The sequence below is a fragment of the Rhipicephalus microplus genome, chromosome X, assembly GCF_043290135.1.
Source record: "Rhipicephalus microplus isolate Deutch F79 chromosome X, USDA_Rmic, whole genome shotgun sequence".
Lineage (NCBI taxonomy): Eukaryota > Metazoa > Arthropoda > Arachnida > Ixodida > Ixodidae > Rhipicephalus > Rhipicephalus microplus.
This window is the reverse complement of record NC_134710.1, coordinates 354,061,439-354,201,160: the sequence shown is the minus strand read 5'-3', so window position 1 is coordinate 354,201,160 and position 139,722 is coordinate 354,061,439. Positions and strand designations below refer to the sequence as shown.

The following is a 139,722-nucleotide window of genomic DNA, read 5'->3' as shown; positions in this document are numbered from 1 at the left end:
AGCGTACAAGTCCAGTCTCATTATTAAATCTTGTTCACCATTTGAGTAGCTCCTCCGACAGAAGCGATAGATGGCAGGCATTGCTGACGCCCCCGCACGCAGCCTTCTGCCTGTTGTGTTCCCACGGCTACACTTACAATAATATAGTAAAAATAGTTAGACACACGTGACAGACGATAAACATGCACGCATATGACAAGTACGTGCAGGTTATTATAAAAACACGCAGTAAAATATGACAACCAAATAACTTTACCTTTACATCTCGCAGTCCTTCTGAAGCTGCTCTGACGAAAGAGATGGATGACAGGCATCGCAGACGCCAGCGACACAGTCTTCAGCACGGTGTGTGCCCCACGGCTGCACAATAAGTATGTAAAATAGTGAGTCACACGTGACAAAGGATGAATACAAATGCATATGAGAAATACGTGCAAGTTGAAATGAAAACACGTGAGATATGACATGCTAATAATTTTACCGTGATGTCACACATCGTCACACTCATTTAAATCCCCGTAGCGCAGCAGCCTACGAGCAGCGACCACAGCCACAACTCCAGGAACCTCCCTGCCGCCCACAAGTTGGCGAGTTCTAAGCGAGCGACGTCGTTCAGCTCGAGCAAGCAAACGCGAGACCAAGCATGGTGCTGCACGCGGAGTGTCCGCTGCCAGCGAACTCCAAACAGGAGAGCGAGTGTACGCTTGGCCGCCGCCACGAACAGCGCCGAGCTGGTTTGAAGCTAGCGCCGAAGAAATCGACGGTAATGCGGCCCCTTTCCACAAACTCAAGCGAGTGCAGCGAGCAAATGCGAGTCCACCGCCGCGGCCAACGGATAGGGCCGAGCTGCTTGCGACCGACTGACGGGAAAGCCAACTGCAATGGCGACCAATTTTCAGTGAGTTCCGACGCTAGCGAAAGCCCCGCCAGCCCGTGCTGGTGCACTTACAGCGCTCGATATACTACAACCAAGTTCTTTACGAGAACCCGCAACGTGTTTTCGATGACTGCCAACACAGCGACGAGGTCTCAGCCCAATATCGTCAGCCCGGAGCTCATGGCGGCGGCGAAGACAAGCGAGCACTCGACGAGCGAGCGTACGGGAGGCCGACAGCAATGGCGGCCCATTTCGAGGCAGTCGCAAAGCACAGGCGAACTGCAGACGCCGAAGCTGACCTTCGCGATGCATTTCGGGCGTGCGATATACAACACGACCAAGCCCGTTGCCAGGAAGCGCGACCCCTATCGCACACGCGACGAGTAGATTAGACTAAAAAATGATAACCTACTTGCCATAGAATCCAGCGCTGTTTTCTGCCCTGAGTCAGACTGAAGTATATATTCGATAGGCCTTTTGTTTTCTCGGCCGCCATATTGCCCTTGCCAACTGTTGCTGTCTTGTGTTGGTCGTGACTATCTTGAAGCCAGAGATATACAGCGCGGCGTGGTGACGTTTCGAGGCTTGCTCCTGACTTCATGGGTGCAGCGAAACGCAAAAGCAGCAGCCCACGCTCATCCAAGCATACACACAAGCACCACGTCGTAATATTGAGATCGTCGAATCCAGGCGGCCGTGGTCGAGCACTCCGAGCGCGACGCAACGCGAACCATCGCCGGCAAAATACGGGGAAAGACTGAGCCAGCGGAGGAGGAAAGGGAGGCCTGGTCACCTTGGCAACGCTTTTCACGCTGCCTGCAATGCCCGGGCGGTTCATCGCTTGGTTTCGCGCTCCACGCTTCCCTTTGTGGTTGCTCCTCAACAGTCTATTCCTAATCACGCGCGCCTATTGGGCTCCGTTACTTCTTTTCAGGTAATTTTGCCTTAAAGTGTATGAAAGTAGCGACCTTTTGTGCTGTAGCACTCTGGAAAGCAGCAGTCTTGGTACAGCAAGTTAAGCGGCCAACAGCCACTATTATGCACTGGTTTCCGGCAGGACTGATGGGAAGAGGCCCATAAATATCAATGCCGACACGGCCGAAGGATTGGGACGAGCATGGCAACGGCTGTATCAGCTGAGATGTGCGGGGTAGCCTTGCGGCACTGGCATTCAAGACAAGAGCGAATGAAGTTGCGAATGAAGGTGTACATACCACGCCAGCAGTATTGGTGCCAAATTCTTTCATACACCATGAAAACTTCTGCGTGGCCGCATTGTGGGTCAGTATGAAAGGCGGATCAGATCTCTAAATTTAAAGTTCGTGGTTCGAAAAGCAACCATGTGTCCCCCTCTGGAGCATAGTTGCGATGGTAAAAAACCCTGTCACGAATCGCCAAATGAACAACTTGGCGCTGGAGCATTCGCGATGGTGTGACTTTAGTGGTACCAGATAGAAGGTCGAGGAGAGACGCCGTCAAGGGGTTGTCACGTTGTTCCGCAGCATCTCCGTAACAATATTATGAAAGTCAGAGGAAGACAACGTGCGTTAACACGCAGGGTCATCGGCCGGTTTCAGGGCAAGAGGTGAGCGCTAAAGCGCATGAGTTCCGGAAAGTTTGCGCATAAATCACGCGTATGTCGTACTCCTTGATCTTCAAGGCCGAATGGGCAAGGTGGTCAGATGGGTCTTTCAACGTAGAAAGCCACCACAGCACTTTCTGGTCGGTGACGACGCTAAAAAAACGGCCCTATATATATATATGAACGAAACTTGCCAAGCGCCCAAAAAATGGCCGAACACTCCTTTTTTGTCACGCTTTAGTTGCTTTTGGCCTTGGTGAGTTTGCGACTCACGTATGCCACGACGTATACTGAGTGGCCAGGTTGACGCTGTGAAAGCACTGTACTCAGGTCTACGCCACTTGCCTCGGTGTGGACTTCAGTGGGAGCTTGGTGGTCAAAGGGGCGACGAATGGGTGGCGTCGTAAGGAGATGTCACAATGTTCTGAAAGCTTCATCGCAAGCTGCATAACACGACGAATAATTGTATGTGCCACCAAGAAGTTGCGTCAGAGATGATATTGACACGTGCGGTTCTTTTGGTTTACGAAGGAAGACGCTACCACTTTCTGTTAAGCGCAACGCAGGCCGCGTTTATCTTGTATGCCACTCTGGAACGCGTTACGACGCGTGTATAAAAAACTGACACGTGCGGTTATTTTCGTTTGCGAAGGAAGACGCTATCACTTTCTGTTAAGCGCAACGCAGGCCGCGTTTATCTTGTATGCCACTTTGGAACGCGTTACGACGCGTGTATAAAAAGCCGGCGCAGTGCGCCACTGGGGGTCTTTTTTTTTTCCGTCGGCCGACGACTGTTCACGCCGCTGTTGCTGTGAGTTGTGTTTGGCCCTGTTTTGCTGGGCACAAGTTCGCCCAATAAACAGTTCGCCTGACACCGCCCTGACTCCTGCGTGCTTCCTCTCAAGTGCTGCGTGTATCACAACCTCGTGACATCTGGTTCGGGGTGCGCCAAACGTCAGTTTTCCTCGGCGAGCGCTGGATTACTGGCGAGCGGGAAGGCGTCGGGGGTGGCGGCGGTGGCTGGCGACGAAACTGCGGAGACGTTGGGTCCTGGTGTTGGCGAGGAGCGGCGACAGGTCGTCGTGCAGTAGCGGCGTAGGTCATCGCCTCCGGTTGGGGCTGTGGCCGTTCAGGAACGCTCAGTGAGCGCTGTAGTTCCTCGCGGACTACGTCTTCGAGAGAGGCGACTTGGGGCTGAGACGATGGCAACATGCGGCGAAGTTCTTCACGAACAATAGCGCGTATGGTCTCGCGCAGGTCGTCGGGGCAGAGTCCTCGGACTTCTGCGACGTCTGGCGACATGCGCCGATCGTATTGGCTGGTCCGCATTTCAAGAGTCTTCTCGATGGTGGTAGCCTCGGAGAGGAACTCTTGTACCGTCTTTGGCGGGGTTCTGATCAGTCCGGCGAAGAGCTCCTGCTTCACTCCTCGCATAAGCAGGCGAACCTTCTTGTCCTCAGACATCACCGTCGTCTACAAGAGCGGACGAAAGCACTCCGACGCCGACTGCTTGTCTCGCGCCCCTGTCGATCCGCCGCCCCAGGATGACCAGGACGACGACTCTTTCCTGGGACCCATAAGTACCGACGACTACGCGGAACGCCAACGAGCTGACCCGGAGCTCAAGATCCTCATGGACTACCTGCAAGGCAAGACCGCCGACGTGCCGAAAGTATTCCGCCGAGGACTGGCTTCGTTTTTCCTGCGAAACAACGTCCTCCTGAAGAAAAACTTCTCGCCGCTCCGTGCCGACCACCTCCTCGTGGTACCTTCAGCGTTACGTCCAGAGGTTCTGGAAGCATTACACGACGACCCGACAGCCGGACATCTTGGTGTTTCCCGCACACTGTCACGAATACAAGAGAAGTACTGTTGGCCTCGCCTCGCTGCCGACGTCGCCCACTACGTAAAAACATGCAGAGACTGTCAGCGACGCAAGACGCCGACAACTAGGCCAGCCGGACTTCTGCAACCCGTCGAACCACCTCAACGGCCATTCCAACAAATCGGCATGGACTTACTGGGGCCGTTCCCGACGTCAACTTCTGGCAACAAATGGATTGTCGTAGCGACTGACTACCTCACCCGCTATGCCGAAACAAAGGCCTTGCCCAAGGGCACTGCCGCCGAGGTCGCCATGTTCTTCATTGAGAACATCGTCCTCCGCCACGGAGCCCCCGAGGTCCTCATCACCGACAGAGGTACGGCCTTTACGGCTGACCTAACGCAAGCGATCTTGAGGTACAGTCAGACAAGCCACCGCCGAACCACCGGGTACCACCCACAGACGAATGGCCTCACCGAGCGTCTAAATAAGACCATCGCCGACATGCTGGCCATGTACGTGGACGTCGAGCACAAGACGTGGGACGCCATACTCCCGTATATAACCTTCGCGTACAACACGGCCGTGCAGGAAACGACGCAGTTTGCTCCATACAAGCTCGTCTACGGACGGAGCCCAACAACGACGCTTGACGCCATGCTACCGGTCGGCACCGACGAAGAAGACCTCGACGTCGCCAGCTACCTGGATCGCGCTGAAGAACCTCGACAGCTAGCCCGCCTGCGTATCAAGAGCCAACAGACGGTCGACAGGCGCCACTACAACCTTCGACGACACCACACCGAATACCAACCAGGTGACCTTGTCTGGGTCTGGACGCCGATACGACGACGGGGATTGTCTGAGAAGCTCCTGCGACGCTACTTTGGACCCTACAAGGTAGTCCGACGTCGTGGTGAACTGGACTATGAGGTCGTGCCCGATGGCTTAACGTCATCCCAACGACGCCGTGCACGACCCGAAGTCGTACACGTGGTGCGACTTAAACCTTATTACGCGCGCTGATTAGCTGTGACGCATTGTTAATGTAATTTATTGCATGTACTCTCTCTTATGTTCTGTCTTTAGCATCGGGACGATGCTTTTTCAGAGGGGGGTAGTGACACGTGCGGTTCTTTTGGTTTACGAAGGAAGACGCTACCACTTTCTGTTAAGCGCAACGCAGGCCGCGTTTATCTTGTATGCCACTCTGGAACGCGTTACGACGCGTGTATAAAAAACTGACACGTGCGGTTATTTTCGTTTGCGAAGGAAGACGCTATCACTTTCTGTTAAGCGCAACGCAGGCCGCGTTTATCTTGTATGCCACTTTGGAACGCGTTACGACGCGTGTATAAAAAGCCGGCGCAGTGCGCCACTGGGGGTCTTTTTTTTTTTCCGTCGGCCGACGACTGTTCACGCCGCTGTTGCTGTGAGTTGTGTTTGGCCCTGTTTTGCTGGGCACAAGTTCGCCCAATAAACAGTTCGCCTGACACTGCCCTGACTCCTGCGTGCTTCCTCTCAAGTGCTGCGTGTATCACAACCTCGTGACAATATACACGACACGACGTTTCGCACAAATCAACTGAAATAAGAACATAGGCCAGTGAAACTGAGACATAGGCCAATGAAACTGAAACAATACAGGCATCTTGACCTTGCATTTTGGGTATCAGGGGTCCTTGAAAGGGATATATGAATATTTCAGAATTTCTCAGTCATTAGTGGGAGTAACTGAATGCAACTTCATACACTAGTCAGTGTTTGTGCAGGTTTCCAATTTTCTAGCAGAGGTTTATTCGCTGCATTAGGAAAAAGATGTCGAATTTCTGACGGCATATTTCCCTGACCCTTTTCTGCAACTTTGGTTTGTCAAAACACAAAAACAGAGTACGGCATTTATTGGAATCTAGGTCGAAAGTTATTTTTGAAATTTATTCGCATCGAGCTGCAAGGTCTTTTTAGACTCCAAACTTTAAAAAACGCACCATATTTTATTGAGAAAATGCAAGGATGGATCGATCGATCTGGCTGCGCCCTTTCGATTGGGCGGTGGCTCACTCCACCTAGCCATAAAGTTAAGTACTATCAATATGGTTTTAAGGACTGAATTTCATTCATGCCTCGATTGTAGTCACCCATCAGTTAGCCCCCTCCTGGTTATTTCTACTCGTAGAGTCTATTTTGCCTTCACTGTCCCTAAATTCTAATGCTTTGAAACATTCCGCGCCATTATCTTGGTCTATAAGAAGGAGCCCTTTACAGAACAATAATAAACGTTCAGCCCTTTCCTCATCCGCTCCACACGCGCTATAAACCATGTCTGTGCCTTCGTATTTTATACGAAGGCACAGACACGGTATGCACTGCACAGTTAGCGCCACCTAGGCGGCATTATCGCTGTTAGTAGCCAAGCCAACAGTTGGCCTAAAGGAAACCTGTTAACACTATTGAAAAACGTATTTTTATTTGTGGTTTGCGACTGATAATTGGAGATAATTGATGCATAGGTCTAAGTTCCAATGCCAAATAGTTCGGCATTGTAATCACGCAATATAATCGATGCGTCACTGCTGACCACATCACCACGTAGTGGCACTCGCCAGAACCTTGCAGCGGAAATGACGCCGGAAGGTTGCCGCCATAAGTTGAATAAATGTAACGTTAGAAGCGATCGTGGTGTATGAGCAAAACTGAGGTTACTATCCTGCTTCATTTTTTTCTATGTAATTTTCATCGAACCTTAAACAGACGTGGTCACAAGATAAAGATCACTGCGACTACAAAGCGCGAAAGGGACGATGGCTGCTATTTTGCCATTAGATTTTTCGCTTGTGTGGGTCGGATGTCCATACGAAAGAACCATTTCTCTTTCTTGCCTGAATTCGGTATTGGAAATTTGTGAGCTGTCTATTGCCACAAGTGCTCTGTTCAAGGGCTGCAGTGCACCAATCTGTTCATCGGGTGCCTCATAAAACAATGCGCGAAGGTACAACAGTGATTCAGTGTCCAGCCGTTTGACAAGTTCTTTTTTCAAAATAGGAGGAGGAAGTTACTCAGATTGTGGTAAGAAACAGCAGAAAATACCTCAATTCAACGCAGTAGCTTCTACTCATTCTGGCAAGCCATGCGTCAGGCACCACGTTTGTTACTGTGGCAACAAGGTCAAAATTACTTCGAAAAAGTAAGCAACAATGGGGTGTTAGCTTCCCCTACGTAGCCACTTCCAGCTAATTTCATTAGGGCCACCCTCCGACGTCGCGGGCGAGTGAAAATTGTTCAAGTGACACAACAAAAATTATTTCAGGGTCAATTTTTGTTTGTATTTTTAATTTTCTAAGTCGATGAACATCAGACTGCGTACCATTATCAGTGCCATTTTAGCTGCATTAGTCTGTCCATACTTCAGTTTACACAACTCACAAATAAAACATGAGAGTTTGAATAGTGTTGGATGACCCTCTTAGGTACAACTGTGAGGCCACCATTTTGATTATTGTCGAAAGGGCTGAGGCAGGCCGTTTGTCATCTCGAGTCGCGCTTGGAGTGATCTGTACGTGGCATAACTCAATGGAGCCAAACAAGTGGTGTCATAGGGAAGCTTGAACAAAAGAAAGTGGTCTTAACTGCAGTGTCGTCATTCAAAAATCAAGCAGGGCGTGACTTTGGAGCGAACGAAAAAAAAATGTGCTTTGATCAAGGGGCTGTAGTGTGGGACGACAACCCGGGAACATTGGATGTGCGCTCTTTTAAGAAGTGTGGCGTATCGAATGCGCTTGATGGCACCAAGGATTGCGCAGTCTTTGAAAACAGCGACAAAGAAGTCTGCGACGAGAAAAGCAGCGAGAACAATTCTGAATGAGCCCAGAATCGACAAGTGCGGCATTTTTGTGATGCAAATAAGGTATAATAACTAGAAGTGGAGCGAAAAACGTACGACCAATAAACACGAAACGGGACTAGCAGCTGTATGTTTGTCTGCAGGTCGAGGGTTCGAATTCCGGTTGCATCGGCTGCATTTCTGATGGAGGCGGAAATGTTTAGGCCCGTGTGCTCAGATTTGGGTGCATGTTAAAGAACCCCTGGTGGTCGAAATTTTCCGAGCCCTCCACTATGGCGCGTCTCATAATCATATGATGGTTTTGGGACGTTAAATTCCACATATCAATCAAGTTGTAAGTTTGTCGAGTTATTTGCAACATAAACCAGATGCTTTGTTTGACAATGATGTTCAATAAATGTTTTTTTTTCTTCGTGAACACTTTCTTCACTGATTCGTTCGGCCTACTTTCGAGGTAAGTTTTTCATGGGCTTCTATCAGTTAGGGGTCGACTGAGTCGGCCTAGAAACGAGTAAATATGGTATGTGTCAAGTCTGTCCGAATCCCTGCTGTGGTGGCTGCATTTCTAATGGAGACGAAAACCTTGTAGGCCCATGTGCTCAAATTTGGGTGCACGTTAAAGCGGTAAAGAACCTCAGGTGGTCGAAATTTCCGAAGTCCCCCACTACGGCGTCTCTCATAACCATATAGTGGTTTTTGGACGTTAAAACTCACATATCAATCAATCAATCAAAACTGTCTGAAAGCTGGTCAGGCTGATCATGCTAATTTGTTTTTAACAAGCGTCAAATTTAGTTTAGGTGAAGGCAAATAATTATTAAAAATTTAAGGTTTGTACAATATGATTATCTAACTGACTTGGTGAACACTATAAGAAAATAAATGCCATTATAGGCTAGGCCAGCTTTCTGGAAATATTACCGCATACTTTGTTTTTGTATTTGACAAGTGAAGTTACCGGAACTTTCCACGAGAATTATGCCGGAAATATGAAAATAGCATATTCTTTGTTCTAGTACAACTATCAAAATCTATTCACAGATGTGCAATCTGTGGAAAATCTAAACATGTCTATTTATTTGATAATATTTGCCAAACTGTTAAAAACACTGTAAGACCAATGTTTGAACCCAAAGTCTAATATTTGAATGATAAAAGTTGCACTACTGCAAAAAAACAAAAAAAACAAAAGAACCTTAGTCTCATCAGGCCGGCATTCGCTTCTTTAGTATCAAGCTGCCCATATCAGCAAAGATGCCGCACAGAGCCTTGCACCTGAGAGCCCCCCAGCTTGGTATCTAGACGTTGGTAGGGAAGTCTCGCACAGTGCGAACATTCTCTGGATCATGTTGGATTCCGGCAGCTTTTACGAAATGTCCGAGACCAATAAGTTTGCAGTGACCAAAGTGGCATTTAGATGAATTCAGCTGAAGGCGAGCAGAGCAAGACACAGAAAGACAGTTTTTAGGCGTTCCAGGTCACCTTGAATTGGCGGCGAAAACATGATTACGTCATTAAGGTAGCAGAGGTACGTTGCCACATTAAGCCGTGCAAGAGGGAGTCCACTATGCGCTCGAATGTAGCTGTTACATTGCACAATCTGAAGGGCATGACTTTGAACTGGTACAAACTAGCTGGTGTGACAAAAGCATTTTCTTCACGGTGCATCTCATCAACGCTAATCTGCCAATAGCCTGCAAGGAGATCAATTGAAGAAAAATAGTTGAATCCATGAAGGCAGTCAAGGGCGTCATCTATGCGGGGCAGTGAATACACATCTTTCTTGTTATCTGGTTGAGGTGACGGTAGTCGACGCAGAAGGGCCACAAGTTGTCTTTATTTTTCGCTAAGAATGCGGGAGATGCCAACAGAATACTAGATGGCTCAACGATATGCTTGTTCATCATCTTGTAGACCTTTATTCTATTGACAGCCCAGTCCACAGAGGAGAGGCGATATGGCCTCATAACCGATGTTGATGCGATGAGTAACAACAGATGTCTTTCCAAGAGGTCGATCGTTCAGGTCAAATATATCCGAATAAAAAGAAAGCAGGTCACGAAGAGCTGTTGCGTGATCCGCAGAAAGTTCAGGGGCAATCATCCTAATAATGCTGTCCGCAGTTGACGAGGGTAAAGTATTAGGCGTCAAAGGTGCACTTGTATCAATTAAGTGACCGCAGAGAAGATTTCATATTTGTTGAAAGGAGTGAGGTGCGCCATGGCAATGCCATGGGGAAGCACCTGCGCAGAAAAACCAAAATTGAAGACTGGTACGCATGCTTGATACCCTTGTATGGTGGCTATGGTTCTTGGAAGGGCAATGCTGCGTGTTAGAACCACGTTGGTGAGCGGCGGCACAACGTAGTCGCCATCTTGTACAGGGGGATAGGGCGTCAAGAGAACAGCTGTAGAAACTTGTGGGGACAGGCGAGTGAACTCAGCAGAACATAAACGAGGTGACGCACAATTTGCGGCACCGGCAGGAAAGGACAGATCCAACTGTACAACTCTTCAGAAAAGTCAATGCTGGCTGCGTGCTTTGAAAAAGAGTCTATGCTCAGAATGAGGTCGTGTGGATACTGTTTGAGTAAAATAAATACAACAATGGTGTAGTGGCTACCCACGGCAGCACAGACTGTACATATTCCGACCACAGGTGCAGTCTCACCATCGGCGACTCGTACTGTGCTTGTCGTGGCGGGTGCGAGAACATTCCTGAGCCTTCAGTGGAGAGCAACACTCGTAGCTGAAAGGTGCGCCACCGTGTCGACAAGGTATGTCACATGAACACCATCAACTTCTATATCCAGTAAGTTTCCGCAAGTAGGCAGGGTTGGTAGAAGTTTTGAAGACTGGGTCGTAGTTGCAGCTTTACCTCCGGGAGCTGCGCCACCTAATTTCCTGAAGTGGTGCAGCCGCATGGGGATGGGTACGAAGAGAGGTGCTTGAGCGCTGAACACGTCCGATGACCTGAACGCGTCCGATGAGCTGGTGGTAGTGAGGCGACTACCGAGGAGGCGGTGAAACATGGCTGCGGCATTGACGGGCGACGTGTCCAATACGGGAACAATTGAAGCCAATGGGTCACTCATCCGTGGTGCAACGCTCAGATGGGTTGCGGTGAAATGGGTGAAATTGAGGGGTCTGGTGGTGAGTGGTCGGGAAAACCTTGTAAGTGTTCGCATGCCGGACTGTGCAGAGTAACGGCAAGCTAAAGCTTGCGAATTCTTCTTGAACAACTGTTTGATTAAAGAAATTAGAGGGCATGTTGTCCCGGAAGATAAAATGGGCCGGTGCAACCAGAGACATTGCCTCGAACTCACGGCGAAGTAGTCGCGCGATATCTTCATGTGCTCTTGGCTAGACGAGCCGTGGTTGGTCTTCGCAAGACCAGGCCACGGTGATGTTCGGCAACCTGTCATACACTTGGGCAACTCGGCGACCCTTAGCCTTTTTGGGGCACTGCCACTCCTTGATGACTTCACCCACCGTACCACACATTTTGCACATAACAATATTGAAGGCATCGTCAGCATTAGATTTTAAGGTGTGGCCGATCTTATTTGCCTCGGTCATGCTGTCGTTAGCTTTGCGGCAGAGATATAGCCCGTCTTTTATATAGATGAAATGTGACTCTGTCAAACTCTGAGCACAGGCCACAAGTTCTTTGTTTGCTGTCGGCTGACGACCAACCAGTCTGCCAAACAAATCTCGCATTTTCTGTTTACACACATTAAAACTCGTGAGGTCAGTTTCATGTGTCTCATGTCATTGCTGCGCAGATCACTTGAGATAGAAGAGCAGGTTCGCTAGTATGAAAGTTGGGTTCGAACAGTAGCTGTCGCTCACCCTCTAGGATAGCTTCAGCTACTCCTCGACATCCGTCTTGCCCGTGCCACAAAATGGCTCAGGATTTTGCGGATGGGTGAGGAAGAGCGCTGGCATGGATGTCACTGGTGAGACTTCTATGGTTGATTTGCGCCTCGCAACAGGAGGCAAATGATGTCCGCTGTGATGTTCCGTACTGGTTCCCGGCACTTCCTTCAAATGCAATACGAAGGCAGTAGATCTACACATGTGCAAGTGTCCCCGGAAGTAAGAAGTGGGGTGGACGCAGACATCAGCAGCCATCCCACATCATGTGCTGCCGCATCCCTTTGTGGACGTTGCTGCGAATTTCGCGACGGTGAAAGCCGCTGGATAACTGTAGTTGCATTATGAATTGTTTTAATACAAAGCAGTGCTCTTATACGAAGACACTGGTTGATAAAGAACACGTGTGCCGGTTTTCGCAACAACAGCGTTTTTCGGTGCAAGCTACTTATACCGAGGTTACACAGTTCGTCGCAGTGAAGTGAAGTGAATTGGGAAACACACTTGCCGGCACCTGTACCGTCTGCAGGAAATGACACTAAACTTTCTGCTCTTGTAGCACACAAATAACACTCACGGGGGAGTGTACTCGCACAAAGTGCACTTAGGTGATGTGTGCGTTGCATAACTGGGGTAAAAATCAAACAGTGAGAACAAGCGATTCCTACATAGCAACTTGCAGCCACTAAAATGTGCATAAAGAAAAGTATTCTTGTGTAGCGCTGTGTATTCTGTATAAAATACCTCACTGAAGTTCCCTCCGATTGGCTGCTTCAGAAGCGAGTTGCCATTCGTAGCTACGAAGCCATTATAAACTCAGTGTTTGGATGAGCTGGTAGACTATCGTCAAGAAAAAATCAACAGCGCTAAAAAACGCGAAAGAAAAGGGAGCTGGCATGTACCAGTGCTGTCGGTGTCAGCTTCTTTTTTATACGTTTGTGTTTTCGGCGCTGTAAAGCCTAATCTGCATACATTTTTATGTTGTACGTAAAAGCTGCAAACAGTAAATGTAGTTCTCTAGAACCACTCATTGCAAGCAGTAATTTGTTATTGCATTGAGCCACTTCTGTCAAAACAGTAGCTGCATTTAAACAGAGAAAACTGGAGAATTCTTGCTTGATATGTCACTTGAGCAGTGGGGTTTGATTTGCAATGAGGAACATGACAGGAATTATTATTGCATCACTCATCGCTTTTCTGCGGTAATTGATCTAACTTTTACTTCAAATTTTTTTGCTTTCACCTGTAGTGTTGAACACTGGTTCTTTTTTGGAATTCGCCGTGAAATAAACTCTTGTAAACAAGTTTGTTCAAACAGCTAATTACCAAGTAAGAATGTAAACAGCACGTTTTCACACCATATTTTTTGAAACGGCGAAAATGGTGAACGCTTTTGAAGGACGTAACTTTCTCCTTTAGTTCCTGTAGATTTCAGCAAGGTTTGAAACCTTACAGTTTTGTAGTCAATACGGCAATGCTCAAGAATTATTATGAACGCCAAGAGGCCTATCAAAGATGGCGTGACAGACCACTGTTGTCATGACTGAGGTGTCAAACATAAAACACGTAGGCATTAAAACACCTCGAAATGCGGCGTTGTCCGGGGAAGCATCTCACAAGACTGCTGAATAATGCTCACAAGCTATTAAGCAAGCTATTTTACCATTTCAGATTTGTACACAGATTTGTACAAGCATCATTTGACTCTGTAATCAGGACTAGAGCTGCACCAAAGATGAATGGCACCTAATCCACCCTTTTTTGCGGAAGGAAGCTTTTTCTTGCTATAGAGAAGGAAACATACAGGCATAGCTCACTTTTTCGCGATCGTGGTCCTAGTTCAGCTTCACCAAGTTTCCGCAGCACATCGGATGTTGTTCAATTCATTCATCCTCCAGCCCTTCCTCACATTCTGCAGTCACCAGAAAATTTCTTACCAGGGTGTTTTCAAATATTTCCAACAATTCTGCAATACTCACGGCTCATGTGCTGTAGGTGGGTACTGTGATTGTCTTTCTTGGTAGCCCTGAAGTCTTCGTAGAGTTCCATGGTCCAAGCGGATGGAAAGAACGTATCGCGCAAAAGAATTCACTGCTGCAGGCAGCGAGGCAATGATTTCAGACGTGGACATGGCATGATGGACCCAGGTGAGTTTCAATATCGCCCCGATGAAATCATGCGTCAACAAAAACAAAAACCTGGAGCGGAAAAAACATAGAATAACTTTGTGGTGAAAAATGAAAAATAAAATTGAAGTGTAGCGCTACCTACCGCTTAATAAAAGTAACATTCAAACACGTTACGAGTTCTTAGTAATAGTGCCGCTCAATTTGTCAAAATAGGTTAACTATTCATTTACGGGAGTGCGATACTGGGTCTTTTTTTGGAAGTCACTGTGATTTAAACTCTTGTAAATAGGTTAGTTCAAACAGCTACTTACTATGTATATTGTGTAAACAGCAGGTTTTCATACCATATTTCTTCAAATGGCCAAATTTATTCTTGTCATGTGACTCATTGCTTGCAAATCAAACCCCACTGCTCAAGCGACATATCAAGCAATGATTCTCCAGTTTTCTTTTTTTAAATGCAGCTACTGTTTACAAGAAGTGGCTCAATGCAATAAGAACTTACTGCATACAAGGCGTGGTTCTAGAGAGCTGGGAGCTGAGCTGGGGCACGCAAATGTACGAGCGGTTTATAAGTTATATGCACTAAAGGAAAACAAGAACAAAAAATTGGGAGCTCCCACGTACAATGGGAATCGATGATACTAGAAGCATAATTGAGGAAGGTTGGTACGTCGTTTTAAAGTGAGCACAGCAGTACGAGGTGGACGTAAACTATGCCGTGCATCACTTCCAAGTCTTGATTATGAGGTTTGCGCCAACCAATCATGGTCGCCGTCATTTAGCGTCACGTGATACCAAATTCGGTAAGTGTGAAGCTAGCGAAAGCACCGCAAGTGCGCTGTGATCGTAGCATGTACTCATGTTTTACACGACAAGAACATCATTATTATCATGTTTAGACGTGTCATTTACCATCGTAGTTCACTCACGTCACGTAACACCGAATTTTGTACATATGTAGCTATCTAAATGACCCTCGAGCATGGTACAAGCGTAGCATGTAGTCTTGCTCTACACGACACCCATGTAATGATTATAAAGTTGGAATGTGTCATCTACCTTTGTCGTCCATTCACGTCACGTAATACAAATTTTGGCAAATGTGAAGCTTGCGAAGAACCAGCAAGCGCATCATGAGCGTGCTATGTAGTCATGTTCTCCCATGACATGCATATCATGATTATCATGTTTGCATCAGTCATATACAATCATCGTTCATTCACTTCATGTAATACCAAATTTAGCATATGTGAAGCTAGCGAAACGACCACGAGTGCACATGACCATGGCGCGTAAGTATGGCCTATATGACATGCATATCATGTTTACCGCGTTAGGGCCTGTTACGTATTTTCGCCCTGCACTCATGTCGTACCAAACCAGTTTTGCACTATGTCATGTGAACGGAACAACCACAAGGGCAGCGATACCATGACATATAAATAATGACATTCATGAAATACATATCACAAATGTCATGTTATGACTTGTCTCTTATGCTTGTCATACTGTCATGTTATGCCATGCCAGTTTTGGTATAGGTCCCAATATAGAAACGGCCAGGAGAGCTAAATGTCGTAGGTGGTTGAATAGATAGATATATAGATAGATAGATAGATAGATAGATAGATAGATAGATAGATAGATAGATAGATAGATAGATAGATAGATAGATAGATAGATAGATAGATAGATAGATAGATGGATGGATGGATGCATGGATGGATGGATGGATGGATGGATGGATGGATGGATGGATGGATGGATGGATGGATGGATGGATGGATGGATGAATAGTTAGATAGATAGATAGATAGATAGATAGATAGATAGATACGGTGAAAGTCGCCGAAGTTCGCGAAGAAATGCTTCGCATTAAAAAAAAAAGAAGGGTGTTCTGCCCCATCACTTCAACGCCAGCACTATGTTGACGGGGCAACAGTTGTTAACGGAGCTGAGACCTTAGCTGGAGTACGCAAATGGAGCACAAGATAGAAGTAATGCGCGTGTTGTTCGCGCTGCCCTATTGATTCGCATTATTTCAACAGCAGCACCAATTGGCCCGTGTCATTTAGGGGGCAAAGTAAACAGGTCGCCACATTGCAGTGTGCCTTCGGCAGATCTAGTCCGCGATGGGTGTGAGCGTGTCGCTGATGACGGACACGATTGTTTAAAAAAATAAAAACTGAAGTTACGGCTCCTTCGGGATGCTAATGTTACTGACTTTAAGGGTGGCATGGACTAGTGAGGCGATGTTTGCCTTTAGCTGTGTCTCCTTGGACAATTTTGTAATCGTTCTTAATAAACTGATAAAGAACGAAAGGAAGAAAATTGTGAAAAAAGATACCCAGAGAAGCAAAAATAAAAATAAAATATACAGACGATAGAGTTCGAATTCTTGTTGGTTTAAACTGGAAACCCATACACAATTGTAATTGCATTCTTGGAGACGCTGCGCCACAAAAGCGCATCGGTTGATCGTGGTGTGTACTACGCGATTGTATGATTATGGTTAGAGCTGTTTTTGTACGGTGTTCCATTGTATTTGTGCAAGTGTAGTCCCCGTCCATAACCCGAAATAGTGAAAGCTGCTGACTGCGTAAATGTCGCGCGAAAACCGCCCAACTACCTCCTACCATCTACAATCCTAAAGTCAACACAGCCACCAACATTACAATCAGTATCTAACTCTTCCAAGGGCACAAATGCCATGCATGTCGATGTCGTCGTGTTTTGGCAGCTTAGGCCGCAGTATTGAAGAGCTGTGTGTGTGTGCGCGCATGCGTTTTTGCATGAAGCGGGTAATTTCCAGTAAGCATCTAACGGAGACCCACGTCTGTGAAGCCGAATGTGTGATGCGTGTTGGCGTGTGGATGCAGAGAGTGGAAAAGGATTTCATTTGTGTTCGTCAACAATAGCGACAGCAAGGTTCGTTCATCATTAAGTGTGTAATGTGAACAGGTGCTGATGTAAACTGTTCAAAGCTGATGTTCAAAGCGGATTTGGAAAAAACACCTCATTCAGGTTGAATGTAGTAGCGACATCAACTATACTTTCAGTGCTGACTACTCACTGTTATAACAATGTAATAAACATAAATTATGTTCTATATGACTCGAAAAATCTACTGAAGCATTTTCCGAACCCAGAGGAATTAGCACATTGTCTCACCATCATAATCCGAGTATCTACATTGCCCCGGTGCAGTGTCAACTTTTTTTCCATAAAACTGACATCTGTGCTTTAATATGGGTGCCAGTGTTCTGTCGCAAAAAAAAGTGACCAGCAATCAGTGTGGTCAGAATGCCTGCTAATTCCTTTATAGGCCCATGACTGCTGTGTTTACACAAATGACAATTCGTTATTTAACACTTAACTCAAAGAAAAAAAGAAGGCTTTTTTTCAGCAACTCAGTGACTGAGTGCTGTGCATTAAATTGATTCTCACAGCATGTGAATTCCGCCGCAACTTTTCTGAAGGCCTTTTCTTGTGGTTATGGCCACGGTGTTTTAGCAATGTCTCCTGGAAACGATACACTTATTAGTTTCTGTGACCATAGTAGTGTTGTGGTCATGCTTATGCATACTGAATTATTGTTGTGCAGAACCACACATAAATACTCTAGGCGCTTGAGAAAAATGTATTAAGTAGATGTCCCATTGAAGAGATATGCATGCAATTTCAGTTCGTTTTGCTTGCTGCGTACTCTGAGAATTAGACGCTGTAGCGTTGAACGAGCGCATTTGAATATTTCCATAATAGCCGCACTTTAAAAAGCGGAAAATAAACAAAAATGCGCGCATGGTAAATGTGTTCAATAATCTTAACTAAACCTCTTAAAGTGGTATAAACTATTCCAGCTAAGCTCCTCTGTTACCATATGCCTTATTGAGTTTTCACAATGTGGAACCCTAAATCTTATCTTGTCCATATGTTATATAATTGACAGTGCGCGTTGAATTTACAGTATACCCCGACAAGCTACACCATCATGTCTAAGTCACCAACTTGTGGGAACAAAATGCATAAAACATCAACAAACATTTTTAGGCAGGTGACTCCACGGTTATATGGCCATGATATATGAGGTTGTTTGTCGCCTTGCCTTTCAACACTTACGCAAAGCACATTGCCCACTACAGCTAACTTTGTCTCGGCAAGGACCCAATTGCGCTGTTTTATCCTAACCCTCATAGGTGAAGCTTCCATTCTTAAAATTGAATTGGAATTGTTAATTCAATATGTTTGTGTACATTATAGTTCGTTGCTGATGATATCATGGCAAGGGCGTTCCATGGCTATAATATCAAATTTTAAAATCCACATTCAGGTTAGCATAGAACAGTGGAAACTGAACAAAAAGGGAGAACACAATACAGACACTGGGTTGCGTCTTTTCTGCTTTCTTCGTTCAAGTTTTGCTATGTAGTTGTATCAATAATTAGTCAACAACACACGAATCTAGGCTACAACTTTGTCAGCACATTCATGAGTTGAGTTGTTTCATGAAGACTGCATGCTTCTCTGTCTCACGCATTAACATGACTAGTACATTGTGCATTAGCATTCTTTTTGCAGAAAATTCTAGCAGGAAATAAATTTTTATTGAGTGATGTCAACGTAACAGTTGTTCTTTTGTAACAACACTTCCTGTTGTACTAAAAATGTTTTTGCAATACTCAAGTGACACATCTGGGGTCACCATTAACGCATGCTTACACGAATTTATGTGGTATGTTCGTTTTCTTACATCGGTCGGCAAGTCAACGTACAACCTCAATTTACTTACATGGTTTGTTGACCTATATATGTTAGCAAAGCAAGTAAGTGGTGAGGGGACCTGAGAACAAGCTTTGTCAGCCACTGAAATAATCGGTGCTACCTCCCCTGCAACAATGACGTTATTAGTCTTCTGGATTTAAGGCGCTACGTCAAGCAAGCGTGTCACGCTTATCACCGTTCACTCGCGACACTACATACGGTAGGAAAAGGAAGCCGCGCTGAATTGTCTGGGCAATATACGTAGTAAATATCCTCTTAGCAGAACAATTCCGCTGCATTGGATCTTTGGAAAAATGTCTTGTGAGGCTCTAGAGCAGGCATGGATCTATTCACTGAAAATTACAAATGTCAAATTGTAACTGAGCTTTGTGTGTTCTTTCGGAGAGATGCCAGAGCACCAATGCGCCTTAGGCAAAGGATGCCTGCGTGCCGGTAGGCTCTGCTTACAGCAGCTCGTGACAGGGCGCGGCCGCAGAATTTGAATACACACTTTTTCAAAGCGTGACTGAGTTGCGCGCTTATAGCGTGCACCACATCGCTGCCCAGTGATATGGTGAACGTGAGTTTCGAATATCCAGGCGAACGGGGTACGCGATGCGCGCCTCCCATTGTGTACGCGTTGTTCGGGACGAAGTGGCAGTTTCTGCTCTTGTTCTGGTGAGAAGCGCTATGACCCCCGAAATGCCCAAACTGAGATCTCAATATGGGCTTATTATATGCGGACTGTAGAGATTACGTTACGTCGACCATGGGTGTCCGCTTGCTTGCTCAAGTGGCTAAGCACTTTGAATGGACCATCGCGCAGTAACAGTGGAATGGCCGTGAAGACGCTTGATTCCCCCGAAAGGCACAAATCAAAACGCTAACTGAGTTCGGTTTCCTGTTTACTCCGAGTGAACTATGCCGCAGCTCCAGCCAGGATTGATGGATGCAGGTGAGTAGGCTCCGGTTACAGCAACGTGTGACGGGGAGCGGCGCACCGAGTCTAAGCAAACGATCCTGAGTGACACTGATAATGTGGCACGCTCATAGCATGAACCAAAAGCTAATCTTATGACGTTTTTCCTCGCCTTCACATGTTTGCTAGTTTGCTTTGAATTGCAAGGTATTTGAAGTGCAAGGTATTCATAGTCCTTGCGATGAATCCTCCACAGATAATATATTGAAGCCCCAGTATTCTATCCCAAGTTGTGGAAAACACTGCAATTATGAGTGCAGCTTGGCCAGTGCCAGTGCAGCATGTGAGCGTGCAGCAACAACATCCCGTGACAGCGTCCAGTGTGGCACCTTGTACGCTGTCCCAGCGTGATGCATCAAACCCAGTGCGCACAACGCTCCCCTCCCATTTTTCTCAATCACTCCTGAAATTCTATCTTGCTGCTAGCTTCCCTGGACTCAAGTGACGTCCATCCCATGTCACCCTGTACGCCCTGATTTGGGGTATTCCCGTGTGCTCCCAAAGCGAGTCTGCCTATGCCACGTTGTTTAATTTTCAATCTTCCTTGAACTTCTGATTTCTTGCACAAGACCGCGTTGCCGAACGTCAAACCTGAGACCATGACACTTTTGCGAATTTCACTCACAACGTCATACCTATGGCAGTTCCACAGTGCGATATTTTTCATTACAGCTGCATTCCTGTTACCCTTAGTCATTACGTATCTTTCGTGCTCCCTTAGACACTCAGCCCCGTTGTTTATCCATACGACAAAATATTCGTATATATTGACTATTTCTGGCGCGAGTTTCTGTGTTTTATGCTCACTGACTTTCTAATCATTAAAAATTTGATTGCCTGTTTATTTCTTTCCTGCTGAACTTCACATTTAACCTATCTCCCTCATTACCACAGATGTCTATCAATACCTGCAGATCTTCCTTGTTGTCGGCTATTAACACTATATCATCTGCATACATCAATGCTGGCATAGACTGTTCACTTTATTTTGCTTGCTTAGCAAAAGAGAGGCTGAAGTCGAGTCGACTCCCTTCCTATTTGGCTTCTAGTCCCTGTAGATACAGCATAAATGGCAAATGGGACAAAGGACATCCCTGTCAACGCCCGCATTGTATTTTTATAGGTTCATATGCCCGTTTTTTCCATTTAAGAACTACCTTGTTACTTTTATATGTATTCTTTAGAAGATTAGTTATTCCTTCTTCCACATCTAGTGTGTCCAGTATTCCCCTCAAATTTTCTTGAGTCACACTACCGTAAGCGCCCTTGATATCTGGAAATGCCAGCTACAGGAGCCTTTGTTCTTTTCTCGCTATTTCAATACACTGCATCAATGAAAACAGATTGTCCTTCAATCTCTTTCGCTTACGGAATTCATATTGCAGTTCTACCAGCACTCCCTCATTTTTCACCCATGTCTGTAGTCTTTCCTTTATTATCTGCATCACCAGTCTGTAAACTAGTGATGTCAGTGTTAGAGGATGGTAGTTGTTTATATTTGCTTTGTCCCGCTTCCCTTTATAGATTATGCTCAACCTGTTTTGTTTCCACCCATGTGGGGCTTAACCATTCAATATTGCTTTACTCACGAATTCTCCTAAAGTTTGCTTAGAGTGTGGTCCGAGTTTTTTTAGTAACCTTATGAGAATACCGTCAGGGCTAGTTCAGGGGCTATTAGGAACCCTTTGCTCCACCTTTTCGACTCTCGTTGTCCTAGTGGAGCCACTGCACTAATTGGTTCATCCGCATCGGGTACGGCGCATGCAGCGCTTTCTTGATGTTTAAATTTTGTGTCATAATTATTTTTAAATATTTCACTGCCTTAACGCCTTCTAGTCTGACCCCTTGAATGGTAGTCCTAAACCTCTGTTCCATGCCTGTCTTATTACTCATAGATTTGAGATTATTTATAAACTTTGCAGCTACCTTTCTATTCTTTTTGTTTACTTCCGATATCCATTGGACCTCCTTTCTTTTATAATTTTCACTGATGAGAACGGACGCTTCTCTGCTGCAGCTCAAAAAGTTACCCCATTTTCTTTTGACATCACCTTTCGGTTTAACTCTCTGTTTAGCATACCTGTGTTCCCTGGAGGCCTCCTGGCGTTTTATTATGGCTCTCTCAATTTCGTCATCCCACCAGCTCTTGGGTGTTTGTCTCCTTTTTCCGGTGGATTTGACTCGTACCTTAGCAAGTTGTAACTCAAAAAGTCGAGTTATATTTGTGTATGTCCACTTCTTTTTAGTATCCTCAGTGATTATTTTTTCATTCTTTTTAGATGTTATTTCTATTTGCCTTTCTAAATAAATATTACCTTGTTGTTGCTAATAATGCCTCATTTCCATTTTCATAGGACATCATTGCGTTATCTCTCGTCGACTTTAGCGTTCCTACGTCCTATATGTTATCTGTCCTTCATATTTCTTGGTACTGCTGCAAAGGGTTAAACCATGCCTTTCACACATATCCATTAGCATTCTACCTGTTGGTCAGGATATCCTTCCATATCTTCGCTGCGCGCATTCATATCTCTTAATATAACTACCTCGTACTCTTCTAGTTCGTCATTGACATTTTCTATCTACTGCCCCATTTCTTGGTTTTCCTGTCTGGCTTTCGCCCCTGTCCACAAGTATACAATACCCAGCAGCGTCATTGGCCCTGCCACTTTCCCTTTCAGCCATAAACGTTCCCTGCACTTATGCTTGACCATTTGTCAGTCTGTATTTTTGATAAAATAACCAATTGCTACCTTTCTTTCTGCTGCCTACTGTTCTATTGCAATATTCCCATGCGTAGTCCGGATTGTTAGGTGGTTGTTCCATGACCCTAAGTAGTGTTTTTACAAACCCATATACCATCAGCTTTTCCTTTCTTAGCTGTTCATCTATCTCTCTCTCCTTCAACCTATTCCTGCCACCCTGCATATCATTATACCCCATGTCTAAATTGGCTCGGCCCTCGTGGCCAAATTGATTTCTACTCCGGAATCTACATGTCTTACATATTGGTGCTACTTTGGAATCGTATCTTCCTATAACACCTGTCAAAGATTTATCCTGACTGTTTTCCTCGTTACTGGCTATTCTAGAGACTGAGGTGCCCGCATGGCTCCCACAAAAGCTACTGCGCCTCCTGCAAGTCGCCAACCCACCTAATGGCCTAGCCTCTCATCGAAGTAAATTTTGTTTCATTGAAAACCCCCCACCTCTGCCTCTCTCTGCTTATTTCCAGTACTTCAAAGCTTTTTTTTCGAATCATCTGCCATATCTTCTTGTTTGCGTTGGCAACCGCTTTTTGCAGGTTTTCGTCACACACCGATACCTCCGGTATTGTGCATATCACTGCCTGCACCTGAGGGCAAATGGCGCGCATGTCATCGACCTATTTCGCCAGTGTGGTTGCTAGTCCTGCCGAATCTTCATGAAAGAAATGGTTTAAACTGCCTGCAGTTATTACGAGGTTTCGTACATCAGCTTTAGGTGCGAGTTTTACGCTCACTTGCCTCACGACTGCTTCCAACGTACGTCCTGAGAACGTCCCTACGGAAACACTTTTGTCACGTCTTACCCTCTCTTTGATTGCTTCTGAGCATCAATTTAAACTCGAGTTCCCAGCGATTATCACGTAATGTGACATTTCAGCTAGAGTATCCCGCACGGGGAGGTTACTTGCATTTGTGACGCTGGCTGCTTTGTCTCCCCCCCCCTCTCACCACTACTTCGCTGAGCTGTGTCTTGCGACCATTGAACCGTCTGAACCTCTTTTTTCCGGACCTGTTTCTCGTTTTTCTCTACCGTTCTGGGTGCCGGTGCGCTACTGTGCTCTCCGCCGGCCGCTCTTATGTTCACCTTTGCTAGTGCCTCTTCGGCTGACATGAGCCTTTCTCCCATAGCCCTTGTTTTTTATTGCTCTGTCACCAATGCATTCTCCAGCTCGGTGATTCTCATCAGCAGTTTACTCTGGGCCACCATAATTTTCCCCATTCTTTTTTCGACCTCTCATTGCCTACACATTGCGTCAGCCTCTTGCGCACTTGCATCCGCACTAGCCTTCATTTTCAAACCCACCACGCATCCTGAATATTTTACAGTCTTTTTAACCATGCCTTTTGACAACCCTTGTCTTCATGAATTGTGCCATTCGTAATTAGAATACACGGAGTACGATGAACTCTGCTCTAAATAGAGAAAGTCTCAGCTCTACTAAAAATTGCGTGTTCGGTGTACGTGCACCTCTACCACTGGGTGGCCGGAGAAAGAAAACACAGAGACACAAAGAAGTAAATACTTGGTGACTTACCCCCAAAAAGCCTTGCAATGTTATAAGTGCTATAAAGAGTTGCACTGCTGCCTTATTAATTATAAAAGCAAGCTCGAAACATGCAAAAACAATTGTCTGAGCAGCCGATCAGTAGCGCTCGAAAAACATGTCTATCCACCATGCCAGTCCGAAATGAAATCTAACTGAACGCTAAGACGATATGATGCGATCACCTACCAGTAGTTCTGCATTCTACACAAGCTTCTGTTAGCCGACAGTACTGCCAGATGGCGTCCGTATTGATTGATTGATTGATATATGGTGTTTAACGTCCCAAAACCACTATATGATTATGAGAGACGCCGTAGTGGAGGGCTCCGGAAATTTAGACCACCTGGGGTTCTTTAACGTGCACCCAAATCTGAGCACACGGGCCTACAACATTTCCGCCTCCATCGGAAATGCAGCCGCCGCAGCCGGGATTCGAACCCGCGCCCTGCGGGTCAGCAGCCGAGTACCTTAGCCACTAGACCACCGCGGCGGGGCGATGGCGTCCGTATACCACACAGGACCTCCAATCAGAACACTATGGTGTTTCGATGCCACTTGCAGCGCAGCATGCAGATACGCGCCCATCTTTTTTTCTGAAGTAAAGGTATTCCTTAGAGTAACAGTTTTTATGTACAGTGATTGAGAGTTATGATAGAGATGTTTCCAACGTCTTCTCCCACGATCCGGTGCCGCTTCTGCGAATCTTCTCTGTTGCCAACACTCTTCTTAGTGTCCCGGAGAAACAGCATCTTCTCTAGGTTTGCAGTGGGTAGTTCGCAGGCTACGCAGAGAATGTAACTGAGAATGCAGCTCCACACAAGCACGAGGAAGGAGTTCGATACCTGCGCAATGGCAAAAAGGTTGCACATTATTTGCCGTGCTCTCAGCACAATGTCAGCAAGGGCAAACACAGGTTGGGCTGTGCCGGTTAGGTGGGTGTCCTTGAAACAGATAAGGAGAAATCACACAGTACTCCAGATTCGTCATTGGTGCGGTTTTTTTCAAAATCGCAAACATCTACCAGCTATAAATATAACTATGGTTCGAGAATACCAAACATACGCTCGGTAAAGCGTTGAGCGCGGATGTTTATGTTTGTCAATGGAGATATGCGCTGCGCTGCCATCATCCGAGGTTGTACAGGCTGTCTAAATCACCCATGGTATGCAGTGCTAGAACGAGTGGCACCAACCCCAGCCACAAGTTGTTAATGGGTCCGTTGTTCTGAGGTTATCTGAAGTATATCATATACGCATTTTTTTCTATGTAGACTGCGTGGTCCTCCCATTGCGTTGTACCTATCATTTGCAGGAGGAGCTTGCCTTCTTTCGTATTCCGCTTTTCGTGGCCACTCATGAACAGTAAAGCCGTGTACAATGTGTAGAAGGAGTGCTTTTCAGTGTGAAGAAAGAATCTAAAGTTTGCCCAAAATGTCAATATATAATTGTTTATCGTCAGACAAAATGAGCACCTGTTTAATTTCTTGCAGTGAAGAGGAGAGAAACAGCTCCATTGCAATATTTGATCAAAGACTGTGCGTTGTAAATAACAAAAAGAAATCTTTCAACATGAATTTGTTATTGGAGTTTAATGTGGAATGTTGTGCTAGAGTACCAATACAAGAATAGATCCACTGCCACATACACGTTCTTCCCATACGCCTTGGCCAGCGTTCAAAAGTGGCGTGTGGCTTCATCACTCTGCCATGTGCCACGGCCCCTCAAGACTGGCTGATGACGGCCATTGTCCTTTTACGCCCTTTGCAATCATTTACCTTGCGGTGAAATCAAAGTAGCGGTGCTTACCGCATTCATGAACGAATCGTATTTATTTGGCACAGTAATTGACGTTTCGTAAATAGCACGTAAATTTCGATTCACTCAAAGTGCTGTTTTTCCAACTTGCGCTTTTCTGCTATACATTTAAGCCAAGTTTTAACTTCCAACCCATTTTGTAATTTGCAGGAACAATATCCAGCACCAGGTTTACGCACCCCGCTTGTTTGCTGTAATGCAGAGGCGAGGTGAGAGGCACCTTGTACACTGCTGGAGCAAACAAATGCAGGAAGTAGGTGGAAGCAATCACTGATCACACCTTCGTGTTATTTAGGTTTCCTTCGTGTGTGTGCATATGTTCGCGCTCGTCGGAAACGCTCTGATTGCAAAAAAGCAGTACATTATCTACCAGTTTGTTTTCTCTTGTGTGTTGTCGCTCTTGCACTGCCCACCACCCCGCATAGTTTCACGAAGCTTTCAATGTTAGAACACTGCACAGTAAAAACGCGCACTTTATTTAGGCAGTGCTAGTACGAACTCTGTTCTGTGTGCTGTTCGAGATGTTGTGGTTTATTCGCAACCATTTCAGAACACGTATACCTTTCGCCTTGTACTATTTTTCACTCATACAACTTCCACGAGTCCTTGTACTATTTTTCACTCATACAACTTCCACGAGTTATATATTATTCGCTTAACCGCATGTCTTCAGGCACCCTGCCGCGGTGGTCTAGTGGCTAAGGTACTCGGCTGCTGACCCGCAGGACGCGGGTTCGAATCCCGGCTGTGGCGGCTGCATTTCCGATGGAGGCGGAAATGTTGTAGGCCCGTGTGCTCAGATTTGGGTGCACGTTAAAGAACCCCAGGTGGTCGAAATTTCCGGAGCCCTTCACTACGGCATCTCTCATAATCATATAGTGGTTTTGGGACGTTAAACCCCACATATCCATCATCTTCAGCCCGTCCTTGTCCACGTCAGCCTTTTAGCGCTTGATACCCTCATTTACCTTATGTTCACTGTGAGTCTCGCTACATTTGTCATAGGTGTAAAGTTTCTGAAAAGGTATTTCAAATTAAACCAATCATAGTGTCCTGGGATCACAATGTGGACGAAGGCAGCAGGCTGGATGTTCAGATCAAACTGCTTGTTTCGCGAACTTGTGGCAGGTAAACGAAATGTCACATTTCTACAGTAGCACACTGGCCCTGATAGCGGCATACAGTGTGTCGGCCATCGATTAACCGACAAGTGCCAAAGCGCGTCGGCATTTTTACATATGCCGTCCAATATTTGAGCCTTATCACTGGTCGTTGCGAAAGCACTATATTAATCTCGAGTGTTCGAGTGTTGCGCGCAATATAAGAAGAAGGATCTAAAATAATCACGAACATTCTTGAACAATGAGGCACAGTTTGCGCTGAGCATTTATGGTACACTCTGCGGCCAAAAACCGAAAGAATGAAACAGAAAATAAGAAACTTGCGTGGCAATAGACATTATTAAATCCCGCTGTACTCTCAAGAGACAGATACGAATATATAAAGTATAAAAGACAGTACGTTAGCAAAGTAGTGAAACCGATTTGCTACCATTTACAGGTTTTAAGGAATAAACATCGAAAGTAAGATTGAAATAGAAAGAGAGCTAAAATAAAAACAAAAAATGAACGCACACATGCACAAGAATGCAGGTCCTTCCGGTCGGCATCTTTTGGAAAGAGCAGTTGAAAACAAAAAGTGCAGTATACTAGAACACCTGCTAAGCCATTTTTTTGTGACATCAACTTCGGTCCATGGCGGATAATTTTTTTTTCACTAAAGAGTCTCGTCACCCAGTTGGTGGAATGCATTGCAGTGGGATAGTCTCTGAGGACAGTATTGCGGACATTCGCGCAGAAGATGCTACATTGTTTCGTCACTGCCGATCGTGGCTATAAGGCTGCGGAGTCTTTAATTCCTATTCAAAACGCGTACGCATTGGTAAATGTGACACCTAACAATAGCCTGCACAATAGAGAAGCGTCACCTCGGCGAAGTCCAGGAGAAATTTGAAGAGTGAGATTTGGGTCTAGGGTACATAGCCATGCGTTCTTGTAGTTTGGCTCATTTCGATGCGACATGGTGTGATTTCGAGCAACCACGGGGAGCCTCCATGCAGCGTTAGCTCAGGAGAGTTGAAATAGTAGTTGATCGTGTTCAGCATGAGGAGAACAGGCTGCCCAATCGGCTCGTTCATTGCTGATAATGACACCATGAACTAAAAAGCTCTGAAAATCCAGTTTATGCCTTTTTTTGATAAAATTATAGGTCTATTTTGAAATCTGGAACACCAGCTGCTCGGGCAAGTCATGGCGTAAATGTAACAAAAGGGGCGGCAGTCTCACCCTACTATCACTGAAATTAGGTCATTTTAACGTGATAGCGTTAAAAAGCTCGTTTTGCAGAAGTTCCGGCATCGGCGTTTGTGTTAGCGTTGGCGCCGTTGAATGTGAAAAATGAAAAAAATCTTTGCGTGATATAAAGGTCGAGAGAGATGCAGATAAATAAACAATAAAAATATCTGGGTTGGTAAGGTTCGACCCTGGTCGTTTACGTTGCAAGCGGGTGCTCTACCACACCTTCATGCTGCTGCTTATAACTGCAGTAAAAATACCTTCCTCTGCTTAGAACTGAAAGTAAGTTCCATGCTTTAAAAAAACACACAACCTGTACACGTGCTTCACAATATTTCACTAAATATTGCCGTAATAATCGGTGGCACATTTGAGCCTACATAGCCATTAGCCGTCATAACAGGGGATTATCATAATGATTTCATAGTTTAAAGCCAGCCAGCCACTTCAAAATGCACACACGCTACTGAACCCTTTGGGCCACATACCGGGTGCACTGCAAGTTTGAAAAGATTTCATACATAGTGCTTCAACTACGTACTTGGAACAGGTTACCGCTATCGCGTTAAACTCTAAGGCGATGATCGAGGGTTCCACAACTTTTCGCACCCTTTTCTAACTAATGATGTAACGTGGTATGAAGTGCTGTGAACTTTGCTGCCGTCTATATTGTAAGAGGTGGGGGGGTTGAATCTGATTGTTCTAGATTTTATTGGCATCAAAATATATGTCGTTGAGCTGTTCTGCAATACGGAGCGCTTGGTGCATACATGCATACAACTTTGGTAATTCTCGTATAGCAGGAATAAAGCAAGCTGCTTAAAAGCAGGTGATCATATATCTGCTCTTTTTCAGATTCAGCAATTGTCAGGCTGATCTTTGGCTGACTGTGACACCACGCAGTAATCGAAGGTCTCGCGGCGGGCATGAAGCGCGTTGTCAAAGGCTCAATAAGTGGTTGCAATTTGGCAAAAAAGACGAACGTTGTCTGTCTGCTGGTAAAATGGCTAGGTGGTAGCAGGGTGTCCGAGCAAAATGCCTTTATACGTGTCGACACTGTTTTAACATCACTATCAGTCTTGACGAGGTAGTCAGCGGCAACTGCTATAAAAGTCACCGTCGATGCACTTAGAGACAAGATTCTATCTCGAGTGCCTGAGCTTTGTAATTTTTATGGCCTTCTTTCTCTTGCTTTGGTCGTCAGAGGAATGCTGTACTGCAGGAAGACGAGAAAGAGCTCCTGGTACAGCTGTAACTTAGCGCTGGCTGAATTCTCCCAAGTTTTCCCTGCGAAGAGCTTCAACAGCTGACAGGTGTTATTGAACTGCTTTTTGATGCATGAAACGAGATGGCCCCATGATGAATCCATCTCTGTCATGATGCCCATAATGGTGTGTGATTAAAAAATATGGTGCAGTTAGAACATTGATATCTACGCCTTGATTATTCATAAGTTTGCACACAGAAGCCTTCAGGGTGGATTTCTCGGAAGAATTTTACAGTCGAAATCAACACAAAACCATCAGGAGATACAGTAACAGCTTTGTTAGACAATCAATGTGAGATAGATTGCACATATTTAAAACAGGGAAGTAATCTGCAACACAATAACGCCTTCGTACTGGTATATTCCGGCCCATAACAGCTTAGTGCATTGCATGTGGTAGAATTCAGTTTAACTGAATCGGTTGTTGTGATGACGTTAAAACTCTTATTCTTTCAAAAGTTCATTTGAGTATAGTAGGCAAAATACCTTCATAATTAGCAATTTTATTCTCTGTTTCTAATTGCGTTTTTCATTATTGGGGCGTGTGTTGAATAAACCGACTTCACTTACCAATGTGAAATGAGAATAGAACCTGCGCTCTCTGCTTATACGGTGAAAGAGTTTGTAGAAAGGCAGATGTATGAGGTATACACCGAAGCAGAGCCGTCCAAGTGGCACAAATCCATTCCACGAGAGAAACCGGTTGACGAATCCTACAGAAGAAAAATAATAAAATAACACAAAAACAGAATTAACAAACTAAACAAGTGAAATGAAAATTTGACTGATATAATGCTCCCATCTTTTATCTTTATTGCAACAAAAATCAATTAGGGCTCTTCCCTGTTTCTTTGCGTTTATTCATTGTCGTTGTGCTGTTTTTTAGTAAGAACGTTATGGTTTCAGAGAAAATCTACTGGTTTAAGACAACCTTGACGCAGAGATAAAGAGAATAACCCCCTCGAAGAACAATATTTACGTGTCTCTAATCTGAATAAAAGATAACCATTGCATCTGTAAATGCCGGCTTGTCCACCATCAGCGCAAGACCAAGTATTCTTCATTCTATAATGAATTACGCCTGACAGAGCATAATTGAACTCAAACAGTTATGCTTGATATGCCTATATCTTATAAAGCCATAGCAGTCATTGCCATGCTCCGGTCATGCTATTTTTTGTGCTGACCATTGCGTAAATCTATAAAAAATGCGAAAATCGTTGTCATCAACTGGTAGGTCAACGTTGAAGGAGACCCTTGTGGCAATAGACGTTAATTTTCTTCATTGAAAAACTTTCTTTGAATCAGTTGATTTGCCAATGCTAGTGCCATCAACCCAAGATTCAAAGCTATTTTGGTGCAGCAATGCGTGTTTCAAGGGCAAAGCCAGAAGTATCTATATAGGTCGCAGGGCATCCCACCGTCTGACACGCTCGAAAATCTCTTCATTTTAAAAAGACAGGGCGTGCAAACACGCGCACAAGAAGAAAACCATGTATGTGTGTCCTGACTTCCTTTTTCCGTCCGTGTTTATGCACCCTCGATTTTCAAAAAGAATACGTTCCAACTCGCTCCGCTTCTAGTATTCCAAGTTCATCAAGCTCATTTTTTCCTTTGTGCTTTTGTTCAATAATGTGCGTGTGTGTGTTTGTGCCCAAAAGTTTGGCTGCTAATAATTGCTTGCTTGATATGTGGCGTCTAACGTCCCAAAACCATGATATGAAAATGAGAGATGCCGTATCAGAGGGCTCCAGAAACTTCGACCACTTGGGGTTCTTTAACGTGTAGCCAAATGTGAGCACACGGGCCTACAGCATTTTCGCCCCCATCGAAAATGCAGCCACTGCAGCAGGGATACGTTCCCGTGTCATGCGGGTTAGCTGTCAAATAGCTGAGCCACAAGAACACTGCGATGGGGCTACTAACGATTGCATTCGCAGTATGACGCACATCAGTGACAACATCATTTTTTTACTAGGGCGTTAATGAGGGGGCACAGTAACACACTGAAACAACCACCAAATATACAACCTCACTAAAACTTTTGCTGAACACAAAATTTCACAGAAAGCTATCCTCACGCTTCGTCCAAGACCAAAGCCTCAATATAATTAGATGCTCCAGCCTGTAGCAGTTCTTGTGAACTCTAAACTACCCGCTAACTTAGAAGCTGTGTGCACGCGAACAGAGCAGAAATTTAATTAGCAGTGAAGCCCACAAGACATAAATTTTTGAAGTGGGTGCTCATTGCTGAGTATGACCGGTGCAATGAAAGTCGCACAGTGAAGGTGTCATCACATGCGCTGTGTATACTTTCAGAGAAAGTTATCTGACAACCGCGTAATGAAAATCTATAGAGATTTTGACTGCACTTATTCATACGTCAGATATTAGAAGAAGCAGAATTGACGTAGGCTAAAAGAGAGCATCTGCATAAAATAAAATTGCCCGAGACAGGGTGGTAGTGCGCTAACATAGACTGCTGTTTTGTCACGCTCGTCAGGAGAATGTTGGGTGCCCCAAAGGGACCACGAATGATGTGGAGGATCAGCCTTGCACATGGTACAAAAATTGTTGGCGAAGAAACATTCTCTACCATAGGTCGCTGAACTGGTAGGGCATCTTACGCGAATTCAAGGCGCTGTGTTAAGGTTCCAGTGAAGAAAAGGGGGCCTATTTGTATATATTGATTTCTTCGAATTTAGTCCAAAATAATAACTCTAAGGCTACAAAAACAAGAAATTATATTCTCTGCGTCTTCTTTGGTTTAACGGAGTGTTGGTTTCATCAGCTGTGTCTAACAAAAGAAACGGGCGCCTCAAACACTGCCTCTTTTTGTGCGATGTGAAATCCCTTGTTTTGGCCTTTTTTATAACGTTAGGGCTGTCCATAAAACTCATGTGGTCGGGAAAGCAAGACGCTAACAAGTGCTTGGTCAACAGGTTCTTAAAGAATATATTGAACTGAGGGTGAGCCCATGATCGTGCACACTAAAGTTGACTTCCCTGCGAGGCCTATACTTTTACTGCAACTGGCTGCACCTTAAGGCACTTGCCAAGCCACGGTTGACGCAATCTCTGTGATGTGTGAAAAATTACGCCACTGGTTAGGAAAACTTTCAGCCGTCATTTTTGTGGAAGTGGAAAGCGAGTCTGTGCAATATTGCAGAAAGTATTAGGGATGGTGAATTCTCATTACTAAAACAAAGTGGTTACAGTGTGCTTTCAGCTTCTTGAGTGGCTTAGTGTGTAATAGTCATTTAGTCTGTGAGCAATAATAATCACACCTGACTTTCAACGAACTGTGCAAGACGAGGAGGTGAGATCGGATTCTGGGATAAGCCATCCGCCATTATCCAAAATTTTGCCTCACAAAACAACCATCTCTTACTATAGCACAATTCGTGAAGGTACTGGCTTACGCACTGGAGCCCCAAAATGGACTGCTTAGGACAACCACCAGATCTTCGGCGAAGCCGCAAACTTGCAGACCTTCCACAGCTATCAACTATCTTTAGCCCTGATGGTCATATTTCGAACTGAGAAAAAAAAAAACAGCAACACGAACACACACACAAGCACAGAAGTGCGTTTGTGTTCCTGTTTTCGTCGTGTAAATTTTGCGTACTTTCAAACTCTGCAGAACTGGTGAACTGAATTATGTAATAATATGCCTGATGGTATCGTACCGTCGGCTTTACAAAACACCCTTTACAACAGTGCAGTAAGCCACGCACATTACGAAAGCTGAAGAGAACGTCGAGGAAGCACTCAATTACTATACCGGTGGGTGAACTTATATGACAACCGGGATACTGCCAACCATGGTGGAGCAACGTACTACTTCTCATTGGGGAAACCACGTTGATATAGTTCGAGAATAATTAGAAGATTTCGACAACGAGATAAAGAAATTCTCTGGTGACTTTCTGGAGAAAAAGAAGAGTGCCAAGCCCACACTGAGTCAACGTTCTCATTGCCTGAAACACCTGCACAACGTACATAAAACTTCTGAGGTTGTACTTGTGAACGCACTCTTTTTGTTAGAGATGGAATTTGGAAGATGTCATAAGGCCAAACCACCACGCGAGCCGAGCCGCAGGGCCGGAACGGTAATGTGACACGAAAGTGAACCCCCTGTGGCGCTTGCGCGTGGGCGACTGTGCGCGGGCTCTGAGAGAAGACAAAAGAGAGACGGCTGTGTAATTTGAGAGACGCCGTATCTTTGTCTCTCCAGCAGTTTTCTTTACTTTGTCCTAAATAAACGTCGTTTTGTAAAACTAACCGTTGTTTCTTTACCAGTCATCTCCCTCCTGTCTCTATAATTATCATCGTTTTGCATCTAACAATTCAGAAGTGAGATTGCGTATGCCCGAAGTTATTCATCGAGCCCGACCATGCCTGTCGCTCGCAAAGAAACATACTGAACGGCTTCGACAAGCGAAGAGGATGGCGAATGACGAAGCACCGATGGCAACGAAGGCAGCGCAAGCCGAGGTGTGCCCGACAGTGTGTCCACCAGCGGCACCACTACGGCACACAGACCATTATTCGACATGGTGGCAGTCAATCAAGCTAGCATACCAGCAGCATTGAGGGAAGCCATGAAAGGGATCATGCATGTCCAGTCGCAACAGACAGCAGCCATGTCTGTCTTTAGCACAGGGGAAACATCACGCCTGGTCCCTTTGTTCGATCCAACTACGTCAGACTCGCCAAATATCGATACAGGATTGCGACGTGTGGATGACGTAGCGGAAGCCTACCGTTGGGCAAACAGAGTAGCATTTTGCCGCGCACTGGCAAAGTTGCATGGACCGACGAAGATGTGGTACGACTCCCTTCTGTCTGTTAATGAAATCTGGTAGGTTGAGCTCAAACGTGCCTTCCTCACGACAGCAGAAATGCAGAGGCTTTGCCAGGAAACGCAGGATCGAATTCGCAAGCAAGCTGAGCTTATTGAGGGCTACTAATCTGACAAATTGGCGAAAGAACGTCGTTGTAACCTCAGCGAAAAAGCTTGCATTGAATATTTGATCCCCGGCCTAAACAATGAGGATATCATCTGAGCTATCAACACCCACATGTACGACTCAACAGAGGAGCTTCAAAGTTACGTAAAGCGTCTAAAAGAGCGGTTCGGAACCGTTGGCTCCCGAGAATCAGAACATTCCAGGACAAGCGAATTTCAAAATCCTGCGGGCTATGGCAACAACGAAAACGAAGCCGCGGTAACGGCCTTGAACGAAAGCAAACAAAACCAAGAAAACTATGAACCGAAGAGAAAGACCGAACCGTCTGGACTTAGGCGCAAACACCCCGCTTTCAAAAAAGGAGGGCCGTGCAGTTTTAACTGCAAGGAGTCCGGTCACGTCTCTTTCAACTGCCTGGGTCCACAGTGGAGGTCGATGTGTAGAGTTCGCAACTAAAGTGGACACAAGGCACCGAACTTCCGCAAAAGGGAGAGCGGGCTGCGCCTCTTTCAAAACGTCGTGGATCTGGTCATCCGCACAGTGAACCGTGGTGAAGGATTGTACTTCATGGTGGCTAAGGTTAACCGGAACGAATTGAGACCTTGCGTTTGCCTCGGCAGTGCGTGTGTCACTCACTATTTAGTGCAAGGATGCAGATCCGGTCGGGCTCGAATATATGGTGCTGGATAAGCGCTGACTATTGGGGGCTATGGGTCAGGGCGTGTGATGCCGTGTGGTGAGGCTAATGTTAACGTGACAGTCGACCAAGCAACAGCCGACATACCCACGCACTAATCGTGACAAAGTAGTCACGGGTGATTTTTATCATCGTTGAGTAACCCTTCACAGAGCAACGTCACGTTATAGCTCTGAGGCGACGGAACAGTGCGCGTAAACTTCAAGAGGAGAAGAACGGAGACAAAAGTGACGACACATTACAGTCCATAGGAATTCCAAATCTTCCAAGGTGCCCAGTCTGCCTTGACAGTTGACAGTGTTTCCACCGAACTAAGTTGAATTGGTCAAGCCTTACGTAACGGGCAGCAAACCTAACGCTGATATTTTTGTGGACGACCAACCCAAGTGCCCACCGTGGTGTTCTAGTGGCTAATGTACACGGATGCTGACCCACAGGTCATGAAATAGAATCCCGGCTGCGGCGGCTGCATTTCCGATAAAGGTGGAAACGGTGTAGGCCCATGTACTCAGATTTGGGTGACGTTTAAAGAACCCAAGGTGGTCTAAATTTCCGGAGCCCTCCACTACGGCGTCTCTAATATTTATATGGTGGTTTTGGGACGCTAAACCCCATATATCAATCAATCAACCAACCCAAGTGCAAAGAGGGGCGTGAATATTGCTTACCATGTTGCGTCATAAAATATTATGCGGGAAACGTGACCTGCATTCTTGCAATGAACGTTTCGGACCAGAAACTACTGTTCAAGCTATCGAGGAGTCTGCCTAATCATAAGTGTGCAATCTCAATAAAAAGTCGATAAAGGACGTGAAACTAAGCTGTAGTGCCACGCAACCATTTTCAACGGCAACTGCGAACGTCCAAACGGGCCCAAGAATGACATCGGAGCACCATGAAAAATTTAACTGACCAAACGAAGAGTATCGCGACTGTTTTCTTGACATCTTAGAGATTGGTCGCAGCAATGCAGCGGAGATAAAACAAAATAACGACCGGAGAACCCGTAAGGTTTCACTCATGTTGGTTTTCCTTTGCGGACAGTGGGCATTCGCGAAGACCGAAAAAACAACACACGAAATACAACAAGAAGCGTTCTACGACTTACGAACCGGGGCAGCTTGTATTGGTCGTGCGAGAGCCTACAGATTGTGGCAAATAAAGGAGAAACACAGAGGTCTGTATAGCATCAAAGAAAAAAAAACTACCCGATGGCCGATATTGCATAGAGAGGCTACTAAGTGTATGGCGTGAGAAGAATAGTATTAGAATAGTAGAAGAATAGTAGTCACGCCATACTAAGTTTATGGCGTGAGAAGAAGGATAGTATTAGGCTGTGGGTCAAGGACGAGTTGTACCCGGATGGGTCACACAAAAGACTCTGACCGGGATGGTCGGTATTTGCAAGATGGCCGAGTGTACGCATTCTTGTTGTGCGAGACGGATTTTGAAAGATGACGCCAGGCCACAACCACCGCGCGAGCCGAGCCGGCTGGAGGGCCGGAACGGTAGTGTGACGCCAAATCAAACCCCCTGTGGCGAGTGCAGCTGTACCACTGTGCGCCGGCTCTGAGAGAATACAGAAGAGGAATGCCTGTGCAACTAAAAAGACGCCGCATTCTTGTCTATCCAGCAGTTATATTTACGCTAAATAAACGTCGTTTTGTTAATGTAGCTGTTTTTTCGTTGCCAGTTTTTTCCTTCCGTCTCCCGAATCATTATCGATTTGCATCTAACACTTGTGTGTGGACCCACTTATGACTAATGAGGCCAAGGTCGTGCATCTCCTGAAAGGAGTTATGGAGAATACCTACCTATATCTCATAGGCAATGACAATTTGCGGTGGGTGATTGGTATCATCCAGCATCGTCGGGCGTTTACTACTCGTAAAGCTTGGTGTATTTTGTCAATGATCGGTCAACTCCCCGACGTCACAACTGTTGCGAGCATCGGTGTGGGCCCTCCATCCAGTGATCTAGAGTCAGCTACGCGACAAGTAGTCGCCGATGAATTTATCGGCAACACACTGTTGCTACATAGGTGACACATGTCCACGTTCCTTTCATGCTCTGCCACATCCGCCTGGGTCCATAAACGCTGCGGACTTTGACGACTCAAGGACACTAGTGAAGTAGGGTCATCACACTTAACTTTACGAGGTTCGAAACGACTACATCCAGAAGGCATCCTCGGCATTACATGTGTTTTAAGATTCCGCTGAATATTTTCAGAAGAATGTGGCTCAGAAAACATTTGTGCGCTTCCAATGTGGCGTTCATGGACATCTACTCTCGGCGTTCTGGCGTGCAGCTCTACCACAGTATGAACGACCACCATGATCCCCACATCGCACGAGTATACGTGATGATGACTATAACTGGCAACCGAACATCTATTATAGCAGTGACATTTTAGCCCTTCGACGGAATGTGACGTCGTCAGTTTCAACGACTCCTTGGCAGCTCTTGACTTGCCGTTTCCAGATTTTGCCTACCTCCGTGCCGAACAATGCAAGCGAAATTGTGTGGCTTTCTTTTTCTCATTTGATGTCGAGAAAACGCGTGAGCCGTTTTGGTTATACTGAATTGTATTCTGTATAACCGAAACTTATTGCACAGGGCCCTGTTCACTTTTAGTAGTCTCTTGGTCTTCACCCTTCAAGTTAGGCCCGACAATCCAACATGCGCTGATATGGGATCGGTCTGGTCCTATTTACGAACACTGGTACAATTTTACTGGAATTTACAAGCTACTGCTAAATAAGTCACGAGTTCTGAGTGTTACTCACAACCGAAACATCCAACTAACGTACTTCTTGAACAGCTCCTCCCCATACTGCCACTGTGTTTCCGCTTTGAGATCGTTGTTATCGACCTGACGGGCCCTTTTCTGCGATTGCTTACTAGACACTGCTGGATTATAACATGTGTTGACCACCATATTCGTTATGCTAAAACCGTAACAATCGCTGCGCAACGGCTGATCACGTTGCGTATTTTTGCTGCGTGACATCATCCTCCGGCTTCGGTAGCCTGCCGCCACCAACAGCGATCGCAACCGTCACTTCATAGCCAACAACTTCAATGAGCTGCTCAACCAGTCTGTTTCACAGGTTCGTCATGCAATATTGTACCATTCACAAACCGTCCAACTAAATCAGCTTGCTAAACAGGTGGATCATCATTATCCTGGCTGTGCGCGTTGACTCTAAACACAAAACTTGGCACAATTTTACTTTTTTGAGTTGCACCTAAAGTACTGTGCTGCACGGGACCACCGGTTTTAGCTCAATTTGACCCTCTGCACTCCCGTCCACCACGTAATACTTTTCACACTGTTTTCCTGCTTTCCGAGAAGGAAAATTCACCTCTTTCTGAGACACTCTCGAATAGAGTAGGTGAAGTGTATAGCGCGGCTTCACACTTTCAGGCCTCAAGACCGTTCAGAGGCTTGCTATGATAAATGTCACCTACATGCCTCGCACAGCCAAGAAAAACGGTGCGGCTATGGACTCCATACCACAAGCTTGGATCGCATTTGACGTTTCTGGCCTGCTTACACAGTAGCATTCTCATTTGGTCGTGCATTAGCAACTCTGCGTCCCGTTCTACGGCTCACATGAACTGCCCATCACTACAAAAAAAAAAGAAAAAAAATTGACGTCGTGCATGTAATCAGTTTGAAGGCATACGACGGGTGAGTGTCACTGATTCGGCCGGTGGGAATGGTCTGCAACGAGCTAATTGATATTTGCTTCTCGACAAAGTGTGGTAGAAAAAAAAGAATGGAGGTTGGATTCTGGGCGAAGTCTTCCGCGACAATCCATCAATCCACCCCATCAGTACGCTCAAAAGACACAATCACGCAGACATAAAAAAGGACGCTAATGCAAGCGGGGTGTTTCCGTCATGCTATGTGCGAACGCTTGTGCCTTTTCTGCACTGCTTCATTACCTTCTGTATTTATCTCTGGCGTTTGCAACACGCAAAGGCATAACCCTTAAAGTTTGGTGCTGATATTTACATGGAGCCATTTCTTGTTCTCTCCGGACCGTCAGGCACGAAACCTACGTACTTACAGTCTACTTACAGCACATAAAATGCGAAGGCTGTGCTTTTGTCTTGTGCAGAATCTTAGCCATTAGCCATGATTTCAATATTCGTAAACATATCACACATACTCTTTATACATGTAAACGTGTGCGAGTTTGTGCGTGTTGGCGTGCATTGCTACAATCAGGCAGAGGATTGTACATGCTGGAATTTTTTTCGAAGAAGTAATTTTTCCCGAAATAGGAAAAATGCCCAAACCAAATATTTCAAGGGCACTATGCAGGATTGGCCGAGTTTCATGAAACTTGGAATATTCCCGAGCTCTGGTGACTGCCCCTAATGAGTGAGCCAACAGAATGAAAAAGTCAAATTCACCCCTCAACACGTTGCATTTTAATGGTTACTATGGAACCAGTCGTCGCGTTAAGGATGGTCGACTAAGTTGGGCGGTGTTTTCAAACCAGAGGCATCTTCTTTCATTTGTTTGTGATTCCAGTGAGTTCAGAAGTGCACCCATGCATTATAAGAGTCAGAAACTTTTCGTGATAAAATTTTTAGGAAAGGGGCGTTGAATTTATTTTTAAAGCTTTTAATGCCTGCACTAAGTCTGTCTTAGAATAATCAGCATGGCGGCCTTTCAGATCAGTAATGGATGAGCATCTTACAACATCTTGACCGCAGCTAAATCAGAGTCCGAATGTACATTCTAGCAAGGCCACGTGCCAGGCTGTACATTAGAGCGCGCCGTTCGGGCGGTGCACGTCGTCTTTGTTGTCATCACCCGCTAGCACCCGAGCACATGCAGCCGCCTAATTAGCTCTTTGGCTTGATGGTATGCTCCACTATAGTTAGGCCAGGGCATCCTATAACCAAGCTAATTACGGCTAGTCGTGGTAAGGCCGAAGTAAGGACGCCACATTTTAAAAAAAACCGTGCTGATGAAGCCATGTAAAGCTAGGACCCGGGTAAACAAGGCTCGCTGGTTGATGAGCTAACTAAACTATGCTAATTACCGTGACGTTGTTCAAGAACACTCAAAATGAAACAATGCCCATAGCCTTCGATTGATTGATTAATATGTGGGGTTAGACGTCCCAAAACCACCATACGATTATGAGAGACGCCGTATAGGAGGGCTCCGGAAATTTCCACTACCTGGCGTTCTTTAACGTGTACCCAAATCTGAGCACACGGGCGGGCACAGCGTTTCCGCCTCCATAGGAAACGCAGCAGTCGCAGCCGAGATTCAATACCGTGACCTGGGGGTCATCAGCCGAGTACCTTAGCCATTAGACCACTGTGAGGTTTGGCTAATTAGCCCTTACTAATACATTGATAAATAGAATCCTGCTAATAAGGATTACGTTTAAAATTTTTATGCAGGTCATCGCATAGATAATTGCGCCTGAAATGAATGTCTTTTAATTGAAGCCTTATCAATGAAGAAAAGACAGCTCAGTGTAATGGTCATTAAGCCTCAGTAAATTAGTTCATTGAAACTTAAGACAGAGCTGATGCGGTCTTCAATCGAAACCGATCACGCACGTGAGTAGACGACCAACTTGGAAAGCTTCAAAAAGCTAGGGTAGCACAAGGTTCTCCATGGCTGCAGCCTTGAACAAGTAGCGTATTCTTATCAATATATTTTATACAAAGAAGCTGCCACTTAGCGTTCACCACATGAAATGCTTGTCAGTCACACCAACACCATCGCAGTCCCAAGGTACACTTGGGCCATCTCAGAATTAACGAGTTTGTATCCGAATTCACGCGTCAACCATCTTCATTGACAGACTCCTGCGGCAAAGATCGGGTACGCCCACCATGTTTCCTCTTGCCGAGAAACAGTACTCACGGCGAGCAGCACAATTAATTTATCAGCTTTATAGCGCAAACTATGGACACACACACAGAAGTGAACGGGATATCACCACGTGGCTACGATGTTTTGCACTCAATTTCACCGTGCTCCCCACGTTGCCAATCACATTCGCATTGCCGTCATGATACCAGCGCCCCTGGTGTCCACCTCTCTTTATATTTAACGGTAATATTCGATAGAGCCAAACGAGAAGCACAAGAGTGCTGCGTTTGCACCCCTGCTGCCTTCAAGAGTGCAAATTTTGATGCTGAAGGTGGAATGAAAGAACCTGTCCGAAAGAGGACAAACGCCCACGTACACGCCTGTGGCAGGCGCATGTTGAGTTTGCAAAAAGAGAGCATGGCAATGACGCTGGCCTCGCTGCACTGTTAAAATGTTGACTGAGTAGCGACGCTGACATGTTCGCACGCGGTGTTTCTTTGATAACCGCCGCAACTGCTCTACATGCGTTTCCAACGCCACGGGCGTTCTTGAAGCCGTTTTTATTAATGCTGCTATCACGCGAACCGCACTGTTTTCATATCAATGCCACCGAAGACCGAGCTCGGAGCGAACTCGTCTACCCTGAAGTTCGGGCCATCATGCATAGCACTTCAAGGCTCCAATTGGCCATTCATCGGCGCTGTACAGAACACTACTGCTCAAATGTTTTCCTTCTGCCTTGCTTGAGAACAGTATCACGTGGCCAACATCGAGCGCTTGTCCGCAAGTTTCACGAGACTGCGCCCACGGACACATTTCCGTTGCTTAGAAGGGGACAACTATCACAAGAGTTTACTTGGAAACGATACTGTATTATAATAATTTTAGGGATATGCATTGCTCGCTTGACATTCTGTCATGAGGAGTCCAACTTGCTAGATTCCATGATGTGCTACGTTCGTACGCCACACTCGTTTCATACTTCGGGTGGCTTGAATGCTGTGTAAAAGGTGGAGGAAGTGACATTTCTTTTTCTTCTACTACTGTGCTTTTCCTGTTTCGCTACTCGACCACTTGAGGCTATAACACAAACAGTCAACTTCATAAAAGAGTATATAAACTAGTCGTATTCTGCTCGTGTGTTTACGCAAAGCTGTTTTACATGCATAGTAATTAACACCAGTAATAAAAACTTTTGTATGCTTCAGAACTTTCAGTGGCCTTGACAAAAGCCTACAAGCTATTGAAGTTTTCTTTGATAATGTTCTTTGATTGGGGCAAAGGTGAGTACACGTTGCAGCGGTCAATGCCAACAAGAAACCACCAGGGGTGGGTGGCCTATTGCAGACAGAGAATGTAGCTGGAAACTTTCAACTCTGAACCTTCGGTGAAGGCTAACCAGCCCTGTTTTATAGAAAATGTTTTACAGAAAGCGCATGCGATTCTGTGTAATATGTTTGGTATACAAAGACCTCATGCTGTAGCCTTTCTCTCTGTGTCTTCTTTTTCTGCGCTTTTTTTATTTTGACGTACCAGCTCACCCAACAGTCAGCCCTTCTAAACGCGGCACAATAACAACCGAGTTTGTGACTAAACTTGAGTCCCACTTTTACTTCTCTTGGAAGTCTCTCATTTGTGTAATCACGTTGCTCACCTCTGCTAGTGAGTATAAGATGCTTTGCATGACATCAGGTTCATACTAGGCTATGAGGTTCACTATACAAGTTTTGCGGCGGCACATTTAAGTTGTTTGTGAATACGGGATTTACTTATATCGAGTCATAAGGATCCGTGAAGCTAAGGAAGACTTCTTATTGTTCTGATTTTCTGTATTCTTCGATTTTTCTTGGTCTAGAGCAGCACTCAATGAGTGGGAATTTTCGGAAGCAATTATTTGAAGCTTAAAGATGTGGGCTAAATTATTTTTACGTGTGTTGTAGTTTAAACTGATACAGTTAACTATTCGTTGCATGAATGTAAAGGGATTTGAAGAAGTAGTTCACATGACTGAAAGTTCACTGCAAAATTAATAATTAGAATACCAAACAGCATTATACAGAGCACATATTAGGCTGAAAGTGTAAAGTGCACTTTATGTTAAACAGGACCGTGCAGCATTTTTTGAAATGGTGCCTGGAAAGTGCAAGAAGAGGCCAATCTCCGAAAAAAGTCTACGTTACGGTGCACTGCCTCCAGCCCATGCTTTTTGCTTTAAGGCGAAGTCTTGCAATTTTCTAATGCAACTTAGAGCTTCGGTTTGAGATGGAGGATTTAAACCTATCTCCTGCCTCAGCCTATACTACTTCGTCCAGCTCTTCTTTCGTATACAAAAGAAAAGTAGAATTGGTTTCTAAGTATTATAGTTTGCACAAGTACTGATGCACTGGTGGCTTGTTTACGTCTGCCACATAGCCACATTGCCTTGGAGGCACACAATGAGCAAGCAATATGGCACCGCCACGCATGCGCCGGCGATTTGGAGGTGGTACGCATCGAACACGCCACTGCTACAGTAGGTAAAACTTCGTTGAGCTGCTCTTAAATGTGACCCTGCATGTGCGGACTAACTTTACTCAACTGAAATAGTCACTAATGAAAATTTAATTTAACTGAAAGATTTTCACTGAGAATGCATTAAGAAGTTTTCGTGGACTCTCTAAAAGTTAGTTATTCTGAAATATATTTGTGAACCAATGTTGGTGCCAAAATTTATACTATTGCACTTATAACAAAACTACATTCACAAAATTCAGCATGATACTGTATGCATCTTGTCTTACCTCCTCTACCTGTTGAGCAGAAGAACCAGAACCAAGCGACACAGACTGACCAGAGGATGCGGTCGATAAATGCAGCCACCATTCGCTTAGTCTCGCTAGCCTGTTCTCCATTAAGGTTCCAGTCAAGCTTCATGTACATACAGCAGAGGCCGCATGACAAGGCAATGAACCAGAATAAAGCCTGGACAACCTGCGTAAACGAAACGGCAAGAAATTGCAGCAGGGACATAAAAACAAAAAGAATTCATTGGCGTATACTCTTATGTGTCTTGAAGCACTCCGTTTGAAGACACCGTAATATGATGATGAGCACCCTTGCAATATACAGTGACACGTAGCTTGGAGGAAAATAAATTATCTCAAGAAAATTATCGTCAAAGTAAAAGTTTTGTTAAATAAAGCAGATGTGTTGTAGCTTTCTACCACAAGCTGGAGAAAACATCGGGTGTTCAAATACAAATTCAACTCAGAGTTTTTTCGTGCTGCTCATTTGCATTTACAGACCATGCGAAAAATTCAGTAACATTTTGCTTCGCTTGAGCACCTTAGGCGGCAGCGGTTATGAATCGGGTACAGAAGGACTTCAGTTTCTCCAAGTGCAGCAGGGCTCCTACAAAAATGTTTCAATTTTATATCCAGATACCCGCAATTGCGTTTGGCAATCGTAGTACGTCCGCCATGGTTGTAGTGCTAAAGCTGCAGCTGTTGCTTTGTATGTCTACGGCTGGCTTCGAAAACACACAAGCACCTTATCGAAATTGTGGGGCGACTTTGAACCCGCTTCACGCCATATCTTCATGAACTGTCGTTCTCAACGTAAAAGTTTGGTAGTTTAGCTGCATTGTGGCACGTCAAGTAGTTGCATTGAAGCATGTTGATTGAGATGAAGCGTAGAGCTCTCTACGTCGTTATACCCTCTACGAAAAGTATGATTTTACCTGTTGAAGGTAAAATCATGACCTCAAAGGCGCTGGAGAGTGTAACGGAATTTTTTTGTATAACTGAAATGCAAAACTGGAGTCAGTCAGCATTTGCATTCATTCGTGCTTCAAAGGGGGAATTAAAAATGCATAGAATAGACTTGTTCGATCAATTGACATTCGCTCAATTGATAAAGTACTGTACACATGTCTTAAATTCAAGATTTTTTTCTCCTCCGTTTCACTTCAGATCCAGGAACTCCTCACCTTTTTTTTTTACTTTGTCGTTTTAGTATTTCTAACCATGCATCAACTTCATCTCCACATCCAGCCAAACTTTGTGGCACAGGCAGTTTGCATGTACATGCTGCTCTTCCGCATTATTTTTTTCTCAGGAAACCGCCTTTTTGACGATGCCCTGGTGCACGAGATCTTCCCCTAGCGCAAAAGTCGCGGAATCTCTTAATTTGAATGGCCTTGCCTCTGGCGATACTGGTTCTCCTGGCTACTACCAAATCCTTGAAAGGCGGCAGAGGCCAGCACAGTAGAACGAAAATTGCGGTTTGCCCTTTGCTCGAAAGATATAATGCAAGTGTGTCAAGAAGTTAGGCAAAACCTGCCCTGCTAACCCCCCCCCCCCCCCCGCAAGTTGCGCACGGGGTGCTTATTGATAGTCGATGCTCTTGAGTAAAATATTAGAGCACAGCAAGTGGGGACGGCAATAACAATTGGGATTCAAATAAAACTTGAAACTGCACACATTTGTGCCGGCAGCTTTCGCGAGAGAATGATTCGACTGCGTCTTTGACTAAGAGACATAGGCATTAGCTATTTTGGTAATTCGTGCTTAACGGCTCCTAGGAGGTGCCACCAGCACTCCAAAGCCGTCTCTATAGCGCAAAAATAAACGCACATATATTAGAGGGGTGCCCCCTCAAATGTGACGTCAATTTGAGGATTCTACTTTTAGTCATGCTGTAACCACTGCAGCCCTGAACGCAGATCATTCTCCGGACTGAATTTTCGCCAAACAGTCTTTAGAGAGTCAACGAACGCTTTGAACGACCGTTTTCAAGTGCGATTTAAATCTTGTTTTTGTTGTGTTCTTAATTGACATGGTCAGGCGATCCCCCCGATGACCGACAAGTGCGCTGAAGCCACCTGCCGAATTGCGGGTAACAAAGTGAAATTATGCGTGTGTTCTCGCTAGTTATCCCGGGTTTTTTTCCGTATGATACTATTTGTCCAGGTGTTATTTTTTGATGTTTCAGTAATCATGCATTCCTTCAGCATCTACAAGCATGTAGATAAAGCTTTATAAACATCACAGTGCCTCATCGAGGTTTAGGGAATGTAGGCAGGCAGGCAGGCAGGCAGGCAGGCAGGCAGGCAGGCAGGCAGGCAGGCAAGCAGGCAAAGAACTTTATTAGGATCCGGAGGCGGCGTTCAACCCCTTTAGGAGGCGACACAGGTGGGCCACTCCCATGACGAGACGGGGAGGTTAAACTCCACGGCCATGTCTCAGGCACTCTGGAAGGCCCTAAGCTGGTCTCCTTTGTCGTGGCACGTGAGGAGACAGTTTCAGTCAACCTCCATGGAGGGAGACTCGCTGCTCTCGCACAACACAGGGCATTGCCACATCATCTGGTGCAAAGCGCATTTGGGCTTACCACAGCGGGGGCACAACTAATCTATGCCATCCATGTATTTAGAGCACATTGGAGGCAATGCATACGCCTCCGTCTGTAAGAGTCATACAGTGATGAACTGAGGTCTGGTTAAATGTGGTGCGGGAGCGGGTACTTCTGCCACTGCAACTGGTAACGTTTGCAAGTTTTATTAAAAACTAGCAATGGGTCTCTGAATTAATAAGTAACGTCCTCAGCTTCCGAGTGGTTCTCCCTGGCGTGAAATGTGAGACCTCGTGCCCGGGAGGAAGCCAACTTGTTCGCATTACACAGGCCGCGTTCGAGGCTGAATGCGCGGTTGAGGCTGTCAACGGAGACCACATCACCATCGTGGCTCTCGTCCTGCAAGCAAGTCGACTTGCCACCCCACCACACAACGCCTCCGTCGTGATCGACTTCGGTGAAGTGATGAATACTCGGTGTTCGTTCAAATCAAGATGAGACAATGTCTACGCGTGTAATTTAAAATGTGTAAAGCAGGTCAAGTGTAACCTAACATACAAGCTATGTTCACTGCTGGTCTGCAGTAGCTGTCGAGCTCGTATTAAATTTTGCATTGCGTTAATGTTTTAAATTAGGAACCTAGCTACAACTCCCAACAAGTTTTATTATTCAATGTTGCCACCCCTCTTAAGTTAATGTAAAAATATTTAGGTGTGGTGCCACAAATTTCTGTTATTCCAGCAAACAAAAGAGACCATAAATATTTTGCAGCTTTTAAAATTGCTTTGCCAATAGTACATATTATTGCAGGTTGTAGAGGTGGATTTTAAAGTAACATTTCTTGAATGAGCCAGGGAAGGCCATTAAAAGTGCTGTTTAATGTTCTTACCATTACTGATACTTGCCTTTTAACATATAATATTGTGGAGCACTCGCCACAGAGACTAGCGGCCGCACGCAGTTCTATAAAACAGACAGCTGTGCTTTGAAAATGAGTGAAAAGCGGAGACCCACGGTGCTCCGCACAGCATCGGTAGCCAGCCCACATCAAACCACCAATTTAAGTTCTTCTTTGCCGAACTTTATCACGCCTGGTAGTTGTTGTACGGTGCCATGCCTCAAAATCAAAGCGCGCAAATTCTCAAATTGACGTCATAGGAGCACCGTTCACAGCGCCGCCATTGGTCGCACACCAGGCCACTAGGTATACATTATCACGCACATGTCGTTTCAAAATTGAGCTGAAGTGTTAAAAGAAAAAAAGAAAGTGCTTAATGCTATTGCAAGGTTGATCCAAATCGGTCGCGAAGCTTTGAGTGAAAAGCGGTACTGACAATATTGTCAACGACATGGGCAAAGGCAGGCAAGGGTGCTGCGATTGAAGAGCGACTAACTATGGGAAAAACAAACACAATATATTGCACCAAAAATAAAGCTTCATTTATTCTTTCAATAAACAATACAAATGTAGTCGACAGAGCAGATATCGCAGAAGCGTTGGCCAACTACTTGGAACTCTTCTATATTTTTTTTTCTGGGCGCATTGTTTTTGTTATAAGTACTTCCTGCTGTTTTCATGCATTGTAAAATGTAATGTTTAATGTATATATATGTACCTACTTCTGCTTATGACTTCACATTGAAGTTGGCAGTATTCACTAATAAGTAAACAAATGAATAAATAAACAGAGAAAAGACAAATATTATTTAAGGTCAAACGAACTTTCATATTTTGTACAACACATTTATTTCCCGAGGAATGCCAGGTATAGGTGCGATGTACAAGCAGTTTATGATAGGGTTTAGTATTACCAAAGAAGTGTTTATGAGCGCTCTCTCAAGAAAGGCTCACGCTATTATTATTCATTGCGGCTGTTTTGCTGTATGGAAAGCCACACTGATATAATTCATTTTTAGGAAACGCCCTTTTCTGGGGTCCAGTATTTCGTTCATCGATACATCGCATGTGGCATGCACGCTCAGAAACTTTTCAGAAATCTGCAACGGGCCCTGCAAGTCAGCAAGCGAGTGTGCGACTGCCTCACCGAGCGAGCGAGTGGTCCTGACGCTTCATCGGCCTGGCGTCGATGGTACGCCTGATGTACAGTTTACGAAACTCGCCATCACAGCAGATGACACGAATCTCAGCTTCCACAATACACAAAGAGTCAATAAAGTTATGCGAAAAATTGCGCACATATCGCACACTGATTTTTTGAAACTTTCCGACAAGGTTCTACGTGTGCCGGGCGCTGGCGCTGCCTGTGCTTCTTTGGGCTTTAATGCAGAAGTGCTGCGAAACGTTCGTTATTCTTTCTCTTTTTTCGTGTTTCATTCTTACATGCGTTTTCTTAAATACTGTGGTGATAATTTGAAGCTTTTGTGCTTGGAGTTGTGGGGTACGTTTCATCATTCGTGAAAGCGCTGTCTAGAGTTGGACAGAAACCCGTCTGTCTAGGAACACACATGACCGAAGAAGAGACGCATTGACGACTATAAAACCAAAAGGCAAGACGCTTTGGCTCCCACATGGGAGCCTTCTATGAAAGCTTCGCTGTCACGTAAGGCAATGTCTGGACTCTATTGCAGTTCGTAGAACGGCGCATGCACTCAATGGCAATGACAGACACTTCCCACTTGTTTACACACGTTTCTTAGGTCATACTTTAAAACGTACATGACCGGACTGTTGACGCAATGAATTTTCCCTTTGTGAACAAGGCTACCGTATGGAAGCAAAAACAGCTTGCTTTTTGCTTTGATCGTGGCTAGCGTGTTGTGTAAAGTGTCCTCGCCGATGAACGCGTTATGCGCTGTGTCAAACGGAGAACGGGAGGATGAGGCTAACTAACTACCAACGCTTGCCCCGGTACCCACGCGAACGATGTGTTTTGGAAGGATGGAATGGCAGCACACGTATGCCTGACGACCGCGTCTTCTGATAAGAGACCGGGGTAGTAGTTCAGAATATTCTACTCGCTGAATGTTTAGGAATCAGTATTTTTGTGGCACTGTTTCCTCTTGAAAGCCCTGTTGATACAATCATTTTTTTTTTGGTATCGGCAAGCAGATGGCCTAGTTATCTATGCCGCTACAATTCTCACGCATGCATATATTGCACTTAAGAGTAGTTTACCAGAGCGTAAAGCAAAATACTGCATGCAGTGTTCACGTAACGTGTTTGCCTATCACCCCCCCCCCCCCCCGCTGATGTTTGCATACAGTGATGTTAAGCTGAAATATTTTCACCATCGAATGAAACATAACTATCTCAACACTGGCATCACTAGGTCTGATTTCTTTTGGTTATAAGTGAATGAAGCACAACAAAATGCACACTTTAGGATGCCTACGTACGTGATAAGCAAATAAACAACTCATCAGTTATAAAATGTACACTTCTGCTCGCTCTAATCTGGCTGTGGAAGTTGCCATGAAAGCAGAATAAAAGTGCCGAGATTTAAGTTTTCTACTATGTGCGCACGGCAAATAAACAGCTGCATATTCAGCAGTATTGTCTAGTTATGGGTAGAGGTTATTTTTACTGGTGTTAACTTCAAGCAAACTCGTTTAGGATTAGCCATAGAGCGAGTTATTAGTGATCAAGGACAAGGAAAACATTTTTTTGTTAAAGTTTGTAGTTTGCGCCAACAAATGATGTCAAATTTTTATTTTATATTGCACCACACTCGCTTTATTTTTTGTTGCACGGAAAATGTTCCCTTTGCACACAGACGACGCTAAAACCCGTGATTGACAGATGAGTGGCCATTTCGTGACCGTATGGAAGTAGGAAGCTTCGCTGTCAGATGCATTTACTTTGGTCATGACGCATGTTGACATAGCTTTTTACCCCATGTCATACCCCACCCCCTACTTGTGTAGGTTTCAGCTGAATCGTTCAGTCACAAGAAGGAAGACGCTTAAAGCGTGCGACAAATACCTGGAACTCTGCTCATACTTTGCAGATTCGAAATTTTTTGCAGCTCTCGATTATCGATGGAATAATCTCTGATAGTGAGACAGTTCTGTTATTGCTTGCAAAACTAATGATCGGCAGGGCGCGTTCTTCCTGATGTTCTCTACCATTCACAGCAGAGCTCTTTTAGTCGAAGTTCGCCATGTGTCATAGAGAAAAAATGATCATTGTCCAGAATCGACACGCACGCGCTCGCCGCCCAAGCACCCTATGCAAATGGTTAACAAGAGAAGTCGCAATGTGTGGTCCCTCATCAATTTTCGCTGCCCGTGTGTTCACTTGTTAATTATAAAGGCGGAGCAATTTAAGGCCCGAGCTGTCGTATGTTGTCATAGAATGCAGTCGTCACTTGGCTAACGCAGCCACAATCGCGTTCAGCGTAGCCATTTGTAGCATATACTGAACACGTGCACGTAACACCACGAAGAAGTCTCGTTTTTCGAGCACCTTGATGACGATAATAAGTTCGGAGCACTTTGGGCGCCCGAGCTGTATTAGGCTCTTGCTCTATAGCCATCTGTAGCATGGCCACGTTTCGCAGGGGACGGCAAAGGGAATGGAAGCAGACGCGGTGCGATGTGAAAGTAAGGAGGAGAAAATGGAGGAAGAGATGAGGAGGAGGACTGAAATGTTGTCACTGCTTGCTGTCATTGCCATATCTCGCCACACGGCGTCTCGCATGCAAAACAGTGTCGCGACGACAAAACCATGTATAACTCAGCCAATTGTAGCAAGAGTTTGTGAGATATATGTGAAGGATAGGAGGAAGAGGACAATCAGAAAGAGAGTGGGCAAACCACAGCGTAGCCAATTTCGGCGCCATGCAGAAAAATCATGTAACACATAGATATGTATAGTAAGTGTGCGGGAAAGAGATATGAGAGTGAAGCGGATGGAAGAACCCATAATAGCTGTGAACAGCATAGTTTAGCGATTGGACGATTCACCTAATTGGGGTGAGGAAAAGTATGTGAAAGAGAGAGCTAGAAGCTGGAAAGCAGGAAGAATAAGGCTCCCAGTGCATCACAAATGAAGCTATGCTTTCACGCCATGGTAACACAGCACGCTACATAGACCGAACTGTGGCGTGCACTTGCCCGTAAACGGGATCATTGCTGAAGAAACAGATCTTTCAGTGACGTTCATAGGCTCCATTCGCGTTGTCTACTTCGACTCTCGTGTCTCGTTCAAAGGGCAGTTTTTGTTCAAGAGATAGTCTTATCAACTAAATATATCTCCCCCCCCCCCCCCAAAAAAAAAAAGCGATTTTAATTCGTCACTTAAGGATAGACAAGTTATTGCTTCACACTTCCTGCAGGTTTCACTTTGAGTGCTATTGCACAATTTTAGTGAACCAGTTTAGTGGCAAGTGGCATTTGCCCAATATCACATAAACCCCCTGTAGGAATGTAGCAGCACAGCTGTTCGATGTATGCCTACAGCACTCGAGCAAGAAATAGAGAAATACACAGATTAAAAAAAGTGATAGGCGCCATGTACCGCTTTGCATCTTACGGTATAGCAAGAGGTGGGAAAGAAGCCACCACCTCAGGATAAGCTATGTGTTTACCTGCTGTTCTGATAAGCGGTTTTGTGCGACTTAGTGCAAGCTGGTACATTTTGAATGGCTTCTTAAATGAAGGATGGCGCGGCCAGTGATACACATTTCAAGCTTCAAAATGTTTCAGACTAAATGTTATTGAAGTTGACGATTGACCTTGTAGGTTTTAAAATTATGCTTAAAAGATAACGTTTATGCCAATACCAAGATGGTCGACGAAACGTTCATAGAGACTGCGCTCTTTTTATGTTTTTATACTGCATGCAGTCAATACATTCATACGGTTCAGACATTCACTCTTTGGAAGCATCGAAGTCTAGCTCAGTGGTCAAGACAACTTGCGTTTTAAGTAAAAAAGCATAGTTTATAAATAATGAATCAGTGAATACCATTTTTGTATAGGCAGACGGAACAGTGTTGAATAAAATTCGTTATTTTGCAGCTTGTCGAGCCTGCCTCTCTTGCTAAAATATATAAAACCTTCTGTTCCTACACCTGTGGCCAACCTTCGATCTCGCACTTTCTGTCATTTTCTCTTCGAGCACAACAGCCCGGTGCATTAACCATTACACCATCACTGTTGCAGTGCATCATGATTTCGGTACGTGTAATAACAATTAGGATGTTGTAATGCTACTCTGAACTATGCGTAAATAAATAACAAATGCAGCGTTGAACGTGTTGCCATCAAGGCAAAGCAAAGTGTGGCTGACTCACCTTCGAGATCTTCACCTTGCCATATTGTTCAACGACAGTAAACGTCATGCATCCTGAGAAGAAGCAGACGGCATGATAGAATGGGAGTTGATAGTATTGAGTGGTCGTGTCAATTAATTCTCTGTAAGAGATACATAAGAAAATGTTACAAACACGCAGTTGCACGAAAAATGGCCTGCGAAGAATGGGTTAAATAAAATGTTTACACAAGATTGTTTTTCGCAATGTGTTTTTGCCACACCGGATTCTGTTCCAGAGCGGTAAGAAGACAGTAAACGTGAACACACTTTGCGAGCTAGGCTGAATTTGCTATGATGCTGCCTTCGAACTGGCTTAGGAGATCTGGCAAGACATAGAATACATAAAAACAGTTATTTAAAATGAAACAATCGCACTTTCACAACTAGGGCGAAGCACAAAATGCGATAGCAACAAGCTATGATGGAATGCAAAGTGAGGCTATCACCTAACTGTTTGGATGCGATTCTCGTAACGATACAAAACAGGGGGGGGGGGGGGGGGGGGGGGAGTAATGCGGCCGCTATTGGAAGCAAAATAATTTTCATGCGGTATTGGGTCCTAACGCAAAGTAAGCTGATGAAAGCGGAGCACGGGTACGAGCATGTGTACCAGATCTCGCGACCTGGTCCTTCTGATTAAAGTTCATACTTTCTGATACAGCAACGCAAACTCCCTCTCTCCTGGTGACAGTAGTTATAGCGCGAGAACAGAACGACGACACAGAGACAAGAAGTACACGAAGGACACATCAGGTCTCTGTGTCGTAAGCTCTGTGTCGACGTTCAACATGTCAGGCACAACGAAGGTCTTTGTGTCGTCATTCTGTTCTCGCGCTATAACTATCGTCATGTCATACCAACTAGCCCAAGTTGCCACACTTCTCCCCTGGTGTTCGCCCCGTCGCGGTGGTCTAGTGGCTAAGGTACTCTGCTGCTGACCCACAGGTCACGAAATTGGATCCCCGCTGCGGCGGCTGCATTTCCGATGGAGGTGGAAATACTGTAGGCCCATGTGCTCAGATTTGGGTGCACGTTAAACAACCCCAGGGGGTCAAAACTTTCGGAGCCCTCCACTACGGCGTCTCTCATATTTATATGGTTGTTTTGGGACGTGAAACCTCACATGTCAATCGATCTCCCCTAGTGTTCGCTGATGCCTCCTTCGCCAAACGAAAATGGGCTTGACGTTTCCTCTTTGCCTGTTGACCAATTGATGGCCGCCCTCGCAAGTGAATTGGTTTTATCGCATGCGCTCTTCGTACGATGAAAATAGCCGGCCCATTTTATATCTCTCAGTTGCATGCGCCACCACACATCCCGCTTTCACTCGCGGGTGGGACATGCTACGCTCGGCGCGGTGTTATCGATTCGAACTTCATAGTAGACATGAATGCCCCGGCAGAAACCTATCAGAATCATATAAGTAATGCCGCAACAAAAGTTGAGCTTGCTCACTTGAAGACGCTTCAAAACGCTTGAAGACGCTTGAAGACGCTTTATGTTGTAGTAAGAATAATTCTGTGCCGTTTCTACGTAGGTTTATTGGCTTAGTTTTGTAAAGAACAGACCCACTCTCTTACTCATTGTTAGAGTTATAATCAAAGATGAAGCAAGCGTTAGCTGTACTTTCGAGCGGGCGTTTTCTGACCATGTGCTGCAAAAGTTCTTATAAAACAAAAATGAGCGCATCTCCTCCATATCTCCTAACAAGAAGTAAATCTGGTCACACTCGCACTGTAACGCGTTTGCTGAAAACTGGATGTCATGTATTAGAACTAAACTGTTGGTTACCTGTAGGTTGTATGCAAAGTGACCATGAATGGCAGCATATAGGTGCCATATATTTGCCACGCAGCGATGCCACAACATAGCAACGACAGCATCGCAAAGATGGAAGCAGTGAGCCATTTACTTCTGTCAAAAAAAGAAAGTAATGTAATAATCAAGATGCAAAACAATTTTTTTCATGGGCGATTATGTTCTGGGAACAAGACAGTCAACTAACCTAGAAGTGTTGGACTGGTATAAAATAAGGATAGTCTACAATGCGTTGTGCCCAGTGTACACTTTAATGCACAGGACGAACAAAAAGTATACTTTAGTGACATTGCTGGCCGCGACAGTAAGTGTGTCGAATGATCGACAGTATAGTGGTGAGTCACAGATGAGCACAAACTTGCACATTCAGCTATATATTATGGCATTGATGGCTTCATCAAATCTCTTGCTGATGTTTGTGATTTCTCAGCACACGCTAATGAAAAATACGTAGTCATAATTTGCACGCATTCACGTGAACTCATTAGTTACGCTACACATATGCACGTTGTTTAGAAAAGCATCTTACTTTTTAACATATAGCGTCTTAACTTAAATAAAAGCAACACTAACTTGCCTGAACATCTACGAGCCCCTGCCTCTCTGTTTTACAATGACAGAGGATTTCCGTTCTAATCTTCCCATATTGTGTAGCGTTCGACGGAACACACCTTTCTCCGATACGAAGAAGCATTTATACTCTCATTCAATCATATGCAAAACAATATTTTGAGCAATAGTTAGCTCGACTGTCTGCAGCGTGATATAGTTATATTTTCTCAGATGAATTACGTAAGGTTAGGGTAATTAATAGACATTTTTTTAAAAATGCGTTGAAACATACTGTTTGTTGTTAGGAAAGCGGACGCACCAGCCCTTGTCAAACAGGCATTGAACTCCATTTATGCACTGGTTACCGTTAAGTATTCATAATAGGTACCACGAAAAATATCTCAGGATTTAAAAATGATATCTTCGCCATATGGTTCAAACATTGAGCTCACTCACGTCCGAAATGTCTGTATTACAGCCACTGCCACGACGAAGAGCTGGAAATCCACGGAGAGGTACCACAAGTGCGTCAAGGTGGACTGCGAAATTAAAATAGCGTTAAGGCGACATAATGCCTCCACGAACTTCAAACTAGTTTCTGAAACCTTAATTATCATTGTTACTAGGAGTGTAAATAGGTCTAATTGATACTAGGAGAAGTAACCACAAGCCTACGCAATTGAAATTTTCGCTTTGGCTGTCTTCTTTATCTGACGCATACCACACTGATATGAAATAATCTCATTTACTTCACTGAAAGCAGCAAAGTACCGTACGGAATAAAGGTAACTTTACTATAGATAACTAGCCTGACTATCAGCTAGCCTGAATATCAGTAAGAACTTACCAAGTTTCCCAGTGTATTTTCACACATTAGTTAACAATTTTACCTAAGTATGCTCACCGACATAATTCTCAAAAGCAAATCGAAAACACATAAGTTAGAAAGCATGCCACTTAAACTGCAACCATTCGATATTCTATTGAGCAACGCCATTTTTATTAAACGCCCGAGAATAAATCCAAGCGAGCGCATTACATACTCTGTAAACATGTTGCATCATTTTTTTGAGATAGGAGAGTCAAAGCCACTAAAGTGGCTGTTCTCTTATCTTCATAAAACAGCAAATTGACCAAAAGAAGACAAAAAGCTGCTTTATGGAGCGAGTTTGTATATATGATGTTTTGAACTCGTTGAAGTATTGTTTCTGGCGAAAAAAAATTTTCAGAAAACAAAAAGCGAACCAGCTCTCAAGGGACGAGGAAAAAAAAACAGATGGTGCGCTTGTCAAAGAAGTTCGTCTTGATGCTAATATGAATCGGGGTTTTGTATGTATCAGTTCCTTCAGCCCCTATATACACCATCCGTGAGGCAGGTATCATGGGATGAATGGCTCTACGCTAAAAGTGTCTCGGAGATGGCACCTTCTTGCGCCTGATGTAGTATGTCCGAAAATCATGTTTCCACTTCACTGCAGTGTTCGGAGGAGACATTCATGTAGAGTAAATAATAATTTTAGCTACTGAGCCGTGTAACTTTTTGAGAGATGCAGACATATCCAAAAGTATTACGGCAATTTCTTTGAAGATGCTGAAGCAGTTTTATAGATACAGAGCGCTTCTGACAAGAGGATCATAGAGAAGGTCATATATAATTTTTCCGCACTACGTAACCTCCTTTTATAGCGAGTATTTTGCTTGTACTTGTCCAGAAAGCTCGAAACGCTCACTTTGACTAGTGACCCTGAGTCGCAAAAGTCAAGGGAGCATTCCAGAAGCGCGTACAGGCTCACCGAAGATACTCACTAGAGCACTTCCGGGTTGTCGATGACACGACTGACAGCCATGAAAGCAGATGCACTGTTGCTGTTTCAATTTTCATGATGAGTATTGATGACTATTGAGTATTATATAAAATTGCCGTTTTGCGAGCACGAGAGCACATATTTACAGCCTAGGGATCACTGCGGCACAGGTGGTGCTTTTGCAGCCCCACCGCTCGGAAGAAGGCAAAATAGGAAGAATTAATACATATATAGGATCAAACAGTGAAGGGTGCTCCAGAAACGTTCCGCGCCTGTTTCTATACAAAGTGAAAGTTGACGTTGCCGCCTCCAACACCCTGTATGTGGAGACTCACTCTCCTTTTAATGCCTTCCACTGCATATTAGGGCAGAAGAAACTACTCCATGTGACAATGTAACTCAAGCTAGCATGCAACTGCACTTTTTCTGCTAATTGTTTTTGCAATGAACAACAAACATATGAAAAAAATGGCTCCTAATTGTAAGTATCCATATTTTTTTCTCACTTTCTTGCAAAATGAACGTGAGAGAATACACTTACATAAAAAACCATGAGAATGACAGTCGTAGCTTCGTGCTCGTTCAGTTAGATGGTTGGGCGTGATCATTAATTTGGCTACTTTGGTTGCTTCATGACTCTAATCTCATAGACATAATGTAAGATATTTTTTCAGATAAAGTTAAAGCACGCGCTTGAGTTTTTCTGGAGAGTTTGAACAAAACCGAAAGTGTTCTTTTAATTGAATTTTTAAATTATTGCATTTTTATTTCCATGCGTTCACTTGAGTGTTTTTGTCGGCATTGATGCCGTTCTGAAAAAACACATTTGGCCAAGTTCGTCCAATTTGTGACAACAGTATGAAGCATTTTGAAAATTCTTATTATTATAGGAGCAAGCATGCGCAAAAATTGAAGTGTTAGAGGGCAATGTGTCGTATTCGAAAATTCGTTCCTTAAATTATGGCCTACACAACTGCGAAATCGCATTTTGAAAATTACGTTACTTGTAGAATGTCAAATATTTTTTTAGGCTTATACAATATATCTTCTGTGGGATCTCGTCTATGTTGGCTTTCGCACAATTAAAAAAAAAAACAGTGTATGCTCAATGGAGACTTCTGAAGACGCGGACAGCCAAATATGCGCATTTTTCTACGAAATTAGAGTTGGTCTTTTGACATGCAGCAGTGCTATTATCTGAACGCACCCAACGTCAAACATATGATTTGTAGGGACAGCGAACTGATGTTTTTCTATTCTGCAAGAATGTCCAAGAAATCACCCATCTCAGAAATAAACAAAGTTATTCCCCTACATTCAATAAATATCCACCAAGCCAAACAACCAACCGCATACTACTCACAGGTCACGCCGCACACACCATTTTTATATAGCGTTTGTTTCTCGTAGAAGACGTTCTTCGAACGTCCCTCCAATGCTTTTCATTTTTTGATATCATACAAATGCTTGAATCTCGCGAGCTAAAAACAAACATACAAAAAATTAAGCTGACAAATATTGGAGACGTATCAATTCCATCACTTCATTAGTACCAATTGCCGGCTTGAGGTTGCGTGTTAGAGCAATTTAGGATAGATATTGAAAGTCGTGTTGAGTAGGATATTTTCTACTAACGAAACGCACTAAAGCAATATGTACTTTTAACTGCAAAGAATAGATTAGCAATGCATCTGAGCCCCGCCGTGGTGGTCTCGTGGCTAAGGTACTCGGCTGCTGAACCGCAGGGCGCGGGTTCGAATCCCGGCTGCGGCGGCTGCATTTCCGATCGAGGCGGAAATGTTGTAGGCCCGTGTGCTCAGATTTGGGTGCACGTTAAAGAACCCCAGGTGGTCTAAATTTCCGGAGCCCTCCACTACGGCGCCTCTCATAATCATATAGTGGTTTTGGGACGTTAAACCCCACATATCAATCAATCAATCAGCAATGCATCTGAAATTTAAAACTTGCGTTTTGTCGGCAGACTCTGATAAATATTTGTGCAAGATTGGAAGCCTAATTGCAAAAAAAATTCTTGGCAATATTTTTCACAAACAACACACTCAGCCAGCACAGAAAATGAAAATGATAGCCAAATACGTTCCGCCCATTGTAAAAGACAGTTGAAAACTTTTTAAATGCGGCCTCGGCATTTGGGCAAAGATGTTGTTATAAATAATTTTAGCTTACTAGTTTTTAAAGACGAAAATCTACAATTTGTCGCAAACGAACTATATTATGCGAACCACTGGTCGGCCAACCACACCGTTGAGTTGACTTACTCAGACTCAGATCAAACTTTGACTCTGAGTCTGAGTCAGTCCGGGTGAGTAATACTTTGTTGAGCTTGAATCTGAGTAAATGTGTTTGAGGAAAAGTTTGGCGAGTTTGAGTGCGAGTGAGACTTTGGAGAAAAATGCATTTCCTAGGAGAGTCTTAGTGACGTCTAAACGTTTTTACCTATTTACAGTTCAATTTTCTCAACATGATGCTACATAGCAATCAGCTTTATACGCCGGCTCACGTTAGTACTGACACCACTAACACACATTTCAAAGCACGAGTATTCATGTGCAAGATCAAAATATGTTGATCAGATATGCAAGTCAGGACGGAAAGAAACGGGTGCGGTGACCTGCGCCCCATCATACTCTTCGCCCGTAACTTTTGATAAAAATATGTGTCTTCGCTTTTAATAAAATTGTCCTTACTAGATTGCAACCTCTGATATCTCCTATTTGAAGGTAAGACGTCAATAGGCGCCAAGTAGAGTGTTGATTACGAGAGAGACGGACGTTGAAGAGCATTGACACCTTATTTGAAGACACCGTTATTAACGCTAAACGCTAACGAGCTATTAAGTTAGTCACTCGGTCAGCTCACTCATGCTCACTGAGACTCAGGTAGAGCCATGAATCGGAGTGAGTCCGAGTCAGTAATTTTGGTCGGTGTGAGTGCGCAGAACTTCGGCTGAGAAAAGTCTTAGTTAATCTGAGTCCGAGTGATTCTAGTTTAGAAAACATTTGGTAAATACGAGTGAGAGTGATACCGCTGTCGCACGGCACGTGTAATGTCATTCAAAGCGAATGACATTCAAAATGATTGTCATTGCGGTGTTCAATTCTGGACATACACCTCTATGTGAAATCACATTTGCAATTGCTGTCAACGTTTTTAAATATCCAGCTATGATACTAAAAGTCACAAACCATGCATGTTTTTACAAGACGTTTTCCTGTTTCTTTGGAATACACTGTGACGCATTAAAACTGCACCAGTTAAAAAATTATTGTACAAGGCTAGCCTAAAATCATTGGCAAGTTGCAGTCGGTAATATTTGGAATCTAGACATCGTTGATAATTTTGTGACTGCAATGATTGATGATCCGTGCAAACGAACGCACATGCTTTCCAGCTGCCCCGCATGAAGCATAAGAAAAAACTGAAGTGCCTAACCCAGGATGATGGTCTCGGAGCTGCGCTTACAGGCCAATGAGTTTACGTTGGCCGCTCTTTGAGCTTCGACCTCATCAATGAATAACAAAAAATTATGGTGTTTCTCAAGAAAGTAAAGTTTCATCGAAGGCACTCTCCCTAAACTGGTGTCCAACACATGCGTTTGTATTCTGCTACTGGCAAGTCTAACACGCCGACGCTGCATTCGAACAAGAGCAAACGGGTGTAAACATGGCTTGCAGGAGGTGTTGTAGCGTCAAGTCGGAGCCTAGAAAAAAGATTATAGCTGCACAAGTTGCTTCCACTGTTGCACAGTAAAAAGTGTTCAAAATGTGAACAACAATCTTCAATTCAACACCCGAATATCGTTCACACTTGCTTTAAGATGTGGATTTTGTTATCGCTTGTGAAGTGCCTGTTGACGAGAGTACACATGTTGCGCTTCCATGAGTTCAGTGAATAGAATGAACGGGCGAATGTCATTAGGTGTGAATGTCAATATTTACGCTCGCGTAGCAGCAAAGAAAATGATATTAACCCGCAAAGTCATTAGTAGTGTATGAGAGGGAGAGATAGCTCGTTATTGAAAAGCAGAGAATTTAGCCGGCGTGTATGTATAGCTGACTTGCTACTCTGCGTGGGGAACGAGGTTGGGGACTGAGAGACAAGAAGAGAGAGAAAAATAATAAAATAGTAAAATGAAACGAAAAAAGTCAACATACAGGCATTTTTTTTGTCTCTTGTGCGGGGAAGCGTGCTGACAGAATGACTTATGACGAGTTTTTTAGGTGTCACTATACTTTGTCTAGCTGACCGATATTGTCTAAATACGCAATAAAAGTTTCATCACATCTCTTTGTTGCGTGAAGCTGGTAAAAGAGCCCAAGACACAATCAATTGATAAAGTTCTTTGCGTTAAAAGATGCATGCAGTGTTCATAGCGCGCACGCTCATCGCTATGCGCGCGGCACTAAAACAAGATGGGTTCTACAGTTTCTATGAAGCCACAGTTATTGCAGTGTAGACTTCTTACTTGACCGAAGTGGTACCGAAAGTTGTTTCCATAAGCACTGTTCAGCCGGAGACGACGACAGAGAGTTTCCAGGTGTCGAGGGATTCGGGATGAAAGTCTTGTTCTTGAATGCGGGTCGATAAAGTGGAGAAAAACATAATTATGCGTCGGGAGGTTCCAGAGCATATTCTTTTATTTAGCCAGCTAAGAAGCATCAAATTTAGTAAAATAGGTTCGCCTGTAATTTCGCTTTTGAAGTCCTTTGCGGGCTGCTTCATCTACTTTTTTACTGGCCAGTATACCGCAATGAGCCGGTGTCCAATGAAATGTGATAGCGTGATCTGCGATAATAGCCAAGTGGTGAAATACGCTATATTGAATGAAGTTGGGTGATAATTTGTTCTCTTTAGAAGCCCGAACAGTTTTTGTAGTGTTTCCTTAGTGTCGGTAAAGATGACCCATCGGTTCGGCGTTTGACATAGGACGAAGAGGGCTGCTTCTTTAATTCTATTAAGTTCTGCAGTCGTTGATGATGTCCTGCCTTGTAGCCAATAAGCTAGATTTCGTCCGCTAGAGGGAACATAGAGGCCACTTGACAAAATCTCTTGAGTAGTTGAGACGTCAGCATAAATAAGAGAATTCTGAGTGTAACACTGGGCTAAATAGAAGAGAGTAGTCTACAACAGTGCGGTCTGTTCAATGTATCTCTACACTTCCTTGATGCCTGGTACACATGGTTTAATATCAAGAAGTTAAAGCGTCCAGAGAGGTAATCTTGGAGGCTTTAGCTTCTTCGGCTGCCTAATACCAGTAAGTTGCTGCATTTGCACAGCTTGGCTGAATGCTGAATTAATCTGGGTGAGATGTAAGCGGCACAAAAATGCTTCTTCCCATGTAAGACTTGGTGGAAATGAGGGCGTAATATTTCTTGAGGGCAGATGACATCTGGTGGGAGATATATTGCTTTCACTACAGTTCAGGAGGCTGATGAGCTCTTCGGAAGGCCTTGACATATTCATATATAATTGTTTTGTGCGACTTCTAAAGTTCTTTTTTTTGATGGTTATAATCGATGAAGCATCAGTAGGCAATAACTCAAGCTTCTTTTAATATACGCTTTCTCATGCAGTATACCATTATTCAGCACATACATCCCTATCGTGACATTTCACGTTCCGTGTGATAGGGTTATGAGTCCGAAGAGATCTATATAATTTATGAGTGAGTTTAAGTGAACTCAGTAGTTTTCGCTGGCCTATGGTGCAAACTGAAAGTAAAATAGTGACACTTGACTCTTTTTTTCCTTCCAAAGTTAATTAAAACGAGAAACCGACGACTGAAGACATGTTATCTGTTTATATGTATTCACAGACTAGGGTTAACAATAAGGTCAGGCCTGCGAGCAGCAAGAGACAGAGTGCCAGCTCATTATCAACTGACAGGCTAAGAAGAAAGGGGACATTATGCACATTACAGTGTGAAAAACGCAGAAGTGTATAAGTAAAGAAGAATAACTTTAGTTCTTTTGTGCCTGTAACTTAAACGAAGTGTTTGGTACTTGTCACTTGGCCCCAAATGCCTTGATTGCGCAGTGAACGAAATAAGGAGAAAAATTCCAATTACTGTAATATTACCTTTATAATTTTAGAGCTATGAATTGCTACTATTCTTTTTTTGTCAACGTAACTCAATTTTAGTCACGGAACAAACTGTTGCCTCACTTACAAGTAGACTTCTCGGCAATGATAATTTCTTGACATTTATACCATATTTACAATAACACCACGAAAATATTACAAACATCCTCTCTACCTTCCTTGTCTTTGTTGTCCGCTTGTTTTGAATAAGGATGGGGCTTAACAAAGAAAAATGAGCCATTAAATTTATTACTTTTCGTTCGCTCACTCTTTGTTCACAGGGTTGTCAGGTTGCGAGCAGAGTGCATAGGTTATTATGTGCTTCAACGATGTAATCTGATCTCGTTGTCTGCGTTATTCTGTTACTTACGCAGTGTCAACGATTCAGCGTGTCCAATTACATTATAGTGTTTTTGACACGCACAATACGAGAAATTATTTTCGTTTAATGGACGTGTATTTAAAGAGGGTGCTTCACACAGATAACTCACAGCTAATAGAAAATTTCCTTAGAGAGACGCTTATGATACAGACGTGAGCAAAAGGGTTCAGGCAACGGGATCGCGTGGAAAAAAGCATCGGCGCGCCATCTACCGACGTGGCACCTACCGCAGTAGATGATTTTTGCAGTACCGGACAGGCCCGCTTGCTTAGCTTCTGGAAAATTTGAGTTTATTTACGCACTCATATCTATTTAAAAACAAAGGTTGGGGTGGCCTCTATCTGACTGCTCTGTAAGAAATGAGCTGTATCCACGTAGGCGTTACAGCCCAGCACTGAGGATGTTGCACAGATTGACACTAACTTCTGGATGTGGTATTTATTCCGTGGATCAGAGTCAGTGCTAAGCCCGGCCTCTTTAGACATTTCCTGACATCATCCTTGAGGATCAAGCTTACCCTCTCCATTTCTCTGCGTTAAATGTTTCCCGTATCCTCTGAGACAACCTCGTGGGCCAACCCCTTGTTGGTGCTCCATAAATGCCGCAAACAACTCTCTTTTTTTTCAGAGAAATGTCTCCTCCTTTGCGTTCCCATGCTTTCCGACTATCATCCTCCAGAAAATCAACTGAAGAAGCAATCCGGGATTTCATCATGGTACAGCTTAAAAATAATTTCGCACAACAGGAAGCCTGGCTACGCAGCCGGCCACTTGTCTGGAGTTTTTAAACAAGATGCTGCCTCTCTGTCAAGACTTGCAGTGACAGCCTACTGTCACAACTTCCTGTGGGGAGAGGTGTCACGACAGGGTCCACTCGTTTCTAAGACTGGCTTACCATGAGAACATTTCCGCAATGCGGGTGACACACTAGCACAGGGTATCGGGAACAAAAGCTCACAGGGTTTCATAACAAATGCGCGTGCAAGGGCGAATGGCTTAGTTACCCGTCTGAACAGCTGCTTTTCACAATCGCCCTTTTCGTGAGGCACCGTCTACCGACTGAACAACGTTCGCTTGCCTCGAACATAACTGCGTTTTTCGAGCATTTCTCGATCACATGATTGGCTGTATGAATCTGGTCAATTGATTGCATGAATCTGGCTGAAACAAGGTGCAGTAAGCTAAAGAGAACGCATGTTAAATACCGCAAAGAGATAGGTAATAAAATGATAGAATAGCAGGAAGCTCAACCAGAAATTGTAGCTTCTGGTACGATACCCTGCATTAAGGAAAGGGGGAGTGGGCAAGGAATATGAGGAAAAAAGCAAACAGCAAAGTAGACGGGGAAAGAAAAAGCGAGCGGGGTGCTGTAGCCTAATCAATGGGTCTCTACCATGGAAAAATTTCAAGAAAGCTTTCACTGATCTTCTGTATGAAGACAGATTTTGTCGGCTTTCGAGCAGTGACCGCGCTGAACGATCTCTCCTTCAAGGCAGACTAACGCAGCAGCTAGTGGCTGTTTGTGAACGCTGCAGCAAAGACAGCGACAGAGAACGCGCCCTCTCATTTCATCACTTCTTCACATAGCGATTCTTCATTCACTTCTTCATTCATGCTGGTTCTGAAAGCGAAACCTTGCGCGAAAGCAACAGCAAACCTCAGTCGGCAAAGCACGGTTTTCTCAAGACGAAAGAGTGCATATACAGGCCGGAGTCGATGAGAGAGTTCCAGCCTATGCAGTCGTGTGTGCCGTTAACAATCTGTGTTCCACAGAGATTTTACACATTCATCAGCAATCTGTCGCATTTTCATGGCAGCATCAGTCCTTGTATATGTAACAGATTCTTCTACACCGTATTCACGTGCTGATCAAACAGCTGCATTAGCATGTTCGTTGTTTAATATGGCGCAGTGAGATGAAAGCCACCTAAACGTGTATTTATGTCCTTTGTCGAAGCAGTTGCCTAATTTCCAGCACTAGTTGTTCATGAGGTTCCGGCGTAAGGCGAATACCAAATAATATAGGGCTGCTTTGGAGTCCGTGAACACATTCTGTTTTTCGGCTTGTTGATGTTGAAAGCCTTTGAATGTGCTACGCACAGCAGCAAACTTCGCAGCTGTCGATGTCGTCTGGTGGTATAGCCGAATCTTCTCATTCAAACTTGCTGGAAAGATAACCGACCCTAAAGACCCATCTGCTGTAGTTGAAGCGTCTAAATAATATTGTACATAAAAATTGAAACAAAAATTCAAGAATAATTTTTTTCACGTAGACAATACGCATCTGCTACTAGAAAAAAATAATGAAACCATTATGCAAACCAACTTGACACTAACGGGGCGGGGGAGGGGGACAGTATCCGAAATTCTTTTAAAAATCATTTAGGAAGAAGTTTATATCAACAGATAACTCCTACGCTATCAACCGACAGGAAAGCGAGATCTCGAAGACAATGCCATTAGGCTACGCATCGCAAGAGTGGTCACTGAAGATGGTATGGAATGAAAAAAACTTTATTTCAGTCCTACAGGACGCGCTTAGCGCGTAGCGGGCGTCTCCCACGTAAGGACCGACAGGGAGTACATGGCGACTGCTTCATGAGCCTGCTGAACGGCCCAATGCTGGTCGGCTAGAAGTGAGCTGCTCGGGGACCTCTCCCACTTGTTCGAGGTTGAGTCGGGAGGAGTGTTTCTACACTCCCAGAGCATGTGTGCAAATGTCACCGTGTGTCCACACGAGGGGCATGTATCGCTAGAACATGCATCAGGATAGTAAACGTGAAGCTTGGCAAGGTTTCGGTAAGTGTATGTCTGTAATAGGTGTAGGGTTAGCGCCCGCAGTCTGTTAGGTTTCGAGTGCGGGGGTGGAAAAATGCGGCGCTCAAGGTAAAAGTGTTTTGTTATGTCGTTCCACGTAATAGGTGCATCCCGATTGCTCTCTAACTCAGCGAGATGGGGTTGCCCTGTGGCGGCGCGTTCGATAAGTGCGCGCGGTGAATCATAGGAGATCTCATTGAGGTTGGATGAGGCACCCGGCACTTGGCCGAGATGAGCGGGGAACCAGATGACAGTGTGGTGCTTGAGGACACTCGGGTCCTCTCGGCGCAGAAGTAACTTCTGGTCGGAGATGGCTCCACGTTTGAAAGCTTTGATGGCCGGTCTGGAGTCGGTGTATATGAGTTCCCGTTTGCTGTCGAGCATACGTATAGCTATAGCTACTTGCTCCGCTACGTCAGGGTTTCGGGTGAGAATTGTGGCTGAGTTAAGAATCTGCTACGCGGATGATACCGCCAACGCAGTGAAGGCTCGGTTGTTGTGATAAGAGCAGCGTCCACGAACGAGACGTTGTCCGCTTCCATGTCTATGCGCTTGAGAATGGCGGTCGCCCGCGCAAGGCGCCTGCCTCTGTTGTATTCGGGGTGTACATTTCGTGGAATGAGAGCGGTCATAATAAGTTCACGTATTTCACAGGAAATTACAGTCAACTCTGAGAGATTCGTGGCCGTCGAGGAGAAGCCAAGCTCGCGCAGATTATGGGGGCCTGCCTTAGCGGTGGTCAGTCAATTCAATTGCATGTGCTCCTGAGCTTCGGCGATTTCTTTTAGCGCGTTATGTACGCCAAGCTCGAGGAGTTTGTGCGTTGGAGTGGTGATAGGGAGGTGAAGGGCTCGTTTGATTAACTCGGGCAAATATGTTAGCAGCAAGGTCAACATTGTACACCAAACTAAGAGCTTCTTTTTTTTTGTCCGGTTCGACTGGGACTTCATTTTTTTTCTAGTTGCCATTGCCTGCTATATCTTTGTGGTGCGGGACGAGGATTTGCTTTTACTCACCACACAACAAAGAATGTAGTTGAAGCGTCAGTATATGGATAGTTATGCTCAAGTACTTCTCATACAACAAGAGATGAGAAAGCTAATTTAGCGTTGGTGATGACAGCCGGGCTTTTGACCATATGTTTGGAAGCATGGTTTGAGCCTGCGAAAGAGTCATACACCATTGGGGAATTGCAATTCTGGATAGAGTTGTATAACCCATAGGTGTGCGTGTACAATATGACAAAAAACGTCTGGCAAAATAAAGCATGAGGTCGGTCTTCTGGCAGTGGAGTATGGTTATGGGTAGGAGCGCGAGTAAGATGCCTCACGTGTGCATTGAGTGCTTCCTCTACAATATGCGTCGTGAGTGGGTGGTCATTTTCAATCGTAAATGTTTCAGCAGTTGACTAACAGTACGGTGACCCCACAGAAACAGGCAGAGCCCTAGCCTGTACACGTTGAAGAGTGCGAAGGCTGGTTCTGTGGGTATTGTTCAGCACAGGCAAGCTGTGTCGCAAATAGCCGAAAAAGTCTTGTACAAATGCATCATTGCATGTACTGAGCTCCCCCCGGTTATTTCTCTCAGATGCTTGAGTACATTACCCATGTCTGTCAGCCTCTTTTTCAAGTGTGCTACATGTGGGCCCCAGCGGAGATCTTTATTATTCAGTACGCCTAAAAATCTGTGCATACTGGCATATGGTATGAATTGGTCATTGATAGATATAGCGTATGGTGTCATTGGCTTCCGAATAAAAGCAATCAATGCGCATTTCACTGGCAAGATCTTCAGACCCTGTTCATTGGGGTACATCCATACCAACGTCGCAGCTTTCTGATGCCTTGCGCGTACCTGACATCTTTTCACGCCAGATGTCCACACACTGATGTCGTCAGCGTACATAATTAGCTTGACACTAATTAGCAGTTGTTCCACAAGATCATTGAGAATGAGGTTGAAGAAGGTTGGGCTCAAGATGCCACCTGGCTAAACTGCACGATGCGTGGAGTGTTGGGAGGCTGGGCCAGCTACCGTGTTCACAATAAGGTTCGCCCTTTTCAATAACTGCGTGTCCAACAATACAGTTGACCACCTAGGCCCACTGGCTCGATGGCTTAAAAAATGACGTCATGAAGAAAACTGTCGTAAGGTCCTTTCACATCAGGAAACATGTCAGCAAATAATTGCTTACATGCCTTTGATGTTGGTCGTACGTGACAAGATCAATCATATTGTCGATGGAACATTGGTGACGGTAAAAATCTGCCATGGTGTATGGATAAGTCTCGTAGTATTCAAGGTACCATTCAAGCCTGGCCAGGATCATTTGCTGCATTACTTTTAACGCAACTTGAAAGCCTGATTGGTCGGTAAAAGCTAATGTTTAGGTTAGACTGGCCACGTTTCAGAAGTGGTACCAAGCGGCTAACTTTCTAATCTTGCGGATTGGCGCCAGCTTTCAAGAGTTTGTTGAAGATGTTACAGAGGGCATCTCATGCCTGTGCACCAGGGTGTTACAGCAATCGAAAAGAAATGTCATATGGGCCAAACGACGACGACCAGCTATATAGGACGGGCACCGCATGAAGCTCCTGTGATTTAAACGGTAGATCCATGAGCCGGTCCCATAACTACGGAATATGATTCAATGTATGTACGCCTGTACACGCTGTCTGGCCCACAATGATAATGCAGAAATGTTATGCCACCATGATTCTATTTCGGTGATGGAAAATTCAGTAAGTTAAGCATTAAAGCATTGCGCAGAACACATCAGCTTGCTTGAGAATTTCTGAATATAAGAAGTGTACAAAGAACAAAATGCGAGCATGTGAAACATGTCCAGTGACCTTATTGCTTTTGATTCATTCTCTCTGGCAAGAGTTCCCAGCTGGAAATCTCAAATATTGAAGATTCCACAAACACTATGCAAACTTACTGTCGGCAGTTTGGTGAAGCTGATGATTCGGTGTCAAATGGGAAGCTCCTGTTACATTTCCATTCCTGTTGCTGCTTGAGCTTCATGTATGTATGTGCTTTATTAGTAGAAAATCGGAGGCTCAAGAGGTCTTACGGATGTATAGGGATTGTGCACGTTACCGGTATTTCCTGGTTTTTGCGGTAGTCGCTATTATGGTTCAACAGCTGCCTCGCAACAAGAAGATACAAGTTCGTGAGCGCCTTACCTGTAAGTGTTGTCATATTGAACCTTCTCACAAGGCTATAAATTTTGTTGGTCTTTTTTGTGTGCAGTGAGTGGAGCGTTGTTAACTATGTCAATAACGTGCGTGTAATGAGGTATGCTTGAGAAGAGGCTTTATAGCGTGACGCGGCTAGGCACATTGATATCGTCCACCGAGTTCTGCTGATTCTTGTCCAAGCGCATTTTTAGAGAACAGTAAAAGGTCAATTGATGCATTGCGCATTTATTTTAAATAAACTTTCATACTCTATATTGTGAAAGGAATAAAGATGTCTTACTGCTGCAATCATCGACGTATCCTATGTTTAGCATAACAGTCGTTTGAAAATTTTAAAAATTTTCGCACCATCCACATCGCAAAGGTAATGTGAAACAAATTAGTTGATTCTAGGAGTGGGCCATGATTAGCTTACATGTAACGGAAGAACCTTCCAATATGTGTTCATAAATAGCACAGTAAACTGAAAATTTTCTGTTGTCAATGCTGCTTTCACGCTCTACTCACGCCATACATTTTTTGCGTCAGCAGCTGAATGCTTGTGAAACCACAGTAGCACTCAACTAACGGTGTAGCGCACCTACTCTCGAATGTAACGCATTTGCTGAAAACACGTTTTTCTTAGTTTTCTGCGGAAATCGTCTCCCACTTGAAGCATCTTTTAAGATTTCATTGCATCCAAGAGGAGGAGGGGGAGACAGGATTATTCTGAAGGGAGATCAGCGTTTGGGAACAACTGATAGGGTGCTAAGATAGAACAACTGATAGGGTGATAAAAACAACTGATAGGGTGATAAGAGCATATATTTTCAATATATGCTCTTCTTAGGGCATATATTAAAAATGTATGAAGAAAGGAGGTAGTCTGTAAATCCGGGTCATGCCCCCCTCCTCCAGAAATGGGTAGTGACAACAAACAATATGCTTGAAAATACGCTTATCGTCAATCCATACGTACAGAAAACATGCTAAAGCGTGCCTCCAAATGCTACCTGGTTTAACGCCACGGCCATAAACCAAATACAATCACAACGTACCAGCACAGTCGGTCCGTTCGCTGAGAATCAATTACATACATGAGCTACCCAGCTAATACGCTATTGTTTTCGCATTATAATAAACAAAGTAATGTTTTCAAGAGTAGCGCAGGTAAACGAGTGTAACTGCGATGCAGATTTGAAGGTCATATGAAAAGACAGTTCGTTTGCACCTGCAACCAGATGGTGTGAGAACAGTCTGGTTCTGGCGTGACGCGAAAGGGTGTTTTCAGATGCGTGATTATGCTGGTACATATGGCATATGTGAAAAGCGGTGAACGTAAACACCACCGTTAGTCATAAGCAGCAAACGGAGCAAAGAAAGGATCTTCTGGCTCGTGTCGTTCGCCAGCATCTCAAATAACCTGGAGGTACTCTCCTGCAAACATATTTACAGCATACTTGTTTCCTTAATCTGAGCAACACGGCACACGATAATATGTCGGCATTGGCTTTTTCAATAGCGGGCCCACGTTGATACGTGCGCTCCATGTGTGCGCACGCGGAACGCGCTTAGCCTTCAACATGGCGGAAAAACATTCAGCAGCCACTAGATGGCAGCAGATTTTGCATAAGATCTGTAGATGACACCATACCATAAAATATTTGATGATTTTTACCACTTCGTAGTCCTCCCCTCTCCAGTTGTAGATTAGGGCGACCAAGTGCCACCAATGGTTTCGTACTTCAGCGTAGAACCTGTCGTAGAATTCCTTGGAGTTGGGTCCTGAGGCCATCAGTGGTAGTAGGTAGATACACATGATCATGAAGAACGTGGGAATGGTGATCCTGAAAGTAGCGATTGTAGTCACGCTCCGAGCATTTTGAGTCCTCACTTGAATCGAAACTAAGCGCGTTATATTGGTCATAGTTGGGGGCCGCCAATGCAGCCTAGTTATGATTGTTTTGCAAAAATGTCAGAAACCTCGGCTCATTCAACAACGTAACATTGGAAACAATATTGTGCCAAGTATGAGTAGGGAAGATGACTGTGACGTACTTCTTTCATTGAGCGAACCGTCAAGAAATCCCTATACATATATCTACAAATGTACGCACAGGCATATGTTGAGCAGTCGCTTATAATATATATAACTAGATTTCCACAGTTGCGTAACGATGCTGACAGGAACATGAATATTACCAACACCAGAAGTGGTAAGCCGGTTAGAGCGCTGGCAACATTGAAATAAAATTGTGTTTTGCTAGCCACTATTCTAACTTCAAATTGTTTGCATTCCTGCTCTGTTACATTTGTTGTCTTTTACGTTTTCTATTTACGGTTCTGTGAAAAACATATCAGCAGAGTTAATTATGCAAATGTGGCGCCCACTGCGCGCAAACCTCCGAAGCCTTCATCTCGTCACTGGTTACTTCGGCGTGACGCAGCTTCACTGGAGGCTTACGTCATAACTCGTGGCTGTAGAATCCAAGCTGCCAAGTTCGGTTTGATCATTGATCCGTTACCTCTGACGAGCGAACCGTCAATATGCTCGATCTGGTGCTGTCATTGTAGATCGAATAAAAAGTTCTGTTCTAATCTTGAAATCTATTCTTCGTCTATCCGGCATCCCACAACTGGTGACCCAAAAACCGAACAAATAGTACCGCCATGGCCGACTAGAAACCCCACACTGGTCTGCGCCAGCAAGTACAACAACTTGAGCAGCAACTGCAGGCCTGGTGACAGGTGCTTCAGCAGCCAGTAGCAGCGCGAGCCCGCTAAACAGCTTTCGCCTGAAGACTCCCCACCACCCCGCTTGGGATACGCCCCCCCCCCCCAAGCTCTGTTCTGGCGGTCGTTGTCAACGCAGGCGCAACTGATACCACGGCCGTTGGTGACCTGGATGCCTGATGAGTACCAACCGAAATTCCGCCGTTTTGGCCGGACTCGCCCGGTGTACGGTTCACCCAAATCGAGGCCAGTTCTCCCTTGCGCATATAACGAAAGGCCGTAGCCGCTACGACTACATAGTCGCCCATCTTGACGCCCACTATGCTAACGACGTCCGGGCATACCTCACTGTCATAAAAAATTGGCAGATCCCACGTAGAGTGGGAATCAATGATACGCGAAGCACGAATGGGGAAGATTGATATGTCAATTTAAAATGGGCACAACGTTGCGATGCGGACGTAAAATATGCCGTACGCGACTTACATATTATGATTATAATGTTTGCGCTTGACCTTTGTGTTTGTCGTCCATTCAAGTCGTGTATTACCGAATTTGGTATATGTGAAGCTGCCGAAACGTTCGAGAGCGCGCTATTAGTGCATCTGGTGGTAAAGTTTTACATGGCACCCGTGTGATGATTATCATGATTGCATCAGTCATACACCACCGCCATCAATTCACGTCACGTAGCACCAAATTTGATATATGTGAAGCTAGCGAAACGACTTCGAGTGCATCAAAATGTGTGGTATGTAGCCATGTTCTTCATGACACGCATGTCATAACTATCATGTTTGCACCAGTCATACACCTTCCTCATCCATTCAAGTCATGTGATACCAAATTTCGTATATATGAAGCTAGGGAAACTGCCGCGAGCGCACCATGAGCGTTGCAAGCAGTCATGTTTACCATAGCACGGATTCTATGATTAACATGTTGGACATATTATTTATCTTTGTCATCCGTTCGCGTCACGTAATACCAAATTTGGTATATGTGAAGCTAACAAAATGGCCACGAGCGTATTAAGAGCATGACATGTTGTCATGTTACCACATGACACGCATGTCATAACTAATATGTTTGGACGAGCGATTTACCTTCATCGTCCGTTCGCGTCACGTAATACAAAATTTTGTGTATGTGAAGCTAGCGATACAGCCGCGAGCACGCTATGAGCATGGAATGTTGTCATGTTCTTACATGACACGCATGTCAAGACTGTCACGTTTGCACCAGTCATATACCTTCGTCGTTCATTCAGGGCACGCAACAACAAAATTGGTATACTTGAAGCTAACAAAACGGCTGTGAGCTCTCTATGGGCGTAGCATGTAGTCATGTGGAGATCATGACACTCATGTCATGATCTCCACATTAGGGCCCTTCACTTATGTTTTCTACGTAAACATGTCATACTATGCCAGTTCTGCCATATGTAATGTGAACAAAGCAAACACAAGAGCAGCAAGATCGTGGCTTGTAAATCATAACATTGATGACATAGACGTCATGATTTTTGCGTTATGACTAGTCACTTATGGTCATCATACAGCAATATATGTCATACCAATTTTGTTATAGTTCGCATCATCGAAATGGGCAGGAGAGCAGACTAAATGCCGCAGCGGCATTATAGATGAATAGATAATTACAGACACAGTCGCCAAAGTTCGCTAAGACACGTTTTGAATTTAATAATAGGATCATTACGTACCGCCAAGTAAGTGAAGGTACCCAACAATTGTAATCACCTTGAAGTGATACACCTTGTCAGCAGGATAATGTATCTTAAGCGCACTCTGTTTCAGCTCATTTTTTGTAGGTGAAATTCATGATACGAACAAAACAAGAATAAAAACAAGTGTCATTTTTATAAATCTTACCTTATAAACCGCCTAATAATCGCTACAACCGCAATGATGGCCCGATTTCCCTTCTGCTTGCTGAGAGTGAGGTACAGCAAGTACCCACTGAAACGAAAAAAATGCGAATTGAAAGAAGCAGTACATCTTTTAACTTTGTCCACACACTTCTGAACGTCCCATGTTTAAGAAATAAGGAATATTGGTTACCGTGCGAATGGAACGCGTGTCTTGGAAATGTTTTAGCTTCCCGTACGTAAGCATTTACATATGTAGGAAGCGGCGTACTTTCACGTATGCGCGAACCACTGAACGATTTGATGACTGCCTTTAAACTACATCTCCCTTAAAAAAGATTCAATCATCGCTTCAGCCAAATAGTAATGAAATCATCTGCTGTATGCGATATTATAGGCAAAGGGTGGTAGGAACACCAAGTTGCTGGCTGATTACAGTGACGCTTGTGAAGCTTCACGTAGCCGCAGTCACAAATGCGTTTGTGTGTATGTGTGTGTTAATGATAATTTTATTTGGGCTTTACTGTCTAAAAGCCATGATATGATTATGAGAGATGCCGTACTGAAGAGTTCTCGAAATTCCTACCTCCAGGTGTTCTTTAACGTGTACTGACATAGCAGAGTACATGGGCCTATAGCATTTCACCTACACCGAAATGCGATCACCGCCGCCACGTGTGTCTTAATGAACAGAAACACATATCGCGTCTTACTGTTGGTGACATTCATGTTGCTGAGAAACTCGGACAAACATGCCACCATAGGACTCAGACAGAAACACCATGACAAGGAAAAAAAAAAGATTAAATAGCCAAGTCTTTCGTAATTGCGCAGCAATGAATATGCGTCAGAGGCAAAAAGGACCATGCTTCTGCTCTCACATTTCTGTGCTTGTCTGGTGCATGTTTCTCACGTCAAATGGCGTCACCTATCCAGCATGTCGGGTGCTTTAGGCTTCCCGCTTTTGGAAACTTGCTATTTTATGTCTATCTAGCTTTGTTAACCAGGCTCAAAAGACATGGCTGGCATTGGCTCTCGCAATTCGGCTTAATTTTACGCTGCAGCTGGAGTGAAGTGGATGTCGCAAGAAGCCCCAAAATACATGGATTGAAGAAATGAAAGCAAGCATACCTTCGATAAAGGTGTGCGCATTCGCCTACTCTATCCGCTATTCCAGTAAAACGGTAACGTGAAAGCATACGTACAGGCTAAATATATTTTATAACAGCGTCCTTTAACTCATTGGTTCATGAAAATTAGGTGGTAAGCTAAAGACCCATAGTTTAAAAGTGCAAATCACACCTTAACGCACTAGCATAGAGTGAACAAGATTTTTCCGCATTATTTTTCGCTAAAATATTACGTGCAATAACAAACACAAATTAAATGCAAGAGCCAATGTAACTTCGTTACCGTAGAGCATCAAGTTGGCCTAGTTGGTTGACGTTAATTATCAGGGAATTTTTGTTATTCTGCGCTAAAAACAAAGACAGTGGCGGAATTCTAGACACACGTCCCGTGTTCAGTGGCGTAGCCAGAGAGTGGTACAATAAGCTTATGCCTCCCCCCTTCCCCTCCCGACAAACTCTATTTAGTGGCTATAGCGTGCAACACGAAAAATATTCATTTTTGAGGGGACGCCTCCAACCCACAAGTACGAAAAAATTTTCCTATGCTCCTGGCAGTGTAGTTCACGCATTTCTTCTCCCGTGAATTTCTTAGCATGGCTGAAAAAAAAGTTAATAAAGCGCCAAAAAAGAATATGTAAATTTCGGAGTTTCATAAGATCATTTCTCACTCAAGGGAGATGAAAAGTCACCGGAGCGAAGGAAAGAGTAAATGAAGAAATCTAGTATAATTGAGGCAATAAGTTTTTATTGACACCAGCCTTGCAACACAATAAATGTCATAACTTTGTGCGCTTTGTGAATCTACTGCCTTCACTGCTATATAATGTGCCAATAGAAGATACTACGTTCCTTTGCAATTAATATTTGTATAAGTAATGGGCAAGCCATAGAAAGTAGGGCGTTGAATATACAAGCACTAAGGCTAATAAATGCTTTGACATTAAGCTCGTATGAATGCTTTGAGAATCAGAAAGACAAACAGCTTGCCTCATAAAGAAAAATGTGTCTACAGCCATGAACGCTGCTGATATGATAGGTGACTCCCAGGTTTCAAAGATGTACACAGCATTGAAGATTCTTGCTGAAAAAAAAAGAAAATGTCCAGTCTTAATATGTATGTTGAGAAAGCACTTTAGTTTTGACAGATAGTTTTGAAGTAGAGATCACGAAGAAACAGCAGTTTCGCATAAAGAGCGAAGCAATACACCCGATAGCAATGGTATGTGAAGTGAGGCCAGCTATATCTAACCAGGAGTGTCGACAGCTGACATTGGTAGTTTAAATGTTTAGCCACAGGTGGTCTTACGATGCATGATTGGAATGCATGATTATTATCTTTTGAGAAATTTTTATTTGATTTTCTGAGAGCATGCAGCTTCCAATCGCTTATCTCGAATAACGTTAGGCACATTTTGTGTTGGAAATGTAAACTATTACACACTTGTGCAAACAAACTGAGTGACCTAACTAAAGTGGAATTAAATGTCGATAATCTAAACACTTGAAATGATGAAAGTCACAAAATTGCACGAATTTCAATATATTATACCACACTAAGAGAAAGAACCCGACACCGTGGCCTATTCGTCATGTTCCCTGACTGGTGACACGCTGGTGATGAGACCAAATCCTGACCATGGTAGCCTCATTGTCGATGGGGTCTACAATGCATTAAAGCCTTGCACTCAGATTTAGGTGCCCGGTAATAAACACTAGGTGGTCGAAATTTTCGTAGCCCTCCACACCAGCTTCTGTCATAATCATATTGTGGTTATGGGACATTAAACCTCAACACCAATAATAATAATAATAATAATAATAATAATAATAATAATAATAATAATAATAATAATAATAATAATAATAATAATAATAATAATAATAATAATAATAATAATAATAATAATAATAATAATAATAATAATAATAATAATAATAATAATAATAATAATAATAATAATATTAATAATAATAATAATAATAATATAATTTCATTACCTAAGTGAACGCACGTGTAGGCAATAATAACTTACTGATGTTTTCGTTGATCATACCATATGAATGTCCCAGACAAATCCAGAACATGCTCAAGAAACGAAGGCCGTACGCAAACCTGTAGCGCCGTTTTTCGGGATTGTCCTCCTCCATGATTTGCAGAATTCGGTTACTGTTGCTCACGAGCGAGAAGGCACTGACGCACTTGTAAAAAGTGGCTGGAATATTAGGACACAGAATTACAATCTTGCCGGGTAAAACCAAAAGTTATCGTGCAAGGCGTACCCAAAGCATGACTACATTACATCTGAGCGCGACTACCCGTGACACGGTGACATGGAAGTGACAAACTTTAAATACCAGCACGCCGTGAAAAGCTGAAATTTATGTCCATTGTGATAGCGCATCATCTTACTAATGCACGTACTGTTTTATGATCATCCCTTTCAGTCGAACCGTGCTCAGGGAAACTGGAATTGAAGCGTTTTTCTTGCCTGAGTAGCACTAAACACTGAAACAGCCACTGCGGCGCTTCGTCTTGCAGACAGCTGTTGTAGTTTTTCGCACCTCTTATGTTTGAGGAAACAAAAACAGATGTGCATTACAAGTCACACGCATGCATCAATCTGTCTGCTAGCGTATTTCATAAGGCCTGCCATGTTTTCTGACCAAAATTCTTTTTGGCAAGCCTTCAATCAAATTCCGTCTCTTTCCTGTCCCGTGCCAAGCCTGTGTTCCGTCGCTTATGGCGCGCGCCAGCTGCAATCAATATCAATTTCAGCCGTGAAGTTGGATGATGAATATCTCAAACTACCTGCCACTTTTGGGATTTTAATGAAACACGTATGTCATAAAATGGTGTGCACTATTAAAGTTGAGTCAAGTATTGAAGAAGTAAACCTTCCATTTTCTTTAAAAATCCGCAACAGTGTCATGCTATATATATATATATATATATATATATATATATCATCAGCTGGACTATGCCTACTGCTGCAGGACAAAGTCCTCACCTACCCATGCTTCGTCAGCCAACTCAGTCCTGCGCCTGCTGCTGCCACTCTATTCCCACCATATATGTAATCTCATCAGCCCATATATATATATATATATATATATATATATATATATATATATATATATATATATATATATATATATATATATATATACGAAATCTAACAGACAGTAATGCCAAGGAATGTAATGTACAGGACAAGTTATTAAAACCAATAGAATGCAAATAAAAAGAAAGAAAAGTGGATGAAAAAATAATCAGCCGAGAGCAGGAATCGAACCTACGACCTTCAAATAACGCGTTAGATGCTCTAACCACTGAGCTACCACAGCGGCCTTCTCTCCATCCACTTTTTGGGGTTTATATGTGAATTTAGAAGTAGGAGTGACAGTCAGCGCCATCTATGAGCCAAGCGACGAGTGTGAAAGCACTCTTTTATGCGCATGTTTGGCGTCACGTAGCACGTGAACTTGTTATGAGTGGGCAGCTGATTAATAGTCCCTTGTTTACAACCTAAACACACCAAGTCTGCCGGTACGAGACCCTCGTTCAATAAAATAAGGGAAAGAAGTCTATACCTAAGGACTTGTTTTTCCGTGTATTAACACAATAATAATGAGATCTAACAGACAGTAATGCCAATGTACAGGGGAAGTTATTAGAACCAATAGAATGTAAATGAGAAGAAAGAAAAGTGGATAAAAAAATAACCAGCCGTGAGCAGGAATCGAACCTACGACCTTCGAATAACGCGTTCGATGCTCTACTCACTGAGCTACCACAGCGGCCTTCCCTCCATCCACTTTTTTGCGTTTATATGTGAATTTAGAAGTAGGAGTGACAGTCAGCGCCAACTATCAGCCAAGCGACGAGTGTGAAAGCACTCTTTTATGCGCATGTTTGGCGTCACGTAGCACGTGAACTTAATATGAGCGGGTAGCTGATTAATAGTCCCTCGTATACAATCTAAACACACCAAGTCTGCCAGTACGAGACCCTCGTTCAATGAAATAAGGAAAAGAAGTGTATACCTAAGGGCTCGTTTTTCCGTGTATTAACACAATATTATTGAGATCTAACAGACAGTAATGCCAAGGAATATCCAGGAGAAGTTATTAGATTCAATAGAATGTAAATAAGAAAAAAGAAAATACGAGGAACTATTTATCAGCTGCCCGTTCATAATAAGTTAACGTGCTACGTGACGTCAAATATGCGCATAAAAGAGTGCTTTCAAACTCGTCGCTTGGCTCATAGATGGCGCTGACTGTCACTTCTACTTCTAAATTCGCATATAAACCCAAAAAAGTGGATGGAGGGAAGGCCCCTGTGGTAGCTCAGTGGTTAAAGCATCGAACGCGTTATTCGAAGGTCGTAGGTTCGATTCCTGCTCACGGCTAGGTTTTTTTCATCCACTTTTCTTTCTTCTTATTTACATTCTATTGGTTCTAATAACTTCGCCTGTACATTCCTTGGCATTACTGTCTGTTAGATCTCATTCATATTGTGTTAATACACGGAAAAACGAGCCCTTAAGTATACCCTTCTTTCCCTTATTTCATTGAACGAGGGTCTTGTACTGGCAGACTTGGTGTGTTTTGGTTGTATACAACGGACTATTAATCAGCTGCCCGCTCGTAATAAGTTCACGTGCTACGTGACGCCAAACATGCGCATAAAAGAGTGTTTTCACACTCGTCGCTTGGCTCATAGATGGCGCTGTCACTCCTACTTCTAAATTCACATATAAACCCAAAAAAGTGGATGAAGGGAAGGCCGCTGTGGTAGCTCAGTGGTTAGAGCATCGAACGCATTATTCGAAGGTCGTAGGTTCGATTCCTCCTACGGCTGGTTTTCTTCATCCACTTTTCTTTCTTTTTATTTACATTCATTGGTTCTAACAACTTCCCCTGTACATTCCTTGGCATTAGTGTCTGCTAGATTTCATTATTATTGTGTTAATACACGAAAAAACGAGCCCTTATGTATAAACATTTTCCCATGTATATATATATATATATATATATATATATATATATATATATATATATATATATATATATCTGCAGGCAAACAATTAGTGTTCCACAATCCCCTTATTGGTAGCAGGGGGCACTGATTGACGCTTCCACGTGTATATGCACAACATATGCACCCTATAAAGAGAACACGGGGACGACCACCACAGTAGGTTGCAGTGGTCAAGTATCACAAGCGTTATTTGGAGGTCGCAGGTCTGTATCCTGCTTGTGGCAAGTTATCTCTTTGTCCACTTTATTTTCCAGAATGTTATTACAATTACCTCTAATAATAGACCTTTATTATTTTCTTGGCATTATTGCCTGTTAGTCATGAATAATGTTGTGTCTTACAAATATTATGTCACCTTATGTTACTAAACAAATGTTATCATGTTTTTGTGCTGCGTTACGTGAGTTGATAAGGTCACGAAATGTCTAATGCCCGAATCCAGTCGTCTTAATGCGTATGACTCTGTCATAGTGCTGTTCGTTTAGATATTAAACCCTCAAAGCAGAGAAATGTCGACACCAAAACTCATTCCAAAAGTTGTCTATACATACAGAAGGAAACGTCCAAACAGGTTGAAAGAGAGAGAAAGGTTATAAAAAAGTAGGGAGGTTAACTATAATAAGTTCAGTTTCCTGCCCTACGCTTGGGGTTAGAGGAATAAAGCTATAAAAGAGAGAGAGAGGGACAAGATGGACAATGGACACCACACATACACTGCACACATAGTGCATAGTTTCACAGGCGGTCGCTCAGTGATGTCATCGTCAGAAATTCGACAAGGACTCGTGAGGATTTCTGGACGAATGTGCTTAAAGACTACGCACCAAATGTCTTTTCCAGAGTAAAGGCACGATCATCCAGTCTTCTGAAGGTACAATGGCGAGTCCAGGACATGGTCGAGAGTTTCTATGCAATTGCAGTTATCGCAGTTAGGGGAGTAAGCCAGACAAATGCGATAACTGAATGAGTTTGTAAAAGCCATGCTGACCCACAACCGACAGTATTTTAGCGTCACTTTACAAACTCTTCGTTGACAGCTAGAGTTCGAGTGATGAGCCGAAGTTCTGAGGCCGTCGAGTGGAGTTCAGTGAAAGATTCTAATGCATAAGTGTAGCATTGTGCGCGTAGTGGCGAAGTTTTCTTGCATCGTCAACCTTAGACAGGGGTATAATCAGTGTGGACTCTCCGTCGTGGGCACATCAGCCAGCGTTGTCAGCGAGGTGGTACCACGTATCTTAAAGTAACCCGGCAGCTAACAATAGACTATGTCATGTCCTTGGTTAGTGGCACGATAGTTGATTTCATTGATCTGAGGTACCAACTGATGGTACTTCCCGCGTTGTGGACTTCTCACTTATTGAAGAGCCACCTTGCAATCACAAAACATAGCCCACTTACATGAGGATTCCTGCATAATATATTTCATTGCAGCTAGAAGTACTGCAATCTTGGAGCCCGTAGATGTCGAGACGTGTGAGGCTTTGAACATGGTGGTGATGGACCGAGATAGAACAAAAAAGGGCCCGAACCAGTCGAGCATCTCTAGACTGAACCATCCGTATAGATATGAGTTCCGTTAGCATACGATATATGCAAAAGGTCCAATGACATCTTATTCATGGCTTCAACAGTCAGGCTACTTCTGTTGTACATCCCCGGCACTTCAAGGTGCAAAGGGGGTCTTCGCAGGCACCGCTCCGGGCATACTGGCATGGTTGTGGCTGAGAACTTCCAGGAGATGGAATTCTGGCTATAACCACAACGATTCGGGCAACTATGCGTTCACTTTTTCTAGTAGCAGGCTAGTGAGGTGACGGTGAGGCATTTTGGATATATGGCTAATATGGGCTAGGAGAGTGCTGACAGTTATATATGTCATATTCAGGTGGTCTTTGGCAATGATAATTGTTGCGACAGTGTTAGTACACCTAAGTAACCCCAAGAATGTGTTAATGTTTTGCCATTGAATGCTTCGCAGGACATGGATGTTAGTCTTCCTAGCATTTTAAAGCACGGGTGTGCTATAACACCAACACATCCAACAAGAGCGCTCTATACACCTTAACCATTGCTGATACGGATGTGCTTCCCATTTTACCGGCACGAAATTTCATTACGCGGACGATAGGGGTGCGCCTCTCTTCAAGTGCGAGACATGAGGACTCCATTCAAACAAGATGAGCGCTGAAATTTCATACATAGGTGGAAAGTTTATTTTAGGTTCAAGCAGCCAAATACCCCACCTGACTGCTCTTACTGTGCCTGATGTTATTATAAGAGTGACTCGGTTCTTTACCTAAGCATGCGAACCTTTGGCCAGATACAAGAGCCTATCCTATACAGCTGCATTTAGGAAGTACTCAACTGCAAGTGTTTTCTCCTTGCCTATATTTCACAAATTTTAAAGAGCGCAGAAGAAAAATAGCAACTTTTCTGTATTCAAGTTTGTCTTGACTTGATTCGGTAAGGCACATGCGGCTTAGAAAATTCGTAGGCGTAGCTTTGTATTGTGGATTTTAACAGTAAATACCGTATGCCACACAGCTATCCAATGAATGTTTCTGGTCATCATTGTACGTCGGCGATTCTGCATAGAACGCGAAGCGGCTGTTGCAACCACTTATTCAATATTTTAAAGGAAAATGAGTGAAGTTACACGCACCTTTATTGCGTTCACAATCCCAGTTTTTGGCAAATAATTCAAAGATTGTTCCACTAGCAATAACTGCTGCGAGAACAACCAAGAATGCGCTGAAAAAAGTGCATTAACAACAGCATAAAAACGTATGCACTGTATTTAAAGGGGTTGTCAAATTTATCGATATGACAATAAGAGACAATAATTATTTGGTAAAAAGTAAAAGTAATTCACTCATATGACCTACAAAATACTTACATTATGCAGGCTTGAACGAAGCTCATTCCTTCATACACATTTGTCACGCAGTCCTTCACGGTAACCTTCATGAAAGATCCTGCAACTGTGAGCATTAAAGTATAAATTATGCAGCAGATGGTCTGTGAAGTGCTTCATGTTTAGGTGGCAGAAAGAAATTAGTCTGTTTTCTCTCCTTTTTTGTCTTTTTATTTAGGCCGTATGTACTTATTCGACAGTCATTATTTATCTAAATAATTATATTGTCAGCAATCGACTTGTTTCATCTTAACGACTAGCTTGATGCTTTTCAGAATGCTCTGAGCTGACCCACCATTTACAATTGACTGACTATTGTACTATTATGACGCCAGTCGGTAATGAGAAAGCCGTTGAATTTCTCAAGTGCCGTGCACGATTGTTTCAATTACCTGTTTTATCATTACGGTATCAATGCGTGGAACTTACGAACGCTGCCAATGTTGGCTAGGTCTTGTTCTCTACAAGCATCGATGACGCAGACACCGAGTCGTATTCCAGGCAGATTCTTATCTGTCAAGTAGGACTTGAACCTTGCCATCTAAGATTGAAGAAGAGAATAAACGAGTCTTGTCAAATATGGCAAAAAGACAGAAACAGGGAAGGTCAAGGTCGGTTGCCTCGCCACCAACAATATTTCACAGTAAAAAACAGAAATCCTTAGTAATATATATGCACAAAAAAGAGCTATAGGGATGATAATTTAAATGAAAAAACATACACAGATATAATAAGCTATGGGAGACCCACCGCAGGGGTCCAGTTGTTATTGCACTTAACTGCTGACTCGTAGGACCGAATCTTGGCCGCAACGAGCGCATTTTCAATGGCGGCGACAGTCCATGAAGCACTTTACTTAGATTTATGTGCAAGTAAAAAGCACTAACATGATATATATTCTGTATAGACAGATTTGAGAAAAGAGGTAGGGGGAGTGGGACAGAAAGGTCTGGTGCTAAACCTCAATGAGTTGCGCTAATGTGTCGTTGCTTCTGCCTATTTATTACTTTGATCTCGCGAAGCCGAGGCCGACAAGTAACGACGCGTTAGCACGAAAATTCTTAGAAGCTTTTTATATTAACAAAATTGGCACAGATTGCATTATAATCCGGCTGTTTCGCGTTACCAAAATAAGCGTCAGCTTTTTGGTATGCGAGTAGGACCAGTGTCTGCGAATGTTGTTGCATGCATATGCAGATAGTTGTAATCTGGTGGCTTTTTATTTCAAATGTTTGAGTGAAATTTAGCACCTGACCTTTATTCTCGCCCTAATTTTTTTCTTGAAGCTGTCTTTTTTCAAGTTCACGCTAATACCTGACTCTGGCTGCACCGAATCGATGTTGATCAATTCGTCTCACAAGTCTTACTCAAGTCTTACTGAGTCTTACCTAAAGGGACCCTAAAGTCAACTAATAATTTATGTCAGAGTGAAAACTCAATGCTTGATTGACAGTGTCTAATGCGACATTATTATTAACAACAGTGCGCTGAAGTCGGTTATACCTAATTACCCAAAACGGGGTCTTGGAGGACACTCGGCAATCCATCAGGCGTAGCGGGCATCTCCCACGTCGGAACCGAAAGCGCGAAGCTCTCCACCGCCTCGCGGGACTCTTGGACAGTCCGAAGTTTGCCTGCTAGTGAAGTACTTAGCACTTTGGCCCACTGTTCCTTGTTCATGGCGTAAGTACTCAATGCGCAATTAAAGAGCATATGGTTTCACTATACACGCACAAGACATAGTTCACACACATGTTTTTCATCGTAGTCTGGGACAATATGTTTCATGTACCACGGGCTGGGGTGACATAATGTCACCCCAGCCCGTGGCGCTTTGGAGCAAATGTAACTCTGGAGCAAACGTAACGTGACCCGACTGGCTGTGCGTTAATTTCTTATCCGAGAGGGGGGATCTTTCGTCGGTCTTGATAAAAGTGCTTTGTGATTTCGTTGAAATAGAGTAACTGATCCCTGTACTCTATGTGAAGTGTAGGAGGGGAAAGCAGAGTGACGCCGTCGATGAGTCCTCGCATCGCCTCATGTGCAGTCTCATTAGGAGTCCGCAGGTTGTCCCTTAAGCTGCCCTTGTGTGCCGGGAAACATAAGATGGAGTGTTTAGTGATGTTATGTCCACCTTATATTCGCACTGTCGTCTTGTATTTACCACCTTTCGCAAAAGCTGGAGTGGCTGCTCTGGAGTCACTGTATATTATTGGGAAGATCGTGCCTGTGAGAGCGACAACTATCGCTGCGAGTTTGGTTACATTCGGCCTCCTGTTGTAAAGATTGAGTGAGTTGCGCATTTGCCCGTGTCCGTCAATTAGTACGACCGAGTGGGCGTTCTTTCCCTGGATGTGCGATGCATCCACGAAAGCTGTCTGGTCGGGAAAATCTTGCAGCATCTGCCGCGTGGGCTTCCATGTGGGCGAGTCTTCTTCCAATATTGTGGACAATGTGTACGTTTCTTGGCAAGGAAAGCACTGCAATTTCTTTTAGCATTACTTTAGGTAACTACTGAACATTGTCTCTTTCCGCCATGGTGCGCAGACCGAGCATGATGAGAATATCTCTGTTTGCTTGGGTACTGAATATGCGTGCGATCTGTGCCATGAGTTAGCCTTCGATGATTTTAGCGAGGGGATTATGCACTCCTACCACGAAGAAGAGGGCGGTAGAGGCATTATTGGGACGCCCTGACGCTGTCCTAAAAGCGCGTCGTATGTGTGCTTTCAGATTTTGCCGTTCTACGTTATACCAGTCGAGCATCGCAGACACTCAGTTCAGCCACTCAATCGCAGTCACTCAGCATCCCAGTTCAATATCGCAGCTATTCTTATAGCCTTGTCCTCGCCTAGTCATCTGTGCCGATTCATGATGCGCAGAAACGTTGGGAGCGCGTTCGCATTTTTGAATGTGATGCTGTCCAGCATCACCAAGTTGGAGTAATTACTTTATATGATGAGTCCAAGGACGCGAATGTCGTCGACCATAGTCATGCGGTTCCCGTCTGAATCACGTAACTTTATGATTGGAGGGACGGATCTGTGCCAGTCGTTTCATGGGCATGCTCCTCTGGGAGGATGATAGATATGCAGCTCAAATTTTCTGGAAGAGCAGCAGAATTCCATCGGGGGAGATGTGCTTTGGTGACGAGACTGCTTCTTGCATGCGGGCTTCTAATTGCTCATCGCTGCCACCAGTGTTCTAAATGATGATATCGTATACGTAGATGGTATGCTTCTCAGCTGCTATTTCTCAGAGTGCGCTATAGAGCTTTACTACAGCCAGATAAAATAAGATTGGCGAAAGTACCGAGCCTTGAGTTGTTCTATTATAACCCAGCTCAAAACTTTGAACGACGTGCTAGCCAATCCGAAAAGTGGCCATTAAATCTTTCAAAAGATAAATGTCTTATTGACAGAAGTGTGTGCCAAGATTGTGATCAGATATAGTGGTCAGATTGGCAGACGTTGGATATTGTCAAAAGCTTTCTCCACATCGAGACTGAGCAGCACCTTGGTACCTCGTGGGCAGCGCTTCAGCAGACTTTTCCTTATTCTAAGCACGGAGTCTTGCGTTGGTAAACCAGGCTTATATACAATCACAGTGTAGGAGAAGTATTTCTTTTCTTTGACGTACTCTGTGAGTCGGTTCAAAATGATATGTAAGGCTAGCTTTCCTATGCAGAACGTTAGTGAGATCGGCCTCATGTTTGATAACCCCTGTGGCTTTCCGGGTTTTGGAATGAGAACTGTGTTTGCACGCTTCCCGCTCTAGATAAACGGGCGGTTTTATAGGCTTTGCGGATTTGTTCAGTTAAGAAGCTGATGGAATCATCATCTAGATTTCGGAGAGCCTAATTCATGACGCTATCGGTGTAGCTGCTGAGTTGCTGTTGAGTTCGCGCATCGCGAAAACAATATCACTCTCTGTGTGGTCCGCGTCGAGTTTCTAGTTCAGAGCACCGTCATTGATCTTCCACTGTAAGATACTGGGTTTTCCCAATTTAAGTGGTTGGTAGCGCTTAGCAAAGTCGTCAACAAAACCTTCGACAGCACTGCGTTGTGTTGCGCAGTATAGTAACTTGCTGAGCCTGATGTACGTATTGCACAGAATTGGACTTGGTGCCATTTTTATCGAGGAGGCGTCTTATGAGCCTCTATCTACTCCCTTCTCGTATTTGCCACTAGAGGGAGTTTCATCAAACTTCTTCTCACTGCTGCCGGGTATGAACCATGCGGTATGTTTCAATGATTTCGTTGAGTTCAGCGAGCTTTTTTTGCAGTCTTCGGTTGAAACGTTTACCCTTCTACCTGGCTAGTATAAAGTGCTTGGCTTCAAACAGGTTCACTAGCCAACTGCTTTTTCTCTTAACCTTACCGTCCATACTAATTGTTAGTTCTGAGGCTGCAATGTCGCCTTTGAGCTGTTCTGTCCAGTTTGCTATCGTTTGCTTTGTGGTTTGTCCTAGTGTGTTTCATGACTGCATCGGCAATTAGCGAAGTTTGTCCCAAGCAATTAGTTTGTACTCCCTTCGCTCCTTTCTGGGAGTGCTGCATCTATTCGGAGAATGTAGTGATCGCTGCCAAGGTCTATGCCTGAGCTGTACCAGCCGCATTACTCAATGGCCCAAACGAAAGTGAAGTCTGCTGTAGTGTTGTGGCATGTTGAAGTACCGCAGCGAGTTGTAGTTTCGGGTCTGTGATGACAGTGAGATCAAAATCGGAGGCTGTCGTATGAAGGCTTGCTAGAGGAATATGTGTAGCCCCATGCCCAGTGTAGAGCGTTAAAATCACCACCCGCTATAAGGGGATTATATTTATCGACGTTCGCAATCTAGCCGAGCATGCTTCCGCACCTTTGCCTTGAGTCTTTAATGCTGCTGTACAAATTAGTAAGAAAGATACTTCGCTTGTTCTCTTCGTGGTCGTTAGGTGTAATCTACATCGTGAGGTGCTTTGAATAGCAGGCTGTGTGGTGCATTTCATGGCGAATGTACGGGATCTTTTTGCCAATCAAAATAGCGACGCCACTGCCTTGCGCTTTTCTTCTAGCCTTATAACCCGTGAGAGTAAGCTTTTTTTGTGATTATTTATTGTAGTAAAAGGACGGGTGGTTTCATGGTATTCGAGTGCAGCAGGACTGCCTTTTTTTGGGGAAATCCTCCTGTAGTTTCATTGGCGGATGCGGAGATTTCTTGTCCTATTTGCGACTGCCATGTTGACCATCATAGCTTTCATCGCTTGCAGTGAAATCAACCTGCAGAGGGCCATGCACATCGGTATGCTTTGACTTCATCCTCTCCATGGCCAGTACTACCGAACTGTTCATGTACATTTCCAATTTTAAGCTCAAGTGTTGAACATGCCCATTTTCTCGTTCATTCGCGTCATGCTCTAGTTCATTAGTCTCATATTATCAATCGTGACGTCAATGCCGTCCTTGACGTGTGATCGCAAGGCCATTCGCAGTCGGGTTACAGCTCCATTTTAGGAGGTTGGTATGCTTGGCGTTGTTCCCTCAGTTTCGCAATCTCAAGTGCTTGGGGAGTTTCGTTATCAGATGGTTGTTAGTGACTGCACCTTGGTGTACTGCTGTTTTCTTTATGTGCTCTAGATAACTCCTGTATTAGCTTCGCATAGGTGTCTTTGAGCTCGTTTAGATCGTGTTTTAACATAGCTATTTTTTCTTGATCTGTGTTGCAGAACTGATGGTTTTCCTTCGGCGTAGTCGTCGTAGCGCCTCTGACTTTATCCGCCTACGTTCCTTCGCCTCCGTTGTTCTTTTCCGTGAAACGCACCTGTAATTCTGAGCGAATCCTGCTTGTGGTTGGTGTCCTTATAGCTGCGCGTCTGCGCAATTGGGAGCGGGAGTGGCTGCGTGTCGACGTCGTTGACGTAGATCGGCCTCGTTCTGTCTGTTGATTGTCTTCTTCCAGCTCAGTCTAACCTTGTTGCTCCAATCGCGCTCATTGTCGTCCTGCGCGCAGAACATACGGGCTGAGAAAGCGTTTCGAGCACACCTTGTCCGCCGTCATGTGCAAGCCACCGCACAGGTTCCCTTGTGGATCTCCCACATGATATTGTCGCGGGTTATAAATTACAGAGGATTTATTTAAAAACACAGGCAGTGGAACTCGTAGAGACGCTCTCAAAAGAAGGTCGCTAAGATTGTCGTCTTCTTCACTCGCCTGCGCTGCGCCTCTCGAGCGAATCCGCGATCTTCGTTGTCGTCGCTATCTCGCCGATAGACTCAGCTATACACGCGGTATTACCCTCCCTCCAGAGTGAGCGTCGTCCCGATGCTCAACAGGTAGAGGTGCGGCCAGCCGGTGTTTACCTCACTCAGAGTGGTAAAGTTTTATGCGGACCACATGCACTGTCTCAGGCAGATGCTGGCGACGTTTCAAACAGGAGGAGGCGTCGGGCACTACTTCGTACGTCACATCACCAAGACGACGCAAAACCTTGTAGGGTCAAAAGTATCGGCGTAGGAGTTTCTCCGAGAGGCCTCGCCGTCGTACAGGAAACCAAACCCAGACTCTATCTCCTGGTTGATAAGTGATGAATCGATGGCGAAGAATGTATCATAGGGCATCAAGTTGCTGCTGGTTAATTATTGTGACGCGGGCAAGCTGCCTAGCTTCCTCAGCGCGCTCAGTGAAGTCTGCGGCGTCTGTCTCTGAGTCATCGCAATGGTAAGGCAGCATGGCGTCAAGCATTGTAGTAACTTCTCTGCCATGAATTTGTGCGAGCGGTGTCATTTTCCTTGTTTCCTGGCGCGCCGTATTATAAGCGAATGTGGTGTACGGCAATATTTGGTCCCAATTCTTGTGTTCCACGTCGACGTACATGCAAAGCATGTCAGCGATTGTTTTGTTAAGTAGTTCTGTAAGCCCGTTCATTTGTGGGTGGTAAGCTGTCGTCTTCCTATGCGCTGTACCACTGAGCGTAAGCACAGTGTGCAAAAGCTCGGCTTTAAACGCGGTACCTTAGTCTGTTATGACGACAGCTGGAGCACCATGTCTCAGTGTAATGTTCTCCACGAAAAACTGGGCCGCTTCAGCTGCAGTGCCACTGGCAATCACCTCGGTCTCCGCGTATCGGGTGAGGTAGTCTGTAGCCACTATAACTCATTTGTTGCCGTTGTCCAATGTTGGCAATGGCCCCAGCAAATTCATTCCGATTTGACAAAACGGAGTTTCTGGGATGGGCACAGGATGTAATAGCCGAGCGGGTTTTACAGGTGGTACCTTGCGCTGCTGACAGTCAATGCATGTTCGGGCGTAATGTTTCACATCTTTTGCGAGTCTTGGCCAGTAATATTTTTCTTTGACGCGTGTCAGTGTTCTTGTGAAACCAAGGTGGCCTGCACTGGCTTAGACATGGCAGGTTTGTAAAATTTCGTTGCGGAGAGCTTCAGGAACTACCTACAGATAGCTTCTACCAGTTGATAAAAAATTCTTTTTGTGCACAATTCCGTCCAGTAAACAGAATGACGATAAGGTCTTCAAAAACAGTCTTGGTGCATTGGCGGCTCGTCCGTTCAAGAATTCTATAAGCGAGTTGAGCTCCCAATCATCTTGTTGTTGCCGAGAAATGATAGCTGCATCAATACCTCCTAAAAAAACCTGTGATTTCATCCTCTGTAGCCGGTGGTTCAATCGGTGACCTTGACAAACAGTCGGCGTCTAAGTGTTGCCTTCCGGACTTTTAAACTACGGCCATGTCATACTCTTGGAGCCGTAACGTCCATCGTGCTAAACGTACTGATAGGTCTTTTATGTTGGTCAACCAACAAAGAGAGTGATGGTCGCTTACGACTTGGAAAGCGCGGTCATATAAGTACGGGCGGAACTTCGCAACTGCCCAAACGACGGCCAGACACTCCTTCTCCATTGTTGAGTAGTTGGACTCGGCGCGTGTCAACGTTGTGCTAGCGTAGGCAACTACTCTCTCCACAACATCTTGGCATTGGACAAGAACAGCACCTTGGCCCACATTGCTGGCGTCTTTATGGATGGCTGTTGGTGCATTCTCGTTGAAGTGAACGAGGACGGGTGTAGTTTGTAGACGCTATGGCAGCTCGTTGAACGAAGCTTTTTGCTCTTCACCCCATACAAACGTAACGTTTTCCCTTGTAAGGCAGGTGAGTGGAGAGGCGATGTGTGCAAAGCCTGCTATAAATCACCGGTAGTAGGCGCAGAGACCCAGAAAATGCGTGACCGCTTTCTTATCAACAGGCCTTGCGAACATTGTGACGGCCACAGTTTTATCTGGGTCGGGCTTCACACCTTCACGACTTACCACGTGTCCTAAGATCAGGAGTTCTTCGAAGCCGAAGTGGCATTTTTCCGGTTCGAGTGTGAGTCCAGAGGACCGTATGGCTTGAAGGAGTGACAGTAGGCACTTTAGATGTTCTTCAAACGTGGCCGAAAAAACAATCACGTCGTCGAGGTACACAAGGCATGTTTTCCATTTCAGGCCGGACAGAATGGTATTCATTATGGTCTGAAACGTGACTGGGGCTGAGTATAGACCGAAAGATAGGACTTTGAATTCATAAAGCCCATCTGGCGTCACGAAGGCGGTCTTTTCTAGGTCGCACTCATCTACTGCTATTTCCAGTATCCACATTTAAGGTCTATTGACGAGAAGTAGCGCGCATGCCGTAGCTTGTCCTAAGAGTCATCGACCCGTGGTAATGGACAAACGTCTGTTTTCGTAACATGGTTCAGCTAACGATAATCGATGCAGAAACGTAACCTGTCATCATTATTTTGCACGAGTACCACTGGCGATGGCCAAGAACTCTTTGATGATTTGATTACATCATCTTCTAGCATCTTCTTGGATTGCTGCTGGATTACCTCACGTTTTTTTTCTGTGCGACGCGATGTGGGTTCTGTCAGATCGGTCTTGCTGTGTCTTCCTTAATGATGCGACGCTTAGTCAGAGGCGTTCGACCCACTCGTGACGTCGATGAGAAGCAGTCCTTGAACTGGTTGAGCAGCTCCATAAGACGGCATCATTCAGTCGGTGTTAGAATCGGGTCGATATCAACGTGCGGTGTATGCGGAGATGATAGAGCTGTGGATTCCCCTTGCAAAAAAAGACAGTCGTGAGAGTAGTCGAGCTCTTCAAAGTACGTCACAGCCGTGCCTTTATCGATGTGCCGGCGCTCATTCGTGAAATTGGTCAGAAGCACTTCTGCGCAGCCAACCACTAAGCTGACGATGCCGCGAGCAATGGTAATGCCTTGGTAAAAAAGGACAGTGCTGCGTTTGGCTATGGCGTCTTCATTACAGTGCACGCAGCAACACACGAAAACAAGACTACATGACATAGTAGCAGGCAGACATCATCGTCGACCACACGAAACACCCTGGGTTCTTGGTCAGGATCATGGATCACAGGCTTGTCAGTGGCGAATGTAATCACACCATCGCTTATGTTTACCACAGCCCCGTAATCTGTTAAGAAGCCCATTCCCAGTATCATAGGTTTGCAGCATTCCGGTAGGATCAGAAATGTGGCTACAAAAGCCACATTCTGGATCGTGAGTCTTGCTGTACATTTTCCCGTGGGTGTCATTATCTGGCCTCCAGCATTTCGGATATAAGGGCCCGTTCATTCCGTCCTGACTTTCTTGAGTTCGTCTGCCAATCGTTCACACAATATGTAAAAGTCTGCACCCGTCACTTAAGCCGTCACTTAAGCCGTTACTTCAACGCCATCAATCGTCACAGCGAAGTCGGCTGTCACAGTTTTCAGCGGAGTCTTCATCGTCGTCTCTCACGTGTTTCGGCAACAGTGGAGGATTTTCGGCAATTTGACGGCTTGCAACCTTCCCCCCAAAGGTCACTGCTTTAAGTTTCCCCACCGTGGGCGGGGATACCGACCTCTGACGGCGTCAGCATAACTACGGCGGCTTGGTGAACCAAAATGAGCCGAGATGGTGAGCACGTCCGGAAGGTAGCAGAGCCTTGCCGCCTGCCAGCTTTGTCGTCGTCGATGGGGGCACGGCTTTCGTCGAACTGTCGGCACGTAGCGGTAGGTGCCCTACCACGGTATTCAGCTCAGCCTTTTGGGCAAAAACGGTAAGTGTGCCCTGGCTCTCCACAGTTGTAGCAGAGTGGTCGGCGATCCGCAGTGCGGCTTATGTCGGTCTTCCGCATACAAGGTTGCCCGAAAGAATCCTGCTGAGCCCAGGCTGCCCCAGGATACGGTTCGAGATACTGTGGCGCTGGCATGGGCGTGGCTCAACGAACAGCGTCTGCAGAGCTGTATCCGTTTGGCTGGTAGGATACTTCTGAAGCCAATAGACGACGCACAACGTCTGCCTAGGTACACGAGGTTGGATGGTACGGTGGAACGGAATATTGCTGAGGGGAGGCAAATGCTTGTCGAAGTTCATGGCGAACAACTTCAGCGACGGAGACTACTGTGGACTCCTGCTGTGGAGGCGCCTGTGACTGCAATGTGTACCTTGCGTTCTCCTTCGCTATCTCCTCACGCACCCTCTGTATAATCAGGTGGTGTAGAGAAAATTCGTCGTTTGGGGTAAGTGTGGCGGCGCCTGCAGCTGTGCCGGTGGCCGGGCGATCAGACTGTCGGTACCGTTGCTGCAGCGCACGCTCTGCTGCGGTGGCCTCCCTGGCGAACTCGTGCACTGTTGTTGGTGGATTGCGCACAAGACCAACAAAGCTGCTCTTTGACGCCCCTCATGAGATGGCTTAACTTTTGAGTGTCGGGCATGTTGGGTCCGCGTAGCGGCACAGACGCACCATATCCTTAGCAAAAATGGCGACGCTTACATGCAGCTGTTGGATGCGTCTTTCAAGAAGGTGTGGTGCATTTTCGTGTCGGTCCACGTTACCAAAAGTATCAAGAAACCAACGACAAAACTCCTCTCATGTCGTCAATGTTGCCTCACGGTCTAAAAAACCACGTCTTCGCGCCGTTTTCAAGGGTGAAGTATACGTGGAAAAGCTTTCCATCGAGACTCCAGTAGTTCAATTTAACTACCCGTTCACACTGCTCAAGCCAGTCTTGCGCATCTTCGTTCGGCTGACCTAGAAATGGTTCAAGAATGCGCATACTCTGGACCGTCACCGGTGCAGTACTCCTTGAAAACGCCATTTCTTGAGCAGGGGTGGCTTTCGGAAGTGTTGCTCTTTCTAAAAGGCCAAATTCTGGTTCAAGAGCTTGAAGGCAACGGCTTGAGCGGTGCACAGGTGTCTCCACGCGTGGCTGTTTCGTAGGGCGGGACGCGGAGCTTCTCACAGGGCTGCCGATCAAGAGGTGGTAGTACCCAGAGCCTCCACCAGTGTCACGGGTTATAAATTACAGAGGGTTTATTTAAAAACACAGACAGTGGAACTCGTAGAGACGCTCTCAAAAGAACACCGCTAAGATTGTCGTCTTCTTCACTCTCCTGCGCTGTGCCTCTCGAGCAAATCCGCGATCTTCGTTGTCGTCGCTATCTCGCAGCTAGACGCAGCTGTGCACGCGGCAATATAATGTTGGGTGAAAGAAAGGAAGTAAAATAGAGGGAAAAGAACGGCAGGGAGGTTAACCAGCCTATAGGCAGCCGGTTTGCTACCCTGCGCATGGGAGAGGAATGGGGGAAATGAAAGATAGACAGCAGAGAGGGAAGAGAGAAACACAGCACAATCGGCAGCACTTGCACGCGCACTCAGTCATAGTGAAAATTCTGCAGACTCTGAATTTGGTGCAGCCCGGATCGAGGCAAACGTCCGCGTAATGGCCGAGTTTCCCGCATACGTAGCATATGTGCCCTTCTCTGCGTTATAAGTAGCAGCGTACCAAGGTGGGTCTGTACCTGACAAAGTCCGGGACGCGAGGTCCGTGAAACACAACGATCACTGATCCTGATTTTTTTATTCTTTTTCCGCCTGTTCCAAGGGGTTGCGGTCGTTCGCGGTGTTTCAATCGTCCGTTGATCGTCATCCGTGTCAATGTGTTGAATTTTTCCTTCGCATGTGTCGCTTGCAGCAGCTCCGTAAGTGCTTACTTCGTACATTTTTACGGCTATCAGTATAGCCCCTACACCCGCGTATCTATATATGTTTTTTCTCCGAACGCCTTGCTCGCCACTTTGATATTATGCATTGTGTTAGGACATATATTGTCCTCCGTGGTCTGAACTGAACGGAGGTTTGCTGCTGTTGCAAAGGCTTTGCACACTAAAATAGATACGACATTTGGTATGTTCAAGCCATCCTTTGGGCGAAACACTATTTTGAGGTTTTCTTGTGGTAGGGATGGCATGCATTAGGCTCCTATCACACAAATATTATGTTAGGAGGCGCAGAGAGGAGCTCACCAGTACGCTGCTTGGATGGTTTTCTAGCTTTGAAAGTGGCGTAGTTGTTTTGGCGCGCTCTTTCTTTGTTTTCCGGCTGGTCACGACTTTCCTACCCACGATGTACACTGCAAGATACACGTATTTGTATGCTGTGATATCTTGTTCATCAGATGTGGCTCAAACACCTAGGATTGTTTGTGGCTCATTTGCCGAGCTGTCCATTTTGTCTGTAGTAAGCGTCATTGTTGTTCTGCTCCTAGCGCAAAGGGCGGGTAGACGCCTCGCCGAGATAGGCACTCTAGGGGCTAAACCTGGATTTCCGCCAAAGTGCCGTGAGCAGACAAGTCCAGCTTAAATGAGTAAATATGGATGCAACGAGATACAATTAGTGTCCGAGTGAGCCTGCACGCATCAGACACTCTCTAACACTCTTTTTTTTTGTGCCGATCAGAAAGGAATAAAATAATTGTAAATGTGGCAGACAGTTAGCGGCGTGGTTTGTCGTATCAACGGTTCCCAGCCATCAGTGCCCTACTTACCGAGAAATTAAGTAAATGCAAGAGAACAGATGCGCCACGAGTATCACATTCGCAAAATGATCATGATGACGTCATGCAGAATTACCACCTACAGTTAATCGCTAGTATTCAAACTGGCTGCATTGAATAAGAAACCTTCCGTAATTAAGAGAGGTAATAAAAAGGTGCTTGTTCGTTTCTGTCTTATAATTGAAAAATAGTACCGCTGGACACTACCATGAAAAATGGTGCAAGTGGTGAAAGGTTCAATTTTCGCCTGGTCAAACGGGAGAGGTTCTGGCACTTCTCGCGCCCAGTTGAACCCTGCAGGCCTGCGATCTCGGACATCATGGCTGAAAATTGTTAAATGGCTGGTGTTGCTGCTATAGCATCCGCTATATTCGCTCTTCTGCTGCTGGTGTTGGCGACAGCACAGTGAATCCGGGCAACGTTGTGTACGGCAACAATGATACGTAAAGTTCCAATTAAGGGGTGTAATTTAGAGTGTGCCAACGCGATGCGGACCACTAATTCTCTTTTTATTTCAAAATAAGCAAGTCATCGGCACAAAAGCAGAACGACAAAAATTTTGAACCATTATTTTAGCAATCACCATAAACTTAATATTTGCCTCTAGTGTCTATTTAAAGAGCACCTGTGTGTCAAAATTTCTGGGGCTCTTCATTACGGCCTCGCATATAATCATATCCTTGTTATGGTACGCTGAACCTCAAAAAATATTATAATACTATAATATTATTGTTACGAGAAAAGGGCGTTTGTAAATTATATATACTAAAGATAAACAGGCAAGCATAAAAGCTGGAGCCCCATCTTCGCGAGAGCTCAAATATCGTCTTCTTTCCTGTCGAGTTCATCTGTGGCACCACGTAGCCTCAACCCCGGCGTTGAAGGCACCATATTGGTGTGGTTGGTCGGAGTGATGTCCCTTTAGCCGAGTGACGTGAACAACGTCAGAACACAAGCGTGCCCTGATGCTTCGACTAGGTTTAATTTCATCGGTCGCGGTACGGACCCGAGTACGGCGAAGTCACCTTTTTGAACAGGCCAACTCACCATGATGGCGTGCTGAGAAGGACCGTGTCACCAAGTTGGAAGCTGACATAGCGTTGCGGGTTTTCGCAAACAGTCGTTGGCGTTTTTGCGAATTACTAAGACGCAGACGAGCAATCTGACGGGCCTGTAGAGCTCTAGAGTTAACATCACGAACGTAGTTCGATGAGCGGGCAACGGTTAGAAGGAGCGTGTCAAAAGGTAGCGTGGGTTTTCGTCCGTACATGACAAAAAATGGCGATAAACCTGCATTATCACGCCGGGACGTATTATAGGCAAATGTCTCCAATGAAGGGCAGCGTCCCATTTGGGAAAGTCGGAGGAAACGTACATGACGAGCATTTCTGTGATAGTTCGATTTAGCAGTTCTGTTAACCCGTTGGTTTGAAGGTGATAGACTGTTGTCAACTTGTGTTTTGTAGCGCAAGAATACAAGGTGTTTTGTATAACCTGGGATAGAAAGTAGCGATCATAATCGGTAAGTAGTTGTCGAGGGGCGCCGTTGTGTAGCATGACGTCTTCTAAAAGAAAGTCGGCGACGTCAGTTGGACCACTCGTAAGAAGGGCCCACGTGATGGCATACTCAGTGGTGTATTCTGTGGCGACTTCTATTTACTTGTTCTCACTGACGAATAAAGGGAAATAGCCAAGTAGGTCAAGACCTACACGATAAGGCGAAATTACACGAAAAGGAGCAATGAAGCCCATTAGGCGCGCGCGATGAATGAACAGAACGTTAAGGAGTAATCACAGAGGAATGCGTGCGACATGCAAACCACTTAGTTCCCAAAAGGATGAACGGCGCAGGAGATGCGGGTCGTACGAAAGATGCGGGCCGTACGAAATCATTGTCAAGGACACTAGCCATCCTCCTTTTTGAGCTTAGTCTTACTCCGTATTCTCCACGTGAGGGTTGGCGTTGCGTCGCATTCCGAGAGCTCGACAATGTAGAAAGTACGGCACTGTGCTTCGTGTGTGCGCTTGGATAAGCGTGCGCTGCTGCTTTTACGTTTCGCCACACTCATAAATTCAGGAGCAGGTCTCGACACGTCACGACGCCGCGCTGTATACCTCTGACTTAGTCAAGATGGTCAAGACCAACTCAAGACACCACCGGTTGGGAATGACAGCCGACATGGTGGCCGAGAAGACAGCAGGCCTACTGGATACATTATTTCAGTCTAACTCTGGGCACAAATCAGCGCTGGATTCTTTCGCAAGTATATATAGGTGATCATTATTTATTGTACCGTACTTGTCGCGTGTGCAATACGGATTGCGCTTTTCGGCAACTGGCTCGATCGCATTGTATATCGCACGCACGAAATGCACCCCGAAGGTCAACTAGGCGTCTGCAGTTCGTCTGTGCATTTTAACCGCCTGGAAATCGGCCGACATTTCTGTCGGCTGCCCGGACGCTCATTCATTGAGTGATCGCTTGTGTTCGCCACTGTGGTGAGCTCCGGGCTCACAATACTGGGCGGTGACCTCGTCGCTGTGTTGGGAGTTGTCCCAATTACCTTGCGGGTGCTCGTAACGAGCTTGGTTGTATTACATCGCACGCTGTAAGTGCATTGGCATGTGCTGGCGGGGCTGTCGCTAGCATCAAAATTCGGTGCAGGCTGCCATTACAATTGTCTTCCTCGTCGATCGGTCGCAAGCAGCTCAACGCCGGCCGTTGGCGGCACCCGTGGCGGTGGACTCATGTCTGCTCGCTGCACTTGCTTCAGTTTGTGGAAAAAGGCCGCATTACCGTCGGTTTCTTCATCGCCCATCATTTGCGGTGCCCGTGGCGGTGGACTCACGTTTGCTCGCTGCACTTTCTTCAGTTTGTGGAAAAGGGCCGCATTAACATCGGTTTTTTCATCGCCCGCTCTAAACCAGCTTGGTGCTATTACTGGCAGCGTCTCTCCTGTTTTTCGAAGTTCACTGGCAGTAGACGTTCTGCGTGCAACGCCGTGTTTGGTTTCGCGCTCGCTTGCTATACCTGAACGACATCGCTCGCTTAGAACTCGCCGACTTGTTGGGAGCACGGTGGTTCGCGGCGCCTCGGAGTTATGGCTGCAGCCACCGTATTTAGGCCGTTGCGCTTCGCGAATCAAAATGCACCTTTGACCATGTGGGACATCATTGTGAAATTATTTGCGATTCATACTTTACGCATGCTTTTATTTCGCCATGCACGTATTTGTCATATGCATGCATATTAGCTTTTTTTCACGTGTGACTAACTATTTCTTAAATCTGATTGTGCAGCAATGGGCACAAACCTTGTAGAAGGCTGTGGCTGTGTGCGCTGGCTTCTGCAATACCTATCATCTATCGCTTTTGTCGGAACAGCTTCAGGACTGTATGAGCCCTATTGAAAAAACGTCCACCATAGCAATGGTTGATTCCACCATCCACAGCTTTGGTGGATTATGGTGCTGGAAATTTTGGTGTAGCATGGTGTATGGTGGCGTATGGTGGACGGCGCCCTCCAGCCGGCTATGCTTGAGCGCGAAGCAGCGTCAGAACCGTGACGAGCTGCCACGAAAAAAATAATATAAATAATTGCATAAAAACTTTGTAAAAAGCACCCGTAAAAATAAGTGCGAGAGTGTGGAACCAAACCTGCCACCTTCGGATTCCCAACTGAGCACAGTAACCACTGCCCCACGCCACCAGATGGAAACTATGGCGGTAAAGATGTAGTCAACTGACAAACTCACTGTTTAACTTCAGTTCTGTTTGTCGCTTACTTGAGATGGACACAATCTGCACCTGCTACTAAAATTTGCACAATTGATAAGCCTGAACAACTGCTGCCTGTAACGATTGCCACTGCGATAATGGCAACAGCGCTATGTTTTAGTTATAATCTACAACCGCAAAGAAAAAAGCAACTCAGTGGACTGAAAAGCAGGTAGAGTTTATCGGCGGTTACGGCGAAGTTTATTATCCGCTTCTCGCTTCTCCCAAAGGGCGATATCAGTTCAGGCTTTATGACGCTTCTATGCTCATTCGGTAGATACGCCCACACAATTGACTTTTCGAGCAACGCACAGCGCAGTCGCGCCAGCGCACCGCTGTTGCTCTGTCGTAAGGAACAACTACATTATGGCTTGGCCAAAACGAATGCAGTGCGCCAGAAACATTATGCTATCATACTGGTTCGGTAAGCATACGAATTAACGAGTCTGTGTTCTCGCATAAGAGCCAGTGAGGTGCCGGCGAGTGCGACCGGCGGCTGTCGGTGAGGGAAGGCGTACATTTGGTGGAAGTGCAGCAAGCCCGTCGCATCGATGTTTGTCGCTTCTTGCGCGGACATTGTACACAATAAAAAAGGCTTTATTCAGGGTAAATGACACATATGTAATTTATTGCAACTTTACTCGTAAAAATTGTGTATTCTGATACCTAGAAGTGCCGATAACACTTGTACGGGCTCTGTCGGTAGGACTAACTTTTGGTGGAAATCATGGTAGTAGAACAGAAGGGCGAAAGTCAAATTCGCTGGGTGTCGTCTTGACGCATGTCAAAAGTGAAAGTTTATGCATATTCGCACGCACCTTGTTAACTTGAAAGTACGGCTCAAGCAATAGAGTGCGCAAGAATTGCCAGAGTTGCGTTTCTAGCGTGGCGACATCAAGTGACCGGTGTGTTCTGCTCTAACAATGAAAGGGGCAATTGTAAACTGAAGCTTATTTATTTCTCGACAACTGCGTGCGATGTAAATCATTTATTGTCACTTTTCACAGTGATACGTCTAGTTTTCTGAACATCCTAACAAAGTAACATATCGCGGATATTGATTGATTGATATGTGGGGTTTAACGTCTCCAAACCACTTATGAATATAGGAGACGCCGTAGTGGAGGGCTCCCGAAATTTCGACTACCTGGGGTTCTTTAACGCGCACCCAAATCTGAGCACACGGGCCTACAACTTTTGTGCCTCCATCGGAAATGCAGCCGCCGCAGCCGGGATTCGATCCCGCGACCTGCGGGTCAGCAGCCGAGTACCATAGCCACAGGACCACCACGGCGGGGCGACATCGTGGATGTCAAACTGATGTAAGTACGTGCGCAAAATGTAAACACAATTACGGCCGCATATTCTACAATCCACAAAATTGAAGCGTTGTTGACACAACAGGAATAAGAAAAAATAAACACGCTAGAAAGCGTGATGAGCAGCGTTGGTTTCTTTTGACCTTAAACATATAACTATGCGCAATGAAGAATGAAACACTACAAATACGTGATTTTACGTACTGTTATGTGCTTTTTCAATATGTCACTATCATCCACCAAGCTTCCGTAACGCCACCGACATTCACCTTGCTCACCAAGCCTTCCATCAAACACGTTTTGCCTTGCCACCACCAGCCAGCATTTTCCACCGTCACCACCAGTTGCTCGCCACCACCACCACCACCACCACCACCACCACCACCACCACCTGCCATCATTTTTTCCACCCTCGCCGTCATCAGCCATTATGCCCACTACATTTTACACCATATCTACTATTCTTTCCACCATATTCATCAATGATTCTAGCATCCACCAACCCAACATTTTCAATAGGGAGATGTCAAGGTAAAGTTAATTGCGTGTCATATTTTACACCTATGTTTTGTATCAACTTGCACGCACTTGTCATATGCGTGCATCTTAATCCGCTGTCACATATGACTACCTTTACAATCCTAATGTACAGCCGTGTGCAAAACACATGCAGAAGGCTGGGTGAGCTTGCGTCTGCAATGCCTGTTATCTATCGCTTCCATCGGAGAAGCTTCACAAGGGCCGTACAAGATGTGACAATGAGGCTAGACATCTACATTTCACCATGAATGTACCTAAAGAATAGAGAAACTTCAAGTGTATATAAAAAAATAAATTAGTTCAATGTCTCCTTTTTTTGTCTTTCATTGTTGCATTGACTGCGAAAGCAGTGACACAAAGATGGCTGAATAGTTTTTCGCGTGTTCTTTTCCACGCCATTTGCTGCTCACTGCGCAGAAAAACAGACGAAAAAGTATTGGGCCTCGCGGAGAGTTAATAGTCGAACAATATTTGAACTGGGGATAAAAAATCATCAGATTAGAATATTTGAGTGGACCAACCATTCGTCCGGCAAGGTGCAACTGTGAGGACTAATGATTTCCCGGTAAGGTGTTATGTGGAGACTAATGACTACCCTATAAAATGTAATTGTTAGAACTAAATGTTAGTCTTTTGTGGTGATTTGTGGGACTAACGGTTACCCGCTAAGGTGTAAATATGAGTACTAAGTGTTAGTCTCTTGAGTTAGATGGTGGAGATCATTAGGCTCAGTGCCGTTAATCCTTAAAGGAATTAATGGTTGTAACAGCCCCATTAGTCCCCAAAAGGACGAACCACACACCCTGTTAACACCCTTATGCTTTAGAGTGTACCCTATTAAATGGTATTGATTGTATCTAAATGGGCTGAAGGCGTCCAGCTGGAAGGGTTTCTGGCTTTTTGTGGTGCTGACAGAATTTACAAGAAGTGATGTAACGGTGGAGGCTTCGGTACATACCAGGCCAAAGAGGCGACGTCAATTGCGGTTATAACTTCTTGAGACCCCCAAGTGGCCAGTCATTGAAATGTCATGTTACTGCACGACGACAGGGTGACGCATTTGTTGGGGCATGACGAGCAGCAGCTCAGGTCCGTCAGGATGTATGCTGTAGCAATATATTACACCGTCTCGGAGCAGGAACATTCGGAGATACGGAGTAGTTGTGCGACTGGTCTGTCAAAGGATGATATCTCTCAAGTGAGGATCACGACGTTGCCCATCTGTGATGTGGCAGAAGGCGGTAAGTGCCAACACGCAAGTAGACTCGACGCTCTGAGGAAAGTTTGCTGGGTCGACTAAATTACGCGGCAAGCAGTCGACCTCTTCATGGTGATGGCCCGATTTGTGTACAACTGTGTACGAACATTCTTGTAGCCATAGAGCCCACCGGCCGACACGTCTACTAGGATCCTTTAAGCACGACAGCGTGCATAAGGCGTGATGACAATTGGGAATGGCCGTTCATACTAATGTGGCAGAAATTTTGATCCACCTCCTGGCGAGCTCAAGGCATTCGTGTTCAGTGATAGAGTGATTTCGTTCTACTGGCGATGAAAGACGGCTAGCGTATGCAATGACGCACTCACAGCCATGCTGCCTTTGTGCCAAAGCTGCTCCAATTTCATGGCCACTTTGCGTCGATAAACACTTCGGTTGGAGAGGACATATCAAAGTGGCCTAGAATCAAAGATGTCGTAAGTCTGGTGGCCAGTTCAGCAAACGCTATAGATTGTTCATGTCCCCACACAAAAGTCACATCGTTCTTCAGCAATTTTTTGAGTGGGCATGTCACGCAAGCAAATTCCACACAAATCTGCGAAAGTGGAAGCAGAGGCCCAGAAAACTTTGATTGTCGTTCGCAGATGGCGGCAGACAGAAATCTTTGATTGTGCGTATTTTCTCAGGGCTCGAACGAACATTAAAAGAATCAACGAGATGGCCATGGACAGTGAGTTAACGGCGGCCTAAGTGACATTTTGACGGATTCAGCTGTAGCCCTGCCTCGCGGAAAACAGAAAGAATGATCAAAGGCCCTCGTGGTGGGCTTCAAAAGTCGGCGAGAAAACCATGACGTCTCCAAAGGAGCACAAGCAGATTGACCATTTAAAACCACAAAAGATGGCGTCTATATTTCGTTCGAGTGTAGCTGGGGCATAGCATAACCGAAACAACATTACTTTCAACTGATAGAGCGCGTTGGTAGTTATAAACGCTACCTTTCATGGTCGATGTAATCAACTGATACCTGTCAGCAGCCGGAACGGAACAGAGGTCAATAGAAGAAAAAAAATTCACCCGAATCGATATGTTACACTGTAAATGTCGTCGAAAGACGATAGTCTTGCGTCTGGAGAGACTGAACAAAATGTTCATTTAATGTTCTGCACAAGAAAATTGGTTAATAATATTCTGAAGGCGCTGTGAGTGCCTCGAGTGTGTAACGGAGGCGAACAAGTGCATCTCGGCACGTTAGGCACGAGCGCCTTCTGGGAGTTATCTTCGAAAAGAAGGCGTGCACGACCGCGGAGAAAAATTTGTGCCAGTCTCGGAGGTTATAAGGTGTAGAATGCATAGCGATGGGCAGCTGCCACCACCGTTCCGTCGTAGCAAAGCGTTGGAAACACCTTCTTAAGCATCGCGTTACACTGTCAGCGCAGCGCGTTAAACGCTACAGTCCTTAGAGTGACTGGTGTGTGCCTCTTATAGTATAAAGGCATGCATACAAAATATAGACATGTTGTTATGGCTCCTCAGATATGTGCGATATTGGCTTTTTTGATTGAAAATCGCACAACTATGACCGCTAAACCTTGAGCAATATTGGTCGGCGCTGCGGATGAGGTTGGCCGTTCGGTGCCGTTTGTGGTATCGTTAGGGCAGAAAAACAGACAAGTATACAGACAGACAGACAGACAGACAGACAGACAGACAGACAGACAGACAGACAGACAGAACAAAATTTTTCTTTCGAAGGTCCCCAAAAAGACTATCGTCTTTAATAAATTGTCCACTACGGCTGGCAAGGGCGTAATCTGTCCGTAGCAGGAGATACACGTCTTTTCAGTTACGTTGTTATGATTGCGGTAGTCACCACAGAACCGCCAGCTGTTATCTTTCTTTTTGACGAGGACTACAGGCGAAACCAAAGGGCTTAAAGAAGTCTCAATGATGTTCCGAACAAGCATGTTGCTGACGTTTTTGTGAATCATGTGGCGTTCGGTGGAGGATATCCGATAGCAAGGCCAATGTAGCGGGTTCGCATTGCCGGTATCAATCCGCTGTTTACGATGGTCGTTTGGCCTAGTGGTCAGTCGTGGAGGTCAAAGATGTCTTGATACGGCGCAAAAAGGCCAAATAGTACGTGCGCATGGTCGGCCGCGACATCAGAGGCGACCATTTTCATTATGCCATCTCGTGGAGTGACCAACTCAACACTGCCAAGGGATGGTGTATTCTCTGTTAATAGGGGACAAGGCACCAAAGAAAACTTTTTATTTCTAGATGAATTTTGATGAAACTTGGCAACTGTGTGTGAATATGTGTGTTCCCTTCAAATGTGAAATTGTTTTTATGTGTTAAGAGTCATCCACTCTCGGAAAGTTGCTGAACACAAGGAGAGTGAAGGAACCTTCCGAGATTCCTGCAAGGACGTGCGCGATCTTTTCGGATTCCGGCATCTTGTTGTCAACCATGTGGCAGAGGGCGAGCACATCCCGACTGTATGTCACGTATGAATTGGTGCAGGACTGCAGTCGGCATGTGAGTTCTTTCTGCACTAAACGACGATGCCCAATCGGCTTGTTAAAGAGGTCGATGAGTTTGCGCTTGCAAATGCCCCAACTCCTTATTTCTTCCTCGTGGTTGGAAAACCAAGCTTTGGCCATGGCCTGAAGGTAAAAAATAATCTCAGGCAACATGAGCGTCAGGTGACAGTTGTATATTATGCTCACTCATTGCTATAGCTGAAGCTATTTTCCGTCATCCTTGTCGTTGCCGGTAAATGTGCCTGGGTCATGTAGTTGGGTCCGAACGATGGTGCGGTTTGTAACGGCTAGATGCGAGGCTGTCAGGCGCTGCGTGGTTGGACGAGGCACACTTGGGGAAGTTTCCGACAAATGTTTATTCTCGTCGTGATGAGCCATCGTAGAGGCAGCCAAGCAACGTCCACTGCGTAGAATCGTCATGGATGTTGATTCTGGAAAGACCCGTACTCTCCACCAAAACGTTACGGGAAAAAGGCGTTTGAAAAATATATTTACGAAGGATAAACAGGCAGGCATACAAGATAGAGCTTAGTCGGCACGAAAGCCCAAACATCCCCTTCTTCCCTATCGAGTTCATCTGTGGTGCCACGTAGCAATATCAATGGTATAGCGATTATCATTAGGTAAAGCCTGCAAAGCTTTTCAAAGCAATCAGCGAATGCCATAACTGCCGAAGTTGGCTGGTTCAAACTATCGCAATATGTCAAATGCGTGCGTATGATTACAAGAATTTGTCACGTGTTTCTGGAGCTTTCACTTCGTTTGTCCTGAATTGAGCATAGGAACGATGCCCCTCTGTCATTTCCCCTACATGACCAAGTGAGAAAAAGGCAAGAAGCTTCGCCAGCCAGCATTATTACCTTTTACCATTGTTCATTCCTTCTTTCGTTGAACGTGTTCACACTTCACCAGAACAATGACGAGCGCGCCACCGTTTTCGGGTGGCACTCTGTATTGGCCGCGGTACTTATGCAGCACAAGGTGTGCTACTGTTTCCTTAAAACCTGGCAAAGTCGTATCCATACTTTGAGTGCAATTGTATTTGTACCACGTTAGCCTAGAAGAAGGGTAGCAGCCCAAACTACGTGGGACATTTTGAACCTAATCCAACCAGCTGAACTCCAAGCAAACTGTGCCAATGCATCTATAGCTCTGCAGGTAACTACAACCACACAATTATATGTCATCTATGTAATAATAATTATATAGTACCTGTATACGATACCTATACAATATATTTTATCTTCTGACTACGGTCACCTTGTAAATGAGGCAAGTGATCGCTAGTAAAAGTTGAGGTTGTTTTGTATCTGATGATGTGACTCTGATATGACTCATTAAGAAGGTGGTGATAATCAATATTGCAACGCATTTTTAGCAGTAAAATTAGTAAATAGATATTGTAACAGCTTCAAATGCAAAAGTTACCAAAAAATATCGGAGAATTCAAGATTTTTGAGAAAGGAAGTCTAATGAACGCGATATTGTTTCACGAGAAATGAACTCCGAGAAGCACCCTTCTAATTTCAATAAAAATGAACTAAGTAATCACGGAAAGCTGTAGATAAATAATGGCATAGAAAGATTTCTTTTTGTAGACACCCTACATCTTACCGCGATCTACGAAAGTTTTACTCTTGAAAAAGTGGCCGTGTATCTGCGTGCAGTGCTGCAAATTTCGTCTTTTTGGCAGCGAAGTGGGCATTCATGTTTTGGCTTGCCTCTGACGTGGTGTTGAATCAGCCAGACCTGACTGGCGTTATTAAAATACAGAAAGTACTGCGGGAAATGTGAATACCATTTGGCAGTTTCGTCGGAAAACATGAGCCTGGGCAGAAACTAGGAGCACGGCCAGGTGGCAGCACCATGTTGTCAGTATAGCCGGTTCTTATGCATAACGTCGCAACATCAGCCCAGCTTACGAAACACTAGGGTCTGTAGAACTGCGTATCAGCGTATTTTCAGGTGAAAAACACACCAACTAATACTGACGTATTAGGGTGGCGCCTCAAATTGGCGTAATGTTTGCTTTTTTTATCAACCATGTTCAAAAGTATGAACGTTTCCACTAGTTAAAGATGATTGGGTGTTCAGCCAGTAATTGAACTTTGTCCGGGTGGCTGAAACAAGTGACTAAAAGTCAGACCAATATACCTGTGTTCAACTATCCAAACAAACACTACTGCTTTTGAAGAGAGAGAGAGAGAGAGAGAGAGAGAGAGAGATAAAGATGCAAGGAAAGGCATGGAGGTTAACCAGACGCACATCCAGTTTGCGACCCTGCACTGGAGAAGGGATAAAGGGGAGAAAAAAGGTTGCAGAAAGATGAGAAGGTACACACAATCACGAGCACACTCGGGGAGTACACACAGTCTACAGGCGGTCGCTCAGGTTTGTCGACTTTAGGTAAAGTAGCAGTGCTTTAGTTGCTTTCTACGCAACTGAGGCAGATGCCCAAGGTCCTAGTATCTTCTGCACACAAAATGGTCCGGGGTCAAGTTGATTTAAAACCATCCGGAGCTGGCATCGCTGTGTGTCGTATCAAGCGCAGCTGCACAGGACGTGTTCGATGGTCTCTTCAGCTACGCAGTAGTCGCATGTAGGAGTGTCTGCCATACCAATGCAAAAGGAGTACACCTTTGTAAATGCAGCACCCAACCAAAGGCGGCATAACAGTGTCGCATCGGAGCGGTAAAGTTGTGATGGTAGCTTTAGCTTGAGCGAAGGATCCAGTTCATAAAATTGACACCTTTGGAAGCTGGAAGACGACCAGAACGTGCGTGTGAGATCTCGAGCCAGCAGGTAAAGTTGTCTTGCTGCATCATTCCTTGATAGAGGAATCGGGACTACACGGGTTTCCTCATGGACTGAGTGGGCTGCATCATCGGCTAATTGATTTCCGGTAATACCGATATGTCTAGGCAGCCATTGATATATAATATCATGCCCTCGTGCTAGAGCTTCATGATGGCAATGTCTTATTTTTTGTACCAATTGGTCATGACTCCTCCTACGCATGGCAGACTGCAAACTCTGAAGCGCTGCCTTCGAATCACAGAATATGATCCATTTTCCTGGACGTTCTTGAACAAGATATTGTAAAGCCGCCCTTATAGCAGCAAGCTCTGATGCCGTAGATGTAGTCATATGTGACAACTTAAACTTGATTGTCATTGCTGCAGCCGGAATTACAGCGGCACCTGATGAGCTGCTGGACAAGACGGACCCATCAGTGTATATCTGCGTTCGGTCTAAGCACAACTCATGTAATATTAGCAGTGTTGCTTGCTTCAATGCTACTCTGGAGTTATTGCTTTTCTTTTTGATTCCCGGAATTTCTAGACGTACTTGGGGCTGGTCGAGGCACCACAAAGGACATGCCATTCTCGCAGCTGGCGTATATCCTGATAGAATGCTGTTTAGGTGCTTGGCTATGACGTCTGAAAACGTAGCACGTGGTCTTCCGGAAGGTAGAAGGGCCAAGTGGTGGTCGGGGACACGGCTAGCATGTCGAATGTGCGCTCTGAAGCAATCCACAACTCTATATGTCCTGACCGGATGGTCTTTGGCAAGCATGATTGTAGCATAAGTTGAAGCGCATCGGGGCAGTCCTAGGCAGATACGCAGTGCCTGACCTTGCAAACTCTCCAATGAATGAGTATTCGATTTGAAAGTGTTAGTCAGTACCGGTAAGCTGTAGCGCAATATACCCAGAAATAGGGCCCAGTACAGCTGTAGCATGGAGGCTACAGAAGTTCTCCATGCTTTCCCGCACATGAATTTCATTATATGCACAATATATCGCAGTCTCTTCTTCAAGCACGCACAATGTGGGCTCCACGAAAGACTTCTGTCGATTATTATGCCTAGGAAACGATGCGTCCGTGCATATTTGACACTCTGCCCATTGATTTAGAGATTAGGTCCCGTAGAAATAACCTGCTAATCTATGGCTTAACCGAAAACTCTGGGGAAACTTCAGACGAGTTGCTGGAAACGGTAACTGGAGTGATTACATCAAAACTAGATGTTAAGTGTGGCGATATCGAACGATGCCATAGGCTGGGAGTGCGTAAGAGCAGTAGTACTAGCCCAAGACCTGTTGTTATTAAGTTGCTGGATTTTAGAACTAAGGTCACTATTTTATGCATTGCAAGCAAGTTGAAGGGCACGAAAATATTTATAAATGAAGACTTCTCTGAGCGTGTGAGGCAGATACGCTGGGAACTGTGGTAGAATTCAGCCGAGATAAGAAGGGATGCGAAAAAAGCCAGGCTGCACTACGAGCATTTGTCGGTGGACAACGTTCGGTATTCTTGGGATGAGAAGAAAAAAGTTATCGTTAACGAAAGCCGTCGGCTGTCTGCTACAAACAATGAATGACGGCTTAGTGCGAAGTCCTTTGCGCTATTGAATTTAAATGCGAGTAGCCTAGTTGATAAAATTGCAAACCTTAACTGGCTCATTGAGTGTCATCGTCCATCAGCTATCTGTGTGACTGAGACTTGGTTAAATGAATCTATCCTTGATCATGAATTCTTGCCTCCTGGTTACACGGTTCTAAGAAAACATAGGTCTTCTGGCCGTGGTGGCGGAGTGGCACTTTCTATTAAAAGTGGTATTGAATTTTCTTTACTGCCGGAACTCCCAAATACTGAATCTATATAGCTATTATTGTTGGTGCTCTCTATCGTCCTCCCAACTCTGCCTCAGACGTTTTTTCGACTGTCAGTGACTATATTGTGAGACAAAGGCTGGACTGTTCTAAACTCGTATTGACCGGTGACTTTAATGCCCCCTCTATAGATTGGAATTCGTTAACATCAACTGGTCGTGACAAAATAATTTGTGGTTCTTTAATTAATCTGTCACTAGCTTTCAATCTATCGCAGCTGGTTGATCAGGCTACACGCGAGGATTCTATACTAGATCTTGTTTTTGCCAACCATGAGTTGGTTAGGAATGGATATCAGTGCAGGGTTGTCGATGGAATTTTCGACCATAAGGCCGTTATTGTTGATTTAAATGTTGCTTGTAAGCCAGTACGACCAACGTTTAAGACTGTGCTGAATTTTGAATGCGCAGACGACACTTCTATTTTTGCTAAACTTGCAACATGCTTTGACGAATTGTTATTGAGTAGTGAATACTGCAGTATTGATACGTTGATTAACCGATTTTACAGTATAATTAATCAATGTATAGCGCAGTTTGTTCCTCACAAGAGCATAAAACGTCATGCCAAACACCCTTGGTATACCAGGTCAATTATACAGCTTAAACGTCGTATTAAGCGACTGCGAAAGCGACGGAGGGTTCACAATAATGACGGAGAGTCCCAAATTAACTTGCTTAAATCTGAACTAAAAGCTAAAATGAGTGATGCCAGAAAGTTTTACTTTAATACCACGTTAAGCTCTTTTATGAAAAATAATCCCATTAAGTTTTGGAAAACTATCAATCCTACTACGGCCTGTCCGTCAACCTTCATGATAGATGATGTGTCCTGCTCTGATTCATCCCACATTTCTGAAGCCTTTAATAAGTGTTTCCAAACTGTATTTGCAGATGACAATGGAATGACCCCTGACATTCGTAGCAGCTAGGAAATAGATTCGTTTCCAGCAATTGAAATTAGCTACACTGGCGTTCTTAACCTTCTGTTGAATATCGACACTACTAAAGGTGCTGGGCCAGATGGCATACCAAACATGTTTTTTAAGCGTTACGCAGAATGGAGTGCTCGTTATTTATCAATAATTTTTGTTAAATCATTAGAAACAGGTGTTGTGCCGACCGTTTGGAAAATCGCCAATGTAATTCCTGTGTTAAAATCGGGTAATAAGCAACTCATTTCTAACTACAGGCCTATTTCATTAACGTGTACCTGTTGCAAGCTTTTAAAGCACATAATTCATAAACGTGTACTTCAGCACCTCACTAATAACAACTTATTGTCCCGTAATCAGCATGGTTTCTGCTCTGGTTTTTCTACAACTACACAGCTCATTGAATTCACTCACGACATCGCTTTGGCTCTTAATACTCGAGGACAGGTTGATGCCATATTCATAGATTAGAGCAAAGCATTTGATGTAGTATGTCACAAAAAACTTCTTACTAGACTCATAAGTATTATTGATGATGACAAAATAACAGGCTGAATAGCTGATTGGCGACGTTTGAGGTCACAATTTGTTACGTTTGAGCATGCGCAGTCATCGTCGTGTGCAGTCACTTCCGGGGTTCCACAGGGCTCGGTGCTTGGGCCCCTATTGTTCATTATTTATATTAATGATGTCACACAGGTCATTAAGGACACACCAGTGAAGCTGCGATTGTACGCTGACGACTGCGTTTTATATACTAGCGTAAATAATGCTCATGACCAAGATGTTTTGAACAAAGTACTTTCGTCCTTTTGTGATTGGAGCGCCACGCGGCAAATGAACAATAATTACCGAAAAACTGTTCAAATGCCATATACTAATAAAAAAACAGCCGCTAATGTTTAGGTATAGTTACAATGGGCACTACCTAAACTCTGTTAATACATTCAAATATCTTGGTGTTACCTACACTCAAAACCTAAAGTGGCACCATCACATTGAGACAATTTGCGCGAGAGCACTTCGAAAACTGGGATACATAAAACGAACACTCAAGCACTCTACCAAGGACTGCAAATTAATGGCGTATAAATCGCTCGTCCGACCATTGCTAGAGTACGCCTCAGCGGTATGGTCACCCTATACTGCACTTGACATATATATATATGCTCGAGGGCATACAGAAAAAAGCAATACGATTTATATTTGGCCGGTATGACCGCAATTTTTCTCCCTCATCTCACGCATGCTCACTGTCGTTAGAACCCCTTGCTTTCCGACGCACACTTGACCGTATCACTTTGCTACATAAGATTGTACGCAGCCGCAGTTGAATTGAAGCACCGATTACTTTTTGTGATTCAGCACGACGAACCATGCGCCGATCTCACCCACTCAACATTGTCCCCTTCCAGCCATTTGTAAATTGCTTTAAGCATTCCTTTTTTACAGCCGTTGTTGAGATTCGGAACAACCTAGCTGGTTCCCTACGCAAAAAACCAATTGAACTGTTTTTGAAAGAACTGCCTAACCATATTTTGTAATATGTTTTAAATGCTTTGTATGTTTCTTTGGTATTGCTTAATGTATGTTCGTTCCTTTTCCTAATGTACCCACTCCTGCTATGTCTCGTGTATAGAGACAGCAGTATCTGTAAATAAATAAATAAATAATAAATGATGTAAATAGGGTATGGCGTCATTGGTTTGCGTGTAAACGCCATCAACGCACACTTCACAGTTGATATATTTAGGCCTTGTTTCTGAAGGTAGGATGTTGTGAGGGTTGCTGCCCGCTGTATTCGTGCACGCACCTGAGGGCGAGTAACTGCAGCACTCCAGAGGCAAATATCATCGGCGTATATGGATAGGCACACCGACTTTGGCAGAACCTTCACCGGACCAATGAGGGCAACATTGAACAATGTGGGGCTTAAAATATCTCCCTAAAGTACTCCACTGTATGTGTAATGTTGAGCAGTTGTAGCTTCATATGTTTGTACAAAGAAACCCCTGCCAGTTATATAATCTTTTATCCATTGAAACATTCGTTCATCAATGCCCATTGCTGCGAGAGAAGTGAGGATGGCATCGTGAGCTACATTATCATATGCACCCTTCACGTCAAGAGTGCCACTTATATGCGCTTGCGACTTTTTCATCTTGTTGAACAAATGTCGATAAGTCAAGGACACAGTCAATGGAGGAACGGCCCCGACGAAAGCCTGCCATGCAAGAAGGGTATTTGGTGTATCGTTCCAAGTACTGCTCGAGACGAAATAGAACCATTCTTTCCATCACTTTTCCGAGGCAGCTTGCGAGGGCAATAGGGCGATACGCTGTCTAGTCCAATGGTGACTTTCCCGATTTCAAAAGTGGTATTATTCGACTTATTTTTCATTCTCGGGGAACACTGCCGCTGAGCCAGGAATTATTGAAGCATGTTAAAAGTTCTTTTCTGGCTTTTTGTCCAAGGTGTCCCAACGCACTATAAGTAATACCATCAGGACCTGGCGATGACATGTGCTTAGAAGCGACTAACGCACCTTCCAGTTCTTCCATGGTGAATGGAATGTCCATTTCTGGTAATCGCGTCTCAGGAACGATCACGGCGTCGATTCTCTCATTCATAATATTCCCGGCAACTCTCGTGCAAAATTCTTCAGCCACCTCGAGTTCTGTTTTTCCATGATGGCGTGCCAAAGCTTTAAAAGGGTGCCGTTGTTGCGGAGAGGAGCGAAGCCCACAAACTGTTCTCCAGATATATGACAGCGCTTTATGAGGGTCTAGAGATTCGCAGACTGCTTTCCAGCGTTCGCTCTCCAGCTTGTAAATGCGTCGTTGAATCTTTTTCTGGAGCCGCCTTGCTTCCCTCAGATCGTAAATTGATCTTGTGCGTCTGTATCGTCGTTCAGCACGCCTTCGTATAGCTAGTAATTTTTCCAGTTCGAAGTCAAACTGTGTTATTTTAGAAGAAAATGGTAATTTACCTTTGGACGCTTGCATAACTTCCGCTATGGTATTTTCCAGGCTGCAGGCGAGGCCTTCTTGGCAAGCGCTCTCAACACGCGATGTAAAAATCGACCAGTCAGTGCCAATTGCAACACCGGAAGAGAAATTTTTTATGATACCATCGATCGTCACGTAGGTGGGTATGTGATCACTCCCATGAGTCTCAATATCGCAAAACCACTTAACTTTGTGAGAGAAGCACCGTGACACCAATGTCAGGTCAAGGCAACTGCAATGCGTGAGACCCCGCAGATATGTGGGGGTACCATCGTTCATTATGGAAAGGTCGTAATCGGAAGCGAACGTAACAATGTTCCGGCCCCTGGCATTCATCCTAGTGCTCCCCCAAAGCATGTGATGGGCGTTGAAGTCACCGGTGATGATCCAAGGCCTATCGGTCCTCATTAAGATGTCTTTCAATCTGTCGCAGTCAAATCGCGATGACGGAGATATATATCCACCAATAAGCGTGAACAAAACTGCATTCTTCTTTACACGAAGATACACGTACTGATTGTCGTCATTTGAACTTATTGGGTGCGAGAGATAAGTCAAGTCTGTGCAAATGTAAACAATTACTTTGCTTCGTTCTTCACAAGCGGCTGAACAAAAAGCTTCATAACCGGACAATCTATAAAGCGTTGATATGTTTGGTTCACATATGACAAATATAGGCAATTGATTGGCCCGAACAAATTAGCGAAAGTCCGAGATACGGGACTTCATGCCTCTGGCATTCCACTGAAAAATCGACGCACTTTTAACTTCAGTGCGGAAGATGAGATTATGTTGAGCCATTGTGCTTATAGAAAGTTAGCAAGAACTGGATTCAGTGCATCCAGTATTTGCAGTGCACTCTTAGCAGACGGAGATTGTATGCTGTTCAGTAGCGTGCGAATCGTGGCAATTAATGATTGCACGATTGCAGTCACTTGCCTGTCTTGGTTGGAAAGATCTCGAACAGGGATCGCGGACTGGCCGTCATGAAACTCCTTCGGTTCGCTTGATGCTGCTTCCCTTTGAAGTGCAGGCCACTCTGTCGCAGTTAGGGCATGCTGACTGGCTTTGTCTTTTACAGCCTTTCCCACGGCATGTGGTCTGAGAGGCAAAGGAGGTGATACTGATGAGGGATCTGGCAAACGTGTCGAGGAGGTAGCGGGCGTCCTCGAAGACCGACGTCGACGTGAACGACGCCTTCTGACTTTAGCTGCGGCTTCTCGATGAGATGAGTGATCGCGCACCATCTCCTTTAAGATGGCAATTTCCTTCTGAATCCGCGGGCTTCGATGTGGCTTCATGGGATCCATTGCAATTAGAGCATTTCTTGACAGTTGCGACGCACTTATTCGCTTCATGGTGCTCGGCGCAGCGGTGGCATACCACCGAATTCTCGCAGACGCTGCTCACATGTCCAAGTTTTATGCATTTACGGCACTGGAGAGGCTTTGGAATGAAAGGCCGCACAGCATGTCTGAAGTACCCCTCCTTCTCATGAGAGGGGAGTGATGTGCTCTTAAACGCAATCTTCACACAGCGAGACTTGCCTAGCCGGGTGACATCAACAATGGGAGTATCAGTTGTTGACTTGACAAGAAATTGTAAGTTATTATTGGAAATAGCCACATCTATGTTGCAGATCACGCCGGTTACTACATCACATCCCAAGGAAACATGAGAGCGCACCTGGTTGCCGTCCAAGTCAGTTACACTGCGCAGAACGCCCAACGCACTTGCGTGCAAAACGTCCACACCAGTATATTCTTTCTGGCGTTCCCTCTTATGTCCATGATCTCATTTGGCACGAGCGTTTCCAGAGACCTCAACACAGACTGTCTGTTAAGGCGTTTCATGCTGACGGTAGGAAGTGCAGGCAGAAACAGGATGGTATAAGTGTTCGATTTTGGCGCTTCACTTACAGTTTGAATAGTTGAGGATGAGGATGTCCTCATGTTCCTCCTCTTCGCTTTGCGGCTCAGCACAGGTTCGAAACCGTCCTCTGAGAAGTCCTCACTGCTGAGATAGCAAACATGAGTATCTTCACTGTCGCTGTCACTCGCTTGTCCCATCCGCTTCCTGGAGGCGGCCGCCGCTGACGCCGCTGGTGCCGGCAGGCGCCCGGGGTGGTCTACATCCATCCCCTCCAAGGGAGCAGCGAAAACTGATCAACAGACTTAAATTACAACTGAAATACGCGGGAGTTAGCAGAAGTAGCTCCTATTCAAAAAAAACCATTGCTTTTGAAACTACTGCAGAAACGAGGCACATAAAATTCTAATTAATACACGTATTCAGTTTGTCACGAGCAAGTTGCACACGCCGTTAAAAAGAACGAAATACACGGCATGCGTTTTTATTTTCTGTTCTTTATAGTTGTCAAAACGACAGTTGCAAAGATACAACAGAGTTCATAATTATTCAGCTTCTTTTCGAGGTTGCTGGCACCTTCGCATACACAAGACCACTGTATTATCGTGAAGGTGACAGCCTTCACGATAATACATCATCAAGCACACAATGTGATTCTTGGCGTCGACAAGAGGAAATAAATAAAAATATCATTCCATAGTTCAGTCATGCTGTGATGATAGTCATCCTGTGATGATATCGTGAGAAGATGACGGCATCTTATTACTTCCTTGTTTTCACAAAAGAGGACCGATCTCTGAGCAAAAGCATGTTTGCTTTATAGAGATTATAGTGCCTCCAAACACGGAGATAGTGCAAAATCACTTTCGGCGGAAAAAGAAAATAGGGGAGGGGGCAGAATATATGAGCTTATTGAGAAGAAAAAGAAGGACGATATCGCCTTTCAGCCGTCTTACATATACTGGTAAGGCATCGTGTGACTGATTAAACCAGCTGGAGCTGCATTTTTTATTAAGCATATTGTTATTTCTCGCTACAAAATATGGACTTTGTTATGTTGGGATAGCAAATGTACAAACTCTGTAGATGCATTTTTACTGTAGCTGTCGTTGTCATCCCCGCCATAATATAAAATAAAAATTGGTAACGTATAAACTAAAAATTGGTAACGAGGCCCACACAAATATTGTTATATGTGAAGGTTATATGCATGACAGCAGGTGATGAATGCGGCTTCAACAGAAGTGAAATAAGCTACCATCTTCTTCGCACGAAAGGCGTTACGAGGAGTGCCTGAGAGAGGGCAGCTGGCTCTGCCCATGGAGACGTGCTTGACTAGCCGGGCGGGGTCAGCTGTGGTCGTGCCTATTTTGGAAACTTAAAGTTATGATTGATTGATATGTGGGGTAACGTCCCAAAAACACCATATGATTATGAGAGACACCGTAGTTGAGGGCTCCGGAAATTTTCATCACCTGGTGTTCTTTAACACGCAGCCAAATTTGAGCACACGTTCCTACAGCATTTTCACCTCCATTGAAATTGCATCTGCTGCTGCCGAAATTCGATCCAGCGACCTTCGGGTCAGCAGCCGAGTACCTTAGCCACTAGACAACCGGGGTTGGGCATCTTTAGATCATCTTTAAAGATTATCAAAAAATGGCTCAAACGTTTGTACGTGTTGTGATTCCATCGCAAAGCTTGCCTTTGAGGCATAGAGAGCATGAAGGTTGCTTCACTATAGACAGCATGAAGGTTGCTTCACTTACTGTGGTGGTCCTTAATCTTTGCACCAGCGTTTTCTTTGACTGGAGAAAAGTCTCATGCAAAAGAAGTATAAGCTTTTAGTCTTACTTTGTATGAAATTCAAATTTGTTGCTATTGCAATCAATGTTTAGACCTTGTGGCTAAACTCACTTTTTGTGGGTATTCGGGCAGGGCGATAAAGAAAGGACATCTTTCACGGAGGTAATTGACTCGCTCACAGTGTGTGTCTGCATAGTTTTATAGCCAATTGAAAAACATGAGCAGTACTACAAGAATCGTCTAGGTTTCGTGTTACAAAACCATGATATCATAATTAGGGATTTCATAGTCAAATTTTCCAGAAAGTTATATCATGTGGTGCGCTTTATCTTGCACCTAAATTGCAGCACACGAGTTTCTAGCATTTTGCTTCCACCGACATCGGGCTGCTGCAGCCGGGATTTGATCCCGTGCCCTGCGGTTCAGCTGTCAAGCATTCTTACGACTAGACCACTGCGGTGAGTGAAAATAATGAGTGTTTATTGTGCCAAACAGCAATGCGCCATGTACTGTCGTAGAACAATGCTGCTTTAACCAGTAGCGCATAATGAGAGCTGGGATATTTAGTGCGACATAGCCGATAGCTATCGACTAATAATAAAATTTGTATTCTGAAGACGACATAAAGCAAGATAACGCCTGAGGGAAGTATAATGAAGAACCCGCGCTAGAGCACTCACCCTTTTGTTGAAGTTTATGATGGCCTGCAGCGTAACTTGATTGTATGCTTCTTGGTCTAATATTGACAGATGCACGTCGCAGTACTGGCCACGCACAGTTGTAGCTCCGTACTCGTCTTGCACCACAGTCTCGATGCACTCATCGTAGGCTCCCAGATCGGACATGGTGCCCTGTAGCAAGCCAGTGGGATACTTGGCCGTGGCGTCGATTACTGCGCACAACAAATTATTTCGCCTTTTTTTCAAGCAGTAAAAGACGGTGCGCATCGATGCTGCATGTTGATGCAGTATTTTATTTGCGATGTGTGCGACAGGGTTCCTTGTGGACGGTCGTTACAGTATATCTATAGTTCTTTGTCAGCCGGTGCAATCTCTTGGTTCAAAATCATGAACTACAGCAAACAAGGCATTTTTTTGCTTTTTTAACACGCTCAAGGCGTGCTCCCTTAATGTGTTGAATATCTGTTTTCCATGTTCAAGGATGACTGTAAAGATAACCTTGCTGCCACGTGTGGCTTGAACATTGACCTTGACTAGGGGGCGCGCGAAACACATTGTTGAGGGGCTGAATGTGTTATACCCCATAATAAAGAACATGCATTATATCAAAGTATTATTAATAATGTTATTTATATTACTATTGCTATTCTGGTAATACGACTTTACTACTACTACTACTGATATGATTACATACGCAGTGATATCCACCGTGAGACCCATTTCATCCGTGACTGCACTGATGAAGTGCAGTACACAAGCCTCTGGCACTTCGCCTCCCTAGAAACGGCCCAGAACGAACTCGCGTCCCTCGGATTGGCAGCTAAGCAGAGTAACACTCTGCCACCATGTCGGCTTTATAGCTATGAGTAATTTGTGGGGTTCTAAACTTGTTGGTCAAAATGAACTCTGCTACGTTCTATCAATCGCCAAGCAACCCCCCCCCCCCGCCCCCTCGTTTTCATGCAAGCGTTTTAGCAGCTTGCTCACCGAGCTTTTTTCCATGCTCGGGCAGGTTCCCGGTGGGTACGCTAGATGTTCGGCTGTGAAATGTACCCACTAGACGCCCACCACAACATTCATAAACTAGGAAAGTACCCAATGTGCCACTGTACCATTCGTCTTTCTGCTGATAAACGACGCACCTTGATTGAATGCTATGTGGAGTTTAACGTCCCAAAACCCCCATATGATCATGAGAGACGCCGTAGCGGAGGGCTCCGCAAATTTCAACCACTTGGAGTTCTTTAACGCGCACCCAAATCTGAACACATGGGCCTACAACATTTCCGCCTCCATCGGAAATGCAGCCGTCGCAGCCGGGATTTGATGCCGCGACCTGCGGGTCAGCAGCCTATTACTTTAACCACCAGACCACCGAGGCGGGGTAAACGAGGTACGTAAAAGACATCTTTAACGCAAATTGCGGCCTTGCGCTGCGAAGAAGCTCGCCAACAGGCAGACCCCGAAGTGAGAGCCAGTGAAGCAGAGGCGGCATGCAATCGGCGGCAGAAGAACATCGATACGGGAACTGTATCGACCTTGCCTTCTCCTACTTTTAACGCCGACCTCTAATTTAAGATCCCCTCAACGCGCACTTCACGAACCAAAAAAATAGTAATCTTCAACAGAAAACGCGCTTCGTAGCTTTTTAATCAGTAATCTGCTCTTTGCATACAATTGCATCGATATGTGAATGATTACATACGGGGTATATATAGTTGTATATACAATTACCCTTATAACAACGTGTGACGCCTTTATGAAATGGTAAAACACTTATACGGAAGATTCACAGGTTGTCCAGATCAGTTCCGAGCTAGCTCCTTCATCATCACTTAATTTATGGATATCGTGAGATTTTTAGATGTGAAGCCGCTTGGGGTTGAGCTAAATCTGGTGTGTGCGGCGTGATCATCCTTGCTGCGCATGCGCTTCTGCTCCCTCTCTCCTCTCCTACGCTCCCCTTTTCTAGCCTCACAACGCTGACACAGGGAGCGTCTGCTAACCTATGCTCGCCCCCTCCCTCTCTCTTCTCCAAGCATTCCTCCTTGTGGCATGTACATCCCCCTTTGCGCATGCGCATCCCCTCTGCCATTCTCTCCTCTCCAGCGCTCTCTCTCTATCGCCTCGCAAGGCCAGCGCAGGCAGTGTCTGCTAGCGTGTTTATTGACTGAAAATGCGACGGCTCGCGCTGCACAAAAATTCACTGCGCCTATATAGGCTTTCGCTCTTGAACTCAAAGGAAATGCTGCTAGGAGATTTCTCCTGTGCGTTGTTGAACAATAAAAGTTCGCAGCGTGTGCGTTGACTAAAAGCGGACTGCGAGTCTCTGTGTACAATTGGAGCCTTCTGTCTCTCACAGCCCAATAGCAGCTTTGGAATGTAACACTACAAGAAATACCAGTCCATCACTTCGTGCTTTACGCCTCCCCGGGTTTCTCTTCCTCCCAATGCTACGCTGAACGTTAGCGTCAATGTCACCACTAGTGTGATCGATGGCGCCTGATACTTCGCATATATACATAGTTCTTCTCAGCATGCCGTATTCCTTTTCACACGGTTCTACTTCATTACACGTACAATAAATCCAAAAGACAGAGTATGATTCATTAGATGACGTGTAACTGAACTCACTTTCAGAGCATGAACAAATGTGCGTGAGTAATGAATGTTGCCTAGCTTGATCACACCTGATCACGCAATATAAGTGACTTGGCAAGTGCGCAACCAAGAGAACTTGATCAGTGCTTCACAGAACCCGCATAGGGTCCACGGCACCCACTTCAAAGCACCATGGTTTAAACGGAAGGCAGTAATCAGGCACTGTGGTCTTGTATTGATAAGTGTATTGAGTGTCGCGAATGAGCAGGTCAGGTATAAAGTGGTGTTCCGTGACAGCGCTGGCCAGAGCACGAAGTATATGAAAATCACTAGGGCAGAGTTCATCTATATTGCATGTTTACTTTCTTGAATGCTAATTGTGTTCAAATGTTTGCGGAATTAGATTTTGATTGATATGTGGTGTGTAACGTCCCAAAACCACCACATTATTATAAAAGATGCCGCACTAGAGGGCTACGAAAATTTCAACAACCTGAGGTTCTTTAACGTGCGGCCAAATCTGAGCACACTGGCATACAGCATTTCCGCCTCCATCGGAAATGCAGCCGTCGCAGCCGCGATTTGATCCCGCGACCTGCGGGTCAGCAGCCGAGTACCTTAGCCACAAGACCCCCGCAGCGGGGCTGTTTGCAGAATCTATGCTCTTTGAATGTTTGTAGTAAAGCAATAAGAAAAAGATGACTTAGGTCACCATATCCTATTAGGTATATGCCCCGTTCCGAATAACTGTTGTGCTTTTGTCACACTAACTCACACGACTGACAAATTTCACAGAGCAACCAAACTATGCTGGCGCAGTGATTTAATTTAATGATAAATAGACACGTGTAGATATAGTCTAACGTATAGTCAACGCTGTGTTGTTTCAAACCACAAGGAAATGGCTTGAAATTAGTTAAAACAAAGCAGTGAGTAATGCAGTCCGGTTAAACGGGATGTTGAAAACGTGGGCCTAGTTTGAAAAGGGCAATTCCAAAGAGCTCATCCAAGTGATTTCGCAGCGAGAACTGGGGCCTATGCAGCTGATAAAAACTGATTATGTTAGAAACTGTTAATGCGTGAAGAAATTGGGATTGATGAATTGGATCAGCAATCAAGGCCGTCATCCTGCGGCCCACATGGTCATAATACGCAGCCCCCGACATGAAGTCAAAATCCACCCCCACCCTCCACACCCTACTGCTTATCCCTCGTTATCTGAAGGTCCAATCGGCAGTTTTATCCTCAAACGGAGTTTTGCTTGGAACCTCTGTTCCAAGGAAAATACCTTAGTGTTATTGGAAGGGCTCGTATTACTGAATAAACACAATAATAATGAGAAAAAAGGCAAATCTGCCGAATAAAACATAGTGGGTGTTATTAAGTTGATTGCAATGTAAATGTAACGAAAGCAAAGTCTTAAAAGATAGCTTGCTGCCGGCAGGGATGGTATCTGCAACATTAGAATAATGCGTCCGATGCTCTAGCACTGAGCTATGGAGCTCCCCCTTCATTTTATGGTGTCAAGGGATCGTGACATGGACGAAGGAATCAGTCTATAGGACAAAGATGAAACCCTTCATTCGGCCAAACTTGCGGGAAGAAAAAGACAGGTTAACACTGCAAGTGATGCACACTGTGTACTTTGCGGCGAGTCGGTGCCTTCTCTAGTTTTTTCAATGAAAGCTCGATCCACTAAAATAAGCTGTTCACCAGCATTTCCGCAGCCTTTTCCTGCTCTTGCCCTTGACCAAGCCTTGGCGTGCGCTTTGCTATCGTGGGGGAAAGACTATTATTTGGTACCTCACGACGGAAATTGTGAGAAGTATTTTTCGTTCAGTTGTGAACAGGATCATGCGGTGGCGTTTTGCATTCCTTGTGTCTACGGTGGTGGCGGTCCCATTGGCTGTGTTAGAGACACAGTGTTTTGAAAAATTGCGTCTCTGTTTGTAGCGCTATGCGGACAAATGGGTATCAGTCAACGCTCAACCACATGCACGTAATTTTTTAGCGCAAGCGAGAAGCATCAGTGACTAGCGACAGGATTTACTGTCGCGGTAGCCCCTCCTTCTCAGCCGCTTTTCATGTCGCGCGTTTCTGGGACACTAAAAAAGATTGCTTGTAACCCGTACGCCAGCGCAGTGATTTCCGGTAACATTACTGCACCCCTGAACCTTGCTTTTGTTGCAATTTGCTCTCGATGGTTGTTATCCGTGTGTGCTTCAAGGAATACATACATTAAAAACTGCTAAGAATATCGCAGGAGTAAAAAGGCCAAGCTAGTCTTCAGAGTGTTCTTCTACTCTCCCAAAGCATCAGATAGAGCTAAATTCATTTTCACTTTGTATAAAAGGAGAAAGCGAAACAGCTTTCTACTCTTCCTCTTTTTATGAGAGTGAAATGCCCATATACTCTTCAGGCATGAAAGACTAAAACGCGGTTAAACTCTTGCTCTTGAGTACTTTTAGATGCATCAGCACACCACGAGTGATTAACACTGCATAATAACCTCACATATTTGCAGTAGAACGTACTGAAATATTTGTTGAGACGGTAGAGATGATGAACAACAATAACAGCGTTTCCAGTGCGTGCCAATGAATAAGAGTGCACTGGAAGGCACTCGGAACTCATAATATTGTGACGGAGCGAGGTCTTGGCTTACAGGACAGCGTCCACCGAGAGTCGGCAGCCGAACAAGATGGCTGAGTTGCCTCTCGAGCAAGCGCCTAACGCACAGGCGTCTTCTTCATCTTCGCTAAGTGCCACGCTTGCTCCTGTCGATGATGCACCGTAACATCACTCCCCTGCGGCGGAAGCGCCGTCACGGCGCTTAGTACGGCGGCGACGAACGAGGAGGGTGATACGGTTTCAGTCTGGAAACGTGTACAACGTCTGTCTGGAGTGAGGTGGTCGAAAAGGCATTGTTTAGGGGTGCGATCTCGTAGCTCAGGTCACTAAGTTGTCGTAACACTTTGTAGGGGCCATGGTAGTGTGATAGTAGCTTCTCTGATAAGCCGACTTGGCGGTTTGGTGTCCAGAGAAGTACCAGAGACCCCGGCGAGAAGTGCACGCTTTGGTGGCGACTGTCATAGCGGTCTTTTTGCTGCGCTTGCGACAAGTGCAGCCGATCACGGGCAAGCTGACGGGCTGCATGGGCTCGAGAAACGACATCGCTGGCGTACTCAGTAGACAAGGGGGCAGCCGAAGGAAGGAGCGTGTCAAATGGTAATGCTGGATGTCGGCCGAATAGCAAATAAAACGGCGAATAACTAGCTGTGTCGTGCCGTGAAGAATTGTACGCGAACGTGACAAAGGGGAGTGCTTTGTCCCAGTCACGGTGATCTGGCGAAACGTACATTGACAGCATCTGCGTCAGCGTTCGGTTCAGACGCTCGGTCAATCCATTTGTCTGTGGATGATAAGCGGTGGTAAGCTTGTGCTCAGTGGAGCAGGCGCGGAGAATATCATCCACAACACGTGAAAGAAAGTACCTTCCTTGATCAGTAAGCAGCTGCCGCGGAGCGCCGTGATGAAGAATGACTTCATACAAGAGAAAGTCAGCGATGTCAGTGGAACAGCTTGTCGGCAGTGCTTTAGTGATGGCAAAGCGTGTGGCGTAGTCTGTGGCGACTGCAACCCATTTATTTCCGGAGGTGGACGTAGGAAACGGGCCCAACAGGTCAAGGCCAACACGGAAGAATGGTTCCGTTGGTATGTCAATAGGCTGTAGGAGGCCAGACGGTAGCACAGAGGGGCGCTTGCGGCGTTGGCAGCGGTCGCAAGCAGTGACGTAGCGAACCACAGAACGATACAGTCCGGGCCAGAAAAAGCGACGTCGCACACGATCGTAGGTACGAGAGACGCCTAGGTGACCGGCTGTAGGTACGTCATGTAGTTGTTCGAGAACGCTGGTACGCAGGTGATGGGGAAGCACGAGTAGTAATTCCGGGCCATCAGCGTTGAAGCTGCGACGGTACAGAATGTTGTCGTGCAGTTCGAACAGGCGAACGGATGGGTCTGTCGGAGCAGAGGTCAGACGCTCGATAATGGAGAGTAACGACGGGTCACGTCGTTGTTCGGTGGAGATATCACCCAAAGCGTGGATGGAGAGAACGCAGGGGTCTGAATCAAGGTCTGTCAAGTCGGGCGTTTCAACCGGATAACGTGACAAACAGTCTGCGTCTGTGTGAAGGCGTCCCGACTTGTAGTGGACCACGAATGAGTATTCTTGCAGACGGAGCGCCCAGCGACCAAGACGTCCAGATGGGTCCTTTAGCGATGACAGCCAGCAAAGAGCGTGATGGTCCGTAACAACGGAAAAAGTTCGGCCATACAGGTAAGGCCTGAATTTCGCCACGGCCCACACTAAAGCTAGGCATTCACGCTCAGTGATGGAGAACTTCCGTTCGGCAGGTGAAAGAAGACGACTGGCGTAAGCAATCACGCGGTCCTTCCCGTGCTGTCGTTGGCCAAGGACCGCTCCAATTCCATGGCCACTGGCATCGGTCCGAAGCTCTGTAGGTGATGCTGGGTCGAAATGGGCCAGTACTGGTGGCGTAGTCAGCAGATGGATAAGAGCCGAAAAGGCGTCCGCTTGCTCTATACCCCATGCGAAGGGAACGTCCTTCTTTAAGAGGTCAGTAAGCGGTCGAGCGATGTCGGCGAAGTTGCGGACAAATCGACGAAAATAGGAACATAGCCCTACAAAACTTCGGACGTCCTTGGTTGAGCGTGGTTCAGTAAATTGTTGTACTGCTCGCACCTTTTCGGGATCTGGTTGAACACCATCGGCACTGACAAGGTGGCCGAGTATGGTGATTTGGCGACGTCCGAAATGGCATTTTGCAGAATTGAGCTGGAGAGCAGCTCTTCGAAAAACATCCAGGACAGCTGACAGACGTGTTATATGGCTGTCAAAGGTGGGCGAAAAGACGATGACATCGTCTAAATAACATAAGCAGATGGACCACTTATATCCTCGGAGAAGGGAGTCCATCATGCGCTCGAAAGTTGCCGGCGCATTACACAGTCCAAACGGCATGACTTTGAACTGGTAGAGGCCGTCGGGCGTAACGAAAGCGGTTTTTTCACGATCCATGGGGTCGACGGAAATTTGCCAATAGCCGGATCGAAGGTCGATAGACGAAAAGTATTGGGCACCATGGAGGCAATCGAGGGCGTCATCAATCCGAGGCAAAGGGTAGACATCTTTGTGGGTCACTTTGTTTAAATGGCGATAGTCCACGCAAAAGCGCCAGCTGCCATCTTTCTTCTGAACGAGCACGACTGGGGAGGCCCAGGGGCTGGATGAGGGTTCTATTACGTCTTTAGTAATCATTTTATCCACTTCATTTTGGATTACTTGGCGTTCCTTGTGAGATACGCGATATGGACGCCGCCGTATAGGACTGGCATTACCAGTGTTGATCCGGTGAGTCACTGCAGTTGTTTGGCTGAGAGGGCGGTGGTCAAAGTCGAAAACGTCTCTATATGATGTTAGCAGACTACGGAGGCTGGCAGCTTGCACTGCAGTGAGGTCGGGAGCAATCATCTTGTTAATGTCATCGGCAGGCAGAGTGTAATTGCGGCCAAGACAGGGGGATGTAGTATCGGTGTCCAAACTAGTAACGTTGCAGCTGTCAAGTGGAGATAGGGTGGCCAAAGACATGTCTTGCGGAATAACTTGAGTCAAGAGACTCACGTTGAGTAGTGGTATAACCACTGTATTATTAGCGACGGCGACAACAGTGTGAGCAAGGGCGACGTCTCGGGCCATCAGTACGTCGACTATAGGAGTGACGAGGTAGTCACCGTCGGGCACATGACGTGAGCACGAGAAAGTGACATATGTAGCAGCTTGCGGAGGCAAGCGAACGTGGTGACGAGAGCGTAAACGGGGAGAATAGTCTGCTGGAAAATCGGCAAACTGCGGCAGTTCAAGCTGAAGAGCACCAGTGGCACAATCAATAAGCGCAGAATGACGTGACAGGAAGTCCAAACCAAGTATTAGGTCATGAGGACACATTTCAATGACGGCAAACTGAACTAATGTAGGATGACCAGCAATGGACACACGGGCCGTGCACATCCCTTGAACATCAGGGGTCCTCCCATCAGCGACACGAAGTTTGTGGGAAGCGGCAGGCGTGAGCACTTTATGTAGGCGTCGGCGAAGGTTCGCACTCATTACAGAAATGTGCGCTCCAGTATCTATAAGGGCAGAAATAGGCACACCGTCAACGGCAACGTCTAACAAATTTTGTCTCGTCGGAAGCGTCAAGAGAGGATTTGTGGAGGGAGTCGAAGATGCAGCGTCACCTCCGGGCGCTGCACCGTTTAGTTTTCTGGGTAGGCAGGAGCGGGGTTGAATGGAGATGACGGCCTGCGAGTCTGCGGTGAGCGAGACGACTGGCGACGTCCTGGAGGCAAACGCGACTGATGACCATGCGGTGACGGAGATCGGCTGTTGAACCTTCTGTAGTTGTTTTGCGGAGAAGGCTGCACGGCAGACGCGAAGCGGGTGCTGTCCTGTCGGTAGTGAGGTTGAGATGAAGTCCGAGGTGGCGAGGACCAGCGGTAATTGCAGTAACGGACGACATGACCGATACGGTGGCAATGAAAACAAATTGGTCGATTGTCGACGGTTCTCCACGCCGCAGGGTCGCGAGATCGGGCCGTGAACTGCTGCTCGCGATAGGACGAGGGTGGACGCCATGAAGCTCGCTGCGGGCTGGGCAAAGCGCACACCGAGGGAATACCTACGCTGGCAAGTTCTTGGCGGACGATGGCTTGAACCATGTTAGCAGTGAGTGGGGTGGTGTCACTTGCAGCGGTGTGAGCCGGAGCAGAGGCAATGGCTTCAAGTTCGCGCCGTACAATTCGGGTCACCTGATCCGATGAATCTAGAGGTGGTGGCTGTGTTCTTGCACGGTCTTCGCAAGATGATGTTGCGGCCGTATTCGGAAGGCGGGTGAACACGCTGTTAATCCGCCGGCTCTTCGATTGCTCAAAGCGCCGACATTCTTTTATAATGGCGTCCACTGTAGAAAAATTTTTGCAGATGAGGAGGTTGAATGCGTCATCCGCAATCCCCTTAAGAATATGCCCAACCTTGTCAGCCTCCGGCATATCGGCATTGGCTTTGCGACACAACGACAACACATCTTCTATATAGGAGACGTAAGACTCGGTCGAGGTCTGCGCCCGAGACGCGAGCATTTTGTTCGCGGCCATTTTTCTTCCAATCGGCTTTCCGAACAGGTCTAGCATTTTCTCTCTGCACACTGCCCAACTCACAAGTTCTGTTTCATGGTTCTCATACCACGATTTGGCGGTTCCCCTAAGATAGAATAACAGGTTTGCCAGCATAAGAGCCGGGCCCCATCGGTATCGAGTACTCACACGTTCGTACTCTGCCAGCCAATCTTCAACGTCAACTTCATCTGGATCGCCGGAACCGCTGAACGTGCCAGGATCCCGCGAGGGTTCGAGCACAAAGGTTGTGGTCGCAGAAGGAGATGTAGTTACCGCATCATCTCCGGCCGCAGGAACACCAGGAGCAGATGCAGACGCCGTACTCTCCGTCATCGTTGTGGAATGACCCTTCAAACGTCGGCCGCTGCGAAGTTCCGTTGCGAGGCGGTTACCCAGCACTTCCACCAAATGTGACGGAGCGAGGTCTTGGCTTACAGGACAGCGTCCACCGAGAGTCGGCAGCCGAACAAAATGGCTGAGTTGCCTCTCGAGCAAGCGCCTAACGCACAGGCGTCTTCTTCATCTTCGCTAAGTGCCACGCTTGCTCCTGTCGATGATGCACCGTAACAATATCTACGTTTACAGTATCATAATATCACTGATGGCTTCCGTTATGGACACACGTATGCACAGACATTGAAAGAAATAAAAAAGGCGTTGAAAAACATAACAGCCTCTCAATAAACTGATACCACAAACAATAAATTATAAAGCCAAACAATCTCACATAAAACCGAAATAAAAATATAAAACTAAAACTGACATAAAACTGAAAGAGGCCCTCTAACACTTCTCACGACTTCATAATTTTACCCCGCCGTGGTGGTCTAGTGACTAAGGTACTCGGCTGCTGGCCCACAGGTCACTGGTTTGAATCCCGGCTGGGGCGGCTGCATTTCCGATGAAGGCGGAAATCTTGTAGGCCGGCGTGCTCAGATTTGGGTGCACGTTAAAGAACCCCAGATGGTCTCAATTTCAGGAGCCCTCCACTACGGTGTCTCTAGTAATCATGTGGTGGTTTTGGGACGTTAAACCCGACATATCAATAAAACTTCATAGTTTTACGTATTTTTGTAGTTGGTTGTGTACACTGACGGCTTAAGAGATAAGTTCCGCAAGAACGGCAGTGAAAGGGGCATGCTGTGCAATGTTATTCAGCGTAGGGATATCAAAATACAATGAAATGAATGCTTACCCTCAACTCAAATTTCGCGGGCTCACCTTACCGTGTTTCTCTTGCCCTTTGACGTCGGAAGGCTGCACAATGAAATGAACTGAAAGCCCTATGGTACAGGAAGCTTGCATGACATATCGTCTGTTACGTGAAGCGTATTAAAGACACTGTTGCGATGGTAACAATGTGGTACTTGAAGAAATAATGACACGTGTGAAATGAGCCAGCTCGCGAACGCTTCTCTAATGTTTTGAAACTTTACTGAGCTTTCTTTTGCAATTACGTGTAATTGTCAACGCTCTTACAATTTTTCTTTTAGTTTCTTCAAACAACAGCTCCTAGAGTGGTCCCAGCGCGTTTCCTTCAACACATGGTGTTCGGCGCATTCTTTCACCAGCTTCGCAGTTTTCAAGCTAGAAAATTAGGAGAGCTTTATTCTTTCTCACTTTAAGTGAAAACTCATGCTATTGAAAAAATGAATAAAATAGTAATCCCTATTTTTATGATATGCCTCGATCAAATTTAGTGTTACTTTATCCAATCATATGGCAGCAATCTTCAGGTGTCATTTCCACTCGCAGTAGTTCTAGCGAGCGCCACTACGAGTTATGCAGTCGGAACCAATGTTTTCAAGCGTAAGGGGGCCCCTTAAAGTAAATCTGGTAAGTGGTCGAGTGCATCATGCAGATTTTATTCATGTATCATAAAAAAAATCAGCACTATTTTTAGCGGCTGCGTAAGATGTAGCTTTAACACTATAGTGTTCACGTTGTGCACGTAATTCCACCTCAAGGTTCGAACATTATCTGAAGAGTTCCTTTTTAATTAAGCGCACTTTGCGTAATTCAGCAGTTACATTCAAATGAGGCACAAACAAGAAACAAAAAGAAGCAAGTGTGGCGATAGGGTATATATGTTCATTGTAACGTGCGAGCATAGGGCGGTTTGTTCTAAGATCGCAAGTAATGTCTCTGCCGGCGACTTGTTATGTTTTCGTCCACTTTATTTTTACAATTACACTATAATTACTTCTATTTACATCCCCTATACTTTCCTTTGCATTACTGTGTTCTGATTTTACGTGGGACATGTTTGCTTAAAGCAAACATAATTTCTATTCTCGTTTATTGATGTATACAATATTACGTCAATTACAAATCACCCAGTTTTTTTCTCCGTGCGTGCCAAGAACTAACTTCCATCCCAGCTATTGCCATGCGGCTCGCGCCATGTCAGCTTGATTAAACTTCGCTTGAAAAGTTTGCAGCCCTCGGAATTAGATTACCTGCTTCTATGCCGATATATATGAAGTTGGCATAATTTGAGATGCATGTAGTGGCTTGAGCGACACGCCATACTTGATTGATGTTATGTTGGAAGGGAAATCAGGTGAACGATTGTGAACTTTTGTATTGTTGCAGGAACCATAACGGTGACGTACATATTTTTTGCTCCAGATGCACATTGATTTGGTAAGCCAGATTTTCGACGTAGTTCCAAGAATTTCACCATTTCCGGTGCGGGTATCCTAGTGGCTGGATAGATTTCGCACTGAAGGCGCCAATATACATAGCCTATGAAATATTATTCGTATAACTAATCCCTCAACAGATGTACAATGATGCTGTGGACAATGTTGGGCTACACGTAAATGGTGCACTGTCGATATGATGTTGTGTATTGAGAACCAATGGGAAGCGCAATTGCTAAATATACGATGGAAAGACATAGCTTTCTATTCACCAGAGTTGTATAATCTTCAACTTGTTATACCAATTTAAAAAAAAGCGTGATCTCTCTTTGCTGAGCGAAGTGAGGGTGTATGGATCTAATTGAACATTAAGTGATGCTGTCATCATCTAGGAGCCGTATGGGAGAAGATATGATTCCGAGCAAATGTTTTATAACTATCATAATTGGAAATTCCCAAGGGTGCTGAATATATTCAATGAGGCGCACACACATGCACGTTCACAGCTGAAAGCGTAGGTGAAAACAGACATTTCTAATGAGGGCAATGTGTTTCTCCTCTAACTATAGTGTTCATCTGCTCGCCATCTTGTGTCAACCTTTTTAGGTGTCTAACCTGGTAAACAAACTCACAATATAGGAGCAAATTACATTGCTAAAGCTTCTTGATAAACTGCAAGACACTCTTTCGCAGTGAATTTGGGTCCAATCTTGAACTAATAATCACAGATATACGTATGCAATATGCGTGAGATGGAGGAGAGCTACAGCTCATTCTGACAATCTTAGCTCTATACAACGTCTAAATTCAATATTGCTGTGAACAATCCTTCAGAGACTTACTTCTGGTTTTCAAAATATCAGATAATTGAGGAAGCTGGGAATCACATTGAGAAAAGAAAGCAATAAAAAGTATTATAGGCTCTCAATGGATGCAGTCACACAGCAGATACAACATTAGTGGCTCAAACATCGGCTGACCTGTATCAGCCTATGATACAGATTGTACGAAAAAAATTATCCGCCTGCTTGGTTTCCATAATGGCTTTTGGCTTCTCTGCAGCTCAAAATGAGAAGAGGATTACGTGCTTACGTGGTTCTATAGTAAGAGCCCTAGTGCAATTTTTTGTTAAAGAGAGCTTTTTGGTGAAAAATAGTTTCATTTTAAAAGGTAGACACGAGCAAGTGCTGGTTTCATGTGTCGATTCTGTCTAACCTGCATCTGTACTGTGAATCACTAAACATCTCCTTGTTCTCAGTCAAAGTTATGCACCCGTAATTAACAGCAGGATGCCGTGAATGTTTGTTAGAATAAAGCACAGCCCCTCTGATTTGGCGGACCTGAGACGGCAGTAACAATTTCCAAAAGTGGATCCTGCCTACTCAAATCGTGTGCGTTTAAATGGTGCCGGCCAATGAATAATAATAATAATAATAATAATAATAATAATAATAATAATAATAATAATAATAATAATAATAATAATAAATTTGGCCGATACCACGTATCTTGGAAACCAACGTTGTGCGAAGCGTGTAGAGGGAAGGCAACCGTTTTGAATTTTTTTAATTTAGCGACACGTAATTAAATGACGCTGAATATATGTACAAATGTTGCAGGCATAGATGTCTGTTGAACAGTTGATGACGTTTATATAACAAATTCTTTGCACTTGCGCAACGACACCAACAGGAACGGGAGTATCAGCAACATCAGAAGCAATAAGCGAATATAGGCGCTAGTGCTTCCGAGAATGGTAGCCGTGACAGTGTTACAAAAATCAACTTCAGCGCATGGCACCTAACTACATTTTTCATTAACCGGACGTGATGGCTGTATCATAGGAGCTCATAAGTAATGTTTATAAATATAGTTAGGCAGCATTGCAACTTCTATTGACGTTTTACGAACTTGGGATCCATTTGAAAAGTAGCTGCGAGATTTGGCTTGGCTCTGTGGTAGAAGACTGGATTGTCACAAAAAAGGCTGGCGTTCTATTGCTGCTGGGACACGGACATTTGTTCTTTGTGTTCGTTGAATCAACGCTGCCAGTGTCAGCTTTTTTATTAACGCTTACACATTATTATTATGCATGCATGAGCTCGCCATTCCTTGGTAGATACCAAGTGTCAATCACCTATGGCACATAGATGCATACTAGTGGCACATACCCACCGGCGGGCATTTGCCACTGTGACGGAAGCTGTTTGATAACGTATGCGACGAGTATGCGACGTTATTCATGCCTGTCATCTTCGACAGCTGCAGAACTTGTTGCTATACAAGAAGCCATAAAATTTGTGAATGACCAAGCACCGCTTAAATGGACGATTCTGTCTGATTCAAAATCAGCGCTTCAAGCTATTCATTCTTGCTCAAGAAGAGACCAATTTTACGAGTTAACGTTAGGAATCGTGCAAGCGTTTGACCTAACACAAAGGAGCGGTCACTTGATTACACTCCAATGGATTCTTGGACACTGCGGCCTAGTTGGCAACGAAACAGCCGATAGCGAAGCAAGAGCGGCAATATATAACGCTCCTATGTACGTCAAAGTACCGTACTCGCGAGGTGACGTCAGCACATTGTTGAGATCACTCATGCGCGAATGCGCTGCCACTTACTGGTCGCTACCAGATCATCGGAACAAGCGCCTGTGGGAAACAGACCCCGGTATGACTTTTCGTTTTCCAGATAAAATCAGCCGAAGACATGCTAATATACTGCACCGAATTCGCCTGGGCGTCGTCTTCACTCGCCACTACACCCACCTAATCGGCCGTGCAGACAGGCCGAATTGTGAACGCTGCCAAGGGCGCGAAACGATAGCTCAGATATTTTGTGACTGTGCATTATACGTGGCGCAAAGAAAAATGCTAACTGCAACGTTGGCAAGCATTGGACGAACACCATTAGGTGAAAGCCACATATTGTCAGCAATGAACGACCAAACAGTGTCAAAAACTGCTACAAAGGCTGTTCTAGACTTTATAAAAAGCACTGGACTAGAAACTAGACTGTAGGGTATTATGCTAAGTGGCTACTGTACATACGCACCACCTCTTCTTGTCCCCATCATCACCCTTCATCCCTCTTTCCTTCCCCTTTCCCTTATCCCCTGTGTAGAGTAGCAGGCTAGAGCGAACTAGCTCAGGCCGACCTCTCTGCCTTCTAATAAATTCTCGCTCACACTTGACCAGGGCGTGATATTCGTGAAATTATCTTACTCTCCAACACTAATTTAGGTTCACGCCAAGTTAAGGGGGTGATCACGAGAGCGCTCAGACGTAAGTGGCTAGATAGATAGATAAATAGATAGATCGATCGATCGATCGATCGATCGATAGATAGATAGATAGATTGAATCATTGATTCAATGATTAATTGATTGATACGTAACTGGACCCTAAAAGTCTTTGCAGTACACGGAAAATGCTTGGCACTTAAAAATCAGCCTGACAACGTCAACTGCAGGCCCCTAAGCCTGCAGTTGACGTTGCTTCCATCATTGTCTTTAACCCCAGTTTTTTTCCTGACTCACTGTGTTCCATTTCTCTATCTTAAAGTTACACTGATGATTTTTCTCTCCATCACTCTCTTCATCGTCCTCAGTTCAAATTGAGCCCCTTTGTAAGCGTCTAGGTTCCTGCTCCGTAGTGACGTATCAGTAAGATGCAGCTGTTATATACTTTCCTCTTGAGGGCTAGTGGTAAACTACCTAATGGCGAATGAGTATGAACAAGTAAAGCACATGCTCATTTGGTGTTGATGTGCGCCAGTGTTCGTTATTGAGAACGATTACTACGAAGGCATTGTGAGCAGCATCCGCCTAAACTCAGTGCAAACAACAGTAGTAAGTAGAGGCGTTCTGTACTCACATCGCAAGGCCCAGGGCTCTAGATCCTGGATGGCTCTTGTAAAGTGCAGCAAGCCGACAGTGCAGTCAGTAGATAAGTCGGCTTTCAGTAGATTCCGGGTCAATTCGCTTCCTACTGTAGACATCAGCTGCTTGATGTAGGTCTGAATATCACTGAGAAATTTTGACCTCTTCGGTGTCGGCTCCATCTCTGGTAAGGCTGACGATGAAGTGTTAATATATCCGAGGACCTCTGTAGGCATTATGTCTATTAAACTTCTGGAGGTTGGCCGTGTTGAACTGGTTACTGCTTCTTTTTCTGTATTCATCTCATGCGCCCTTTCAATCAACTTTGGCTTTATCGAAGATGTGGCATGCTCCAAGGTGGCAGTCAGCTTCGTCTTTGTCGCGGTTTGTTTACCAATGGTTCCTGGTAATTTCGATGTTCCCGAAAAGTTCAAAAGAGTTCGCGCACCCGAAGCCGCGTTAGACGTTATGAACATTAGCAGGTGTGACTTATTAACCTTTCCTAAAGACGTCGGTGCTTCGGAAGTGGTGAATGAGCTTGGCATGTTCGTTGGTTCATTTTCTGAGGTCTTGAAGGGCGCTGACAGGAGCGTAAGTGTCGTATTTTCTTCACAAAACACTTGGACAAGCACAAGCAACAAGAAAATGAAGAACTGCTGGTTCAAGAATATAATTTTTAGCGGAACTGCCTGCTCAGCAGTGAGTCCATGCGCACAAGACCTAAATATTGGCAGGAATGTCGCAACCATGTTGTTGGTGATGCATATGCGTTCATGAAGATCTAGCAAAGCCTGAATAAATCGCGTGGCTCACCTGATCGTCCGCGTTTGTTCAATACCCCCCGAAAATAACGTCCTCTGGATAGGCTGCTAGTACCGACTTTCGATATACCACGTCTAGAATTACACGTCAAAATATATATGATGCGTGAATACGCACAGTTGCAATGGCGTCGACTATGACGTTACACTTATCCAGGAATTCTGCTATTGACGAAATTCCTTATCGTCTTCAAACCCATTTGCAAACATTGCTTATACTGACCACCAAGGCAAGTGTACTGCTCGTTTAAATGTTATTTTATAACAGCAGTTTCACAATTCCTTGTTTCACAACGCATGCGGGTTTTTCTTCGCAAAAAGATAACGCTGAGCAACAAGTGAGAAGGTGAGCAAAATCTAACAGAAGTTGCTTTCACTTATGTTTATTGGTTTCAGGGGCAGCGTAAACTAATAAAAACACAACATCCTTGTACTAGAGATTGCGCCATGGCAGTGAGTAGGACGTTTTTTTTCTGCATTCACTACGTATCATGGATAGAGTAGCTTAACGCAGCTGTATGACGTCTTCAGCAAAGTTCGGCTTAGATCGTATGTCTGTAGCTTTTATTTTATTCTCTTGTTACAGCCACAAAGATAGCAGCATACCAATTTACTCCCTATGATATCATTTTAGCGAGGTATTCAGACGGCATAATTCGACGCATAATTAGACTTCAGAAGGAACAAATGTTATTTGATGAACAACTATTCGTCGCGCCCTATATGATAGCCCCAGGGTCGGTTGTTTAGGCAAATACAGTGTAAATTTTGAGAACCGAGTCTATCAACCTTTTTTGGTCAATGCGTAACAGAGAAAACCTTTTTTATGTGTAATTTCTGCGCTGATAATATTTTAGCACTGGAAAAAACTTGGTTTCATCGCAAGGTCAAAGTAATAAAAGCAGAGAAACGAACTCAAACGTTACAGGATGTAAGCCTAGCAGCTTGCTGCTAAAGCATTCGGCAAGCGTAATTCAACAAATCACTGGCGTAAGTCTATAGATGGCGGCCAGCCGTGAAAGAGCAATATGACCTTCGTTGTGAGTATGGTGTCAGAGCAAAAAAATTGCAATGAAAGCCCAATGGATGAAAATAGTAGTCTTCTGCTCATGATTTTAGAAATATACGACGCTCACATCCACGGGCAAACCCGCCTGGCCAGTTGAAGCACAGCTGCCTTTTTTTTTTAAAAGCTGAACGCGCGAGATTCAAGCGCTGAGTCTATAAACGGCATTTAACAGAGTACAACGAGAATACGTGCATGTCGGCGACAAACATCTATGTGCAGTCATTTTCTGCCAGACAAGTGCTGCACACTAACCACCATGGCAACGTGTGGCTAGCACTTCCACGCTTACATACAAAAAAATCCCCATTATGGTGAACGGGAAGATTCAAGACAGTAACTCACGAGGCAGAGTGTGTGGCAACTTAATCGAAGGTCGTCGGTGAGGTCTCTATAGGTGGTCAGTTGTGTTTGGGACCACTTAAAATTTATTTGATTCGTATCATGACATCTACATTACACGTAAACATTACGATTAATGACCGTGTACTTTCTTTGATATATTTGTCAAGGAAATACGTTTCATTGATTTGTTAGAGTGGTTATTTTATTGTATCAGCAAACGCTGCAAAGCGTGATGCGAGGACCCTTTATCAGGAACTACTGAATTATTCTATTGTATCAAACGTTGTTTGATAATTTTTGTAGTGGGGGTGTTTTTGTAACGTAAATCGTGGTCGATGTGTAGCCTATCCACTTGATAATAAAGCAATGAGCATTACTGATGTACTGTGAATCAATAAACTATATTATAGAGTTACTCGTGCCCATATGAGCGAACTGATGAACGCTGCTATTTACCTTACGTTTGGATTAAAGTGACATCTGTGGTGTAAAGCGAGTGCCGACGTTTGTCAGACCTGCAGCTATCTCTTCAAAGCCCACATTATACACCCAACTGAATACTTACAGACCTTGATGCACCACGCAAGGCCTTGCTCCAAGCCGAAAAATGCGGCATGTGCCGCTATTCGATGGATGCTTTTCATGAAATTTATTGCAACATTAAGTTATTCCTGCCGGAAATTTTCAATTATTTCTTCAGGTATACTATAGTGGAGTTCAAGAATTTTTCGCAAGCATAAAAACCTTTTTCTCTTGTTTCGGCCCGATCACAATGTTGGAAGCTACAAGAAGCTGTCAGACTGAGGAACCAAACTTTATATCAGTGCGCATCATGGCCTTGAAAACAGCTAGTTTTTTTTTTTTTTCAGATGTGTTCGCTGACTTGTGGTATAATCGTGAGTGTGAGAAAATTGTTACGGTCGAATTTAGCACCCTCTAGAGCTGAGCGGTGGCGTGTGGTGTGGCCGTGTGGTGGCCGCGCTAATTTCAAGACAAGAACACTTAGCTGTGCAAAATTCTGAATTACGTGAAAATGTGATGCATATTTTTACAAAGTCCTATGTCAGCTTCACCAAAGAATAGCAGCCAAATCTGGATAGCACATTGCCGAAGAAATCCAATAACACAACACGAAGCCACGTCTGCACAGATGTCTGTCCCGCGTGAAGCATGAAAGAAGCGAAGCGTACATTGCACAGTCAATAAGGGTTTTGAAAACAGCGATATAGTAAGTACCACTGGCTCATTACAAGACGAAAGAGCAGCTCAGCCAAGTAGCGTTTAGAGCAGTATGGGTGCATTCCGCTCGAGATCCGCAGCGAAGAAACTTCACGCCACACACAAGCTTTTAAAGTGTTAAGCAATTAATGACAATCGACACTAAATTAAACAAAAGAGTCACCATATACGCGATGCTCAAAAGTGGTGTAATATTCACTCGACCATGCGTAAATGACAGAACAGATGACAGTTTTCTGCTCTAAACACGCGTCATTTTTGTCAAAGTTCCAGACGAAATATGTGCGTACTTCAGTCTGTTGATTAAGTTACAGCTGTTAATGACCGGTATAATCGAAAGAAGTGCGTTTGTCGAAATTATGTTTTTTTTTCAGTGATTAGTCAAGGCAAGAGCTGCATAATTCTATAAGCGCTGCATTTTATACTATATAATGCTTTTGATAATACATATCATTGTTATCTTTGTTATGTCGAACATAACAAGGATATATACTACCTTGATATGCATCTTTATTATGTCCGACATACTCAAATTCAACCAATACGCATCATACGTTGCAGTTCTTATGCTTTTGACTTGCTTGATAAGCACAATACTAATTGCATTAAAGTGCTATTTTGAAGATTAGGAGTTATGTAGTTAGCTTATAAATACTATTCCTATCAGAACCTTTTCAAGTTATTTTTACTCATTACTATTCATTCGCACTAACTGTGGTAAAAAAAGCATCTAGATCTGCTATTATTCAGTTCTGAAACAGGTCACCGGTGTCACTTTGCTCTGCCCAATATTGTGCATTTTCAAGCATCAGTAAAATATTTTGTGCTAATATGCTTTAAAAGCATATAAAATTAGGAAAAGTGGAGCTAATTGTATCTACGATACCTCTATGTCTTTGCATGCCACTGAATATGAACTTTTCCGTACATATTTTGGTCAGAATATTGTGTGTCACGTGTGCAATTTGACGCTACGCGTTTGCATTGAGGGGTTGTGGTGCGGAGCATGTTGGTTTATTATCTATTCTTACGTATACAATACGAGGCTGTGCGTGTACAGCCATTGCATGTGGTTTCTGGCATACATCAAGTAAAATAACTTTGATTTTAATAGAGAAGTTTTCTAGCAAACAAAAATTTCTCTTTCGTTAGCATTTCTGTTTTCACTTTTTCTGTCAATTTACAGATTTTTTTCAGTTTGGAAATAATAGAGAATTTTTGTGACAACCACAGAGTGTCGTTCGCGGTACTTTTTCTTTTCTTGTTTTCTCTGTCATTTTGCAGGTTTTTTTTATTCACAAAGAACACAGACATTTCTGAAATTGACAAGAAATTTTTACAGTATATTTTTTTTCTTTATAACTATCATTTACCAGCTTTTTTCCACTTCCATCTAATTGTGTACAATTGTTACTTCACTTACAGCAAAATTAGAAAAAGTTCTGTTAAGCTGTAATTTTCGCCCTTTCACACAACCTATTTTTCTTAACGT

The 139,722-nt window shown here is 44.8% G+C and overlaps 2 protein-coding genes across 2 annotated transcripts; both read right to left on the bottom strand.

Annotated features, from left to right (window-relative positions):
* Positions 1–24,794: 24,794 nt before the first annotated feature.
* Positions 24,795–71,255, bottom strand: LOC119162330 (nose resistant to fluoxetine protein 6). The gene is made up of 7 exons (XM_037414758.2): positions 71,092–71,255; positions 55,583–55,665; positions 54,548–54,670; positions 52,737–52,857; positions 43,929–44,118; positions 30,193–30,335; positions 24,795–25,029 (listed from the first exon to the last, which is right to left on the bottom strand). Exons 1-7 carry the CDS (start codon positions 71,236–71,238, stop codon positions 24,814–24,816), a joined length of 1,023 nt encoding a protein of 340 aa, XP_037270655.1. The 5' UTR covers positions 71,239–71,255; the 3' UTR covers positions 24,795–24,813.
* A 2,779-nt stretch (positions 71,256–74,034) lies between these two features.
* Positions 74,035–118,575, bottom strand: LOC119161995 (nose resistant to fluoxetine protein 6-like). Its single transcript, XM_075876716.1, has 7 exons — positions 118,374–118,575; positions 83,552–83,663; positions 83,105–83,189; positions 82,871–82,959; positions 77,198–77,377; positions 76,104–76,245; positions 74,035–74,125 (listed from the first exon to the last, which is right to left on the bottom strand). Exons 1-7 carry the CDS (start codon positions 118,536–118,538, stop codon positions 74,035–74,037), a joined length of 864 nt encoding a protein of 287 aa, XP_075732831.1. The 5' UTR covers positions 118,539–118,575.
* Between the last annotated feature and the right edge of the window lie 21,147 nt (positions 118,576–139,722).

Coding starts and splice junctions, on each gene's coding strand:
- LOC119161995 (XM_075876716.1), bottom strand. CDS start 118,538: ATGTCCGATCTGGGAGCCTACGATGAGTGCATCGAGACTGTGGTGCAA. Junction 82,960..83,104: donor TTCGTTCAAGCCTGCATAAT/GTAAGTATTTTG, acceptor CACTTTTTTCAG/CGCATTCTTGGTTGTTCTCG. Junction 74,126..76,103: donor AGCATTCATACGAGCTTAAT/GTCAAAGCATTT, acceptor TTTTCGTTTCAG/TGGGTACTTGCTGTACCTCA.
- LOC119162330 (XM_037414758.2), bottom strand. CDS start 71,238: ATGATCATGTGTATCTACCTACTACCACTGATGGCCTCAGGACCCAAC. Junction 54,671..55,582: donor GTAATACAGACATTTCGGAC/GTGAGTGAGCTC, acceptor TTTTTTTGACAG/AAGTAAATGGCTCACTGCTT. Junction 30,336..43,928: donor CTGCTCAACAGGTAGAGGAG/GTAAGACAAGAT, acceptor TTTCTTCTGTAG/GATTCGTCAACCGGTTTCTC.